The sequence below is a fragment of the Oncorhynchus nerka genome, linkage group LG5, assembly GCF_034236695.1.
Source record: "Oncorhynchus nerka isolate Pitt River linkage group LG5, Oner_Uvic_2.0, whole genome shotgun sequence".
Lineage (NCBI taxonomy): Eukaryota > Metazoa > Chordata > Actinopteri > Salmoniformes > Salmonidae > Oncorhynchus > Oncorhynchus nerka.
Genome location: NC_088400.1, coordinates 37,418,229 through 37,559,057, shown reverse-complemented (window position 1 = coordinate 37,559,057; position 140,829 = coordinate 37,418,229). Strand labels below are relative to the sequence as shown.

Genomic DNA, 140,829 nt, shown 5'->3' with positions numbered 1-140,829 from the left:
AGGCATCGATCCCGCTACCTCTCGCATGCTAAGCGAGCACTCTACCATTTGAGCTAATCCCCCTGCGCCTCCAACAAGAAGTATGAAATCTCAATTACCGCACTGCCAAATCCCTCGTCCATAAGAAAGGATACTTTTTAAAAAGTATGCTTGCTTCAGCTGTCTAAAAGTATTTTTCATGGTAGTTCAGTAAAGGTTGAAGTAGTGACTGCAGTAAGCCCAGTGGTGGAAATAGTTGTATTGTTGGGTTAGTATCCAGAGCTACAACAACAATGTGTGCTGATTGAACAAAAGTAACTAGTTGGAGGATGCGGGCATTGATCCCACTACCTCTCTCGCATGCTAAGCGAGCACTCTACCATTTGAGCTAATCCCCCTGCGCCTCCAAAAAGAAGTATGAAATCTCAATGACCGTACTGCCAAATCCCTCGTCCATAAGAAAGGATACTTTTTAAAAAGTATGCTTGCTTCAGCTGTCTAAAAGTATTTTTCATGGTAGTTCAGTAAAGGTTGAAGTAGTGACTGCAGTAAGCCCAGTGGTGGAAATAGTTGTATTGTTGGGTTAGTATCCAGAGCTACAACAACAATGTGTGCTGATTGAACCAAACTAAATAGTTGGAGGATGCAGGCATCGATCCCGCTACCTCTCGCATGCTAAGCGAGCACTCTACCATTTGAGCTAATCCCCCTGCGCCTCCAACAAGAAGTATGAAATCTCAATGACCGCACTGCCAAATCCCTCGTCCATAAGAAAGGATACTTTTTAAAAAGTATGCTTGCTTCAGCTGTTAAAAGTATTTTTCATGGTAGTTCAGTAAAGGTTGAAGTAGTGACTGCAGTAAGCCCAGTGGTGGAAATAGTTGTATTGTTGGGTTAGTATCCAGAGCTACAACAACAATGTGTGCTGATTGAACCAAACTAAATAGTTGGAGGATGCAGGCATCGATCCCGCTACCTCTAGCATGCTAAGCGAGCACTCTACCATTTGAGCTAATCCCCCTGCGCCTCCAAAAATAAGTATGAAATCTCAATGACCTCACTGCCAAATCCCTCGTCCATAAGAAAGGATACTTAAAAAAAAGTATGCTTGCTTCAGCTGTCTAAAAGTATTTTTCATGGTAGTTCAGTAAAGGTTGAAGTAGTGACTGCAGTAAGCCCAGTGGTGGAAATAGTTGTATTGTTGGGTTAGTATCCAGAGCTACAACAACAATGTGTGCTGATTGAACCAAACTAAATAGTTGGAGGATGCAGGCATCGATCCCGCTACCTCTCGCATGCTAAGCGAGCACTCTACCATTTGAGCTAATCCCCCTGCGCCTCCAACAAGAAGTATGAAATCTCAATGACCGCACTGCCAAATCCCTCGTCCATAAGAAAGGATACTTTTTAAAAAGTATGCTTGCTTCAGCTGTCTAAAAGTATTTTTCATGGTAGTTCAGTAAAGGTTGAAGTAGTGACTGCAGTAAGCCCAGTGGTGGAAATAGTTGTATTGTTGGGTTAGTATCCAGAGCTACAACAACAATGTGTGCTGATTGAACCAAACTAAATAGTTGGAGGATGCAGGCATCGATCCCGCTACCTCTCGCATGCTAAGCAAGCACTCTACCATTTGAGCTAATCCCCCTGCGCCTCCAACAAGAAGTATGAAATCTCAATGACCGCACTGCCAAATCCCTCGTCCATAAGAAAGGATACTTTTTAAAAAGTATGCTTGCTTCAGCTGTCTAAAAGTATTTTTCATGGTAGTTCAGTAAAGGTTGAAGTAGTGACTGCAGTAAGCCCAGTGGTGGAAATAGTTGTATTGTTGGGTTAGTATCCAGAGCTACAACAACAATGTGTGCTGATTGAACCAAACTAAATAGTTGGAGGATGCAGGCATCGATCCCGCTACCTCTCACATGCTAAGCGAGCGCTCTACCATTTGAGCTAATCCCCCTGCGCCTCCAACAAGAAGTATGAAATCTCAATGACCGCACTGCCAAATCCCTCGTCCATAAGAAAGGATACTTTTTAAAAAGTATGCTTGCTTCAGCTGTCTAAAAGTATTTTTCATGGTAGTTCAGTAAAGGTTGAAGTAGTGACTGCAGTAAGCCCAGTGGTGGAAATAGTTGTATTGTTGGGTTAGTATCCAGAGCTACAACAACAATGTGTGCTGATTGAACCAAACTAAATAGTTGGAGGATGCAGGCATCGATCCCGCTACCTCTCGCATGCTAAGCGAGCACTCTACCATTTGAGCTAATCCCCCTGCGCCTCCAACAAGAAGTATGAAATCTCAATGACCGCATGCCTGCCAAATCCCTCGTCCATAAGAAAGGATACTTTTAAAAAGTATGCTTGCTTCAGCTGTCTAAAAGTATTTTTCATGGTAGTTCAGTAAAGGTTGAAGTAGTGACTGCAGTAAGCCCAGTGGTGGAAATAGTTGTATTGTTGGGTTAGTATCCAGAGCTACAACAACAATGTGTGCTGATTGAACCAAACTAAATAGTTGGAGGATGCAGGCATCGATCCCGCTACCTCTCGCATGCTAAGCGAGCACTCTACCATTTGAGCTAATCCCCCTGCGCCTCCAACAAGAAGTATGAAATCTCAATGACCGCACTGCCAAATCCCTCGTCCATAAGAAAGGATACTTTTTAAAAAGTATGCTTGCTTCAGCTGTCTAAAAGTATTTTTCATGGTAGTTCAGTAAAGGTTGAAGTAGTGACTGCAGTAAGCCCAGTGGTGGAAATAGTTGTATTGTTGGGTTAGTATCCAGAGCTACAACAACAATGTGTGCTGATTGAACCAAACTAAATAGTTGGAGGATGCAGGCATCGATCCCGCTACCTCTCACATGCTAAGCGAGCGCTCTACCATTTGAGCTAATCCCCCTGCGCCTCCAACAAGAAGTATGAAATCTCAATGACCGCACTGCCAAATCCCTCGTCCATAAGAAAGGATACTTTTTAAAAAGTATGCTTGCTTCAGCTGTCTAAAAGTATTTTTCATGGTAGTTCAGTAAAGGTTGAAGTAGTGACTGCAGTAAGCCCAGTGGTGGAAATAGTTGTATTGTTGGGTTAGTATCCAGAGCTACAACAACAATGTGTGCTGATTGAACCAAACTAAATAGTTGGAGGATGCGGGCATCGATCCCGCTACCTCTCACATGCTAAGCGAGCACTCTACCATTTGAGCTAATCCCCCTGCGCCTCCAACAAGAAGTATGAAATCTCAATGACCGCACTGCCAAATCCCTCGTCCATAAGAAAGGATACTTTTTAAAAAGTATGCTTGCTTCAGCTGTCTAAAAGTATTTTTCATGGTAGTTCAGTAAAGGTTGAAGTAGTGACTGCAGTAAGCCCAGTGGTGGAAATAGTTGTATTGTTGGGTTAGTATCCAGAGCTACAACAACAATGTGTGCTGATTGAACCAAACTAAATAGTTGGAGGATGCAGGCATCGATCCCGCTACCTCTCGCATGCTAAGCGAGCACTCTACCATTTGAGCTAATCCCCCTGCGCCTCCAACAAGAAGTATGAAATCTCAATGACCGCACTGCCAAATCCCTCGTCCATAAGAAAGGATACTTTTTAAAAAGTATGCTTGCTTCAGCTGTCTAAAAGTATTTTTCATGGTAGTTCAGTAAAGGTTGAAGTAGTGACTGCAGTAAGCCCAGTGGTGGAAATAGTTGTATTGTTGGGTTAGTATCCAGAGCTACAACAACAATGTGTGCTGATTGAACCAAACTAAATAGTTGGAGGATGCAGGCATCGATCCCGCTACCTCTCACATGCTAAGCGAGCACTCTACCATTTGAGCTAATCCCCCTGCGCCTCCAACAAGAAGTATGAAATCTCAATGACCGCACTGCCAAATCCCTCGTCCATAAGAAAGGATACTTTTTAAAAAGTATGCTTGCTTCAGCTGTCTAAAAGTATTTTTCATGGTAGTTCAGTAAAGGTTGAAGTAGTGACTGCAGTAAGCCCAGTGGTGGAAATAGTTGTATTGTTGGGTTAGTATCCAGAGCTACAACAACAATGTGTGCTGATTGAACCAAACTAAATAGTTGGAGGATGCGGGCATCGATCCCGCTACCTCTCGCATGCTAAGCGAGCACTCTACCATTTGAGCTAATCCCCCTGCGCCTCCAACAAGAAGTATGAAATCTCAATGACCGCACTGCCAAATCCCTCGTCCATAAGAAAGGATACTTTTTAAAAAGTATGCTTGCTTCAGCTGTCTAAAAGTATTTTTCATGGTAGTTCAGTAAAGGTTGAAGTAGTGACTGCAGTAAGCCCAGTGGTGGAAATAGTTGTATTGTTGGGTTAGTATCCAGAGCTACAACAACAATGTGTGCTGATTGAACCAAACTAAATAGTTGGAGGATGCAGGCATCGATCCCGCTACCTCTCGCATGCTAAGCGAGCACTCTACCATTTGAGCTAATCCCCCTGCGCCTCCAACAAGAAGTATGAAATCTCAATGACCGCACTGCCAAATCCCTCGTCCATAAGAAAGGATACTTTTTAAAAAGTATGCTTGCTTCAGCTGTCTAAAAGTATTTTTCATGGTAGTTCAGTAAAGGTTGAAGTAGTGACTGCAGTAAGCCCAGTGGTGGAAATAGTTGTATTGTTGGGTTAGTATCCAGAGCTACAACAACAATGTGTGCTGATTGAACCAAACTAAATAGTTGGAGGATGCAGGCATCGATCCCGCTACCTCTCACATGCTAAGCGAGCACTCTACCATTTGAGCTAATCCCCCTGCGCCTCCAACAAGAAGTATGAAATCTCAATGACCGCACTGCCAAATCCCTCGTCCATAAGAAAGGATACTTTTTAAAAAGTATGCTTGCTTCAGCTGTCTAAAAGTATTTTTCATGGTAGTTCAGTAAAGGTTGAAGTAGTGACTGCAGTAAGCCCAGTGGTGGAAATAGTTGTATTGTTGGGTTAGTATCCAGAGCTACAACAACAATGTGTGCTGATTGAACCAAACTAAATAGTTGGAGGATGCAGGCATCGATCCCGCTACCTCTCGCATGCTAAGCGAGCGCTCTACCATTTGAGCTAATCCGCTGCGCCTACAACAAGAAGTATGAAATCTCAATGACCGCACTGCCAAATCCCTCGTCCATAAGAAAGGATACTTTTTAAAAAGTATGCTTGCTTCAGCTGTCTAAAAGTATTTTTCATGGTAGTTCAGTAAAGGTTGAAGTAGTGACTGCAGTAAGCCCAGTGGTGGAAATAGTTGTATTGTTGGGTTAGTATCCAGAGCTACAACAACAATGTGTGCTGATTGAACCAAACTAAATAGTTGGAGGATGCAGGCATCGATCCCGCTACCTCTCGCATGCTAAGCGAGCACTCTACCATTTGAGCTAATCCCCTGCGCCTCCAACAAGAAGTATGAAATCTCAATGACCGCACTGCCAAATCCCTCGTCCATAAGAAAGGATACTTTTTAAAAAGTATGCTTGCTTCAGCTGTCTAAAAGTATTTTTCATGGTAGTTCAGTAAAGGTTGAAGTAGTGACTGCAGTAAGCCCAGTGGTGGAAATAGTTGTATTGTTGGGTTAGTATCCAGAGCTACAACAACAATGTGTGCTGATTGAACCAAACTAAATAGTTGGAGGATGCAGGCATCGATCCCGCTACCTCTCGCATGCTAAGCGAGCACTCTACCATTTGAGCTAATCCCCTGCGCCTCCAACAACAAAGTATGAAATCTCAATGACCGCACTGCCAAATCCCTCGTCCATAAGAAAGGATACTTTTTAAAAAGTATGCTTGCTTCAGCTGTCTCTAAAAGTATTTTTCATGGTAGTTCAGTAAAGGTTGAAGTAGTGACTGCAGTAAGCCCAGTGGTGGAAATAGTTGTATTGTTGGGTTAGTATCCAGAGCTACAACAACAATGTGTGCTGATTGAACCAAACTAAATAGTTGGAGGATGCAGGCATCGATCCCGCTACCTCTCGCATGCTAAGCGCTCTACCATTTGAGCTAATCCCCCTGTGCCTCCAACAAGAAGTATGAAATCTCAATGACCGCACTGCCAAATCCCTCGTCCATAAGAAAGGATACTTTTTAAAAAGTATGCTTGCTTCAGCTGTCTAAAAGTATTTTTCATGGTAGTTCAGTAAAGGTTGAAGTAGTGACTGCAGTAAGCCCAGTGGTGGAAATAGTTGTATTGTTGGGTTAGTATCCAGAGCTACAACAACAATGTGTGCTGATTGAACCAAACTAAATAGTTGGAGGATGCAGGCATCGATCCCGCTACCTCTCGCATGCTAAGCAAGCACTCTACCATTTGAGCTAATCCCCCTGCGCCTCCAACAAGAAGTATGAAATCTCAATGACCGCACTGCCAAATCCCTCGTCCATAAGAAAGGATACTTTTTAAAAAGTATGCTTGCTTCAGCTGTCTAAAAGTATTTTTCATGGTAGTTCAGTAAAGGTTGAAGTAGTGACTGCAGTAAGCCCAGTGGTGGAAATAGTTGTATTGTTGGGTTAGTATCCAGAGCTACAACAACAATGTGTGCTGATTGAACCAAACTAAATAGTTGGAGGATGCAGGCATCGATCCCGCTACCTCTCGCATGCTAAGCGAGCACTCTACCATTTGAGCTAATCCCCCTGCACCTCCAACAAGAAGTAAGAAATCTCAATGACCGCACTGCCAAATCCCTCGTAGATAAGAAAGGATACTTTTTAAAAAGTGTGCTTGCTTCAGCTGTCTAAAAGTATTTTCATGGTAGTTCAGTAAAGGTTGAAGTAGTGACTGCAGTAAGCCCAGTGGTGGAAATAGTTGTATTGTTGGGTTAGTATCCAGAGCTACAACAACAATGTGTGCTGATTGAACCAAACTAAATAGTTGGAGGATGCAGGCATCGATCCCGCTACCTCTCGCATGCTAAGCGAGCACTCTACCATTTGAGCTACTCCCCTGTGCCTCCAACAAGAAGTATGAAATCTCAATGACCGCACTGCCAAATCCCTCGTCCATAAGAAAGGATACTTTTTAAAAAGTATGCTTGCTTCAGCTGTCTAAAAGTATTTTTCATGGTAGTTCAGTAAAGGTTGAAGTAGTGACTGCAGTAAGCCCAGTGGTGGAAATAGTTGTATTGTTGGGTTAGTATCCAGAGCTACAACAACAATGTGTGCTGATTGAACCAAACTAAATAGTTGGAGGATGCAGGCATCGATCCCGCTACTCTCATGCTAAGCAAGCACTCTACCATTTGAGCTAATCCCCCTGCGCCTCCAACAAGAAGTATGAAATCTCAATGACCGCACTGCCAAATCCCTCGTCCATAAGAAAGGATACTTTTTAAAAAGTATGCTTGCTTCAGCTGTCTAAAAGTATTTTTCATGGTAGTTCAGTAAAGGTTGAAGTAGTGACTGCAGTAAGCCCAGTGGTGGAAATAGTTGTATTGTTGGGTTAGTATCCAGAGCTACAACAACAATGTGTGCTGATTGAACCAAACTAAATAGTTGGAGGATGCAGGCATCGATCCCGCTACCTCTCGCATGCTAAAAGCAAGCACTCTACCATTTGAGCTAATCCCCCTGCGCCTCCAACAAGAAGTATGAAATCTCAATGACCGCACTGCCAAATCCCTCGTCCATAAGAAAGGATACTTTTTAAAAAGTATGCTTGCTTCAGCTGTCTAAAAGTATTTTTCATGGTAGTTCAGTAAAGGTTGAAGTAGTGACTGCAGTAAGCCCAGTGGTGGAAATAGTTGTATTGTTGGGTTAGTATCCAGAGCTACAACAACAATGTGTGCTGATTGAACCAAACTAAATAGTTGGAGGATGCAGGCATCGATCCCGCTACCTCTCGCATGCTAAGCGAGCGCTCTACCATTTGAGCTAATCCCCCTGCGCCTCCAACAAGAAGTATGAAATCTCAATGACCGCACTGCCAAATCCCTCGTCCATAAGAAAGGATACTTTTTAAAAAGTATGCTTGCTTCAGCTGTCTAAAAGTATTTTTCATGGTAGTTCAGTAAAGGTTGAAGTAGTGACTGCAGTAAGCCCAGTGGTGGAAATAGTTGTATTGTTGGGTTAGTATCCAGAGCTACAACAACAATGTGTGCTGATTGAACCAAACTAAATAGTTGGAGGATGCAGGCATCGATCCCGCTACCTCTCATGCATGCTAAGCGAGCACTACCACCATTTTGAGCTAATCCCCTGCGCCTCCAACAAGAAGTATGAAATCTCAATGACCGCACTGCCAAATCCCTCGTCCATAAGAAAGGATACTTTTTAAAAAGTATGCTTGCTTCAGCTGTCTAAAAGTATTTTTCATGGTAGTTCAGTAAAGGTTGAAGTAGTGACTGCAGTAAGCCCAGTGGTGGAAATAGTTGTATTGTTGGGTTAGTATCCAGAGCTACAACAACAATGTGTGCTGATTGAACCAAACTAAATAGTTGGAGGATGCGGGCATCGATCCCGCTACCTCTCGCATGCTAAGCGAGCACTCTACCATTTGAGCTAATCCCCCTGCGCCTCCAACAAGAAGTATGAAATCTCAATGACCGCACTGCCAAATCCCTCGTCCATAAGAAAGGATACTTTTTAAAAAGTATGCTTGCTTCAGCTGTCTAAAAGTATTTTTCATGGTAGTTCAGTAAAGGTTGAAGTAGTGACTGCAGTAAGCCCAGTGGTGGAAATAGTTGTATTGTTGGGTTAGTATCCAGAGCTACAACAACAATGTGTGCTGATTGAACCAAACTAAATAGTTGGAGGATGCAGGCATCGATCCCGCTACCTCTCACATGCTAAGCGAGCACTCTACCATTTGAGCTAATCCCCCTGCGCCTCCAACAAGAAGTATGAAATCTCAATGACCGCACTGCCAAATCCCTCGTCCATAAGAAAGGATACTTTTTAAAAAGTATGCTTGCTTCAGCTGTCTAAAAGTATTTTTCATGGTAGTTCAGTAAAGGTTGAAGTAGTGACTGCAGTAAGCCCAGTGGTGGAAATAGTTGTATTGTTGGGTTAGTATCCAGAGCTACAACAACAATGTGTGCTGATTGAACCAAACTAAATAGTTGGAGGATGCGGGCATCGATCCCTACCTCTCACATGCTAAGCGAGCACTCTACCATTTGAGCTAATCCCCCTGCGCCTCCAACAAGAAGTATGAAATCTCAATGACCGCACTGCCAAATCCCTCGTCCATAAGAAAGGATACTTTTTAAAAAGTATGCTTGCTTCAGCTGTCTAAAAGTATTTTTCATGGTAGTTCAGTAAAGGTTGAAGTAGTGACTGCAGTAAGCCCAGTGGTGGAAATAGTTGTATTGTTGGGTTAGTATCCAGAGCTACAACAACAATGTGTGCTGATTGAACCAAACTAAATAGTTGGAGGATGCAGGCATCGATCCCGCTACCTCTCGCATGCTAAGCGAGCGCTCTACCATTTGAGCTAATCCCCCTGCGCCTCCAACAAGAAGTATGAAATCTCAATGACCGCACTGCCAAATCCCTCGTCCATAAGAAAGGATACTTTTTAAAAAGTATGCTTGCTTCAGCTGTCTAAAAGTATTTTTCATGGTAGTTCAGTAAAGGTTGAAGTAGTGACTGCAGTAAGCCCAGTGGTGGAAATAGTTGTATTGTTGGGTTAGTATCCAGAGCTACAACAACAATGTGTGCTGATTGAACCAAACTAAATAGTTGGAGGATGCAGGCATCGATCCCGCTACCTCTCGCATGCTAAGCGAGCACTCTACCATTTGAGCTAATCCCCCTGCGCCTCCAACAAGAAGTATGAAATCTCAATGACCGCACTGCCAAATCCCTCGTCCATAAGAAAGGATACTTTTTAAAAAGTATGCTTGCTTCAGCTGTCTAAAAGTATTTTTCATGGTAGTTCAGTAAAGGTTGAAGTAGTGACTGCAGTAAGCCCAGTGGTGGAAATAGTTGTATTGTTGGGTTAGTATCCAGAGCTACAACAACAATGTGTGCTGATTGAACCAAACTAAATAGTTGGAGGATGCAGGCATCGATCCCGCTACCTCTCGCATGCTAAGCGAGCACTCTACCATTTGAGCTAATCCCCTGCGCCTCCAACAAGAAGTATGAAATCTCAATGACCGCACTGCCAAATCCCTCGTCCATAAGAAAGGATACTTTTTAAAAAGTATGCTTGCTTCAGCTGTCTAAAAGTATTTTTCATGGTAGTTCAGTAAAGGTTGAAGTAGTGACTGCAGTAAGCCCAGTGGTGGAAATAGTTGTATTGTTGGGTTAGTATCCAGAGCTACAACAACAATGTGTGCTGATTGAACCAAACTAAATAGTTGGAGGATGCAGGCATCGATCCCGCTACCTCTCACATGCTAAGCGAGCGCTCTACCATTTGAGCTAATCCCCCTGCGCCTCCAACAAGAAGTATGAAATCTCAATGACCGCACTGCCAAATCCCTCGTCCATAAGAAAGGATACTTTTTAAAAAGTATGCTTGCTTCAGCTGTCTAAAAGTATTTTTCATGGTAGTTCAGTAAAGGTTGAAGTAGTGACTGCAGTAAGCCCAGTGGTGGAAATAGTTGTATTGTTGGGTTAGTATCCAGAGCTACAACAACAATGTGTGCTGATTGAACCAAACTAAATAGTTGGAGGATGCAGGCATCGATCCCGCTACCTCTCGCATGCTAAGCGAGCACTCTACCATTTGAGCTAATCCCTGCGCCTCCAACAAGAAGTATGAAATCTCAATGACCGCACTGCCAAATCCCTCGTCCATAAGAAAGGATACTTTTTAAAAAGTATGCTTGCTTCAGCTGTCTAAAAGTATTTTTCATGGTAGTTCAGTAAAGGTTGAAGTAGTGACTGCAGTAAGCCAGTGGTGGTGGAAATAGTTGTATTGTTGGGTTAGTATCCAGAGCTACAACAACAATGTGTGCTGATTGAACCAAACTAAATAGTTGGAGGATGCAGGCATCGATCCCGCTACCTCTCGCATGCTAAGCGAGCACTCTACCATTTGAGCTAATCCCCCTGCGCCTCCAACAAGAAGTATGAAATCTCAATGACCGCACTGCCAAATCCCTCGTCCATAAGAAAGGATACTTTTTAAAAAGTATGCTTGCTTCAGCTGTCTAAAAGTATTTTTCATGGTAGTTCAGTAAAGGTTGAAGTAGTGACTGCAGTAAGCCCAGTGGTGGAAATAGTTGTATTGTTGGGTTAGTATCCAGAGCTACAACAACAATGTGTGCTGATTGAACCAAACTAAATAGTTGGAGGATGCAGGCATCGATCCCGCTACCTCTCGCATGCTAAGCGAGCACTCTACCATTTGAGCTAATCCCCCTGCGCCTCCAACAAGAAGTATGAAATCTCAATGACCGCACTGCCAAATCCCTCGTCCATAAGAAAGGATACTTTTTAAAAAGTATGCTTGCTTCAGCTGTCTAAAAGTATTTTTCATGGTAGTTCAGTAAAGGTTGAAGTAGTGACTGCAGTAAGCCCAGTGGTGGAAATAGTTGTATTGTTGGGTTAGTATCCAGAGCTACAACAACAATGTGTGCTGATTGAACCAAACTAAATAGTTGGAGGATGCAGGCATCGATCCCGCTACCTCTCACATGCTAAGCGAGCACTCTACCATTTGAGCTAATCCCCCTGCGCCTCCAACAAGAAGTATGAAATCTCAATGACCGCACTGCCAAATCCCTCGTCCATAAGAAAGGATACTTTTTAAAAAGTATGCTTGCTTCAGCTGTCTAAAAGTATTTTTCATGGTAGTTCAGTAAAGGTTGAAGTAGTGACTGCAGTAAGCCCAGTGGTGGAAATAGTTGTATTGTTGGGTTAGTATCCAGAGCTACAACAACAATGTGTGCTGATTGAACCAAACTAAATAGTTGGAGGATGCGGGCATCGATCCCGCTACCTCTCGCATGCTAAGCGAGCACTCTACCATTTGAGCTAATCCCCCTGCGCCTCCAACAAGAAGTATGAAATCTCAATGACCGCACTGCCAAATCCCTCGTCCATAAGAAAGGATACTTTTTAAAAAGTATGCTTGCTTCAGCTGTCTAAAAGTATTTTTCATGGTAGTTCAGTAAAGGTTGAAGTAGTGACTGCAGTAAGCCCAGTGGTGGAAATAGTTGTATTGTTGGGTTAGTATCCAGAGCTACAACAACAATGTGTGCTGATTGAACCAAACTAAATAGTTGGAGGATGCAGGGGATCGATCCCGCTACCTCTCGCATGCTAAGCGAGCGCTCTACCATTTGAGCTAATCCCCCTGTTCCTCCAACAAGAAGTATGAAATCTCAATGACCGCACTGCCAAATCCCTCGTCCATAAGAAAGGATACTTTTTAAAAAGTATGCTTGCTTCAGCTGTCTAAAAGTATTTTTCATGGTAGTTCAGTAAAGGTTGAAGTAGTGACTGCAGTAAGCCCAGTGGTGGAAATAGTTGTATTGTTGGGTTAGTATCCAGAGCTACAACAACAATGTGTGCTGATTGAACCAAACTAAATAGTTGGAGGATGCAGGCATCGATCCCGCTACCTCTCGCATGCTAAGCAAGCACTCTACCATTTGAGCTAATCCCCCTGTGCCTCCAACAAGAAGTATGAAATCTCAATGACCGCACTGCCAAATCCCTCGTCCATAAGAAAGGATACTTTTTAAAAAGTATGCTTGCTTCAGCTGTCTAAAAGTATTTTTCATGGTAGTTCAGTAAAGTTTGAAGTAGTGACTGCAGTAAGCCCAGTGGTGGAAATAGTTGTATTGTTGGGTTAGTATCCAGAGCTACAACAACAATGTGTGCTGATTGAACCAAACTAAATAGTTGGAGGATGCAGGCATCGATCCCGCTACCTCTCACATGCTAAGCGAGCACTCTACCATTTGAGCTAATCCCCCTGCGCCTCCAACAAGAAGTATGAAATCTCAATGACCGCACTGCCAAATCCCTCGTCCATAAGAAAGGATACTTTTTAAAAAGTATGCTTGCTTCAGCTGTCTAAAAGTATTTTTCATGGTAGTTCAGTAAAGGTTGAAGTAGTGACTGCAGTAAGCCCAGTGGTGGAAATAGTTGTATTGTTGGGTTAGTATCCAGAGCTACAACAACAATGTGTGCTGATTGAACCAAACTAAATAGTTGGAGGATGCAGGTATCGATCCCGCTACCTCTCACATGCTAAGCGAGCACTCTACCATTTGAGCTAATCCCCCTGCGCCTCAACAAGAAGTATGAAATCTCAATGACCGCACTGCCAAATCCCTCGTCCATAAGAAAGGATACTTTTTAAAAAGTATGCTTGCTTCAGCTGTCTAAAAGTATTTTTCATGGTAGTTCAGTAAAGGTTGAAGTAGTGACTGCAGTAAGCCCAGTGGTGGAAATAGTTGTATTGTTGGGTTAGTATCCAGAGCTACAACAACAATGTGTGCTGATTGAACCAAACTAAATAGTTGGAGGATGCAGGCATCGATCCCGCTACCTCTCGCATGCTAAGCGAGCACTCTACCATTTGAGCTAATCCCCCTGCGCCTCCAACAAGAAGTATGAAATCTCAATGACCGCACTGCCAAATCCCTCGTCCATAAGAAAGGATACTTTTTAAAAAGTATGCTTGCTTCAGCTGTCTAAAAGTATTTTTCATGGTAGTTCAGTAAAGGTTGAAGTAGTGACTGCAGTAAGCCCAGTGGTGGAAATAGTTGTATTGTTGGGTTAGTATCCAGAGCTACAACAACAATGTGTGCTGATTGAACCAAACTAAATAGTTGGAGGATGCGGGCATCGATCCCGCTACCTCTCGCATGCTAAGCGAGCACTCTACCATTTGAGCTAATCCCCCTGCGCCTCCAACAAGAAGTATGAAATCTCAATGACCGCACTGCCAAATCCCTCGTCCATAAGAAAGGATACTTTTTAAAAAGTATGCTTGCTTCAGCTGTCTAAAAGTATTTTTCATGGTAGTTCAGTAAAGGTTGAAGTAGTGACTGCAGTAAGCCCAGTGGTGGAAATAGTTGTATTGTTGGGTTAGTATCCAGAGCTACAACAACAATGTGTGCTGATTGAACCAAACTAAATAGTTGGAGGATGCAGGCATCGATCCCGCTACCTCTCGCATGCTAAGCGAGCACTCTACCATTTGAGCTAATCCGCCTGCGCCTCCAACAAGAAGTATGAAATCTCAATGACCGCACTGCCAAATCCCTCGTCCATAAGAAAGGATTTTTTAAGTATGCTTGCTTCAGCTGTCTAAAAGTATTTTTCATGGTAGTTCAGTAAAGGTTGAAGTAGTGACTGCAGTAAGCCCAGTGGTGGAAATAGTTGTATTGTTGGGTTAGTATCCAGAGCTACAACAACAATGTGTGCTGATTGAACCAAACTAAATAGTTGGAGGATGCAGGCATCGATCCCGCTACCTCTCACATGCTAAGCGAGCACTCTACCATTTGAGCTAATCCCCTGCGCCTCCAACAAGAAGTATGAAATCTCAATGACCGCACTGCCAAATCCCTCGTCCATAAGAAAGGATACTTTTTAAAAAGTATGCTTGCTTCAGCTGTCTAAAAGTATTTTTCATGGTAGTTCAGTAAAGGTTGAAGTAGTGACTGCAGTAAGCCCAGTGGTGGAAATAGTTGTATTGTTGGGTTAGTATCCAGAGCTACAACAACAATGTGTGCTGATTGAACCAAACTAAATAGTTGGAGGATGCAGGAATCGATCCGCTACCTCTCACATGCTAAGCGAGCGCTCTACCATTTGAGCTAATCCCCCTGTGCCTCCAACAAGAAGTATGAAATCTCAATGACCGCACTGCCAAATCCCTCGTCCATAAGAAAGGATACTTTTTAAAAAGTATGCTTGCTTCAGCTGTCTAAAAGTATTTTTCATGGTAGTTCAGTAAAGGTTGAAGTAGTGACTGCAGTAAGCCCAGTGGTGGAAATAGTTGTATTGTTGGGTTAGTATCCAGAGCTACAACAACAATGTGTGCTGATTGAACCAAACTAAATAGTTGGAGGATGCAGGCATCGATCCCGCTACCTCTCGCATGCTAAGCGAGCACTCTACCATTTGAGCTAATCCCCCTGCGCCTCCAACAAGAAGTATGAAATCTCAATGACCGCACTGCCAAATCCCTCGTCCATAAGAAAGGATACTTTTTAAAAAGTATGCTTGCTTCAGCTGTCTAAAAGTATTTTTCATGGTAGTTCAGTAAAGGTGAAGTAGTGACTGCAGTAAGCCCAGTGGTGGAAATAGTTGTATTGTTGGGTTAGTATCCAGAGCTACAACAACAATGTGTGCTGATTGAACCAAACTAAATAGTTGGAGGATGCAGGCATCGATCCCGCTACCTCTCACATGCTAAGCGAGCACTCTACCATTTGAGCTAATCCCCCTGCGCCTCCAACAAGAAGTATGAAATCTCAATGACCGCACTGCCAAATCCCTCGTCCATAAGAAAGGATACTTTTTAAAAAGTATGCTTGCTTCAGCTGTCTAAAAGTATTTTTCATGGTAGTTCAGTAAAGGTTGAAGTAGTGACTGCAGTAAGCCCAGTGGTGGAAATAGTTGTATTGTTGGGTTAGTATCCAGAGCTACAACAACAATGTGTGCTGATTGAACCAAACTAAATAGTTGGAGGATGCAGGCATCGATCCCGCTACCTCTCTCATGCTAAGCGAGCGGTCTACCATTTTAGCTAATCCCCCTGTGCCTATCAACAAGAAGTATGAAATCTCAATGACCGCACTGCCAAATCCCTCGTCCATGAGAAAGGATACTTTTAAAAAAGTGTGCTTGATTCAGCTCTCTAAAAGTATTTTTCATGGTAGTTCAGTAAAGGTTGAAGTAGTGACTGCAGTAAGCCCAGTGGTGGAAATAGTTGTATTGTTGGGTTAGTATCCAGAGCTACAACAACAATGTGTGCTGATTGAACCAAACTAAATAGTTGGAGGATGCAGGCATCGATCCCACTACCTCTCGCATGCTAAGCGAGCACTCTACCATTTGAGCTAATCCCCCTGCGCCTCCAACAAGAAGTATGAAATCTCAATGACCGCACTGCCAAATCCCTCGTCCATAAGAAAGGATACTTTTTAAAAAGTATGCTTGCTTCAGCTGTCTAAAAGTATTTTTCATGGTAGTTCAGTAAAGGTTGAAGTAGTGACTGCAGTAAGCCCAGTGGTGGAAATAGTTGTATTGTTGGGTTAGTATCCAGAGCTACAACAACAATGTGTGCTGATTGAACCAAACTAAATAGTTGGAGGATGCAGGCATCGATCCCGCTACCTCGTGCATGCTAAGCGAGCGCTCTACCATTTGAGCTAATCCCCCTGCGCCTCCAACAAGAAGTATGAAATCTCAATGACCGCACTGCCAAATCCCTCGTCCATAAGAAAGGATACTTTTTAAAAAGTATGCTTGCTTCAGCTGTCTAAAAGTATTTTTCATGGTAGTTCAGTAAAGGTTGAAGTAGTGACTGCAGTAAGCCCAGTGGTGGAAATAGTTGTATTGTTGGGTTAGTATCCAGAGCTACAACAACAATGTGTGCTGATTGAACCAAACTAAATAGTTGGAGGATGCAGGCATCGATCCCGCTACCTCTCACATGCTAAGCGAGCACTCTACCATTTGAGCTAATCCCCTGCGCCTCCAACAAGAAGTATGAAATCTCAATGACCGCACTGCCAAATCCCTCGTCCATAAGAAAGGATACTTTTAAAAAAGTATGCTTGCTTCAGCTGTCTAAAAGTATTTTTCATGGTAGTTCAGTAAAGGTTGAAGTAGTGACTGCAGTAAGCCCAGTGGTGGAAATAGTTGTATTGTTGGGTTAGTATCCAGAGCTACAACAACAATGTGTGCTGATTGAACCAAACTAAATAGTTGGAGGATGCAGGCATCGATCCCGCTACCTCTCGCATGCTAAGCGAGCGCTCTACCATTTGAGCTAATCCCCCTTTGCCTCCAACAAGAAGTATGAAATCTCAATGACCGCACTGCCAAATCCCTCGTCCATAAGAAAGGATACTTTTTAAAAAGTATGCTTGCTTCAGCTGTCTAAAAGTATTTTTCATGGTAGTTCAGTAAAGGTTGAAGTAGTGACTGCAGTAAGCCCAGTGGTGGAAATAGTTGTATTGTTGGGTTAGTATCCAGAGCTACAACAACAATGTGTGCTGATTGAACCAAACTAAATAGTTGGAGGATGCAGGCATCGATCCCGCTACCTCTCACATGCTAAGCGAGCACTCTACCATTTGAGCTAATCCCCTGTGCCTCCAACAAGAAGTATGAAATCTCAATGACCGCACTGCCAAATCCCTCGTCCATAAGAAAGGATACTTTTTAAAAAGTATGCTTGCTTCAGCTGTCTAAAAGTATTTTTCATGGTAGTTCAGTAAAGGTTGAAGTAGTGACTGCAGTAAGCCCAGTGGTGGAAATAGTTGTATTGTTGGGTTAGTATCCAGAGCTACAACAACAATGTGTGCTGATTGAACCAAACTAAATAGTTGGAGGATGCAGGCATCGATCCCGCTACCTCTCACATGCTAAGCGAGCGCTCTACCATTTGAGCTAATCCCCCTGCGCCTCCAACAAGAAGTATGAAATCTCAATGACCGCACTGCCAAATCCCTCGTCCATAAGAAAGGATACTTTTTAAAAAGTATGCTTGCTTCAGCTGTCTAAAAGTATTTTTCATGGTAGTTCAGTAAAGGTTGAAGTAGTGACTGCAGTAAGCCCAGTGGTGGAAATAGTTGTATTGTTGGGTTAGTATCCAGAGCTACAACAACAATGTGTGCTGATTGAACCAAACTAAATAGTTGGAGGATGCAGGCATCGATCCCGCTACCTCTCGCATGCTAAGCGAGCACTCTACCATTTGAGCTAATCCCCCTGTGCCTCCAACAAGAAGTATGAAATCTCAATGACCGCACTGCCAAATCCCTCGTCCATAAGAAAGGATACTTTTTAAAAAGTATGCTTGCTTCAGCTGTCTAAAAGTATTTTTCATGGTAGTTCAGTAAAGGTTGAAGTAGTGACTGCAGTAAGCCCAGTGGTGGAAATAGTTGTATTGTTGGGTTAGTATCCAGAGCTACAACAACAATGTGTGCTGATTGAACCAAACTAAATAGTTGGAGGATGCGGGCATCGATCCCGCTACCTCTCGCATGCTAAGCGAGCACTCTACCATTTGAGCTAATCCCCTGCGCCTCCAACAAGAAGTATGAAATCTCAATGACCGCACTGCCAAATCCCTCGTCCATAAGAAAGGATACTTTTTAAAAAGTATGCTTGCTTCAGCTGTCTAAAAGTATTTTTCATGGTAGTTCAGTAAAGGTTGAAGTAGTGACTGCAGTAAGCCCAGTGGTGGAAATAGTTGTATTGTTGGGTTAGTATCCAGAGCTACAACAACAATGTGTGCTGATTGAACCAAACTAAATAGTTTGGAGGATGCAGGATCCCGCTACCTCTCATCATGATCGAGCGCTCTACCTCTAATCCCCCATGCTATGAAATCTCAATGAGCACTCTCGTCCATTTGATACTTTTTTAAAAAATGCTTGCTTCCTGTCTAAAAGTATTTTTCTCCAAGTTCAAGAAGTATGAAATCTCAATGACTGCAGCTGCCAAATACCCCCATAAGAAAGGATCTTTTAAACTATGCTTTCAGCTGTCTAAAAGTATTTTTCATGTAGTTCCATTGTATTGTTGGGTTAGTACCAGAGCTAAACCCAATGTGCTGATTAAATACTTTGTAGTTGGAGGATGGGCAGGAAATCCAGAGCATACAAACAACATTTGAGCTAATGAACTTGAACCAACTAAATAGTTGGAGAAATGCAGGTGAAAATGACCGCTGCCAAATCCTCATATGAAAGGATTTTTTTACCAAGTATGCTTGCTTCCCCTGTCTAAAAATTTTATGATGGTAGTTCAAAAGGTTGCCAAATAGTGACTGCAGTAAGCCCAGTGGTGGAAATAGTTGTATTGCTTCAGTATGTCTAAAAATATTTTTGATGGAGTTCAGTAAATAGTTGAAGTAGTGACTGCAGTACCTCCATGCAGTGCTACCATTTGAGAAGCTCCAACATACCAATTATGATAAACAAGAAGTATGAAATCTCAATGACCGCCTGCTCTTTCCCTCGTCCATAAGAAAGGATACTTTTTTAAAAAGGATGCTTGCTTCAGCTTCTAAAAGTATTTTTCATGGTAGTTCAGTAAAGGTTGAAGTAGTGACTGCAGTAAGCCCAGTGGTGGAAATAGTTGTATTGTTGGGTTAGTATCCAGAGCTACAACAACAATGTGTGCTGATTGAACCAAACTAAATAGTTGGAGGATGCAGGCATCGATCCAGCTACCTCAGCATGCTAAAAGCACTCTACCATTTGAGCTAATCCCCCTGCGCCTCCAACAAGAAGTATGAAATCTCAATGACCGCACTGCCAAATCCCTCGTCCATAAGAAAGGATACTTTTTAAAATGCTTGCTTCAGCTGTCTAAAAGTATTTTTCATGGTAGTTCAGTAAAGGTTGAAGTAGTGACTGCAGTAAGCCCAGTGGTGGAAATAGTTGTATTGTTGGGTTAGTATCAGAGCTACAACAACAATGTGTGCTGATTGAACCAAACTAAATAAGGATGCAGGCAGTGCTTCTTAAAATGGTCCTCCAACAAGAAGTATTGCCAAATCCCTCGTCCATAAGAAAGGATACTATTTTATGCTTGCTTCAGCTGTCTAAAAGTATTTTTCATGGTAGTTCAGTAAAGGTTGAAGTAGTGACTGCAGTAAGCCCAGTGGTGGAAATAGTTGTATTGTTGGGTTAGTATCCAGAGCTACAACAACAATGTGTGCTGATTGAACCAAACTAAATAGTTGGAGGATGCAGGCATCGATCCCGCTACCTCTCGCATGCTAAGCGAGCACTCTACCATTTGAGCTAATCCCCTGCGCCTCCAACAAGAAGTATGAAATCTCAATGACCGCACTGCCAAATCCCTCGTCCATAAGAAAGGATACTTTTTAAAAAGTATGCTTGCTTCAGCTGTCTAAAAGTATTTTTCATGGTAGTTCAGTAAAGGTTGAAGTAGTGACTGCAGTAAGCCCAGTGGTGGAAATAGTTGTATTGTTGGGTTAGTATCCAGAGCTACAACAACAATGTGTGCTGATTGAACCAAACTAAATAGTTGGAGGATGCAGGCATCGATCCCGCTACCTCTCGCATGCTAAGCGAGCACTCTACCATTTGAGCTAATCCCCCTGCGCCTCCAACAAGAAGTATGAAATCTCAATGACCGCACTGCCAAATCCCTCGTCCATAAGAAAGGATACTTTTTAAAAAGTATGCTTGCTTCAGCTGTCTAAAAGTATTTTTCATGGTAGTTCAGTAAAGGTTGAAGTAGTGACTGCAGTAAGCCCAGTGGTGGAAATAGTTGTATTGTTGGGTTAGTATCCAGAGCTACAACAACAATGTGTGCTGATTGAACCAAACTAAATAGTTGGAGGATGCGGGCATCGATCCCGCTACCTCTCGCATGCTAAGCGAGCGCTCTACCATTTGAGCTAATCCCCCTGCGCCTCCAACAAGAAGTATGAAATCTCAATGACCGCACTGCCAAATCCCTCGTCCATAAGAAAGGATACTTTTAAAAAGTATGCTTGCTTCAGCTGTCTAAAAGTATTTTTCATAGTAGTTCAGTAAAGGTTGAAGTAGTGACTGCAGTAAGCCCAGTGGTGGAAATAGTTGTATTGTTGGGTTAGTATCCAGAGCTACAACAACAATGTGTGCTGATTGAACCAAACTAAATAGTTGGAAGATGCAGGCATCAATACCGCTACCTCTCGCATGCTAAGCAAGCACTCTACCATTTGAGCTAATCCCCTGCGCCTCCAACAAGAAGTATGAAATCTCAATGACCGCACTGCCAAATCCCTCGTCCATAAGAAAGGATACTTTTAAAAAAGTATGCTTGCTTCAGCTGTCTAAAAGTATTTTTCATGGTAGTTCAGTAAAGGTTGAAGTAGTGACTGCAGTAAGCCCAGTGGTGGAAATAGTTGTATTGTTGGGTTAGTATCCAGAGCTACAACAACAATTTGTCCCTGATTGAACCAAACTAAATAGTTGGAGGATGTGGGATCGATCCTAAATTCCAGCTGTCTAAAAGTATTTTTTTTTCAGTAAAGGTTGTGTGTATTGTTGGGTTAGTAGAATACAACAACAATGACAGCCACAACACCAGTGAGCTAATCCAGAGCCCCTCAAACTAAAAGTTGGAGGAAATCTCAATGCTAACCGACTCTACCAAATCCCCCTGCCCAGAAGTATGAAATCTCAAGAAAGGATACTTTTTAAAAAGTATGCTTGCTTCAGCTGTCTAAAAGTATTTTTCATGGTAGTTCAGTAAAGGTTGAAGTAGTGACTGCAGTAAGCCCAGTGGTGGAAATAGTTGTATTGTTGGGTTAGTATCCAGAGCTACAACAACAATGTGTGCTGATTGAACCAAACTAAATAGTTGGAGGATGCAGGCATCGATCCGCTACCTCTCACATGCTAAGCTGAGCTCTACCATTTGAGCTAATCCCCTGCGCCTCCAACAAGAAGTATGAAATCTCAATGACCCACTGCCAAATCCCTCGTCCATAAGAAAGGATACTTTTTAAAAAGTATGCTTCAGCTGTCTAAAAGTATTTTTAAAGTAAGCCCAGTGGTGGAAATAGTTGTATTGTTGGGTTAGTATCCAGAGCTACAACAACAATGTGTGCTGATTGAACCAAACTAAATAGTTGGAGGATGCGGGCATCGATCCCGCTACCTCTCACATGCTAAGCAAGCACTCTACCATTTGAGCTAATCCCCCTGTTCCTCCAACAAGAAGTATGAAATCTCAATGACCGCACTGCCAAATCCCTCGTCCATAAGAAAGGATACTTTTTAAAAAGTATGCTTGCTTCAGCTGTCTAAAAGTATTTTTCATGGTAGTTCAGTAAAGGTTGAAGTAGTGACTGCAGTAAGCCCAGTGGTGGAAATAGTTGTATTGTTGGGTTAGTATCCAGAGCTACAACAACAATGTGTGCTGATTGAACCAAACTAAATAGTTGGAGGATGCATGATCCCGCTACCTCTGCATGCTAAGCAGCACTCTACCATTTGAGCTAACAAAAACGTACTCAACAAGAAGTATGAAATACAATGAGCATGAGTTGGAGCATGGATACTTTTAAAAGTATGCTTCCATGTTTAAAAGTATTTTTCATGGTAGTTCAAAAGGTTGAAGAGTTTGTAAGCCCAGTGGTGGAAATAGTTGTACAAGTATCCAGAGCTACCAACTCTGATTGAATGCTAAATGCAGGATCGATCCCTCTACCTCTCGCAAACAGAGCACTCCATTTGAGCTAATCCCCCTGCGCCTCCAACAAGAAGTATGAAATCTCAATGACCGCACTGCCAAATCCCTCGTCCATAAGAAAGGATACTTTTTAAAAAGTATGCTTGCTTTCAGCTGTCTAAAAGTATTTTTCATGGTAGTTCAGTAAAGGTTGAAGTAGTGACTGCAGTAAGCCCAGTGGTGGAAATAGTTGTATTGTTGGGTTAGTATCCAGAGCTACAACAACAATGTGTGCTGATTGAACCAAACTAAATAGTTGGAGGATGCGGGCATCGATCCCGCTACCTCTCGCATGCTAAGCGAGCACTCTACCATTTGAGCTAATCCCCTGCGCCTCCAACAAGAAGTATGAAATCTCAATGACCGCACTGCCAAATCCCTCGTCCATAAGAAAGGATACTTTTTAAAAAGTATGCTTGCTTCAGCTGTCTAAAAGTATTTTTCATGGTAGTTCAGTAAAGGTTGAAGTAGTGACTGCAGTAAGCCCAGTGGTGGAAATAGTTGTATTGTTGGGTTAGTATCCAGAGCTACAACAACAATGTGTGCTGATTGAACCAAACTAAATAGTTGGAGGATGCGGGCATCGATCCCGCTACCTCTCGCATGCTGCGAGCGAGCACTCTACCATTTGAGCTAATCCCCCTGCGCCTCCAACAAGAAGTATGAAATCTCAATGACCGCACTGCCAAATCCCTCGTCCATAAGAAAGGATACTTTTTAAAAAGTATGCTTGCTTCAGCTGTCTAAAAGTATTTTTCATGGTAGTTCAGTAAAGGTTGAAGTAGTGACTGCAGTAAGCCCAGTGGTGGAAATAGTTGTATTGTTGGGTTAGTATCCAGAGCTACAACAACAATGTGTGCTGATTGAACCAAACTAAATAGTTGGAGGATGCAGGCATCGATCCCGCTACCTCTCACATGCTAAGCGAGCACTCTACCATTTGAGCTACTCCCCTGTGCCTCCGACAAGAAGTATGAAATCTCAATGACCGCACTGCCAAATCCCTCGTCCATAAGAAAGGATACTTTTTAAAAAGTATGCTTGCTTCAGCTGTCTAAAAGTATTTTTCATGGTAGTTCAGTAAAGGTTGAAGTAGTGACTGCAGTAAGCCCAGTGGTGGAAATAGTTGTATTGTTGGGTTAGTATCCAGAGCTACAACAACAATGTGTGCTGATTGAACCAAACTAAATAGTTGGAGGATGCAGGCATCGATCCCGCTACCTCTCACATGCTAAGCGAGCGCTCTACCATTTGAGCTAATCCCCCTGCGCCTCCAACAAGAAGTATGAAATCTCAATGACCGCACTGCCAAATCCCTCGTCCATAAGAAAGGATACTTTTTAAAAAGTATGCTTGCTTCAGCTGTCTAAAAGTATTTTTCATGGTAGTTCAGTAAAGGTTGAAGTAGTGACTGCAGTAAGCCCAGTGGTGGAAATAGTTGTATTGTTGGGTTAGTATCCAGAGCTACAACAACAATGTGTGCTGATTGAACCAAACTAAATAGTTGGAGGATGCAGGCATCGATCCCGCTACCTCTCGCATGCTAAGCGAGCACTCTACCATTTGAGCTAATCCCCCTGCGCCTCCAACAAGAAGTATGAAATCTCAATGACCGCACTGCCAAATCCCTCGTCCATAAGAAAGGATACTTTTTAAAAAGTATGCTTGCTTCAGCTGTCTAAAAGTATTTTTCATGGTAGTTCAGTAAAGGTTGAAGTAGTGACTGCAGTAAGCCCAGTGGTGGAAATAGTTGTATTGTTGGGTTAGTATCCAGAGCTACAACAACAATGTGTGCTGATTGAACCAAACTAAATAGTTGGAGGATGCAGGCATCGATCCCGCTACCTCTCGCATGCTAACGAGCGCTCTACCATTTGAGCTAATCCCCCTGCGCCTCCAACAAGAAGTATGAAATCTCAATGACCGCACTGCCAAATCCCTCGTCCATAAGAAAGGATACTTTTTAAAAAGTATGCTTGCTTCAGCTGTCTAAAAGTATTTTTCATGGTAGTTCAGTAAAGGTTGAAGTAGTGACTGCAGTAAGCCCAGTGGTGGAAATAGTTGTATTGTTGGGTTAGTATCCAGAGCTACAACAACAATGTGTGCTGATTGAACCAAACTAAATAGTTGGAGGATGCAGGCATCGATCCCGCTACCTCTCACATGCTAAGCGAGCGCTCTACCATTTGAGCTAATCCCCTGCGCCTCCAACAAGAAGTATGAAATCTCAATGACCGCACTGCCAAATCCCTCGTCCATAAGAAAGGATACTTTTTAAAAAGTATGCTTGCTTCAGCTGTCTAAAAGTATTTTTCATGGTAGTTCAGTAAAGGTTGAAGTAGTGACTGCAGTAAGCCGTGGTGGAAATAGTTGTATTGTTGGGTTAGTATCCAGAGCTACAACAACAATGTGTGCTGATTGAACCAAACTAAATAGTTGGAGGATGCAGGCATCGATCCCGCTACCTCTCGCATGCTAAGCGAGCACTCTACCATTTGAGCTAATCCCCCTGCGCCTCCAACAAGAAGTATGAAATCTCAATGACCGCACTGCCAAATCCCTCGTCCATAAGAAAGGATACTTTTTAAAAAGTATGCTTGCTTCAGCTGTCTAAAAGTATTTTTCATGGTAGTTCAGTAAAGGTTGAAGTAGTGACTGCAGTAAGCCCAGTGGTGGAAATAGTTGTATTGTTGGGTTAGTATCCAGAGCTACAACAACAATGTGTGCTGATTGAACCAAACTAAATAGTTGGAGGATGCGGGAATCGATTCCGCTACCTCTCGCATGCTAAGCGAGCACTCTACCATTTGAGCAACTCCCCTGTGCCTCCGACAAGAAGTATGAAATCTCAATGACCGCACTGCCAAATCCCTCGTCCATAAGAAAGGATACTTTTTAAAAAGTATGCTTGCTTCAGCTGTCTAAAAGTATTTTTCATGGTAGTTCAGTAAAGGTTGAAGTAGTGACTGCAGTAAGCCCAGTGGTGGAAATAGTTGTATTGTTGGGTTAGTATCCAGAGCTACAACAACAATGTGTGCTGATTGAACCAAACTAAATAGTTGGAGGATGCAGGCATCGATCCCGCTACCTCTCACATGCTAAGCGAGCGCTCTACCATTTGAGCTAATCCCCCTGCGCCTCCAACAAGAAGTATGAAATCTCAATGACCGCACTGCCAAATCCCTCGTCCATAAGAAAGGATACTTTTTAAAAAGTATGCTTGCTTCAGCTGTCTAAAAGTATTTTTCATGGTAGTTCAGTAAAGGTTGAAGTAGTGACTGCAGTAAGCCCAGTGGTGGAAATAGTTGTATTGTTGGGTTAGTATCCAGAGCTACAACAACAATGTGTGCTGATTGAACCAAACTAAATAGTTGGAGGATGCGGGCATCGATCCCGCTACCTCTCGCATGCTAAGCGAGCACTCTACCATTTGAGCTAATCCCCCTGTGCCTCCAACAAGAAGTATGAAATCTCAATGACCGCACTGCCAAATCCCTCGTCCATAAGAAAGGATACTTTTTAAAAAGTATGCTTGCTTCAGCTGTCTAAAAGTATTTTTCATGGTAGTTCAGTAAAGGTTGAAGTAGTGACTGCAGTAAGCCCAGTGGTGGAAATAGTTGTATTGTTGGGTTAGTATCCAGAGCTACAACAACAATGTGTGCTGATTGAACCAAACTAATTAGTTGGAGGATGGGCATCGATCCCGCTACCTCTCGCATGCTAAGCGAGTATGCTCTACCATTTGAGCTAATCCCCCTGCGCCTCAACAAGTATGAAATCTCAATGACCGCACTGCCAAATCCCCGTCCATAAGAAAGGATACTTTTTTTATGCTTGCTACATTTTAACAAATACCATGCTTGCTAAATCAGCTGTCTAAAAGTATTTTTCATGGTAGTTCAGTAAAGGTTGAAGTAGTGACTGCAGTAAGCCCAGTGGTAAAAGTAATAGTTGGTAGTTCATTGTTGGGTTAGTATCCAGTATTGTTGGGTTAGTACAACAACAACAATGTGTGCTGATTGAACCAAACTAAATAGTTGGAGGATGCAGGCATCGATCCCGCTACCTCTCCATGCTAAGCAAGCACTCTACCATTTGAGCTAATCCCCCTGCGCCTCCAACAAGAAGTATGAAATCTCAATGACCGCACTGCCAAATCCCTCGTCCATAAGAAAATACTTTTTAAAAAGTATGCTTGCTTCAGCTGTAAAAAAATTTTTCATGGTAGTTCAGTAAAGGTTGAAGTAGTGACTGCAGTAAGCCCAGTGGTGGAAATAGTTGTATTGTTGGGTTAGTATCCAGAGCTACAACAACAATGTGTGCTGAGTGATGGAGTCTGTAGTTAGAGAGGAGTTGTTAAGGCAGTTCACTTCAGATCCTTAACACTTGTATGTGCTAGAGAACTGTGCAAACTAATAGTTGGAGGATTATTACCAATATCACATAAATATCAGCTCTACCATTTGAGCTAACCCCTGCTCTGCAACAAAGAAATCTCAATGGCACTGGAAATAGTCCATAAGTAAAGGATACTTTTTCCATGCTTGCTTCAGCTGTCTAAAAGTATTTTTCATGGTAGTTCAGTAAAGGTAAATAGTTGGAGTGACTGCAGTAAGCCCAGTGGTGGAAATAGTTGTATTGTTGGGTTAGTATCCAGAGCTACAACAACAATGAAGAATTGAACCAAACTAAATAGTTGGAGGATGAGGTCATCGATCCCGCTACCTCTCCATGTTTAGCACTCTACCATTTGAGCTAATCCCCCTGCGCCTCAACATATGAAAAGCTGATAATTTGAACTTTTTCAAAAGTTTGCTGTCTAAAAGTATTTTTGGTAGTTCAGTAAAGGTTGAAATTGATTCGTCTATTGTTGCCATTGTCCTGGCTGGAAGGAGGTTCAGTGAATGGGGTGGTGAAGTTGAGGTATCCAGATACAACAACAATGTGTGCTGATTTTTTAAATAGTTGGATTGATTTGGCGATCTCCTCACTGCTAAGCGCGCACTCTACCATTTGAGCTAAAAGTACTCAACAAGAAGTGGAGAAATCTCAATGAGCATGCCAAGTCCCTGGTCCATGAAAGGAGTATTTTAAAAAGCAGTAAGCCCAGTGGTGGAAGTAATTTTTAAGCTGTGGTGGAAAAGTTGTATGGGTTATATCCAGAGCTACAACAACAATGTGTGCTGATTGAACCAAACTAAATAGTTGGAGGATGCAGGCATAATCCCGCTACTCTCTCCATGCTATTTTAAGCAGCTCTACCATTTGAGCTAATCCCCCTGCGCCTCCAACAAGAAGTATGAAATCTCAATGACCGCACTGCCAAATCCCTCGTCCATAAGAAAGGATACTTTTTAAAAAGTATGCTTGCTTCAGCTGTCTAAAAGTATTTTTCATGGTAGTTCAGTAAAACATTTTCAGTTCAGCAGTAAGCCAGTAAGCCCAGTGGTGGAAATAGTTGTATTGTTGGGTTAGTATCCAGAGCTACAACAACAATGTGTGCTGATTGAACCAAACTAAATAGTTGGAGGATGCAGGCATCGATCCCGCTACCTCTCGCATGCTAAGCAAGCACTCTACCATTTGAGCTAATCCCCCTGCGCCTCCAACAAGAAGTATGAAATCTCAATGACCGCACTGCCAAATCCCTCGTCCATAAGAAAGGATACTTTTTAAAAAGTATGCTTGCTTCAGCTGTCTAAAAGTATTTTTCATGGTAGTTCAGTAAAGGTTGAAGTAGTGACTGCAGTAAGCCCAGTGGTGGAAATAGTTGTATTGTTGGGTTAGTATCCAGAGCTACAACAACAATGTGTGCTGATTGAACCAAACTAAATAGTTGGAGGATGCAGGCATCGATCCCGCTACCTCTCGCATGCTAAGCGAGCGCTCTACCATTTGAGCTAATCCCCTGCGCCTCCAACAAGAAGTATGAAATCTCAATGACCGCACTGCCAAATCCCTCGTCCATAAGAAAGGATACTTTTTAAAAAGTATGCTTGCTTCAGCTGTCTAAAAGTATTTTTCATGGTAGTTCAGTAAAGGTTGAAGTAGTGACTGCAGTAAGCCCAGTGGTGGAAATAGTTGTATTGTTGGGTTAGTATCCAGAGCTACAACAACAATGTGTGCTGATTGAACCAAACTAAATAGTTGGAGGATGCAGGCATCGATCCCGCTACCTCTCACATGCTAAGCGAGCGCTCTACCATTTGAGCTAATCCCCCTGCGCCTCCAACAAGAAGTATGAAATCTCAATGACCGCACTGCCAAATCCCTCGTCCATAAGAAAGGATACTTTTTAAAAAGTATGCTTGCTTCAGCTGTCTAAAAGTATTTTTCATGGTAGTTCAGTAAAGGTTGAAGTAGTGACTGCAGTAAGCCCAGTGGTGGAAATAGTTGTATTGTTGGGTTAGTATCCAGAGCTACAACAACAATGTGTGCTGATTGAACCAAACTAAATAGTTGGAGGATGCAGGCATCGATCCCGCTACCTCTCGCATGCTAAGCGAGCGCTCTACCATTTGAGCTAATCCCCCTGCGCCTCCAACAAGAAGTATGAAATCTCAATGACCGCACTGCCAAATCCCTCGTCCATAAGAAAGGATACTTTTTAAAAAGTATGCTTGCTTCAGCTGTCTAAAAGTATTTTTCATGGTAGTTCAGTAAAGGTTGAAGTAGTGACTGCAGTAAGCCCAGTGGTGGAAATAGTTGTATTGTTGGGTTAGTATCCAGAGCTACAACAACAATGTGTGCTGATTGAACCAAACTAAATAGTTGGAGGATGCAGGGATCGATCCCGCTACCTCTCGCATGCTAAGCAGCACTCTACCATTTGAGCTAATCCCCCTGCTCCAACAAGAAGTATGAAATCTGCGTCTCTGTCCAAATCCAAGTATTTTTCATGGTAGTTCACTGCCCTACAAGAAGTTGGGTTAGTATGTCAAAGCAGAAGAAAGGATACTTTTTAAAAAGTATGCTTGCTTCAGCTGTCTAAAAGTATTTAACAAATGGTAGTTCAGTAAAGGTTGAAGTAGTGACTGCAGTAAGCCCAGTGGTGGAAATAGTTGTATTGTTGGGTTAGTATCCAGAGCTACAACAACAATGTGCTGATTGAACCAAACTAAATAGTTGGAGGATGCAGGCATCGATCCCGCTACCTCTCACATGCTAAGCACAAGCAAACTCTACCATTTGAGCTAATCCCCCTGCGCCTCCAACAAGAAGTATGAAATCTCAATGAGTAGCACTGCCAAATCCCTCATCATAAGAAAGGATTTTTTAAAAAGTATGCTTGCCTCCCCTGTCTAAAAGTATTTTTCATGGTAGTTCAGTAAAGGTTCAAAGTAGTGACTGCAAATAAACCCAGTGGTGGAAATAGTTGTATTGTTGATGGTTCCAAAGCTTCAAAATAATAAAAGCTGGAGAGTGACCAAACTAAGTCAGTAGTTGAGAGGAGTTGAGGCATAAGTTAGTATCCAGATTCAACAACAATACTTGAACCAAACTAAATAGTATGTGCTAGAGCTGTCTACCATTTGAGCTATTTCCCCTGTGCCTCCAACAAGTATGTATGAAATCTCAATGACCGCACTGCCAAATCCCCGTCCATAAGAAAGGATACTTTTTAAAAAGTATGCTTGCTTCAGCTGTCTAAAAGTATTTTTCATGGTAGTTCAGTAAAGGTTGAAGTAGTGACTGCAGTAAGCCCAGTGGTGGAAATAGTTGTATTGTTGGGTTAGTATCCAGAGCTACAACAACAATGTGTGCTGATTGAACAAACTAAATAGTTGAGGATGCGGGCATCTATCCTACATACATTGTTTTAGTCCTCAACAAGAAATCTCTGACCGCACTGCTAGCTAAATCCCGCTTCAGCGTCCATATGAAATCTAGCTGATAATTTGAAAAAGAAGTAATCTTGACTTCACTGCCAAATCCCCGTGGCTAAGAAAGGATACTTTTTAAAAAGTATGCTTGCTTCAGCTGTCTAAAAGTATTTTTCATGGTAGTTCAGTAAAGGTTGAAGTAGTGACTGCAGTAAGCCCAGTGGTGGAAATAGTTGTATTGTTGGGTTAGTATCCAGAGCTACAACAACAATGTGTGCTGATTGAACCAAACTAAATAGTTGGAGGATGCGGGCATCGATCCCGCTACCTACCTCTGGCATGTTTAAAAAAGCGCCCCTACCATTTGAGCTAATCCCCCCTCCTCCAACAAGAAGTATGAAATCTCAATGACCGCACTGCCAAATAATTGTCCATAAGAAAGGATACTTTTTAAAAAGTATGCTTGCTTCAGCTGTCAAGAAGTATGAAATCTCTTTCCACTGGTTTTCCAAAGTATTTTTCATGGTAGTTCAGTAAAGGTTGAAGTAGTGACTGCAGTAAGCCCAGTGGTGGAAATAGTTGTATTGTTGGGTTAGTATCCAGAGCTACAACAACAATGTGTGCTGATTGAACCAAACTAAATAGTTGGAGGATGCGGGCATCGATCCCGCTACCTCTCGCATGCTAAGCGAGCGCTCTACCATTTGAGCTAATCCCCTGCGCCTCCAACAAGAAGTATGAAATCTCAATGACCGCACTGCCAAATCCCTCGTCCATAAGAAAGGATACTTTTTAAAAAGTATGCTTGCTTCAGCTGTCTAAAAGTATTTTTCATGGTAGTTCAGTAAAGGTTGAAGTAGTGACTGCAGTAAGCCCAGTGGTGGAAATAGTTGTATTGTTGGGTTAGTATCCAGAGCTACAACAACAATGTGTGCTGATTGAACCAAACTAAATAGTTGGAGGATGCGGGCATCGATCCCGCTACCTCTCGCATGCTAAGCGAGCACTCTACCATTTGAGCTAATCCCCCTGCGCCTCCAACAAGAAGTATGAAATCTCAATGACCGCACTGCCAAATCCCTCGTCCATAAGAAAGGATACTTTTTAAAAAGTATGCTTGCTTCAGCTGTCTAAAAGTATTTTTCATGGTAGTTCAGTAAAGGTTGAAGTAGTGACTGCAGTAAGCCCAGTGGTGGAAATAGTTGTATTGTTGGGTTAGTATCCAGAGCTACAACAACAATGTGTGCTGATTGAACCAAACTAAATAGTTGGAGGATGCAGGCATCGATCCCGCTACCTCTCGCATGCTAAGCGAAACAGCACTCTACCATTTGAGCTAATCCCCCCTGCGCCTCCAACAAGAAGTATGAAATCTCAATGACCGCACTGCCAAATCCCTCGTCCATAAGAAAGGATACTTTTTAAAAAGTATGCTTGCTTCAGCTGTAGAATAAATAAGAGTAGCTCCCAACATTTTAACAAATGTGTAGTTCAGTAAAGATCTGTCTAGTGTCCCTGCAGTAAGTTCAGTATTTTTCATGGTAGTTCAGGTTGAAGTAGTGACTGCAGTAAGCCCAGTGGTGGAAATAGTTGTATTGTTGGGTTAGTATCCAGAGCTACAACAACAATGTGTGCTGATTGAACCAAATAGTTGGAGGATGCAGGCATCGATCCCGCTACCTCTCACATGCTAAGCGAGAACTCTACCATTTGAGCTAATCCCCCTGCGCCTCCAACAAGAAGTATGAAATCTCAATGACCGCACTGCCAAATCCCTCGTCCATAAGAAAGGATACTTTTTAAAAAGTATGCTTGCTTCAGCTGTCTAAAAGTATTTTTCATGGTAGTTCAGTAAAGGTTGAAGTAGTGACTGCAGTAAGCCCAGTGGTGGAAATAGTTGTATTGTTGGGTTAGTATCCAGAGTACAACAACAATGTGTGCTGATTGAACCAAACTAAATAGTTGGAGGATGCTTAGCTTGCATTTCTTGTATGTGCTAACCTCCCTGTGCTACATAGTTTAGCTAATATGTCCAACAAGAGTATGAAATCTCAATGACCTCACTGCCAAATCCCTCGTCCAAGAAAGGATACTTTTTAAAAAGTATGCTTGCTTCAGCTGTCTAAAGGTATTTTTCATGGTAGTTCAGTAAAGGTTGAAGTAGTGACTGCAGCAAGCCCAGTGGTGGAAATAGTTGTATTGTTGGGTTAGTATCCAGAGCTACAACAACAATGTGTGCTGATTGAACCAAACTAAATAGTTGGAGGATGCGGGCATCGATTATTCGTACCTCTCACATGCTAAGTCTCTACCATTTGAGCTAATCTGCCTCTTTAAAAGTATGAAATTCAATGACCGCACTGCCAAATCTAGCTGTCCATAAGAAAGGATACTTTTTAAAAGTATGCTTGCTTCAGCTGTCTAAAAGTATTTTTCATGTAGTTCAGTAAAGGTTGTTAGTGACCAGTAAGCCCAGTGGTGGAAAATTGTTGGGTTAGTGAATGGGGTGGTGAAGTCCATAAGAAAGGATACTTTTTAAAAAGTATGCTTAATTCAGCTGTCCCTAGTTGAGGTAATACAGTAGGGGCCCAGTGCTTCATTTAAATCCCCTGTGCCTCCAACAAGTAGTATGAAATCTTTGCCAAATGCATAAGAAAGGATACTTTTTAAAAAGTATGCTCAGTCTAAAAGTATTTTTCATGGTAGTTCAAAAAGGTTGAAGTAGTGACTGCAGTAAGCCCAGTGGTGGAAATAGTTGTATTGTTGGGTTAGTATCCAGAGCTACAACAACAATGTGTGCTGATTGAACCAAACTAAATAGTTGGAGGATAATTTTGCAAGCTACCTCTCGCATGCTAAAAGCACTCTACCATTTGAGCTAATCCCCCCTGCTCTCCAACAAGAAGTATGAAATCTCAATGACCGCACTGCCAAATCCCTCGTCCATAAGAAAGGATACTTTTTAAAATATATGCTTGCTTCAGCTGTCTAAAAGTATTTTTTCAGTTAGTTCAGTAAAGGTTGAAGTAGTGACTGCAGTAAGCCCAGTGGTGGAAATAGTTGTATTGTTGGGTTAGTATTCCAGAGCTACAACAACAATGTGTGCTGATTGAACCAAACTAAATAGTTGGAGGATGCGGGCATCGATCCCGCTACCTCTCGCATGCTAAGCGAGCGCTCTACCATTTGAGCTAATCCCCTGCGCCTCCAACAAGAAGTATGAAATCTCAATGACCGCACTGCCAAATCCCTCGTCCATAAGAAAGGATACTTTTTAAAAAGTATGCTTGCTTCAGCTGTCTAAAAGTATTTTTCATGGTAGTTCAGTAAAGGTTGAAGTAGTGACTGCAGTAAGCCCAGTGGTGGAAATAGTTGTATTGTTGGGTTAGTATCCAGAGCTACAACAACAATGTGTGCTGATTGAACCAAACTAAATAGTTGGAGGATGCAGGCATCGATCCCGCTACCTCTCGCATGCTAAGCGAGCGCTCTACCATTTGAGCTAATCCCCTGCGCCTCCAACAAGAAGTATGAAATCTCAATGACCGCACTGCCAAATCCCTCGTCCATAAGAAAGGATACTTTTTAAAAAGTATGCTTGCTTCAGCTGTCTAAAAGTATTTTTCATGGTAGTTCAGTAAAGGTTGAAGTAGTGACTGCAGTAAGCCCAGTGGTGGAAATAGTTGTATTGTTGGGTTAGTATCCAGAGCTACAACAACAATGTGTGCTGATTGAACCAAACTAAATAGTTGGAGGATGCGGGCATCGATCCCGCTACCTCTCGCATGCTAAGCGAGCACTCTACCATTTGAGCTAATCCCCCTGCGCCTCCAACAAGAAGTATGAAATCTCAATGACCGCACTGCCAAATCCCTCGTCCACAAGAAAGGATACTTTTTTAAAAAGTATGCTTGCTTCAGCTGTCTAAAAGTATTTTTCATGGTAGTTCAGTAAAGGTTGAAGTAGTGACTGCAGTAAGCCCAGTGGTGGAAATAGTTGTATTGTTGGGTTAGTATCCAGAGCTACAACAACAATGTGTGCTGATTGAACCAAACTTAAGTAATAAAGTTTTGGAGGATGCAGTGTGGCATCGCCACAACAAAGTCAAAAGCTACTGGCACACAGACTAAGATAGTTGCTGTTTTAGTAGCTACAACAACAATGTGTGCTGATTGAACCAAACCATTTGAGCTCCTCCTCTAGGATACCATTTGAGCTAATCCCCCTATGCCTCCAACAAGAAGTATGAAATCTCAATGACCGCACTGCCAAATCCCTCGTCCATAAGAAAGGATACTTTTTAAAAAGTATGCTTGCTTCAGCTGTCTAAAAGTATTTTTCATGGTAGTTCAGTAAAGGTTGAAGTAGTGACTGCAGTAAGCCCAGTGGTGGAAATAGTTGTATTGTTGGGTTAGTATCCAGAGCTACAACAACAATGTGTGCTGATTGAACCAAACTAAATAGTTGGAGGATGCAGGCATCGATTGCTACCTCTCACATGCTAAGAGAGCACTCTACCATTTGAGCTAATCCCCTGCCTCCAACAAGAAGTATGAAATCTCAATGACCGCACTGCCAAATCCCTGTCCATGACTCCTTTTTTTTGTTTTACCTAATTTTTAATAAAGCACTTAAATGGGGATCCCTCTTAATGGTTCATGAGTAAAGGATACTTTTTAAAAAGTATGTTTGCTTCAGCTGTCTAAAAGTATTTTTCATGGTAGTTCAGTAAAGGTTGAAGTAGTGACTGCAGTAAGCCCAGTGGTGGAAATAGTTGTATTGTTGGGTTAGTATCCAGAGCTACAACAACAATGTGTGCTGATTGAACCAAACTAAATAGTTGGAGGATGCACATCTATCGATCCCGCTACCTCTCGCATGCTAAGCAAGCACTCTACCATTTGAGCTAATCCCCTGCGCCTCCAACAAGAAGTATGAAATCTCAATGACCGCACTGCCAAATCCCTCGTCCATAAGAAAGGATACTTTTTAAAAAGTATGCTTGCTTCAGCTGTCTAAAAGTATTTTTCATGGTAGTTCAGTAAAGGTTGAAGTAGTGACTGCAGTAAGCCCAGTGGTGGAAATAGTTGTATTGTTGGGTTAGTATCCAGAGCTACAACAACAATGTGCTGATTGAACCAAACTAAATAGTTGGAGGATGCAGGCATCGATCCCGCTCATGCTCACTCTACCATTTGAGCTAATCCTGCGCCTCCAAAAAAGTGAAATCTCAAGAGAAGGAGTGGAGAATACAATCCCTCATGAGTGTGGAGCATGGTAGTATAAGAAAAGGACCCCTAGAGTTTTAAACAACAATGTGTGCTGATTGAACCAAACTAAATAGTTGGAGGATTTTTCATGGTATCCCTATTAAACCTCTACATGGGAAAAGTAGTGACTGCAGTAAGCCATTTGGAAATAAGTTGTATTGTTGGGTTAGTATCCAAGCTACAACAGTAATGTGCTGATTGAACCAAATAAATAGTTGAGGATGCAGGCACTGCCAAATCCCTCGTCCATAAGAAACTCTACTTTTTAAAAGTATGAAATCTCTTGCACTGCCAAATCCCTCGTCCTAAGAAAGGATATTTTTAAAAATATGCTTGTTCAGTATTTTTCATGGTAGTTCAGTAAAGGTTGAAGTAGTGACTGCAGTAAGCCCAGTGGTGGAAATAGTTGTATTGTTGGGTTAGTATCCAGAGCTACAACAACAATGTGTGCTGATTGAACCAAACTAAATAGTTGGAGGATGCAGGCATCGATCCCGCTACCTCTCGCATGCTAAGCGAGCGCTCTACCATTTGAGCTAATCCCCTGTACCTCCAACAAGAAGTATGAAATCTCAATGACCGCACTGCCAAATCCCTCGTCCATAAGAAAGGATACTTTTTAAAAAGTATGCTTGCTTCAGCTGTCTAAAAGTATTTTTCATGGTAGTTCAGTAAAGGTTGAAGTAGTGACTGCAGTAAGCCCAGTGGTGGAAATAGTTGTATTGTTGGGTTAGTATCCAGAGCTACAACAACAATGTGTGCTGATTGAACCAAACTAAATAGTTGGAGGATGCGGGCATCGATCCCGCTACCTCTCGCATGCTAAGCGAGCGCTCTACCATTTGAGCTAATCCCCCTGCGCCTCCAACAAGAAGTATGAAATCTCAATGACCGCACTGCCAAATCCCTCGTCCATAAGAAAGGATACTTTTTAAAAAGTATGCTTGCTTCAGCTGTCTAAAAGTATTTTTCATGGTAGTTCAGTAAAGGTTGAAGTAGTGACTGCAGTAAGCCCAGTGGTGGAAGTAGTTATATTGTTGGGTTAGTATCCAGAGCTACAACAACAATGTGTGCTGATTGAACCAAACTAATTAGTTGGAGGATGCGGGCATCGATCCCGCTACCTCTCGCATGCTAAAAGCAAGCAGTCTACCATTTGAGATAATCCCCCTGCGTCTCCAACAAGAAGTATGAAATCTCAATGACCGCACTGCCAAATCCCTCGTCCATAAGATTTTTTTTTTTTTTTTAAGTATGCTTGCTTCAGCTGTCTAAAAGTATTTTTCATGGTAGTTCAGTAAAGGTTGAAGTAGTGACTGCAGTAAGCCCAGTGGTGGAAATAGTTGTATTGTTGGGTTAGTATCCAGAGCTACAACAACAATGTGTGCTGATTGAACCAAACTAAATAGTTGGAGGATGCAGGCATCGATCCCGCTACCTCTCACATGCTAAGCGAGCACTCTACCATTTGAGCTAAATGCTCCAACAAGAAACTGACCGCACTACCACACAGATACTTTTTAAAAATCCCTAAAAGTATTTTTCATGGTAGTTCAGTAAAGGTTGAAAGACTGTAGGAAATCTCAATGCTACAAAAGAAGGCTGATTCCAAATGGATCGTCCATTACATGAAAGGCTCTACCATTTGAGCTAATCCCCCTTTAACAAGAATGAAATCTATGCTTTAGCTGTCTAAAAGTATTTTTCAAAGTACTTGCTTCAGTTCAGTAAAAGTATTTGAAATGGACTCAGTAAAGGTTGAAGTGGTGCAGTAAGATCTAGTGGTGGAAATATTGTTGGGTTAGTATCCAGAGCTACAACAACAATGTGTGCTGATTGAACCAAACTAAATAGTTGGAGGATAAGGGCATCGATCCCGCTACCTCTCACATGCTGCTAGAGAACTCTACCATTTGAGCTAATCCCCCTGCGCCTCCAACAAGAAGTATGAAATCTCAATGATGACTGCCAAATCCCTGTCCACCTTTTAGAAAGGATACTTTTTAAAAAGTATGCTTGCTTCAGCTGTCTAAAAGTATTTTGGTATGGTAGTTCAGTAAAGGTTGAAGTAGTGACTGCAGTAAGCCCAGTGGTGGAAATAGTGTATTGTTGGGTTAGTATCCAGAGCTACAACAACAATGTGTGCTGTATTGAGCTAATCCCCTGTTCTCTAACAAAAGTATGAAATCTGTGACCGATCGCAGTAAGCCCAGTGGTGGAAATAATGGGTTAGTCAATACAACAACAATGTGGGCTGATTGAACCAAACTAAATAGTTGGAGGATGCAGGCATCGATCCCGCTACCTCTCGCATGCAAAGCGAGCACTCTACCATTTGAGCTAATCCCCCTGCCTCCAACAAGAAGAATGAAATCTCAATGACCGCACTGCCAAATCCCTCGTCCATAAGAAAGGATACTTTTAAAAAGTATGCTTGCTTCAGCTGTCTAAAAGTATTTTTCATGGTAGTTCAGTAAAGGTTGATAAGTAGTGACTGCAAAGCCCAGTGGTGTGAAATAGTTGTATTGTTGGGTTAGTATCCAGAGCTACAACAACAATGTGTGCTGATTGAACCAAACTAAATAGTTGGAGGAGCAGGCATTGATCCCGCTACCTCTTAGCTCTACCATTTGAGCTAATCCCCTGCGCCTCCAACAAAAAGTATGAAATCTCAATGACCGCACTGCCAAATCCCTCGTCCATAAGAAAGGATACTTTTTAAAAAGTGTGCTTGCTTCAGCTGTCTAAAAGTATTTTTCATGGTAGTTCAGTAAAGTTTGAAGTAGTGACAAGCCAGTGGTGGAAATAGTTGTATTGTTGGGTTACTCACCCAGTGGTGGTTGGAGGATGCGGCATCGATCCCGCTACCTCTCGCATTGAACCAAGCTAATACCCCTGTGCCTCCAACAAAGTTGAAGTGTGACTGTAAGCCCAGTGGTGGAAATAGTTGTATTGTTGGGTTAGTATCCAGAGATCCAATGTGTGCTGATTGAACCAAACTAAACAGTTGGAGGATGCAGGAAATACTACCTCTCATGCATGAACGAGCACTCTACCATTTGAGCTAATCCCCCTGTTCCTCCAACAAGAAGTATGAAATCTCAATGACCGCACTGCCAAATCCCTCGTCCATAAGAAAGGATACTTTTTAAAAAGTATGCTTGCTTCAGCTGTCTAAAAGTATTTTTCATGGTAGTTCAGTAAAGGTTGAAGTAGTGACTGCAGTAAGCCCAGTGGTGGAAATAGTTGTATTGTTGGGTTAGTATCCAGAGCTACAACAACAATGTGTGCTGATTGAACCAAACTAAATAGTTGGAGGATGCGGGCATCGATCCCGCTACCTCTCGCATGCTAAGCGAGCGCTCTACCATTTGAGCTAATCCCCTGCGCCTCCAACAAGAAGTATGAAATCTCAATGACCGCACTGCCAAATCCCTCGTCCATAAGAAAGGATACTTTTTAAAAAGTATGCTTGCTTCAGCTGTCTAAAAGTATTTTTCATGGTAGTTCAGTAAAGGTTGAAGTAGTGACTGCAGTAAGCCCAGTGGTGGAAATAGTTGTATTGTTGGGTTAGTATCCAGAGCTACAACAACAATGTGTGCTGATTGAACCAAACTAAATAGTTGGAGGATGCGGGCATCGATCCCGCTACCTCTCGCATGCTAAGCGAGCGCTCTACCATTTGAGCTAATCCCCCTGTGTCCCAACAAGAAGTATGAAATCTCAATGACCGCACTGCCAAATCCCTCGTCCATAAGAAAGGATACTTTTTAAAAAGTATGCTTGCTTCAGCTGTCTAAAAGTATTTTTCATGGTAGTTCAGTAAAGGTTGAAGTAGTGACTGCAGTAAGCCCAGTGGTGGAAATAGTTGTATTGTTGGGTTAGTATCCAGAGCTACAACAACAATGTGTGCTGATTGAACCAAACTAAATAGTTGGAGGATGCAGGGAGGGATCAGTTGATCGATCCCGCTACCTCTCGCATGCATGTTAGCACTCTACCATTTGAGCTAATCCCCTGTCTTTTGCCTCCAACTTAAGTATGAAATCTCAATGACCGCACTGCCAAATCCCTCGTCCATAAGAAAGGATACTTTTTAAAAAGTATGCTTGCTTCAGCTGTCTAAAAGTATTTTTCATGGTAGTTCAGTAAAGGTTGAAGTAGTGACTGCAGTAAGCCCAGTGGTGGAAATAGTTGTATTGTTGGGTTAGTATCCAGAGCTACAACAACAATGTGTGCTGATTGAACCAAACTAAATAGTTGGAGGATGCAGGCATCGATCCCGCTACCTCCATGCTAAGCGAGCACTCTACCATTTGAGCTAACAAAGTCAAAAGAAGTATGAAATCTCAATGAACTGGCAAACTCCAGAAAGATACTTTTATGAAATCTTAATGTCTAAAAGCACTGTCCAAATCCTGCAAAGCCATTAAGAAAGGGCTACCAGAGCTTGTTAAATAAGAATAATGCTCCAACAAGAAGTATGAAATCTCAATGACGCACTGCCAAATCCCTCGTCCATAAGCTTTTTTTAAAGTTATTTATTCTATAAGCACAGTGGTTTTCATTACACACAGAACAAAAGTAGCTTTGAAAAACTCAAATAAACTCAATGATCCATGCTACATACTTAACCATTTGGCTAATCCCCTCAACATGTAATGAAATAAATGGAACTGATGGAGTCTTTTCACTTTTTGCTTGCTTCAGCTTCAAAAGTAATGGTAGTTCAGTAAAGGTTGAAGTAGTGACTGCAGTAAGCCCAGTGGTGGAAATAGTTGTATTGTTGGGTTAGTATCCAGAGCTACAACACTTAAATGTGTGCTGATTGAACCAAACTAAATAGTTGGAGGATGGGCATCATCCCGCTACCTTTGGCATGCTCGAGCACTCTACCATTTGAGCTAATCCCCCTGCCTCCAACAAGAAGTATGAAATCTCAATGACCGCACTGCCAAATCCTTAGTCCATAAGAAAGGATACTTTTTAAAAAGTATGCTTGCTTCAGCTGTCTAAAAGTATTTTTCATGGTAGTTCAGTAAAGGTTGAAGTAGTGACTGCAGTAAACCCAGTGGTGGAAATAGTTGTATTGTTGGGTTAGTATCCAGAGCTAATGTGAACCAATGCTAAGCGAGCACTCTACCATTTGAGCTAAACATGAAGAGGATTGCATCGATCTTACATACCTCTCGCATTTTAGCGAGCACTTTACCATTTGAGCTAATCTGGCCTCCAACAAGAAGTATGAAATCTCAATGACCGCACTGCCAAATCCCTCGTCCATAAGAAAGGATACTTTTAAAAAGTATGCTTGCTTCAGCTGTCTAAAAGTATTTTTCATGGTAGTTCAGTAAAGGTTGAAGTAGTGACTGCAGTAAGCCCAGTGGTGGAAATAGTTGTATTGTTGGGTTAGTATCCAGAGCTACAACAACAATGTGTGCTGATTGAACCAAACTAAATAGTTGGAGGATGTGGGAATACAATCGCAGCATGCATGTGGAGCATGGCTCTACCATTTGAGAAAATCCCCCCCTCCAACAAGAGTATGCTCTCAATGACCGCCCCATCTCACCATACTTTTTTGAACTGCTTCAGCTGTCTAAAAATAATCCTATGGTAGTTCAGTAAAGGTTGAAGTAGTGACTGCAGTAACTCACAAGTTGTATTGTTGAAAGTATCCAGAGTATAAAACTAAAGTACTTCCTAATATATTATTAACAGCCACGATAGCGTCGTCTACTGGTAGCACTCTATTTTGAATCAATATGAAATTCAATGACCCACAAATCCCTCGTCCATAAGAAAGGATACTTTTTAAAAAGTATGCTTGCTTCAGCTGTCTAAAAGTATTTTTCATGGTAGTTCAGTAAAGGTTGAAGTAGTGACTGCAGTAAGCCCAGTGGTGGAAATAGTTGTATTGTTGGGTTAGTATCCAGAGCTACAACAACAATGTGTGCTGATTGAACCAAACTAAATAGTTGGAGGATGCGGGCATCGATCCCGCTACCTCTCGCATGCTAAGCGAGCACTCTACCATTTGAGCTAATCCCCCTGCGCCTCCAACAAGAAGTATGAAATCTCAATGACCGCACTGCCAAATCCCTCGTCCATAAGAAAGGATACTTTTTAAAAAGTATGCTTGCTTCAGCTGTCTAAAAGTATTTTTCATGGTAGTTCAGTAAAGGTTGAAGTAGTGACTGCAGTAAGCCCAGTGGTGGAAATAGTTGTATTGTTGGGTTAGTATCCAGAGCTACAACAACAATGTGTGCTGATTGAACCAAACTAAATAGTTGGAGGATGCAGGCATCGATCCCGCTACCTCTCGCATGCTAAGCGAGCGCTCTACCATTTGAGCTAATCCCCTGTGCCTCCAACAAGAAGTATGAAATCTCAATGACCGCACTGCCAAATCCCTCGTCCATAAGAAAGGATACTTTTTTTTAAAGTATGCTTGCTTCAGCTGTCTAAAAGTATTTTTCATGGTAGTTCAGTAAAGGTTGAAGTAGTGACTGCAGTAAGCCCAGTGGTGGAAATAGTTGTATTGTTGGGTTAGTATCCAGAGCTACAACAACAATGTGTGCTGATTGAACCAAACTAAATAGTTGGAGGAAAGGCATCGATCCCGAAACATGGTCACTGTTCTCCATGCTTTGCAAGCTCTACCATTTGAGCTAATCCCCCTCTCCAACAAGAAGTATGAAATCTCAATCTCAGTGGATGCTTGCTTCAGCTGTCTAAAAGTATTTTTTCATGGTAGTTGTAAAAGGTGACAGTAGCCCAGTGGTCCAAGGCCTTTCGTACTGTAAGCAGAAAGGATACTTCCAGTTTAAAAAGTATGTCTTGCTTCAGCTTTACTAACAAATGAACATGGTAGTTAAATCAAAGGTTGAAGTAGTGACTGCATGTAAGCCCAGTGGTAATAGTTGTATTTTTGGGTTAGTATCCAGAGCTACAACAACAATTTGTCCCTTTAATTGAACCAAACTAAATGGTTTGGAGGATTGCCTAAATCGATCCAGTGGTGGAAACCTCTTGTTGGGTTGTATCCACAACAAAGTCAAATTTGAGCTAATCCCCCTGGCACACAACTAAGATATTAGGAAATGTTTAGTAGCAAAAAGAAGGCTGTCCAAATCCAAAGCCATTAAGAAAGGATACTCCTTTTAAATAAAATATTTGATTTAGCTTCTAAAAGTATTTTTCATGGTAGTTCAGTAAATCTCAAAGTAGTGACTGCAGTAAACTCAGTGGTGATCTTGTATACTTGGAGGAACAATCTGGTCCATAAGAAAGGATACTTTTAAAAAGTATGTCGATGGCTTCCAAAGCTTCAGATGATAATAATAAGATGGAGAGTGATGGAGTCTGTAGTTAGAGAGGAGTTGAGGCAGTAAGGCAGTTCACAGAAAGATACTTTTTAAAAAGCTTGCACTTGTAGTGCTAAAAGAGAACTGTAGTTCAGTAAAGGTTGAATTATTTGACAATATGCATAAGCCCAGTGGTAGAAAATAGTTGACTTGTTGGGTTTTACCAATAAACACTTAAATGTGCTGATTGAACCCTCTAAATGGTTGGAGGATGCAGGCATGTTTCGTTCCTGCTAAGTACCTCTCGCAAGCCCATAATTAGTCAATAGGGCTGAGCTAATCCCCTGGCCTCCAACAAGAAGTATGAAATCTCAATGACTAGCACTGCCAAAGATAGCCCATAAAGGATATTTTTAAAAAGTATGCTTGCTTCAGCTGTCAAAAGTATTTTCATGGTAGTTCAGTAAATTAGTAGTTTTAGTAAGCCCAGTGGTTTTGTATTGTTGGGTTAGTATCCAGAGCTACATCAACAATGTGCTGCTGATTGAACCAAACTAAAATTGTTACGATTCACATATCTAGCTGATAATTGTGAAGTCAAACGTTTGCTTTGTGTATATCTTGATTCAGTCTATTGTTGCCATTGTCCTGGCTGGAAGGATTGTTCAGTTGAATGGGGTGCTACAACAACAATGTGAGGATTGAAATACTAAGTAGTTGGAGGATGCGGCAGTGCTTCTTAAATGTATTGCACTTATGCATTCTAATCCCCCTCGCGTCCACACAAAAATGAAATCTCAAGAGAACGGAGGATACTTTTAAAAAGTATGCTTGCTTCAGCTGTCTAAAAGTATTTTTCATGGTAGTTCAGTAAAGGTTGAAGTAGTGACTGCAGTAAGCCCAGTGGTGGAAATAGTTGTATTGTTGGGTTAGTATCCAGAGCTACAACAACAATGTGTGCTGATTGAACCAAACTAAATAGTTGGAGGATGCGGGCATCGATCCCCCCACATGCACCCAGTACTCTACCATTTGAGCTAATCCCTGCCTCCATTAAAACACTACATGGGAAATCTCATGAACTCACACTGCCAAATAAAACAGTACTTGGCCTAATATATTATTAACAGCCACGATAGCGTCGTCTACTGGTAGGTCTATTTTGAATCAATATTTCAACTCGCCACAACACTCTACCTTCCACTGGTGTTTCCTAAAAAATGCAGTCAGTATTTTTCAGTTCAGTAAAGGTTGAAGTAGTGACTGCAGTAAGCCCAGTGGTGGAAATAGTTGTATTGTTGGGTTAGTATCCAGAGCTACAACAACAATGTGTGCTGATTGAACCAAACTAAATAGTTGGAGGATGCGGGCATCGATCCCGCTACCTCTCGCATGCTAAGCGAGCGCTCTACCATTTGAGATAATCCCCCTGCGCCTCCAACAAGAAGTATGAAATCTCAATGACCGCACTGCCAAATCCCTCGTCCATAAGAAAGGATACTTTTTAAAAGTATGCTTGCTTCAGCTGTCTAAAAGTATTTTTCATGGTAGTTCAGTAAAGGTTGAAGTAGTGACTGCAGTAAGCCCAGTGGTGGAAATAGTTGTATTGTTGGGTTAGTATCCAGAGCTACAACAACAATGTGTGCTGATTGAACCAAACTAAATAGTTGGAGGATGCAGGCATCGATCCCGCTACCTCTCACATGCTAAGCGAGCGCTCTACCATTTGAGCTAATCCCCCTGTGTCTCCAACAAGAAGTATGAAATCTCAATGACCGCACTGCCAAATCCCTCGTCCATAAGAAAGGATACTTTTAAAAAGTATGCTTGCTTCAGCTGTCTAAAAGTATTTTTCATGGTAGTTCAGTAAAGGTTGAAGTAGTGACTGCAGTAAGCCCAGTGGTGGAAATAGTTGTATTGTTGGGTTAGTATCCAGAGCTACAACAACAATGATTGAACCAAACTAAATAGTTGGAGGATGCGGGCATCGATCCCGCTACCTCTCGCATGCTAAGCGAGCACTCTACCATTTGAGCTAATCCCCTGTGTCTCCAACAAGAAGTATGAAATCTCAATGACCGCACTGCCAAATCCCTCGTCCATAAGAAAGGATACTTTTTAAAAAGTATGCTTGCTTCAGCTGTCTAAAAGTATTTTTCATGGTAGTTCAGTAAAGGTTGAAGTAGTGACTGCAGTAAGCCCAGTGGTGGAAATAGTTGTATTGTTGGGTTAGTGATCCAGAGCTACAAAAACAATGCTGGCTGTCTGATTGAACCAAATTAAATCAGTTGGAAATGGATGAAACATGGTCACTGTTTTCCTGTCTTTGTCATGCTTATGCTCACTGCGTCCATTTGAGCTAATCCCCTTTCTACTCCAAGCAAGAAGTAGCCTTCCAGAAATAAATGAGTCACAGCTCCCAAATTACTAACAAATGAACCATAAAAAGGATCTTTTCAAAAAGTATGCATTGCCTTCAGCTGTCTAAAAGTATTTTTCATGGTAGTTCAGTAAAGGTTAATTTAGTGACTGCAGTAAGCCCAGTGGTGGAAATAGTTGTATTGTTGTGGTTAGTATCCACAACAAAGTCAACAATGTGAGCTGATTGAACCAAACTAAATAGTTGGCACACATCCCTCGTCCATAAGAAAGGATACTTTTTAAAAAGTATGCTTGCTTCAGCTGTCTAAAAGTATTTTTTGGTAGTTCAGTAAAGGTTGAGAGTAGCTGCAGTAAATGCCCAGGCTACAACAACAATGTGTGTGACTCTACCATTTAAGATATTAGGACCTGTTTAGTAGCAAAAAGAAGGCTGTCCATCATATCGCAAAGCCATTATGACAAGGGCTCCTCCTCCCCTGTAGGATAAATAAGAATAATTATGATTTATTCTATATAGCACTTTTCATTACACACAGAATCTCAAAGTAGCTTTAAAAACTCAAATAAACTCAAGGTGATCTTTTAAAAGTATGGCTTGCTTCAGATGATCTAAAAGATATTTTGATGGTAGTTCAGTAAAGGTTGAAGTAGTGACTGCAGTAAGCCCAGTGGTGGAAATAGTTGTATTGTTGGGTTAGTAGAAGAGCTACATACAACAATTATTTTGATTGTAAAAATAAATAGAAATTGGAGGATGACTCCTGCTCTTTTTGTTTTACATTTTAATAAAGCACTTACCATTTGAGCTAATCCCCTTAATGGTTCAATGAGTAATTTGCCAATTGTTCGTCCATGATACTTTTTAGTATGCTTGCTTCAGCTGTCTAAAAGTTAGTTCAGTAAAGGTTGAAGTAGTGACTGCAGTAAGCCTGTATTGTTGGGTTAGTATCCAGAGCTACAACAACTATTGAACCAAACTAAATAGTTGGAGGATGCAGGCAGTACCTTAGATCGCAAGCCCATAATTAGTCAATAGGGCTGACTGGCTAGCTACTAGTACTGTTAACTAGCCAGATAGCCACAAAGCATTGTTAGCTAGCTAATGTAACCATGAAGAATTGACATCTATCTTACATATTATTCGTTTTAGGTCATTTTTGTCCTGTTTAGCTATCTGGCTAGCTAAATTGTTACGATTCACATATCTAGCTGATAATTGTGAAGTCAAACGTTTGCTTTGTGTATATCTTGATTCGTCTATTGTTGCCATTGTCCTGGCTGGTGGAGTTCAGTGAAGGGGTGGTGACTGCGTGAGGTAATACAGTGGTGGAAGTAGTTCTTATTGTTTATGCAGTATCCTCAGCTCGCTCCACACAAAAACGTACTCAAGAGAACGGAGTGGAGAATACAATCGGAGCATGAGTGTGGAGCATGGTAGTATGTTTAGAAAAACACCCCTAGAGTTTGAGAGCTACAAGCCCCCACTCACCCAGTAATTTTTGAACTGTCCCTAAATTATCCTATTAAAACACTACATGGGAAATACGTCATGAACTCACAACAATTGAAAGTACAGAGTATAAAACAGTACTTGAAATCTCAATGACAGCCACTGCCAAATCCCTCGTCCATAAGAAAGGATACTATTTTGAATCAAAAGTCAATGCTTGCTTCAGCTGTCTCCAAAAGTGGTTTTCATGGTAGTTCAGTAAAGGTTGAAGTAGTGACTGCAGTAAGCCCAGTGGTGGAAATAGTTGTATTGTTGGGTTAGTATCCAGAGCTACAACAACAATGTGTGCTGATTGAACCAAACTAAATAGTTGGAGGATGCGGGCATCGATCCCGCTACCTCTCGCATGCTAAGCGAGCGCTCTACCATTTGAGATAATCCCCCTGTACCTACAACAAGAAGTATGAAATCTCAATGACCGCACTGCCAAATCCCTCGTCCATAAGAAAGGATACTTTTTAAAAGTATGCTTGCTTCAGCTGTCTAAAAGTATTTTTCATGGTAGTTCAGTAAAGGTTGAAGTAGTGACTGCAGTAAGCCCAGTGGTGGAAATAGTTGTATTGTTGGGTTAGTATCCAGAGCTACAACAACAATGTGTGCTGATTGAACCAAACTAAATAGTTGGAGGATGCGGGCATCGATCCCGCTACCTCTCGCATGCTAAGCGAGCACTCTACCATTTGAGCTAATCCCCCTGTGTCTCCAACAAGAAGTATGAAATCTCAATGACCGCACTGCCAAATCCCTCGTCCATAAGAAAGGATACTTTTTAAAAAGTATGCTTGCTTCAGCTGTCTAAAAGTATTTTTCATGGTAGTTCAGTAAAGGTTGAAGTAGTGACTGCAGTAAGCCCAGTGGTGGAAATAGTTGTATTGTTGGGTTAGTATCCAGAGCTACAACAACAATGTGTGCTGATTGAACCAAACTAAATAGTTGGAGGATGCGGGCATCGATCCCGCTACCTCTCGCATGCTAAGCGAGCGCTCTACCATTTGAGCTAATCCCCCTGTGCCTCCAACAAGAAGTATGAAATCTCAATGACAGCACTGCCAAATCCCTCGTCCATAAGAAAGGATACTTTTTTAAAAAGTATGCTTGCTTCAGCTGTCTAAAAGTATTTTTCATGGTAGTTCAGTAAAGGTTGAAGTAGTGACTGCAGTAAGCCCAGTGGTGGAAATAGTTGTATTGTTGGGTTAGTGAGTTTCCAGATGCTAGCAGAAAAACAATGCTGGCTGTCTGTGGAACCAAACTAAAGTTGATTGGAGGAAATGCATGTTAGTCGCCCGAAACATGGTCACTGTTTTCCTGTCTTTTGTCGTGCTTATGCTCACTGCGTCTCAGTGGATCGCTCCAAGGCCTTTCTACTGTAAGCAGAGGAGAGGACAGCCTTCCAGTAGAATAAATAAGAGTCACAGCTCCCAACATTTACTAACAAATGAACAGCTACTAAATCAAAGATCTGTCTCATAAACTACACATGTGCCTACATGTGATAACCAAAGGGGATTTTTGCATTACCCCAAGCGACCACATAATTTGTCCCTTTAATTTAAGTAATAATTTGGTGGTTTGGTGGGATTTCCTAAATTCCAGTGTGTTTCGGCTTGCCACAACAAAGTCAAAAGAGAGAATGAACTGGCACACAGACTAAGATATTAGGACCTGTTTAGTAGCAAAAAGAAGGCTGTCCATCATATCGCAAAGCCATTATGACAAGGGCTCCTCCTCCCCTGTAGGATAAATAAGAATAATTATGATTTATTCTATATAGCACTTTTCATTACACACAGAATCTCAAAGTAGCTTTAAAAACTCAAATAAACTCAAGGTGATCTGGTACATACTTGGCCGATGGCTTCCAAAGCTTCAGATGATAATAATAAGATGGAGAGTGATGGAGTCTGTAGTTAGAGAGGAGTTGAGGCAGTAAGGCAGTTCACTTCAGATACTTAGCTTGCACTTGTATGTGCTAGAGAACTGTGCTACATACCAATTATTTTCAATATGTATAAATATAGAGATAGAAATATATGTATGACTCCTGCTCTTTTTGTTTTACCTTTTAATAAAGCACTTAAATGGGGATCCCTCTTAATGGTTCATGAGTAATTTGGTATTGTTCGGCATGTTTAACGTATTTTTCATGGTAGTTCAGTAAAGGTTGAAGTAGTGACTGCAGTAAGCCCATAATTAGTGGGGCTGAAATAGTTGTATTGTTAGTTGTTAACTAGCCAGATAGCTACAAAACAATGTGTGCTAATGTTGAACCAAACTAAATTGACAGGATCTTACATATTATTCGTTTTAGGTCATTTTTGTCCTGTTTAGCTATCTGGCTAACTAAATTGAAATTCAATGATTCACATAAATAGCTGATAATTGTGAAGTCAAAGTTTGGTAGTTCAGTAAAGGTTGTATATCTTGATTCGTCTATTGTTGCCATTGTCCTGGCTGGAAGGAGGTTCAGTGAATGGGGTGGTGAAGAAAGTATGCTTGCTTGCTTCTAAAGCAGGTAATACAGTAGGGGAGTGCGAGTGCTTCTTAAATGTATTGCTTTATGCATTCTCCTCAAATCTCGCGTCCACACTTTTTAAAAAAAATGTACTCAAGAGAGTTCAGTAAAGGTGGTAGTGAATACAATGGTGGAAATAGTTGTATTGTTGGGTTATGTATCCAGAGTTTACAACAACAATGTGTGATTGAACCAAAGCCCCTAAATAGTAATTTTTGAGGACTGTCCCTAAATGATCCTATTAAAACTCTACATGGAAATACGTCATGAACTCACCATTTGAGCTAATCCCCAGAGTCCAAAACAGTACTTGAAATCTATTATTAACAGCCACGAAGCGTCGTCTACTGGTAGGTCTATTTTAAATCAGGATATTTCAAAAAAGTATGCTTGCTTCCAGCTGTTTCTAAAAGTATTTTTCATGGTAGTTCAGTAAAGGTTGAAGTAGTGACAGACAGTAAGCCCAGTGGTGAAATTTGTTAACTAATCCTTCGATTAGTTAAATCAGTCCAGAGTTACAACAATGTGTGCTGATTGAACCAAACTAAATAGTTGGAGGATGCGGGCATCGATCCCGCTACCTCTCGCATGCTAAGCGAGCGCTCTACCATTTGAGATAATCCCCCTGTACCTACAACAAGAAGTATGAAATCTCAATGACCGCACTGCCAAATCCCTCGTCCATAAGAAAGGATACTTTTTAAAAAGTATGCTTGCTTCAGCAGTCTAAAAGTATTTTTCATGGTAGTTCAGTAAAGGTTGAAGTGGTTACTGGAGTAAGCCCAATGGTGGAAATAGTTGTATTGTTGGGTTAGTATCCAGAGCTACAACAACAATGATTGAACCAAACTAAATTGTTGGAGGATGCGGGCATCGATCCCGCTACCTCTCGCATGCTAAGCGAGCGCTCTACCATTTGAGCTAATCCCCCTGTACCTACAACAAGAAGTATGAAATCTCAATGACCGCACTGCCAAATCCCTCGTCCATAAGAACGGATACTTTTACTGTTAGTTTCACTCCTATGGTCGTCTGGGTTATTTGTTTTGTGCCCTAGCCCATTGACTATGCTCTGTGGCATGGCTGATACGCTGATCAACAGAGGTCAACCTTACATTCATAAAAATAGAATCATGAGCAAAATCATCCAGAAAAAGAGGTCAAAAGTAGATGAGAACACAAATTCACATCAATGTTTGGAGTCTCCCATTCCACCTACTGGGAAAAGCTTGAGCACAATTATAAATTCACACACAAAATATATGACATATCAGACAAATTATTTATTGCCAATAACATATAACATAGTTTCTGTAAATAGCTCACTAAATGTTGAAACTGAATCCTGAAAGTTCCATTCTATGCAGCACATTTCTACGTTCAAATTCTAAATGTTCAAACGTTTCGATCTACTGTCCCGCCTGAAGTTATAGTTTAACCAATGGGAATGCCAATAGCTCTTCAAGGACCAATTAAATTGCACATTCCCCACCATGGTCCATCCTTTACATTATGGCCTGCATTTTGGATTGTCGGGTATCGTTTTAATGTCCCTGCTGAGGACTAGAACATATACTATCGCACCACATATTTGGCGCATTTTATAGATTTGGAAAGAAAATACGAGCTGCTAACATACTCGGTTCCACAAGACATTACAGCTCAGTGGTGGTCGCGAGGGTGAGGCAGTATCAGTAGGGAGAGGCCGTGAGTACGAAATTAGGGAAGGGAGTGGGAGGTCTTCCACCTTCTCAGCCTTAACAGCAAGCAGTGTACTGTCGACAGCATTGGACTAAAACTCCAGCCCAAGGTTCCTAAACGCTATCTGGCTGTTAAGTGCAGCCCGCTCGGGATAAGGCCAGGGACCCGCCGTGGCAGACGTTGGCATTGCGCTTTTGCGGCACCGGTATGGTTTATGATGTGGAACAGTATGTGAGCAAGCCACATTCACATGCTCTCCATAAATGGGGACAATAGGAAATCATTATCATATTGTGCATCTTAGCTAGTTAGCCACCAAGCCATCTAATGCGCCGTTTTGTGGCAGATTAAAGAAACTACTGCCCATATTCGTGTCAAGGTATATTTACTGTCTGTGTAGGATTTGGCATAAGGCTCCTTATCGTGAGCGAGCATGAAGGGGCGTTGTGGATTTAGCCAACTTTGCTAGCTAGCTTACTCAGTCCAAGACTTCTGTATTTTAACCAGATTTGTGTTGTTTTAACTTCTTGTATGTTTTCCAACTGTTAAGCATACGTGTTAACATTTTAACTGAGGTTCACTTGTTAGTTTGCAGAGGAGTGTTTTCAAGGTTTGCTTGATTTAATGTTGTCAAAGGAAAAACAATCTAGCTAGCCAGCTAAGTAGCCCAGGTCAAGCTCGTGCACCCTAATGAAGGAGTACAAAGTGGTTGTGTTGGGAAGCGGAGGCGTTGGCAAGTCCGCGCTGACTGTCCAGTTTGTCACGGGCACGTTCATCGAAAAATATGACCCTACAATTGAGGACTTCTATCGGAAAGAGATTGAAGTGGACTCGTCGCCTTCGGTGTTGGAGATCCTTGACACGGCAGGGACAGAACAGTTCGCCTCCATGAGAGACCTGTACATCAAGAACGGCCAGGGTTTCATACTTGTCTACAGTCTCGTCAATCAACAGTCTTTTCAGGTAAAGGCCCTTATTACCTGTTACCAATACCTGCCCACATGTCAAGGAGCATAGCTCTTGCTAGCATCACCAGCTATCAAGATGCATTGTACCCATGTTTTAAGTGGGCCTACTGAGCCATCTCAGTTGTCTTCGTATCATTTTGAGTCGTAACCCCATTGTTGACAAATCAGGAGCCATTTGCAGAGATCCAGCCATAGCCTTAATCCCTACACCTATGGGCTAAATCCAAAATTGTATAAGCTCAACATGTTGGAAGAATGGCCAATGGGCTGCTACTTAACTCATTGATATACATCAAATAGCTATGTAGCAATAGTTGTTGCACAAACGTTTTCCCACAGTTCCTGAGAATATCCTTTCTATCCATCCCTAACTCCAGGACATCAGGCCGATGCGAGACCAGATCGTGCGGGTCAAGCGCTTTGAGAAGGTGCCACTGATCCTGGTGGGCAACAAGGTGGACCTGGAGTCTGAGAGGGAGGTTGCCGGTGCAGACGGTCGGGCCCTGGCTCAGGAGTGGGGCTGCCCCTTCATCGAGACCTCAGCCAAGAGCAAGACCATGGTGGACGAGCTGTTTGCTGAGATCGTCCGTCAGATGAACTATGCCACACTGCCAGAGAAACAGGAGCAGTGCTGCACGGCCTGTGTGGTGCAGTAAAGGAGTAGGGGGACACTGTCCTCTCCACAACTCTCTCCCAGGTAAGAGGCTGAAGCACTATACTTCACCTTCCACACACTAACACTAAGAAGTGGTATTGCACACTGATCGGCTTTTCACTGACAACGGGCAAGAATTCACAGGTTGTCAAAAGACGTCTGGGCATGGATAGCAGCAGTGAAGAGTTTGTAATGCATGTAGAAAAATGTGCAGGGAGATGAGAGGATCAGGGGTGGCACAAAGGGAACCATATGACAGCTGTTAGAAGAAGCAGACGGAAAGGGGGTTTGCTGCACGGACTGATAAAACCGTTGGTTTAGCCTGTTATCATTAGATCAGACAAAGAATGTGGCGTGAAGAAGCCAACTGTCTGAGCAGTGAGCACAGGGGCGGAAAAGATGAGTGAGGGAAGTGAATGGTTATGTACATTCAGAGAGACCTATGAGCAAGAGAGGGCAGATCCCAGACAAAGAAAAAGGAAAATGCAACATCCTGAAATATAAATTGATGTTCCAAAACAGGAAGCAGATTTTCTTCACTGTGAGAACTAACTTCCCCACCCATACAGCAGACACACAGACATACACATTGAGGTATTGGTCGTTGTAACTGAGTTTCACAGTTTACATATTGGTGAAATGCTAATTTCCTTAATTGTAAAGGTGTTAATTACTTAGTAATATCTTCATATCTACAAGTGTCTCAACACCTATTGTTTTCAGTCTTTGCTCTACTCTCAGTAACACAGTACTTTTTCTTTTTCCATTGTTGTAAAGTTCCTGCTTTGATGACCTATGACCCCAGGAACCACTTCAGCTCCATCACACCTTCTGACCTCTCCAGCTGGCAGTATTACCTACCAGAGGGCAGATTCTTGTCTGTTCATGAGCCAATTCAAGGGAGTCTTGAGCCTGCCCAACCTTTGTTATCTTGAGTGTGGAATACATTCACCTACAGACTCACTGGCCTTCATGGTTTAGGCCCAGGGAAAACCTACTTTTCAATGTATAGGACAGATTTATGAGGATGAAGGGTTGTCTATGGATTTCTATTTTCTCATTTGGGGTTGGGGAGTGCTGGGGCAATGAGCAGTGATCTGCTCGGGACCACAGCGTCCCTTTTTGAAGCTGCTCAGTCATTATATCCCCTAGTTTTACTTTGTACTGGAATTGGTTTGTTAAATCTGATATCTCATTTTGACGTGATAACAGCCATTGTACAGGTTTGGGCCTCGGGACAGAATTCAATCAAACCGTGGTAAATATATGATTGCTGTGCTCTACAGCAGTGTTTACCAAATCACCTGATTTTCAAGTTGTTAGCTAGGTTTCCGACCAATTGGCGACAGATTTTCATAAACGGACTTGTTGCAGGTAGAAATCACTGCGTGATGACGTAGTACACACAATGTACTTTTTTGCAACCGTTTTCATGTATGGAATAAAAATCTAAAGTTCAACGTGTTAGTTTTGTCAACTGTTGTGTTAAATAGCAAATGTGCCAACTCTGGTCTTGGCACGTGCACTCTAACTAACAGACCTCAGAGACCGTGCAGGTAGGCTAGTTTACATTACATTATTATGGATAACAAAACAAAAAAATGTTGCATCGATCATCATGTCACCAGAATCAGACCCTTGATTTATATTGGAAAGGAACATCAAGATAACCTTGCACTTTCACCACCCTGTGACATTCATCAATGATTTAATATGTATGCTAATAAACTGCATGGTTTCCTGAGTGGTAGTGGGAGGACCACATCATCGCGTGACTCCAAGTTGACTTCGATATGATGGTTATTATATCAATATTTGCGCATAAAGGGGTTTCCACCGCTATTTCTCACAATACATTTTACCGACCCCAAAAGAGTCGAATGAACAACTTGTCTGTCTGCATTTATAAAAATTGTACTGACGCTTCCTGTTTCCATTACAGCTGTTGTGATGTTTTTGTTTTAATACAGTTTGACTTTACTCGCGAAAAGAGTGGTTGGAAAGATGTTTAATGAAGGCTTAATGATAGGTTGATTTGAGGGCTGGAGTGGGGAAACACCGCTTTATAGGGCCTAAAACCAATTGTATGGTGGCCATAGAAGCAGCCCAATTTATTTATTTTTTTAGACTGGCGTGGTCAAGCCAGGTCAATGTGCCCCTAAGTATGAGACATTCACATTGAATTGACTGTAGATACATGTTTGTTTTCTGATTACAGCTGTGTGGTTGCTTTAGATACAGGTTCCTCGGTCATTTGGATTATGACTATCATGTTACATGGTTTGATCAAATTCTGGCCCTAAACTAACTTTTATATATATATATTTTTTAAGTTTCTCATAACCTATTTATTAATATCTAATTACATTGTTATCCAATCATCAAAGTTTTCTTTTATACTTGCTTTTGGGTTTGCTTTTTTGACTTTACAGTGAGTTTTTTTTGGTTGTAAGTTTTGAATTAACAGAGCCTTAAATGATTTCAGTCTTATGTTGGTTTCTGTGTGGTCATTCTGCCTCATACTTTCAACTCTTCAACACAAGTACTGCCATGTAGTACAAATCTGATACTAAGATTGAAGGACACTGACCTGATCATGTGGTCACAAGTTTAGAATGTTGATTCGAATGGTCTTACATTTCTGGTGAAGACTTCATTGCAGACTGAAACACACTATATATAGAATATTGTTTCCTACTTAACATCAAATGTAAATCCCTTTATGCAAAGTGCTGTCTGTCCTTCCATTGCACATAATGAGAACTGGCGCTTTTTGAGCTGGCTCAATATTCAAATGACCCGACTTGAGTGGCCTTGAGGTTGGGCCATTCTGAATATGTGGTAGAACATATGAGTTTCTGTCATGTAGAAAGAAGTTTGTTCTATATAGTATATTTCTATCTGCAAAGTTTTGCGTTGTAAGGCCAACTACTGTTACACAATCAGCCACAAGAGGGCAGCATTCTCTACATTATTTGAAAGCTATTCTAGCTCTGGAGGCTTTTTTAAATGTATTTTTACATGTCAAACAACGTTTACATCCACAGTTTTTATACGCCTAAAGTCATTGTATTAAATAAAACCACAACAGCTGTGATGGAGATAGGAAGTGTCTGCGTAATTGTATAAATGCCGACAGATAATTTGTTCGTTCCACATGTTGGGATCTTTTTGTGTCGGTAAAATCAATTATGCGGAAAATACCAGTGGAAACGCCTTAATGCGCAAATATTGAGTTAATCATCTCGAAGTATATTTGGAGTCGCGATGATATGGCTTGTGGTCCTCCCACTACGACTCGGGAAACCATGTACTTTATTATGTTACAGATTAAATCAATTATGATTAACTTCACAGGGTGGTGAAAGTGCACGGTAATGAGTTTGATGCTGCCTTCCAATATATTGAGGGTCTTGTTCTGGTGACATGATGGTCGATGCTTGACTGCCGTTTGCCAGATACAATATGATCGTTTTTATCCATAATCTCATCATGTAGTAGACAAAACAACCCGCACAGCCTACTCGCACTGTATATGCTAGCTGTTAGCTAGAAAACACGTGCAAAGACCAGAGTAAGCTACGTTTGCTATTTAACACAACAGGTTTGTTTTGACAAAACTAACCGTGGAGTTGAAAATGCGATGGAAACACATTTATATTTTTATTCGGTACATAGAACTTAAGCGAAAAAGTACATTTTTTGTGCACTATATCATCAACCAAACGTATTTGTTGCGATATAAATCAGCGCATGTATGTTCTTTATTTGTTTAACCTGTGCCTAGTTAAAAGGTTAAATAAAACATAATAAATGCACTGATGTTTATCGGCAACAAATCCGTTTGTTGGAAACACCACTAGTGGGAAATGCGCATAATTTATTTATGTGGATGTTAGAATAGTCGCAAGAAAATCTGTCGCCAATTAAATGGAAACCTACCTACTGGAGACATTTTCAAAATGGTCATAGACAAACTACTCTTTCTTCATTAGATCAACACCGCCACACTTATTTTTATGAAGAACAAAAATGTCTAGACTGCAAGTTAATATCCAAACCTGTAGGTGGCAGAGTGATGTATTCTTTAGCGGAAATGCCAAGGAAATGAAAGAAACACGTGACACCAGGCTACAGAAATTTGTAAACAAACACATGGGACATCTTTAGTACAAGAACTGCAAATTACATTTGATACATGAGCAACCATGAAGAGGGTATTTGTAACTGTAGGAACAACAAGCTTTGATGACCTAATCGAACGTGTTACTTCCCCTGAAGCTGTTCAAGTGAGTATGATATGTGATAGCTACAGAAACTAACGTTAGCTAGCTAGCCAACTGTCCTTAAAAATTAGACAATAATAATTTGAGTAGACGTGTCCTACCCTCGCACTAAGATATTTTTTTTGAAAGTTATGCATCTCTCTCTTGAAGGAGTTGAAAGCCCGCGGCTATCAACATTTGGTCCTGCAGGTTGGACAAGGCTCCATTCTCCCAGATTCAGACAGCTGTCACGAGCTCACGTTGGAGGCTTTCCGATTCAAGGATTCCATTGCTGAAAATATCAAATGTGCCGACCTGGTTATCAGCCATGCTGGTGTGTATCTATCTTTAAAGAAATGAAGCAAACTAGGTAAACTACCATACCATTGTGCTGGTCTATGATGTTGATGAATTATAATGACTTGTCTTGTATTTTCAGGGGCAGGTAGTTGCCTGGAGACCCTTGGTGCAGACAAGCCACTGCTAGTGGTGGTCAATGACAAACTAATGGACAATCACCAGCTAGAGCTGGCCAGACAGCTACACCAAGACTCACACCTACTGTACTGCACCCCCAGGTCAGTGTAAATCCTCATGTGCAACTTGATCATGAGGACTCACTTGGTCAATCTGACATATTGTATATGTACATTTCTGCTAATAAAGTTGTAGAGTTGTCAAACTGTGATTGAAATTCAGTGGGTCAGCATACCCTTTTTTTCTCAAATGATTTCACAGCACTCTTACTGAGACCCTGAAGACAATGGACCTTGCTGTTCTCTCATCCTTCTTACCTGGACAACCAAAGCATTTTGCCAATTTCCTGGACAGGGCCCTTGGTGTTCAATGATTCCAACGGAGGGCAGTCTCTGAGGTCAACTCAGTGTTCTGTTATGGACTCTGGAGATGTTTTGCGCTCTTCTTCTTCTTCATGTGGCTTTCCAGCAGACTAGACACTGTGTTGCATACTGTCTTTCACAGGTCAGAGTGGGGATTGCAAATTTTGGTCACAAAAACAAAAAAGTTGAATGAGATAATCTTAAATTGCACCACCATCTAACCCAGCACCTATACACTATCACCAAAAACCAACCACCCCATCCCACTAAGTTGGCCCTAAACAATCCTACACCATGCTGTCGGTCTGGGAGGATTGAACCCCTTCTCTCAACTTCCTGTAGCTCTTCTGCACTCAAATTTCTCACCCCAAAATATTTCTCTGCTGCTGCAACCACCACATATATCTTCTGTGATTTCTGCTCCATCAGCGCAGTACAGTTGATCGCCATGGCTATGATGTTTGCTCTCTGAAACTCCTCATCTTTGCGATGAACTGGAAGTGCGGTTGGCCAGAGGGTAGCCTGGGCCTCGCGTGCCTGGCTTATAGTTTTTCCTATCAGTATGCAGAGCTAATACCAACTCAGGCAATTGCCTGGGGCCTTACATCATCATCATTTTGTTTAATAATGCGCTATTAAGCAATTGTGACCATCTCTGTTTATGACAAACACTGTGGATTCTGTTTTCTTCCTGCAAATTTGGCTCCAGCTTTTGAGCAGTGGGCTCCCTAGTGGTGCAGCGGTCTAAGGCACTGAATCACAGTGCTAGAGGCATCACAATAGACACTGGTTCAATCCCAGGCTGTATCACAACCGGCCGTGATCAGGAGTCCCATAGGACGGCGCACAATTGGCCCAGCAGCGTCCGGGTTTGGGTTTGGCCGGTGTAGGCCGTCATTGTAAAAATAATTTGTTCTTAACTGACTTGCCTAGTTAAATAAAGGTCAAATAAAAATACAATAAAAAAACTATTATGACCCCATTCCTGAAGCGAATAAATACTTTGTTTCCCTCTACGACACTTACAAGCTCTTCAGGACACACATTTTTTTCTACATACCTGATGATTTTCCTTTATGTTTTCCCGAACTTTCCAATTTCTGATACAATTCTCACTTTTTGATGCAAATTAAAAATTGTTACATCTTTCCCATATTAAAGTCATTTAACATATTTTCTTATTAGCTTTATGAACATAAACTGCAACCAAGTTTCTATCTGTGCTGGAATAGCCATAAGCCTTTTACATTTATATAAATATAAATGCGACATGCAACAATTTCTAATTTTACACTGAGTTACAGTTCACAGAAGGAAATCAGACAATGTAAATTCATTAGACCCTAATTTATGGATTTCACATGACTGGGCAGGGGTACAGCCATTGGTGGGCCTGGGAGGGCATAGGCCCACCCACTGGGGAGCCAGGCCTAGCCTAGCTGAATGAGTTATTCCCCACAAAGGGCTTTATTACAAACAGAAATAGTCCTCAATACCCCTCCCCCTTCAGATGATCCCACAGGTAAAGAAGCCAGATGTGGATGTCCTGGGCTGGCATGGTTACATGTGGTCTACGGTTGTGAGGCCAGTTGGATCTACTGCTGATGGTGAAGAAATGAACATTCAATTATCTGGCAACAGCTCTTTTGAACATTCTTGCAGTCAGCATGCCAATTGCACGCTCCCTCAACTTGAGACATCTGTGGCAATGTGTTGTGTGACAAAACGGCACATTTTAAAGTGGCCTTTTATTGTACCCAGCACAAGGTACACCTATGTGACAATCATGCTGTTTAATCAGCTTCTTGATTTGCCACACCTGTCAGGTGGATGAATTATCTTGGCAAAGGAGAAATGCTAACTAACAGGGATGTAAACACATTTGTACACACAATTTCTGAGAAATAAGCTTTTTGTGCATATGGAACATTTCTGGGATCTTTTTATTTCAGCTCATGAAACATGGGACCAACAAGTTATATGTTGTGTTTATATTTTTGTTCAATATAACTACAGTCTGCTGAAACATGAAACGGTTCACCCTTGCCCAGAACGCTATAATGGCTGGCATAATTCAAACCCCTAGGAAAAGCAAAACAGGCTGAGACAACAATAGACAGGGTAATCTATTTATTGATTGATATTAAATTAATAACATAAAATTCCACCTTTTCATAGCACTGCATTTATATTTTTGTTCAGTATAGGTATTGTTAGATAAATAAAATATCAAATATGTATTGACCCAGAATTTCCACATCGGTGGATCCCTAAACTAAAACCTCGGACTGCCCTGTGCCTGGGGCCTCCAAATCACAGTCTGTTAAAAGGTCTGATCTGGCCATGTTCTATTTTAACCAGTTGGAGACAGGCTGATTAGGTATTGGATGCTGGTGTAAGGGGTATATTTTAAACTCGAAATGAGAAGAAAAACATGGATGTACACTAAGTATACAAAACATTAAGAACACCTGCTCTTTCCATGACATAGACTGACCAGGTGAAAGCTTATTGGTGTCACTTGTTAAATCCACTTCAATCAGTGTAGATGAAGGGGAGGAGACAGGTTAAAGAACGATGTTTAAGCCTTGAGACAATTGAGATATGGTTTGTCTATGTATGTGTGCCATTCAGAGCGCGAATGGGCAAGACAAAATGTTCCTAATGTTTGGAATACTCAATGTACTGAGTGTAGATACAGTATATTATAAATCATATGCTGATTATTTGTTATGAACAGAACAAATTGTAAATATATATCATTTGATGCACTATATATACAAAAGTATGTGGATACACACTCAAATGAGTGGATTCGGTTATTTCAGCCACACCCGTTGCTGGTAGGTGTATAAAATCGAGTAAACAGCCATGCAATCTCCATAGACAGACATTGGCAGTAAAATGGCATAACTGAAGATCTCAGTGACTTTCAACGTGGCACCGTCATAGGATGCCACCTTTCTAACAAGTCAGTTCGTCAAATTTCTGCCCTGCTAAAGCTGCCCCGGTCAACTGTGAAGTGGTCGGCCACACAAGCTCACAGAATGGGACCGCCTTTAGCACTCGTTTGCAACACTCACTACCGAGTTCCAAATTGCCTCTGGAACCAAAGTCAGCACAATAACTGTTAATTGGTAGCTTCATGAAATGGGTTTCCATGGCCGAGCAGGCGCACACAAGACTAAGATCACCATGCGCAATGCCAAGCGTAGGCTGGAGTGGTATAAAGCTCGCTGCCATTGGACTCTGGAGCAGTGGAAACGCGTTCTCTGGAGTGATGAGTCACGCTTCACCATCTGGCAGTTTGACGGACAAATCTGGGTTTGGCGGATGCCAGAAGAACGCTACCTGCCCCAAAGCATAGGACCAACTGTAAAGTTTGGTGGAGGAGGAATAATGGTCTGGGGCTGTTTTTAATGGTTTGAGTTAGGCCCCTTAGTTCAAGTGAAGGGAAATCAACCCTACAGCATGCAATGACATTCTAGACGATTCTGTGCTTTCAACTTTGTGGCAACAGTTTGGGAAGGCCCTTTCCTTATTCAGCACGATAATGCCCCCATGCACAAAACGATGACCATAAAAAAATTGTTTGTTGAGAAGAACTTGACTGGCCTGCACAGAGCCCTGACCTCAACTTCATCAAACACCTATGGAATTAATTAGAACGCCGACTGCGCGTCAGGCCTAATTGCCCAACATCAGTGCCCGACCTCACTAATGCTCTTATGGCTGAATGGAAGCAAGTCCATGCAGCAATGTTCCAACGTCTAGTGGAAAGCCTTCCCAGAAGAGTGGAGGCTGTTATAGCAGTAAAGGGGGGACCAACTCCATATTAATGCCCATGATTTTGGAATGAGATGTTCAACAAGCAAGTGTCCACATACTTTTGGCCATGTAGTGTATATTAAATCTGTTTTATAAGACTTGGTTTATTGTTCATATTTGCTATTGTCTTGATACGGTTGTTGTGTTGTCTGTAAGTGTGATTCAGCTTGTCCTTCACGCCTCATGACACTAGTCAGCACACTGTAATAAGGCTGGCATAGGCAGGAGTAGGACTGCTCTCTGGCATCAAAACTAACACCACATCCTGTTCAGACGGAGATTAAGACAGACAGTAAGCAGGCGCCAAAATGAAAGAAGCAAATTGTTGACAAGACCAACAAAAGAAAAAGAGAACAATCTCCTTTAACGTCGCAATTAATATTATGACTTCATAATCATGTATCCAATCCATGGAATGTTTATCAAAAATCTTTTGCGACTTAGGCTTCTCATTCTCGCGAGGGACTCCGGTTTCTCACAGCTTCTTGAATGATGTTCATCTGTATTAAACACAGAGGTAAGGCCAAAGTCATATTATGAATTCAACTAGTTTCACATTTGATCTTTTCAGTGTTACAGTGAAATAATTTCCTTATTTCTATCCTATCCTCCTTTTGCAGACAATGGCCAATACCAACTGCCCTGTGTTTCTCCTGCTGCAGTACATGAGAGCTAAGATGGGCCTGCTGGAGACGGGTGGGTTCAGAGGGGGGGTCATCAGGGAGGGTGGAATGAAGGCCTGGGGGATGATGATGACTGTTTCCTGATTGAAATGCTGCTGTGCCAATGGTCCGCAAGGCCATTGCTCTTACAGGCAAGGTGGGGCTTGAGTCTATCCAAAGTGTAGTGCCACAGTTGTAGCTAAAGCAGGGAATGTGGATGGAGAGTGTTGATGTGAGAATCATGGATCTGGTTGGGGGTGCCGAAACGTGTGTGGGGGGGTTCACCAGAGGCTGGCGTTAAATATTTCACACTGCTCAACTCCAATGGTGTCTGCTTACACCTCCTGCTACACTCAACGCTGGGGTTAAAGCAAGGCCAGGAGGAAGCCTCCTGCAGTAGTGATGCTAGTACCACTCTCATTAGCACTGACATTAATGGGGCTTGCTGATGAGTGGGTGTGACCATCGCAAGACTATCAGCTGTAAATCACAAACAGCCATCTCTAATGGACACCAAGCATGTTATATTCAACCAGTCTTGGTTCTCTCTGCGACAGATAGATTTGTCTTAAATGTGTCTGTGTGTTGCAGAGCTGGTGGATCTGTGTGATGACCATGGGGCTCTGAAGCTCTTTCTGTCCCAGCAGCCTCAGTGTGCCAGCTGACTACTTCCTCACATTTTGCACTGTTAATCATGAGTTCTATGAAAGTAGAACCACTAGGGTGGACAAGGCCTCTATGAAACTATTTCTAATTCTCAAAAAAGGAGTTTCTATCTATACATGGCTCTTCTTTGTTTTTAAGTATTTGTTTATCTTATCAGGAAACCCAAAGGATTGTGCATATGTTTCCATCACCCCCTTAGTGGCCAACCCAGACCCTGCACTTCTGAGTAACTATAAACTCTGCTTGTTAATTATGTGTGTGCATTCGCATAAAGTAGTTCATGTGTATCTTCTGTAGGATGGATTTGTTTACCTTCTGTCTTAGTGTGTGTATATATGTTGAACCTGTTTGTTTGTGTTTTAGAGAGCCTGCAGACTCAGACTGACAGTCTGGAGAGGGCTCGTCTCAGACAGCTCCACTCTCAGGAGGACCGCATAGCCAAGGAAGTGCCCTCTCAGGCCCAACCCACACAGACTGTGCTCCATCAATTACTTGGGCATATAGAAGTTGAAAAATATATATATACAGTACCAGTCAAAAATTTGGACACACCTACTCATTCAAGGGTTTTTCTTTATTTTTACCAATTTTCTACATTGTAGAATAATAGTAAAGACATCATAACTATGAAATAACACATGGAATCATGTAGTAACCAAAAAAGTGTTAAACAAATCAAAATATATTTTAGAATCTTCAAAGTAGCCACCCTTTGCCTTGGTGACAGCTTTGCACACCCTTGGCATTTTCGCAACCAGCTTCACCTGGAATGCTTTTCCAACGGTCTTGAAAGAGTTCCCACATATGCTGAGCACTTGTTGGCTTCTTTTCCTTCACTATGCGTTCCAACTCATCCCAATCCATCTCAATTGGGTTGAGGTCGGGTGATTGTGGAGGCCAGGTCATCTGATGCAGCACTCCATCACTCTCCTTGGTCAAATAGCCCTTACACAGCTTGGAGGTGTGTTGGGTCATTGTCACAGCCTGGAGGTGTGTTGGGTCATTGTCCTGTTGAAAAACAACTGATAGTCTCACTAAGCACAAACCACATGGGATGGCTTATCATTGAAGAATGCTGTGGTAGCCATGCTGGTTAAATGTGCCTTGAATTCTAAATAAATCACAGACGGTTTCACCAGAATTACACCATCACACCTCCTCCATGCTTCACAGTGGGAACCACACATGCAGAGATCATCCGTTCACATACTCTGCGTCTCACTAAGACACAGCGGTTGGAACCAAAAATCTCAAATTTGGACTCATCAGACCAAAGGAGAGATTTCCACTTGTCTAATGTCCATAGCTTGTGTTTCTTGGCCCAAGCAAGTCTCTGGTGTCCTTTAGTAGTGATTTATTTGCAGCAATTCAACCATGAAGTCCTGATTCACGCAGTCTCCTCTGAACAGTTGATGTTGAAATGTGTCTGTTACTTGAACTCTGTGAAGCATTTATTTGGGCTGCAATTTCTGAGGCTGGTAACTCTAATTAACTTTATCCTCTGCAGCAGAGGTAACTCTGGGTCTTCCTTTGCTGTGGTGGTCCTCATGAGAGACAGTTTCAACATAGTGCTTGATGGTTTATGACTGCACTTGAAGAAACTTTCAATGTTCTTGAAATTTTCCTGATTGACTGACCTTCATGTCTTAAAGTAATGATGGACTGTCATTTCTCTTTGCTTTTTTGAGCTTTTCTTGCCATAATATGGACTTGGTCTTTTACCAAATAGGGCTATCTTCTGTATACCACCCCTACCTTGTCACAACACAACTGATTGGCTCAAACACATTAAGAAGGAAAGACATTCCACAAATTAACTTTTAACAAGGCACACCTGTTCATTGAAATGCATTCCAAAGAAATACCTCTGGAAGCTGGTTGAGAGAATGCCAAGAGTGTGCACAGATGACATCAAGGCAAAGGGTGGCTACTTTGAAGAATCTCAAATATATTTTGATTAGTTTAACACTTTTTTGGTTACTGCATGATTGTGTATGTGTTATTTCATCGTTGTGAGGTCTTCACTCTTATTCTACAATGTAGAAAATAGTCAAATTAAAGAAAAACCCTTTAATGAGTAGATGTGTCCAAACTTTTGACTGGTACTGTAAGTCTTAGAAGTGTTTTTTATTTATTTTTGTGCCCAACTTTTGTGCTGTGTCCCAAAGGCTAAGAGCCAGGGCCGTGCGGTACATATTGACGGTACATACTGACGACGAACGCTCCAATCGCCGGACTTGAGGCAGGAAGAGCAGGAACTGAGAGAACCTGTCAATCTTACAATCATTTATGTATAAATGAAGGTGTAAATATGATCTAGTGGACCCTGAGTCATCAAAGTCTAAGCTAGCCAATAGTCATCAGTGTTGAATAATACAGTCGTCATGAACCCTTCGTGGAACTCTTAATCAAAACAACAATCCTGGGATTCTTGTGTGACCACAATCATACCAAACCAGACCCTGTTATACACTGGGTTGTGTAGGGGTACATTTTTGGGTTTGATCCTCTTTGTGTATCCCCATTCAGACCAAAGGTAAGTCCTGGGTCTGTATTGCATTGTGGAAAATGCAATGATCATTGTCAATGATTCACAGTGAACAAAGTTGTTGTACCAAATATGACCGGAGGGGAGAGATAAGATTCAACAGGCCCAGTGAAGTAGTTTTTGTTTGTTTACGCAAGAGTGCCTATGATGGTGCTGCTAATGTGAATAATTATTCACATTTTCAGTGGAATAACTTGCTTGTCTTTACAGACTTGTCTGGATAAAACAATGTTTTTGATCTGTAATTTGTGCTATAAAAAACCATATTATTCATATATACATATATTCTAGAAATCTTATGACTATAGATAGAAATAGAAGTCTCTTATCCAATTGTTAAGCTCCCACTCCCATGTCCAATACGCTTTAAGTTCTGTTTTAAGATTGTCCCTTGAAATTAAGTGCCAGATGATGTCACTTTCTGCTTCTGTGATTGGTGGGTATGAATACCTGTTTGTTACCAAACTTTAATCAGTTGGAAAAATTTGATGAAAATAACTGAATTGGGATAAATATATTTAGAAATGGAGCTCTGACATCACTGTTTATTTTCCAAGAGTGAGAGTTTTGTTTTGTGTCTCTTAATCTTTCTTTTCATCTAGGTGTTATGATCAACATACGTATTTTGCTTTTTGAGGCTTTCCCCAAGATTTATTTTCTTGAAATTAATTTATCTTGACCAGTGAGTGAACTTTAAATTAGGGGTGGTATGTTCAGGCTAACTGACTGAGGGACTGACTGAGTGATGTGACAGTGTGCCAGTCTCTCTGCTAAAGGTTTATTAAGCCACCTCTGGTGGGTGGCTTGGCACTGTGAAACAGGAAGTCATGGGTGAAATGCCAGCAGGTGGTTCCTCCCAGTGTTTGTGGTTTACTATATCTTCTAAGTTATGTACAGGCCTGGATCAGATGGTTTCAATGGCTCCATAGTGTACGTGCCTGGTAACATTTGGCACATTGTTGTTGGTGGTGTGACTGCCTGGGGGGTTTTGAGGACGAGTTGCCAGAGTGTGGAGGCTAGCATTTCGGCAGAATATTGTGAAGTAACTTGTTCTCTTGCCGCTGGTAGATGGCTATGAGCCAGAGTTTGATTAGTAAAAGATTACTACCTTCCCTCCTTAAAATCACTGGATTCATTGGTTCATGTATGTCTGTGAAAAGCCCATTAACAGCAATGAACAAAGTCTTTGATTTTTCTTCACCACAGCAACCATTGTGTTGAAGTGCCACTTGAAGTGTATTTTTCAACCATTTATTCCTAAACTGGAACAAACACCTCAAGAAAGGGAAGAAGGATGCATTTTAGAAGTGTTTGTATAGGGCCACTGTGTCAAGCCATACTGTGTAGGCCATTACAGCTGTGTCTTGCAGAAGCCCTAACTAACTTCTTGCTAAAATAAGGAAGTGAGTCAGCTGTTGTTCAAGGTTATACTGAGAGTCTAGACGTCATATTGAAAGATGGAGAGTTGTGACATAGGAAACTCAGAAAGGATGCTCTTTGAGCAACTAATCATCAGTGGTGGAAGAAGTACCCAATTGTCATACTTGAGTAAAAGTAAAGATACCTTAATAGAAAAGGACTCAAGTAAAAGTGAAAGTCACCCAGTAAATACTACTTGAGTAAAAGTCCAGTATTTGGTTTTAAATATACTTAAGTATCAAAAGTAAATGTAATTGCAAAAATGTACTTAAGTATCCAAAGTAAAAATATAAATAATTTCAAATTCCTTACGGATAGCCAGGGGCGCACTCCAATACTCAGACATCATTCAGAAACAAAGCATTTGTGTTTAGTGAATTGCCAGACAGGATCAGTAGAGATGACCAGGGAGGTTCTCTTGATAAGTGCGTAAATTAGACCATTTCTGTCCTGCTAAGTATTCAAAATGTAACGAGTACTTTTGGGTGTCGGGGAAAATGTATAGAGTAAAAAGTACATAATTTTATTTAGTAATGTAGTAAAGTAAAAGTAGCCAAAAAAATGTTATAGTAATGTACAGATACCCCAAAAAACTCTTTAAGTAGTACTTTCAAGTAGTTTTACTTCAGTACTTTACACCACTGCTAATCATTTAATATTTTCATTAGCCTACTTAGTAAATTAGAACATTTTGTATGAAAACATGATTTAGTGTGCCATTCTAACGTCATCATGAACTTTGGAGATGGATTAACTATTCCAATAAATGTAATCAGTCTTTGCTCTTTGCTGCAAAATTGCTTGCTTTGGTTGCTATCAGTCACTTTATATAACCCGTGTTTCAAATTGTACCTTGAGAGACATCTCGTGGAATGTTCTAACATGAAAAACGACACTTATGAAATGACCCCTCCAGTTCAATTGTGGAGACGTTGCTCTCTATTCTGATCATTTAGATTAGAGTTAGCTGGTTCAGACTGGCTTTGTGTGTCTGCCTAAATGGGTAACACATGATATTTTTGTGGACATAAACATGTGTTAATCTAATATGTATTCAGGAGTTAGAATCTAGTGGCTAAGCTTTTCTCCTCTCTAGAGTTAGCAGTTACAACGATTACATCGAGCACATTCTAAGGTTATTCAAACAGTTAAAAGTAAAGTCTAATGAAATATGTAATGGTATTTCAAAAGTTATTATGACATGTGCAAGGGGAAATGTTTCAGGCTGATGCAATTTCAGTGACCAGCAGTCTATAGCTCTAAGCGGTGTGCTAACAAGGCTGACTTGTCATTGCTCTGAGCTTGTTTTGTGTGCCTGGATGTGTTTTTACCAGCTGCAGCATGAGAATGCTGGTACAGCAGTCCCCTCTCCCAGTGGAACTGGGGCAACTATGACTGTGAGCTGTCATCATTAATCGAGGTGAATCTTGGGTAACTATCCCCCTCACCATTCACTGGTAGTTGATTTAATTCCCTTCACAGATCTTTCAGTCAATGGCATTAACTCCTGATATTATAGACCCATATAAGGCCCAAGATCTGAATCAACTCCTTGTTCTATAAAAACAGCTAATGCTGATGAGATTGATATCTCTTCCCTAAATAAATATTCAGCTACTTCACCCTCACAGGGGAATGAGATAATTAATATAGGCCTTAGTTTAGCTAATTAACAAATTAATGCAGTTAAACAAAGGTCCAGTGAAATGCGGTAGCCACATCTTTTCAGAACATAAACCAAACAAACTGACAGGGAGGACTCTCCACTTCTTTCAACAGAAAGTTGTTGACTTGTGTGAGTTTAAGAACTAAGTGCACTAAAACAATATCACACAGGATGTGACTGTCTAGGTGGCAGCAGCTGTTTCAATTTTAGCAACAAATGTACATTAATAATAAGTAGGATTGTGTTGAGATAAAATATGTACAGTGCATTCGGAAAGTATTCAGACCCTTTGACTTTTTCCAAATTTTGTTATGTTATAGCCTTATTCTAAAATTGATGAAATTGTATTTTTTCCTCAGCGATCTACACACTACCACATAATGACAAGGTTTTTAGACATTTTTGCACATTTATAAAACTTTAAAACAGAAATAACGTATTTACATTAGTATTCAGACCCTTTGTTATGAGACTCGAAATTGAGCTCAGCTTCATCTTGTTTCCAATGATCATCCTTGAGATGTTTCTACAACTTGATTGGAGTCCACCTGTGGTAAATTCAATTGATTGGACATGATTTGGAAAGGCACACATCTGTCTATATAAGCTCCCACAGTTTATTTATTTTATCTAACCTTTATTTAACTAGGCAAGTCAGTTAAGAACAAATTCTTATTTACAATGATGGCCTACCAAAAGGCAAAAGGCCTTCAGCGGGGACGGGGGCCTGGGATTAAAAATAAAAAATAAATACAATATAAATATAGGACAAAGCACACATCACAACAAGAGAGACAACACAATCCTAAATAAAGAGAGACCTAAGACAACAACATAGCAAGGCAGCAACACATGACAACACAGCATGGTAACAACACAACATAACAACAACATGGTAGCAACACAAAATAGTAGCAGCACAAAACATGGGTACAAACATTGGGCACAGACAACAGCACAAAGGGCAAGGAGGTAGAGACAATACATCACACAAAGCAGCCACAACTGTCAGTAAGAGTGTCCATGATTGAGTCTTTGAATGAAGAGATTGCGATAAAACTGTCCAGTTTGAGTGTTTGTTGCAGCTCGTTCCAGTCGCTAGCTGCAGCAAACTGAAAAAAGGAGCGAACCAGGGAGGTGTGTGCTTTGGGGACATTTAACAGAATGTGACTGGCAGAACGGGTGTTGTATGTGGAGGATGAGGGCTGCAGTAGATATCTCAGATAAGGGGGAGTGAGGCCTAAGAGGGTTTTATAAATAAGCATCAACCAGTGGGTCTTGGGACGGGGACAGGTATACAGAGATGACCAGTTTACAGAGGAGTATAGAGTGCAGTGATGTGTCCTATAAGGAGCATTGGTGGAAAATCTGATGGCTGAATGGTAAATAACATCTAGCCCCTCGAGAGCACCCTTACCTGCCGATCTATAAATGATGCCTCTGTAATCTAGCATGGTTAGGATGGTCATCTGAATCAGGTTTAGTTTGGCAGCAAGGGTGAAAGAGGAGCGATTACGATAGAGGAAACCAAGTCTAGATTTAACTTTAGCCTGCAGCTTTGATATGTGCTGAGAGAATGACAGTGCACCGTCTAGCCATACTCCCAAGTACTTGTATGAGGTGACTACCTCAAGCTCTAAACACTCAGAGGTAGTAATAACACATGTGGGAAGAGGGGCATTCTTCTTACCAAACCACATGACCTTTGTTTTGGAGGTGTTCAGAACAAGGTAAGGGGAGAGAAAGCTTGTTGGACACTAAGAAAGCTTTGTTGCAGAGCATTTAACACAAAGTCCGGGGAGCGGCCAGCTGAGTATAAGACTGTATCATCTGCATATAAATGGATGAGAGAGCTTCCTACTGCCTGAGCTATGTTGTTGGTGTAAATTGAGAAGAGCGTGGGGCCTAGGATTGAGCCTTGGGGTACTCCCTTGGTGACAGGCAATGGCTGAGACTGCAGATTTTCTGACTTTATACACTGCACTCTTTGAGAGAGGTAGATAGCTAACCATACCAAAGACCCCTCAGAGACACCAATACTCTTTAGCCAGCCCACACGAATGGAATGGTCTACCATATCAAAAGCTTTGGCCAAGTCAATAAAAATAGCAGCACAATATTGCTTAGACTCAAGGGCAATGGTGACATCATTGAGGACCTTTAAGGTTGCAGTGACACATCCATAACCTGAGTGGAAACCAGATTGCATGCCCAAGAGAATACTATAGAGTAACTAACTTTGGCATTCCGGATAGCCTGAGTCCACTTATTTCTCATTTGCCTGAACGATAGCCAGTCAGCTTGAGTATGCGTGTGCAGAGACTTTCGCCAAATGCAATTCTTGATGTGGAGTAACTCCACAAGATCACGGTCAAACCAGGGGCTGAACCTGTTTATAATTCTAATTTTCTTTATGGGGACGTGTTTGTTAACAATACCACTGAAAATATCAAAAAAGAAGGTCCAAGCGTCTTCGACAGAGGGGATCAAACTGATTTTATACCATTTTACAAAGGCCAGTTCATGATGGAAGGCTTGCTCATTAAAGTTTTTTAGAAAGCGTCTATGACAAATCAGGACAAGTCGTTTCACTGAGCAGCCATTACGAACACAGGCTGTAAAACAGTGATCACTAAGGTAATTACAGTAAACACCAGACTGATACCTATCAGGATTATTTATGTTCTGCTTGTTGATTTATGATAAGGTTTATTGCTCTAGTGCTTTGCTAAATAGTTCTAGTCCTCTCCTGTGTTTTTTCTTGCTTTTTAAAGTGTTACCCAGTTTCCAATGTTTTAAAATCTACATGCTAATGTATTGTTCTGTCAAGGGGTTAAGAGTACAGACTGGTTGAGGAGGATATCTGAAGGGGGAGGGGGGGTCAAGGCCTTTGAACTCAGCAGGCTTGTTGCAATGACAGACATGGAAAATATTTAGACCTCACATATTCCCTTGAAGTAAACAGACGCTTTTCACACTCACACTCCCTGTAGGTCTCTCACTTCACCTCTCTTCTCTACCTCAGCCTTGTTGCTTAGTAGGCCAATAGTGTAAAAAGCTACTTTTGGCAATAAAACAAACTACTTTTAAAATCTTTAGATAGAATTACATTTACATAAATCTAAGTTGATTCGTAATATGCACAGGATACAGTGGGGTGTAAATGGTACAAGGAGGAAATGCTTACTCCTCTCAACAGTACAGTAATAATAAAACCATTTAAAAAACTTTAGAATAACATATACATAAATCTGAGTTTATTCGTCAGGATGCAGTGGGGAGTAAATGCTTAACAGTGCAGTGACAATACAAATCAAATAAAAACAACTCAATAACAGTCTTGTTTGTGTCTCAAAGACCCTTTTTCTTTAAAGGTCCAATGCAGCCATTTTTATCTCAAAATGAAATCATTTCTGGGAATCAATTAAGCACCTTACTGTGATTGTTTTCTATTAAAATGGTCAAAAAGAAACAAAGCTAGCTTCTTAGCAAAGAGCAGTTTCTTAAGCAAGAATTTTGATAGGACTGTCTGGGAGTGGTCTGAGTGGGGAGGGGAAAATGGAAAACTACCTGTTATTGCCAGAGAGGTTTGGAATTATATTTTTTATTTGTCTATTAACTAACAGGCCAAAACTGTATCCCCACCAAAACGAGCCGAAATGTCATGCAGTGTTTCCAAACAGCTCCTACACTAAAGGCTTCAATTTTCTCTTAAAGTAACACCCAAATCTAACTGCCTGTAACTCAGGACCTGAAGCAAGGATATACATATTCTTGATACCATTTGAAAGGAAACACTTTGAAGTTTGTGGAAATGTTAGATTAATGTAGGAGAATATTACCCATTAGATCTGGTAAAAGATCATTTAAAAAATTGTATCAAGACTGCCCAAATGTGCCTAATTGGTTTATTAATACATTTTCAAGTTCATAACTTTGCACTCTCCTCAAACAATAGCATGGTATTATTTCACTGTAATAGCTACTGTAAATTGGACAGTGTAGTTAGATTAACAAGAATTTAAGCGTTCTGCCAATATCAGATATGTCTATGTCCTGGGAAATGTACTTGTTTACTTACAACCTCATGCTAATCACATTAGCTTACATTAGCTCAACCGTCCGATCGGGGGACCCACCAATCCTGTAGAAGTTAAAAGACCTTCGAAAGAACTGTTTGTCCCTCTTGAGATGCCGTAGCCAGTATACGCTTCCTCAAAATAGTCCGAATTTATTTATTTTTTATTTAACTAGGCAAGTAAGTTAAGAACAAATTCTTATTTACAATGATGGCCTTATCTAAGATAACTAAAGAAATCTGTCATAATTTGTATTATTTATTTTGCCGTGGAGATCTTAGCAACTAAGATGTTTGGTGCAGTATTTCTCAAGTGAAAAATGTACATGAAATCAAGTCCCTTAACGTTGAATGACAATAAACATTCAATTGAAGAATCCCTACTGTTGACCAATCACAGCCTCGAGAATTTTTTTTGTGTGGATAAAAACCCTTGCCGGAGGCCAAAATGAGCAAACATTTCACAAAATGTCATCATAATATATGCACAAACTGTTCCGAACTGTTTCAGATGGGAAGCATAGGGATGCATTAAAAGGGTGTTATCATAATTTTCACAATTTCACAGTCATTCCAACCTCATATTGTGGAAATATCTATAAAACACAGGGAAATCAGGTTTTTGACTGCACTGGACAGTTGATAATCTCTTGCTTAGGAAGAGTATTTTATAAACGGCAAAAGCTACAGAAGGTAGGGAATTAGGAGGGAATGTGCATGTCTCTGACAAATGTCTTGTGGATCCCAGCATCCAGAAAGAACAAAAACATTCTAATTTAGCAGGACATAATTGAATGATGCCCAGATTACTGTTTTAGAACAAAAGCACTATTCAGTCAAGACCCGTGTGGGGGCTGAGTTAGTCCAAGCAGAAAGCAACAACTGGGCAGAAGGTCAATAAACATAATAATTCTATCCGAAGGCAGTAGCCATTGGTAGATGTGACATTTGGGGAGAGAGCAATGATAATTGTTTATCTCCAGACAACAGTAGCAGGGAACCATGAATGGCTGTGATCTAACCTGACATTTGCAGACAGGGCCCACCCACTTTTTGGCCATGTTGAAGAGGCAGGGAAAAGGGGGTCTATTTTTCACAAATCTGTATTAGCTCTGTGGCTCTGATGACATATGCCAGAATCTTGGTCCACCCTCTCTCAAATGTGTTTACTTGAACAGGAAATATTTGAAATGGTTGACTTTTTTTTTTTTTTTTTTTTTACACAACAACAATCATACTACGCCTCATATTCATTCATATGGATTGCTGCAGTAGCAACTTAATCTAGTTTGACAAAGATTTGATTCTTTAAGGAATTTATATAATTTATTGTCCAACCAACATAGTATAATCCCAGTGGTGCACTGAGATATTGTTTTCTCCTGAGTGGTGCAGTGGTCAAAGGCACTGCATCTCAGTGCTAGAGGCGTCACTACAGACCTTGGTATGATTCCAGGCTGTGTCACAACCGGCTGTGATCAGGAGTCCCATAGGGCAGCGCACCATTGGCCCAGCAGTGTCCGGGTTAGGGTTTGGCCGGTGTAGGCCGTCATTGTAAGTAAGAATTTGTTCTTAACTGACTTGCCTAGTTAAATAAAGGGTAAATAAATAAACACATTTCTCCAGGTTGGAGAGCACATCAGACTCTGAAACAAATTTACTAAATACAGACAGGCAAGAGTACTCCTCGGCTAGAGTCCCCCCTGGGGCCCTGCTAACAGTGCTATGAAAGGGCAGGATTTAATGTAATCATTTAATATCAAGCAATAAATGGATTACCCTGTTTATTGTTGTCTCAGCCTGTTTTGCTTTTCCTAGGGGTTTGAATTATGCCAGCCATTATGGGAGTTCTGGGCTCGGGTGAACCGTTTCATGTTTCAGTTTCTGTAGACTAGTTATACTGAACCAAAATATAAATGCAACATGTAAAGTGTTGGTCCCATGTTTCATGAGCTGAAATAAAAGATCCCAGAAATGTTCCATACGCACAAAAGCTTATTTCTCAAAAATGTTGTGCACAAATGTGTTTACATCCCTGTTAGTGAGCATTTCTCCTTTGCCAAGATAATTAATCCACCTGACAGGTGTGGCAAATCAAGAAGCTGATTGAACAGCATGATCTTAACATAGGTGCACCTTGTGCTGGGAAAATAAAAGGCCACTCTAAAATGTGCAATGGGCACGTTCCCTCAAAACATTTCCAGAACTGAACATTTCCAGAGCTGAAATTGTCCCAGTTCCATGGCCTGCATTCTCACCGGGCATGTCACCCATTGAGATGTGTCACACTGCATGAGGAAAAGGATGGCCACACCAGATACTGACTGGTTTTCTGATCCACGCCTCTACCTTTTTTTAAGGTATCTGTGACCAACAGATGCATATCGGTATTCCCAGTCAGGGGAAATCCATAGATTAGGGCCTAATGAATTTCAGTTGACTGATTTCCTTATATGAACTGTAAATCAGTAAAATCTTAGAACATGTGAAATAAAGTAAGGAGGATAAATTATGATATTCTTGGCGAGCATTTGTATTGAGTCAGTGTGTATGAATCAACTTCTACAGAGAACATTATTACAGATTCCCAGCCAAGCAAAACCAGTTTGGTGTCAGATTCCACGCAAGGTTAATATTGTTCCTTATTCCTTAATCCAAATAAAACAAGCTAACATATTACCACCAATGAAACTATTAGCATTGAAAAAACATAATCTTGTGTTTTTCTAGTTATATCATGTTGTCTTGTTACTATACTGTATATCAACTACTTTTCTGTTGTTATAGTCTGTGTTTGTGATGTTAGGGGTCACATTTTGAACTTTATGGATTAATTAGTTAGAGACAGGTCGAAAATGCACTGTGGGGAGGGGGGTCCCAACTCAAGGTGTCATAAAATAAATTGCACCCCCCTCACAATATTACAAATATTTCCACATGACCCTCCCCTTGTACTGTCAAATAAATTGCACACCCTCCCCCCTCATAGAACCAACAAAAAAATGTTTAGGAACACAAATAACTGTGACGACCTTGTGTTTATAAACGTGGATATCGACTTTGCCACTTCAACATCATTTTGTGGCACATTCGATGCCATGCAGGGCTACGGGCCAGAAGGTTAACGGTTTGCTGACCACCACAGACAAGCTCACTCTCCCTGGCTGTTTCCTACACTGGTTGAAGTGGATTTAACAAGTGACATCATTAAGGGATCATAGCTTTCAACTCTATTCACCTGGTCAGTCTATTACATGTAAAAAGCAGGTGTTCTTAATATTTTGTACAGTCAGTGTATATTATTTCCATTCAGTACAAAGATTTGTAAAAGTGACCAGGGGTGCACAATAAAGTCTGGGATTTACAGCTCGCAGATATAGTGCAGGTATAGCCTCCAAAATGAGACTATTATGGGCAAAAGTGATAGATTATTTGTATTTGTCAAATGGCAGCCAACCATCGATCATCATGTCATCAGAATAAGACCTTCGATGTGTATTGAAAGGAGCATCAAGGTCATCACCGTGCACATTCGCCACTCTGTGAAGTTTATTATTATTGATTTCATATATCACCTAATAAACTGTATGCTTTCCCATGATGTCGTGACTTTTTTTGGTACGGTTTTTGTACTTTACTCACATTAAAAGGTTGGATGGAAACCTGGTTAATGTGAAGCCATTTTGAGGATGCTGAAATTATATTTTGAACGAATGTCCACATGACTACAGGATACCTTTGAAGTAGCCTAATCAGGTTAAAACATTGTGACTGCCAAAATATTGTGATATGCCACATATAAAATGCAATATATTTGAAAAGTTTAATAATCTAAATTTAGGCTATACTGAAGCGTTAGGTTCTAGTTTTTATTTTATTTTATTTCACCTTTATTTAACCAGGTAGGCAAAATGAGAACAAGTTCTCATTTACAATTGCGACCTGGCCAAGATAAAGCAAAGCAGTTCGACACATACAACGACACAGAGTTACACATGGAGTAAAACAAACATACAGTCAATAATACAGTAGAAACAAGTCTATATACGATGTGAGCAAATGAGGTGAGATAAGGGAGGTAAAGGCAAAAAAGGCCATGGTGGCAAAGTAAATACAATATAGCAAGTAAAACACTGGAATGGTAGATTTGCAGTGGAAGAATGTGCAAAGTAGAAATAAAAATAATGGGGTGCAAAGGAGCAAAATAAAATAAAATAAATAGAGTAGGGAAAGAGGTAGTTGTTTGGGCTAAATTATAGGTGGGCTATGTACAGGTGCAGTAATCTGTGAGCTGCTGTGACAGCTGGTGCTTAAAGCTAGTGAGGGAGATAAGTGTTTCCAGTTTCAGAGATTTTTGTAGTTCGTTCCAGTCATTGGCAGCAGAGAACTGGAAGGAGAGGTGGCCAAAGAAAGAATTGGTTTTGGGGGTGACCAGAGAGATATACCTGCTGGAGCGCGTGCTACAGGTGAGTGGTGCTATGGTGACCAGCGAGCTGAGATAAGGGGGGACTTTACCTAGCAGGGTCTTGTAGATGACCTGGAGTCAGTGGGTTTGGCGACGAGAATGAAGCAAGGGCCAGCCAACGAGAACGTACAGGTCGCAATGGTGGGTAGTATATGGGGCTTTGGTGACAAAACGGATGGCACTGTAATAGACTGCATCCAATTTGTTGAGTAGGGTATTGGAGGCTATTTTGTAAATGACATCGTCGAAGTCGAGGATTGGTAGGATGGTCAGTTTTACAAGGGTATGTTTGGCAGCATGAGTAAAGGATGCTTTGTTGCGAAATAGGAAGCCAATTCTAGATTTAACTTTGGATTGGAGATGTTTGATGTGGGTCTGGAAGGAGAGTTTACAGTCTAACCAGACACCTAGGTATTTGTAGTTGTCCACGTATTCTAAGTCAGAGCCGTCCAGAGTAGTGATGTTGGACAGGCGGGCAGGTGCAGGCAGCGATCGGTTGAAGAGCATGCATTTAGTTTTACTTGTATTTAAGAGCAATTGGAGGCCACGGAAGGAGAGTTGTATGGCATTGAAGCTTGCCTGGATGGTTGTTAACACAGTGTCCAAAGAAGGGCCAGAAGTATACAGAATGGTGTCTTCTGCGTAGAAGTGGATCAGAGACTCACCAGCAGCAAGAGTGACATCATTGATGTATACAGAGAAGAGAGTCGGTCCAAGAATTGAACCCTGTGGCACCCCCATAGAGACTGCCAGAGGTCCGGACAGCAGACCCTCCGATTTGACACACTGAACTCTATCAGAGAAGTAGTTGGTGAACCAGGCGAGGCAATCATTTGAGAAACCAAGGCTGTCGAGTCTGCCGATGAGGATGTGGTGATTGACAGAGTCGAAAGCCTTGGCCAGATCAATAAATACGGCTGCACAGTAATGTTTCTTATCGATGGCGGTTAAGATATCGTTTAGGACCTTGAGCGTGGCTGAGGTGCACCCATGACCAGCTCTGAAACCAGATTGCATAGCAGAGAGGGTATGGTGAGATTCGAAATGGTCTGTAATATGTTTGTTGACTTGTCTTTCGAAGACAGAAAGGCAGGGTAGGATAGATATAGGTCTGTAGCAGTTTGGGTCAAGAGTGTCCGCCCCTTTGAAGAGGGGGATGACCGCAGCTGCTTTCCAATCTTTGGGAATCTCAGACGACACGAAAGAGAGGTTGAACAGGCTAGTAATAGGGGTGGCAACAATTTCGGCAGATCATTTTAGAAAGAAAGGGTCCAGATTGTCTAGCCCGGCTGATTTGTAGGGGTCCAGATTTTGCAGCTCTTTCAGAACATCAGCTGACTGGATTTGGGAGAAGGAGAAATGGGGACTGCTTGGGCGAGTTGCTGTGGGGGGTGCAGTGCTGTTGACCGGGGTAGGGGTAGCCAGGTGGAAAGCATGGCCAACCGTAGAAAAATGCTTATTGAAATTCTCAATTATAGTGGATTTATCAGTGGTGACAGTGTTTCCTATCTTCAGTGCAGCGGGCAGCTGGGAGGAGGTGTTTTTATTCTCCATGGTGTCCAAGAACTCTTTTGAGTTAGTGTTGCAGGAAGCAAATTTCTGCTTGATAAAGCTAGCCTTGGCTTTTCTAACTGCCTGTGTATAATGGTTTCTAGCTTCCCTGAAAAGCTGCATATCACGGGGGCTGTGCGATGCTAATGCAGAACGCCATAGGATGTTTTTGTGTTGGTTAAGGGCAGTCAGGTCTGGGGAGAACCAAGGGCTATATCTGTTCCTGGTTCTAAATTTCTTGAATGGGGCATGCTTATTTAAGATGGTTAGGAAGGCATTTAAAAAAAATAACCAGGCATCCTCTAATGACGGGATGAGATCAATATCCTTCCAGGATACCCCGGCCAGGTCGATTAGAAAGGCCTGCTCGCTGAAGTGTTTCAGGGAGCGTTTGATTGTTGTTGTGTTAGGAATAGCCGCGTAGATTGGAGAGGAGGCAGCACACACGTTAAACTTTTCTGTATAACTAGGCCTGCCTGGAGCGTATGTGGCCACATTATTATAGGACGATCTGGGAGAAGGATGATCTACAAAAGACATCTCAGTATCGGAAGTTAAAACAATACACAGACTGGTCTACTACAGTGCCTTTCTAGACTGTATAAACTGTCGAGAGTAGATCCACAACTGATCCAAATTGAATTAAACATTCAAATCACAGGGAATTTGCGCCGTTATTCAAAGGACAGTTTCACTACAGCCTAGAGTAGAATTTTGTACTCGCTTGAAAATAATAATGCAATTATTCATTGCATTGTGGTGTTGTAGGCTAGTCTAGGTAATTGTATTTTCACTAAACAATATCAATAGGGGAGTTTGTTGAGCAGCGTGTCTCATGTCTTCACTCTTCTTTCATGCACAATGATGCACCTGGCCTCTCCGCTCCCTATCAGCTATTCCTATGTGTTCTTGTGGATTCATATTTAAAAATGATGCAGCTTTGAATTATTTTATGTGTGGTATGATTGTTAGTTAGCCTATTGCAGACCTGGACAAACGATCCACCTACCACTATTGTCACTATGAATGGTGGATAGTGGACAGTTAGACTGGTAGACTATATCGACCTGTGATATAGTAAAATTTAGCTCTCAGAAAAGCATAGTGCAACTGGCTGGTAAAACATGCCTGGACATGTCTTACCAAAGTAAAACATATGAATAAGTATAGAGAGAAGAAAAGTGTTTTAGCTCAAATTTCTTTGAGCCCATTCAATTTTAACATAGTAATAGTCTAAGAAGACAAGTTAATATGTAAAAGAAAGTAGTGGAGAAATTGATAATGCCTGTCATTGTACTTTTCTTACGGAATTTCAGGTTAATTGAACTTTTGTATGATATCTGATGCATGCAAATGTTCCTTTTTTTATGACAATCTTCTGTTCCCTCTATTTTGTGTCCCATATCCACTGAGTGGAGGCTGCTGAGGGGAGGACGGCTCATATTAATGGCTGTAATAGAGCAAATGGAATGGCATGAAACACATATAAACCATGTGTTTCATACCATTCCATTAATTCCGGTCCAGCCATTACTAGGAGCCCGTCCTTCCCAATTAAGGTGCCACCAACCTCCTGTGATACTACTAGGAATCGTGTATCTGGAGTGAAATATAGGGAATGTTATCTAGTGGAGGCTGCTGAGGGGAGGACGGCTGATAATAATGGCTGTAATAGAGCAAATGGAATGGCATGAAACACATATAAACCATGTGTTTGATACCATTCCATGAACTCCGGTTCAGTCATTACCACGAGCCCATCCTTTCCAAATAAGGTGCCACCAACCTCCTGAGATACTAGTGCATATAGGGAATGTGTATCTGGAGTGACATATAAGGAATGTTATCTAGTTCCTCAACACTATCACCTGCACACATACACAATCTATTGTTCTCTATTGCGTGCTCTTTCTCTCTCATATACCAACCTATAAACACACCTGCTGATGCCCTGCTGGGTATGCATATATGGATTGTGTAATAAAGAAAAATACACTGCAAATTGACCTAAAAGTTGAATAGATCAACAATAACAAAATCCACCATATCATAGCAGTGACTGACTTTCATATCAACCTTTCAGTCAAGCCTAAAATGCCATCTCTGTAAGTTGATTGGCCTTTAGAATTTGCACAGCCTCTTTACTCCGCCCCTGTATTCTTTGATTGGGCACACTGTTACTGGAGCAGTTGGCAATGTACTGCAAGTTTTTTTTTTTTACCTCTAGCTAAATGCCCAGACATGTAGCTTGATTTTGTAGCGGATCCGCATTGTTAACTGGGTAGGTGAACATCAAGAGAGATAGAGCCGTATCCATGCACTAACTTGTTGGAAAATGATCATCTGTACGAAAAAAATGGATTACCCCCTCGGAACCCAATGTCAGCGCGTCCAGAACCAGGTATTTTTCTTGCTACTAAAAAGCCAGTCAACATTCAAATGTACGATTAGCTAGCTGGCTAGTAATGAAGTTAAGTCGACTGTGTCGTTCATTCATTTGCCCAGAAAAAATCTTTGAGGCAGATATTGTGCTAATGTACAACTAACGTTAACTACAATAGTACGTTAGATGGCTGCAGTCAGAACCACTTCATAATGATGTTGGTTTTAGGCTCGAGTTAAACTTTTACTTTATCTAGCTGGCTAGCGGTAATTATTTAAATTTCCTAAATGACTGTCTTGCTAACCCAGAAAACTGAATTGATAACTAACGATAGATGACAGTTGACCAGGGGCAGGTGAGCAGCTAACTATCTAGTGGCTCGTATTTTAGCTAGTCTGCCTATTAATATGAGCGAGGTATTAAGTTTGCTCTAGTTTACTACTAACGTTACCTAGTGACTTATTGTTTCTCGTCTCTGAAATAACATAGTTAAGGTAGTTAACAATGGCCATACATTGTCAGTATGGCTAGGTAACTAGCTTACTTGAGGGAAATATACGATTTTAAGAATGTTCTCAGTCAATGAATGGGAAGTTGCTGTTGACAAATGGTTTAGTCAAAAAGCTTGCTAATCAGTTAAGCGAAATGTCAAAATTATGTGGACAGGACATACCCATTCAACTAAATTTAATGGGATTGAGTGGTTACCTAGAATGTAGCTAGCCAAAATGGATTGGCAACTAACATCTGTTAATATGCTAACTATAATACCCTTCATCCTGATGTCTTTGCATTATAATCGTATTTTTCCAGGCCAGGTTTGATATGCAGTGCTATCAGCCGCCTACTCTTTTTCTCTTTTTGTGAAAGAACGTGATAATGACATTATCTCTAGAGCTTTGCTCGTGCAGAAAAGTGTCTGCTAATACAATGTCATTCTATAATTATGGCGTCAGTCTCTTATGACGGTTTACAAAGAATCTCGCTAGCTAACGAACAAAGGTTGTCGTTGACAATCAGAATTCGAGGAGCTGATTTTTCTGTTGTTTCAATCGGCCTAATGCATTGTCCTCTGCCGTAATGTAACACGTTTGGTAAATATATTTGTTTTGTGTGTCTTTTTTTTCACTAAGATGTTGACTTCTTTGTGCTCTGTGATGCTGGGTGCACTGCCAATCAAATTTGTTTTTCTCTTTTCCATGCTGTTTTTACCATGTACAGCCGAAAGGGGGCAGTGCGGATAGGATAACTTGTTTACTGCAATTCAACATTCAGAAGTTGCTAGAACAATAGAGGAATGTGATCAGTGACATGAATTCCTTAATATTTGATATGAAGATAAACTTGACCAATACCTATGCTTTGTCTACAAGTGCACTTGCAAGTAGGGGTTTAGAGACCTATGTTCAATGCAATTCATGTACATGTCAGGTGCATCACTTTTATGTCCTGCAGCAAACCTGTCTTAAATTTTTAAAAATTATGATAAATACCTTAAGAGATTTGTACAAGGCGTTTGCAGATTTGACTAGACAGGAGCAATATGCTGATCGTGTTTATGTGAGATGTGTATATATCTCATTTGAATAAATAAGGTGTTTACAGTTTGGACATTTGTTGCCGCACTGGTGAGAAAACAACCGGCATATTGTTGCACCATGTATTTGGGTGTTCTCTCTTTGCGCAGAATCAAAAACATCACATCATAAATAAGCTTGCTGCAAAGTGCGCACACTGGCCCAAAGTAGGGTCCCCTTCTAGACTATTGCTCCCCTTATCTCCTCTCAATTAAAGTGCCACAGATAAATGGCAGGTGGCGAAAACGGTCTTATCTGCTGCCATGCATATGCATTGGCCATTCTTAGGCATGGTTTTAGTTTGAAAAAGAAGCAAGTCGGAGAGAGGGTTGAAAGGGGGGGATTATGAATGTGTACCTAGCCAGGTTACAACAGATAAAGTAAGTAAAGTAACCTGATATTCTCAAATACCTTGTGTGCATTAGGACTTGTGTTTCTAGTCTTTATTTTCAGCTCTATGTAGGCTGGCAAGAGTACAGGTTTGTTTGTGTTTGTTATCCTGTCTTTTTATGTAGGCACCATATAATCTGGCTTTACCTGTCTGTCACCTTTATCTGAAGTTTTGTTTTGTTATACAAGTTTGCCTGTGTCTCCATATGAATTCTGGCATGTTTGTGTTGGTGGTCTATGGCTGCTGTCCTGCCCAGCTCCCCCTCCTCTCCCCCTACGGGCTGCAGCTGGCTGTTTTGCACTCCTCCCTGGGTTCAGGTTGCAGAGCCAAAAACAGGTCTCGCCGTTTGTGTTTCTGGTGAAGAGGGACGAGTCTGTTAAAGGCAGGCAGCTGGGACACTAGCAGAGCAGCACATGACAAGGACGGACCCCTTCAGCCTCACTCAGAATGCAGATTGAATATCCACTCTCTCCTCCTCCATCTGCAGCTGACCCCCTCCCCTGTAGCCCCCTGCACTACCTCATCCGCTCCCTCACTCCCTCCCTCTGTCACATTTACCCTTGGAACGACTACTGGCATAATTTTTCTACTCGTCTTTGTTCTCATCTCTGCATACCTCTCATTTCCTCTTTCGTACTCAACAATTTATAGGCCATTGTTGTCTGTTTCCTTAACCCCTTTTCCCATCTTTGTTTGTTTCTTCTACATCTTTCCCTCCCACCCCTCACCACTGACACTTTCTTTTGCATCTTGTTCATACCCTGTGATGTTCTCTGATCAGTAAACAAATGTATGGATGTATGTAGAACTGACGTAAATTGTAATTTCCTGTCTGGGACTGATGCTGTTTCAATTTGACTAGGCAACTTTTTTATATTGGAACATGTTGGAGATTAATATCTATATTAGAGCATACCTAAATGTTCAATTAATCTACCCAGCCCTTATAGAAAATGTAGGCCAAATGTATGCCGGTGTGATAGTTTGAAGTGTCTGGGATTTTTCTGGTCTGGTTTGATTCATTAGTGACCCATTTTTAAATAATGCCGACAACAATGAACAGAAAGACTAGTTCCATGTCTTCAGAATCAGTCCACTCATCGTGCCTTTTAAATGGTGACTGACCTGTTGAGCGTGCCTAACGTATTTGTCTTGACTGCGGCTCTGGGAGCCTGTTTTTCTGGGTCAGCCGCGAGGTGGGGTGTCGTCAGGCTTGGTTATCAGGCCCTGCTGAAATGGGATATATTTACAGGGGGAGTGAGGCATGGAGTCTCAAGCTCAGAGCGTCTTGGTTTGGAATGGGGTTCTATCTGGGACACTGACTGGTCTGGAGCGTTGTCATTCCAGCTTTAACGCAACGATTGGACATAGAATATTAATAAAACACATTAATCTGGTGTCATGGCCACAGCACCATGGCAGGGTTTGTAAAGCCTGGGGAGAGCCCTGCCACGATTCCCCACCCACTGAAATTAAACTCGGAAGTGTTTTATTCGCTTGTATGGAACTTGATTCTCAGAAAGTTCCTCGAAATCTCCTTGGAGGCTTGGTTGGACTGAGTTCTTAGTGGGAGTTTCTTGAGGCTTGTTTATTGATGCCTGTTGAAGCCAGAGAAAACCCCATCAAGGAGTGTGGGGCCACAAATCAGTTGTGTGCACGTGCGCAGACGCATGTCTGTAGGGTTGTGAGTCACAAACACCTGTGCCAGAGATATTGGTATTAGACAGGCGAGGCCACAGTCAGAGTTGAGTTCCCATTTTACTTGAAAGTGGGTCGGGGTCCAAGTCAGCGTGTCAGAGCTTTCACTCCTGTTTGCTATGCTCTCCGTCACTGAACCTCCTCATCTTCTCGCTCTCCAAAGGCCTCCACACATCCATACCGTGCATGCTCTATATAGGCCTACCATCAGATTGACAGGCAATAGCTGTTGCGTTGTGAACGAGGACTCATACTTGAAGGACATGGAATGCAACATTTAATCATTGAGGCAATGAATTCCATGGACTGATTAAACCCCCTATGCCTACCTGTTCCCCCTCTTGACATCCACCAGCATGTTGTATTCAGTTTATATTGGAAGGCTTTGTACCTAATGCTGGAGGAAGAGCAGCGCCACCTGCTGGTTATGGCACAAAGTGTTTTTTATATTTTTTTATATGAAACTGCGAAGCCAGGGAGATATGTTAACATGATGGTCAAATGCCAAGGAGTTATTCCATAAGGCAGTGGAACTAAATAACGACTACTGATATAGCTTTGGTATGACAGGGGTCATAACTCTCCACAGTGGTGGGTTACTGAAAACACTAGGCTCTGCCAGCAGAGGTTGCTGAGCCACTTGGCCCCTAGGTAAGCTGGCCTGGCCTCTCACATTTCACACACTGGGGAACAGACTCAAGACCTGTTCTCAGCCACTCACTCACTCACTCACTCGCTCTCCCCTCCCCCAGTGCTAACAACTTTTCCTAGAAGCCGTTGTGTGAGAGAGGTAATAAATGTCTTTAGCCTTTACAAAACCAGGCCCTATCAGTCCATATTTCTCTTGGCCGATGTCTCTCCTCCCCAGCCAGTCTCTCGCTCTTTATTCCTCCTTCATTGCTGTGTTTCTTCCCTCATTGAGGCCTCATCCAGTTCCAGTCTGGTAATTTCCCCAAACACCCGAGTTCCTCTGCTCTTCTCTACTCAGGTTATCAGCTCCTCTCATTTTAAAATGGAGGGTTTTGAGCACTTTTGGCATTATTCAGGGTACCACTTTTAATTCACTGTTGTCTCTTTGCATCCTCCTATGACTATTGATCTGTTTGTCTTTTGGTATATCCTCCCTGGTACTGTGAATGTGTGGGATGCCGGGCTCTTTTTTCCTTTACCGGCAGGCCTTTCTCTGCCTGAAAAGTGTGCAGAGCGGCCTTGTTTGTGTTTTGCAGGGGAATATTGTGAGGAATGTCTAGTGGTACAAAATCTATGCTGCTGTTTACAAGAAGGCTCCTGTCGATGGATTGATTCAAAGTTCATAACCCACAGCTCAGTCCTGACGTGCCTGAGATGCACAGACTGAGTGTAGGTTGACACCACAGGGACCTTCAAAACAGAGGCTGTCAGCCTGCTTGTGAAAAATCCTGCCATTTTTTTTATTTTCCATCTTGTTATCAACATTGATTTTCACCTGGCAAGGAGGAAGATACATAGACCTTGTTGGCACTTGCTGTGTGCGTTCAGTCGGTGACATATTGTCTCTGCCACCTGTCTCACCGTCCTCTTCCTCTGGTCCTGTCCAGGTGATGAAGGTGAATGCCGAGAAGGAGCGGGCGTCGCTGCGGTGCATGAAGGCTCTGGCCAGCAGGGGGTGTGTGGACGCCGTGTCCCAGCAGATGGCCTCTCACCCCCAGTACCTGGAGAGCTTCCTCCGTACCCAGCACTACATCCTCCACATGGACGGCCCCCTGCCCCTGCAGTACCGCCACTACATCGCCATCATGGTGAGGCCACTGGAACCACGCATGATGCACAGAAATGCATCTTGTATCTGCACCAATCATGCACACCCACACGTAGTTGCATACACTTGCACAGACATGTAAACACCTCATTCCGCCCACACTCAAGGACACCAAAGCACTTTCATATACATAAACAGTCACCCGTACTCGGCTTGGCCCACCCACGCACAATGACAGAAACACTGTCAACATGCTGGAGACAAGCCTGTTACTGTTCTAGATGTACTTGTATTTAAGTCCTCTCCCCATCTCTCCCAGGCTGCAGCACGGCATCACTGTGGCTACCTGGTGTCTCTGCACTCTGCCCATTTCCTCAGGGTGGGGGGCGACCCGCTGTGGCTACAGGGGCTGGAGGCCGTCCCTCCTCGCCTACAACACCTTGACCAACTCAACAAGGTTCTTGCCCACCAACCCTGGCTCACCGCCCACTCACACATACAGGTACCACAGGAACCAGCTCTTATAAAGAATATGTAACATTCCTACAGATCAGATATTTGGATGTCAGCTTTGTGCTTTTAGTGTTATATCCCTGATCAGTACACTTACATTCTAGTCATTTAGCAGACACTCTTATCCAGAGCAACTTACATCAGTAATTTAGGGTTAAGTGCCTTGCTCACGGGCACATCAGCAGATTTTCACCTAGTCTGCTTTGGGATTTGAACCAGCAACCTTACGGTTACTGGACCAACACTGTCTAATCTCCACCATGAGGCCTACTCTCTGCTGTGTCCTTCCCCCACCAGGCGTTGCTGAAGACGGGAGAGCAGTGCTGGTCTCTGGCTGAGCTGGTTCAGGCTGTAGTGCTCCTGGCCCACTGCCACTCCCTCTGTAGCTTTGTTTTTGGCTCGGGCACTGACACCGACCCCGTCCCCCTTCCCAGAGCCCCCAACGGCACCCCCCCGGGCTACTGCCTCTGTGACGCTGCCAACGGCAACGTTAGCGTGCCGCAGCCTCTCACCTCACCCTCAGACCACACAACACGACGACGGGTAAGTGTTGTGTGCCGTATCAGACTGAATATGACGTCCAAGCTATTCCACAACAGATCGTTGCCTGAAACCACAGTCTCATGTCTCTTCACTCTATTGTCTCTCTCCTTCTCTTGGCAGTCTCTGGACTCCAGTTGTGAGATGGTGTGTTTGAAAGAGAGGATCCAGAAATCCCAGGAGGAGAAAGAGAGGAGGGGGGAGCATCTTTTACACACCCAGACACTGCAGCACACAGGTACACTGTTCCCCCTCACTTTCACACCCGATGCTGTGAGAGCTAAACTCATGGGTGAACATTGAGTGACGGATCCCTCCTCAACTATGTTTATTGACCCTCTCACTGTCATCTCCCAGATGTGGAAGATGAGGAGGAGATGACCTACTCTGCAGACCCCTCTCGTTTCATAACAGACCCTGAGTTTGGCTACCAGGAGTTTGCCCGTAGAGAGGAAGACCACTTCCAAGTGTTCCGGGTGCAGGTAAGTACACAGCTGATATTATATACGGCTTATATTCTATGTTGGAATATGTGACACCCTTCTGGGAGGCGACAGGTGTCCATGTCAGTAAAGTAGTGAATCAGCCCTCATAGAATATGAGTACAATATACTGTCTCATATGTCTATGGGTCTATAGTTAGCTGAGGTGTAACAGGAACCATATGAGTATTTCAGGTTTGTTTGACTGTGTGTGTTTTCTGTCTGGAAAGGACTACTCCTGGGAGGACCACGGCTTCTCCCTGGTCAACCGGCTGTACTCGGACATCGGGCACCTGCTGGACGACCGTTTCCGCAGCGTCACGGCCCTCCCCTCGTCCCACGGGCCTGACCTGAAGAGAGCCACCTGGAACTACATCCATTGCATGTTGGGGATTAGGTGAGATCACGCTACCAGTCTGCACACACACACACCGGCACAAGCGCACGTCAGACATACACACACGGCATTCACAGAGAGTTATTGTAAAGTGAGATGCTATCATAATCATATGCATTGCAGCCAGGTTGGTCCTAGGATTCAATGTTTGTGATTGGCTGCAAAGGACCCGCTTGATTCTCATTCACGTTTGTGTGTGCGCGCAGGTACGACGATTATGACTATGGGGAGGTAAACCAGTTGCTGGAGAAGGAGCTGAAGCTTTATATCAAGTCTGTGGCCTGCTACCCTGATGCCACCAAGACCCCGCTGTGTCCCCTGCCCTGGGCACCACTCAAACCTTCTGAGAGGGTACGCATCCCAACTCATACCAATACACCCTGCGTCCATATACAGCTGAACTATATACTGGAAGTAAATCTACCGCATCAAATGCAAAGCGGTAGTTTGTGTTCTCTGTTTCACCCTCCACCACATTCCGTCTCTTCCAGCTCTCTAATGATATGATCCTCTTTGTTTTCTCTCTCTTAGATCCATGTGAACTTGCTTATAATGGAGGCTCGGTTACAGGCTGAGCTTCTGTATGCTCTGAGAGCCATCACCCAGTATATGATAGCTTAGGTCAGTTGGTGAGAGGGAGAGGCACAAAGTTACAATCACCAACGGTACAGAAAGACCCAGTTAGGAGGCCTCAGGGTTGGGAACCTCTTTACAGCAGGCAGGGATATGGGGAAGAGACTGGCAATTATGAGGGAGAAAGAGCAGCATGCAATGCAGCCATATCCTGCAAATGTGTGACTCTGTCCTATTTTGCAGTAAAAACTAGGGAAATATATATAATGCAATCATTTAAGCTCTATTTGCGTGATATGCACACTGCAGTGGAAAGCTCTTTGCCAAAGTCGAAGCAATCCCTCTCTTCCCCTCTCTCTGCCTTCTCATTTTCCATTCTGCGAGGTTGGTCTGTCCACTTCATTTGATGTATTTTCCTCTTATCAAACATATCTGCTCTTGATGGTTAATGTGCAATTATATTACTATTATAATAGATATTCATTATTTTCATTTTTAGTAATGTATTGTTTAGCTATGTCTCGATTCTGATGACTGTGATGAAAGCAGATGGTTGGTTCTGCAGTGTAGCAAGGAGATGTGTACCCATGGCCAACACAATACCCTCTTTCTTGGTTTGGGATTATTTTTGTCTTTTCAACATTGCATTTGTTCAAAACCAATTGTTTATCCTTTTATATTGGATTGAGTGAATGTTTTGGTGAGATATTGCCATAGTTTGTCTTGTTACAGTCCTTGTTGGTGTAGGTAGGTGGTAAAGGTGATGGACAATTGTTCATCGTAGCTCCCTTAACGTTTCACATTTTTACTGAAGGTTCAAGAACAAAACCCAAACACTGCAAGATGATATCAAACAACTATAGTTCCTTTTTTTTAAAGCACTTTTTAGATATATAGATATATATTGTAGGTAGCGCAGAGATGGAGATCCATGTTGGTCTGTCTTTTCTTTCCACTGTATGGTGTCTAATAGAAATTATAAACTGGGCGGTTCGAGCCCTAAAATGCTGATTGGCTGACAGCCGTGGTATATCAGACCATATACCACAGGTATGACAAAACATTTATTTTCACTGCTCTAATCACATTGGTAACCAGCTTATAATAGCAATAAGAACAGCCCTTAGCCATGGTATATTGGCCATATACCACATCCCCTTGGGCCTCATTGCTTAATGATCCTGAGGCTGCTTCTTGGGTCCCTCTGTGTTCCGATCAGCTGATCTCCACTCCTAGTCACCCTGTAACCCTAGTCGTCTTGTGTATGTGGAGTAGTGCAGGGACTCACGTGGTCCTGACAGAAGATCAGAACTCACTTCAGTATCTTCGATAAATCTGCAATCGCTATGATTATTTAAAAAAAATATTTTAACTTTAAGAAACGCAATGAGGTGGCCAAAGTAATGTTTTGTAGAGTGAAAAATAAGCTCAGCCATATGAATGTCAATTTTTATATTGATGTGCTCTGGCATAGATCAAATGAAGGAATCTCCATTTCAAAGAAAACCATCTCTAAAACGGCATTGATGCATTTAAGTGGTTGTTGAAGGTCTGTAGAACTCTGAACTGGAATATTGCAACATAAAAGTCCCTGCAAGTGACCTGCATTGAGTTTGAATTGATGTTAAGCATACTCTACTATGCTACTGAAGATGTAGACTAAGGATGAAATGTCATCAATGGTCTGTGTACGATCTTATGCATGTGAAAAGTAGGTCTGTCTTTTTCAATTATTTATTTGGCAAGCTTTATGACCTAAATTAAAAATGCTGATTCATGGTACAATTTGCAGAACAGTGTGGGTAGGTACTGCAAACTAGATCTTTAAAATGCAATTATATCCTTTTTTTGTTTTACACTTTTTTTTGTCAACTTTGCATTACAGTACTATAATTGTTGAGTTCTTGATGTTGCTTCTGGGTTCGCTGCTATATCCTGCCTGTTGCGCTGCATCCTGAATATTTTAGAGGCAGCAGGGTGGAAGACCCTTTTCAATAGGCTCGACCGTTTTTAAACGACAGGAGAGAAGAAGAGAAAAGTGCATATCAACAGAAGTGCTTTTTAGTGCAGGTGCCTTTAGGCCAAACTGGACTGGTGCTTGAGTGGGCAGACATGACTACTCTGGGCTAAGTGAGAGCCTTGCTAGATAGAGCAGACTGCCCCGACGGCTCCTCAGGAACAGTGTTCTGTGGCCCATATAGAACGGCCAGTGCCATAACCACTGGACACAAGTATGCACAGTGGCTCTTCTGCTACCCACCTTTTTGCGGGAAAATGCATTGAAATTAGTTGACGTAGATGTACTGTAGCGCAAAAGAGCACTACAGTCCTCATTGGCTGCTCGTCAACACCTCTATGACATCGTTATGGCTCCAAATGCAGGAGCGAAAGAGTCTGTTCCTGTCTGAAGCTTCCGACCACCAGGCCAAGGAACCAAAACGAAAAGAGCCACTGACACAGAGATGGATGTTACAGTTGTTCAATATTTACCACGTAAATGAATGGACAATAAAATAAAAAATAAAAAAAGTGAAACATAAGTTTAAAAAAAAAAAAAACTGTTTTTGGAAATGTGAAGACTTATTTTTTCTATAAAGATGTTCTATCAAGCGAGTGTGTTTCCACTTCTTTTCTTTTTACTGGGGTTACCTAATTGTGATTTCACATTTGCCATATGCTGCACTCCTCTCATATTCAAATCTAAATCAAGTGTACAACTGAAGGACTCGACTACAGTAGTACCTCAAGGAAACCAGTTTAGTCATACCATTCACAGTACTATTGTAATAAGATACATTCAGAAATGTAAATAGCACATATTTCCCAAAAATATAATAAAAAGCGGGAGTCCTTACAGTTAAAAGGATGGTTGTCTTAGATCATTGAGGAGGAGTAAGGATGAGGCTAGCCAGGATCCATAACAGAATCTGAGACAGACTGCATCGTGATTTGAGCATGCCTGAAATCAACTCAACACGCATCTCCAACCATTGGCCGAGTTCCCTTCTGATCCCTCACCCCTGTGATCATCTTTCTGAGAAATCCACATTTAACCTATCATGCTGTTGTGCAATAAGGAACAACACACAGTTGTGCTCATATTGCTAACAGTTGATATGTCTGTCACTAACATCGGCAAAGTCAGTATGACATCTGCACATTGATCTGATACTAGTACTCCCTGTATATAGCTTCATTCTTGTTACCATTTGTATTTTTTAACGGCTTTGTTGATTTGATTGCTTTTGAGGGACTAACTGATGCCGGTTATAATTGACAGGATGAAAGATGAATGAACTTGGTTCAGCTCTTTTCTTATTCTATTCTCCATTCCACTCACACCAGTGTCCTCACATGCTCCTATTTTCTGATTCTCGGAAACAAAGGCCAACAGGTTGCCACAGAGGCCTGAATGAATTCATATGGTAATTTCCTACATATATTTGAAAGGCCTCCATCCCTTGTGACAACATGATTAAACAATGGCAGTTTATTGGATAACGTCAGAACATGTTAATGCGTTAGTAGTTCCTCAGAAATGTGGGGATGGAGGTGCACCGGAGAAACCTTTTCTATTCACTTAGACCTTCTAGTGGAAGATATTAAGCATTGTGCATTAATGTTAAAGGCCCAGTGCAGTCAAAAACGTGATTTCCTTTGTTTTATAAATCAAATCAAAGTTTATTGGTTGCGTACACAGTTTAGCAGATGTTATAGCGGGTGCAGTGAAATGCTTGCATTACTAGCGCCTAACAGTGCAGCAAAATGCTAATCTGGGAGTAGACCAATAAGAGCGTTCCAATAACAGATAGTTTTCAGTTTTCCCCTCCCCACTCAAACCACTCCCAGACAGTCTAAGCAACATTCTTTCTTGAGAAATTGCTCTTTGCTAAGAAGCTATTTTTGTTTCTTTGTAACCATTTTCAAACAGTCACAGTAACCTTAATTGTTACCCAGAAAATATTTGATATTGAGATAAAAATGGCTGTATTGGACTTTTAAAACGTGAACAACATCCCACTGTTATATTCGTTGATATCATGAAGTTCATGAACAATATAAATGTGAATACTGGTGAACCAATAAAATAATAAAGAACGATTTGGCTAATATGGTTAAACAGATTACGTTTATTTCCACTTTCCAGAACTGTTTCCAATGCCGTCTTTGGCTGACTTTACAATATGTAAAGTAAGATTGAGAGAGAAATAAGACAAAAAGTATCAAAATAAAGTAATTCACACATATTGGCTAGGCACAACTCATCAACCCCTCTGATAACCCCCACCCCTTCTAAAAACCAAACAAAAATATTTACTGTCCACATACTAAAATACTGTCAAAGTTATCATATTATCAAAGTGGGGCCATTTATAAAAAAAAAAAAAAGTTTTTAAAGGAGATTACTAACAGCTACTTTTATCATGAGAAAATGAGTCACACATACCCTAAGATGCATAAGGAGAGGACATCTCTCAAAGACCCAGCCAATAATGTTAATAGTATGACCATAGAAATAGAATGGGCTTGGAACCTCTAACCCTGGCAATTTGACATTGGTACACTCGCAACGGCTGCCTGGTATTGTGATGCAATATTTTCCATGGTAATGTAGAATGTTCATTCAAATGATTTTCACTGATGTGGCTCATGCAATGGAATGTATTTTTTCTAATGTCAGTTAAGTTGAATCAACAAATTACAGCACATATTGATTTACTTCCTGCATGGCTCCTATGTGTACACTCACAATGGCTGCCAGTCCACCCATTATGCCATCATTGACTTGAGTATCACTGCAGAATCCATCACAGCAACCAAAATTATTTGCTGTTTATCAATGGGACTTTCATACATGCTTATTAAAATACCTCAAACTACACGGTATTCACTTTTATTTCAAATCTATTTAAGTGACAAAGTTTGGGGATCACTATATATAACAAAAATAATAATAAAGGTTTGTTTCTTTAAAGGCCCAGTGCAGTAAATAACTTGATTTCCTGTGTTTTTAAAATGTATTTTACCTTTATTTAACTTGGCAAGTCAGTTAAGAACAAATTCTTATTTTCAATTACGGCCTAGGAACAGTGGGTTAACTGCCTGTTCAGGGGCAGAACAACAGATTTGTACCTTGTCAGCTCGGGTGGTTTGTACTTGCAACCTTCTGGTTACTAGTCCAATGTTTTATAAATATTTCTACACTATGAGGTTGTGATATACCCTTTCAGTGTAAAAGCTGTTTGAAAATATTTGAATGACTGCCTCTTGGTGGGATGGGGTTTTGGGCTGCCTGGTGCCATTAGTATACACCAATAAGAAAGAGAGTTCCAAACTCAAACTCTGCCAATAACAGCTAGTTTTCCCCTCCCCACCACTCACAGATGGTCCTAGCAAAATTCTTGCTTGAGAAATTGCTCTTTGCTAAGAAGCTATTTTTGTTTATTTTTTTGTACATTTTTTACTGTTTTCATTGGAAAAAAAATAATCACAGTAAGGTACTTAATTGTAAATGGCTGCATTGGACCTTTAACTAATCAATACCTTTATACTCACTCAAGATCTGTGTGATGCATACAAATGATTCAAGGCCCTAAAGTGATCTAAATATGCACCCATTACATTATGGCCCTCTTAAGGTATGTCATAAATGACAACTAGCACTGATCAATAGGAAAATCTTTGTGAGAAAAGGGTGCTTTATAAAAATTAAAAGCTAATGTATTCACATGGTTACAGTGACATTATTAACAATCATGTAAAACTCCACCTGGGATGCATTTCAGATGAAAAACTGGTCAACACAAAAAAAAAAAACTTTACAATAAACGAAAACCTTTTTTCTGACATGAACAAAGAATTAAATACAAACTTCCGCCTAACACAAAACACATCTTCAAAAGGAAAGAAAAAAACGTGGAAAATTACATGGTGCATCTTGCTATTGAGTAACATGTTCTAGTGTTCAATATTGGCAGTTTAACAACCTCGAACGAGACTATTATTATGATATACGACCAAAGATATCTTGTGTACTTCCGTCTGACAGTAAAATTAGAATTTCTATTTTAAAGTGTTAAATTGAAAGTGGCTTGAATCCAAGACACTTGTGTCAAGGATGCCATACTCAGAAAACAGCAGAACATGAGGGGCTGTTGGTTTCAGTCTTTTATTTTAACAAAGAAATTCACCTTAAATGTTGTTATTCTGATGATTATCCGATTACCCCCTTAACGAAGATGTTTCCATTGTTATTCTTTTTGAATGACCCTGAGAGATCACTGCTGAAAGCAAAATGTCCTCCATTGTGTAAATTCCATGTGAGGTTTTTATTTGGATTTAAATTTCACAATAGTCAAGTCAAATGAACTAAATAAGTGGCAAGTCAATTTGAAAAATCAAGTTATACTGGTCCACGGATGCACTTTGCCTCACCTCACCTGCCTTGTCATTTGTTAAAATGACAGGTCTTTGAACAGGCTCCACTTGCAAAGCTTATCTGCACTGATATACATTGTCCCAAGCACCCCCTTTTCTGCCATGCAATTCTTAGTGTTCCTTTGGTTATGTATAAAAACTACCTGCATCTCATCTTTTACAAAAATAAAAGAATATATAGAAAATGACTGTTAAAAATGATCTTTGAAATAGTTTTTCCATTTTTTTTTATTCTTCTTCTGATTAGTAATATATTAATATCTGTTAATATTTCACTTATAACCTCCATTTAAATTGTATATTAAACTAGTGAAATGTCTTCTTTTTTTTTTTTTACTTCACACATTGTATTAATTTCATTTAAAAAACGGTTAGTAATGTATAACAAAGTGTAATTAGTGAGAAATTATTCCCACATGAAGCCCCGGTTTCCCTTACTTAAAGCGATATAACATTTAAGGAAAACATTAAATAGCAAAACCCTTCAAAAGGAGATCTTAATTTCCTTCAAGACTTATTTTTAGTTATCCTGATTGATCTGCATAGCATGTCATGTCTATGTGCATAGCACATATACAACCTTCCTCCTCTGATGAAATGATTCAACCTAACTTGGATTTCAGCTCTTCTTTTGCCATTTGAGTATGCTTGCCACCTGACAGGAATACTCCCAAGTGCCTTGAAACACAACATGTAAAACCTTCAAGTGGCCCATACAGCAGTGGAGGAATACTGCTTTCAATGATATAACACTTGGCCAACCAAATCAATTGTTGGCAAATAAAATTACCTTTGAATGCCCCCTGTAAAAAGTTCACAATTCACATTTCTTCATATTGTTGGTGAAATTGCACATCAGGAGAGAAAAAAAATACTCCCCCAAAGTTATTTCCACCCTGCTCTTTAGCACACACTGAGAGTCACGAATGCCAAACTGTGAATGCATATCACATATGTGGCCGGGACAATAGCAGTGTCGCAATATTTTTCCTATGGCAAAAATAAAAACACGAAGCAGACCAACTTGTTGGTCCTTTAAAAACCTGCTGTATGTAAAATATTGTGTGCTTTAGCTTGGAAAATAAATACATGTGACCCTGGATGACAACATAATGATAGTTTTGATAAAGAAGTTAAATCTGCTTTGTGTTTTATTTCCTTGCCACGATACTAAGGAGTATTGCGATATTGGTGTCGTCCCGGCCCTAATCATACCCTGCACTGTTCAATTACTGAATTACCACTGAAATAACTCCTAGTTACCTTGTAGCTCCAGTCTCTTCAATGAAAAATAAACAAAAAGCACATGTTTCGTACCATCAAGCGACCAAACGCTCAACTAAGTTCGGTCAACCTGCAGAGTCCAATGTCAAATCGTGCATCCTTAACTCAGTCTCATCCAATGACCTTTAACATCTTCACACTTTGCCCGCGTCATACAGGTTGGCTGACGTCACGAAAATGACGCACAATGGGGCCAGAAGCTGAGCTTTGTTATGATTCTGAATGGTCAGATGGCTAGTAACAATGACAAGAAGTTGCCATGTGGGGAATCGTAGGTGGCTCATTTCAGCTAGTTTTATCTTGTTCTTGATACCGTGTCTTGTTTTAATGTGTTTTGACTGATTTCATGTCAATGCTAATATGGCTAAAATGAGCTAGCTAATCAACAACTTTAACGATCTATGAGACAAGCGCTCATTGTGCAAATGTATTTATGTTTTCAATAAACATTGAGATTAAATATAGTTTACATGTTGTCAACAATCTAAGCCAACCATGCAGTAGTGCAGCCAGAAATGAATTGGTTCCCCCCTAATTTACGGCAATTCTATTTATTTTGTCATGAGGCAGAGAGAAAAATTAGCATTTTTAAAACTCATATACGTGTATTGACTGTGATAAAGGCACTGAATTATGAGCGGTCTTGTTTGCTAAATGAACAAAGTAGGCAGTGGTATGGTGCATTTATATAGTGCATATAGTCATAGAAGCACAGTGACATATGCCTCAATGCGGTCATATTCATGGCTTATTGGGAGTGTGGCTTTCAGTTAGTTATTTTTGGCCACCCATCCCATGAGAGTGAATGTCATTCCAGTTCATCTGAATGTTATTCCAGTGCACTTCTTGTAGGGATGTTAACGGTTAATTGGTTAGCCGCCGAAAATACATTTGACCAGTCATGCTTATCGGTCTATAGGTTAATTTGCATAATTCTGTGAAATTAAATTGGTGTGTGTATTTTTGTTAGTCGTCATGCATCTTAGTTATCACAAGCACAGCATACAGAGTCTAGTTTGAGGAGCAGAATAGCCTACCACCTGTCAGACAGCGCGAGAGTAGCTCCTCAAAAAGCTGGTACTAGAGTGAAATATTATTTTATAAGCCCAGTCATTGCGTGTTAACTGTTTTGATGGCCACAGCTAAAAATATAAATTTTTATTTCTCAAATTCAACTCATAATTCAAGTGCACCTCCCATTCGCCATTTGAGTGCATATGCTATAGTCAACGGTAGGCAGTCTATCAGCGTGTCACCCACCACTTTACAATGTGAGCTTGAGGCAGCATAATTGTTTGAAACCTGATCGTTTTACCTTACTTTAAATAACGAGGCATGTCTTACCTTGCTTCAAAGTAGCCTTGCCAAAATCCAACCATAGAAACATGGAGGATATTATTATTTTATAAAGATTTCCTCATGCCATTAACCATCATTTTCTACTGCTCTATTGGTTTTCATATCTTTCTTTCGTTGTCCAGAACCTAAAGACACAATCGTAGTCATATTAGAAAACCATCTTAGTTGTTGCTATTAGATTCCCCATCATTCTAAGTTTCATATCTGTCACATATGGAACCGTTTGCATTAGGTGTGCTGTTTAGAATTGCATTTTGGCAAATGTTTGAAATTGAGGTTTTATTAACTGCTTCATTACAGGAGTTGAACGTTCAATAATAGACATTATAGCCTTTTGACTGTAAGACGATAGGCTTGCTGTTGTTGCATGTTTCCATTAAGTTCACAATGAAACATGTCCGTTCCTTGTATGCATGCATAGTAGGATATTGTCTGTTGGTCATGTCATTTTACTGTTTGGGACAAATGTAACCATTTGTTGACCGGTTAATGAGAGTTAGTTAGTCGGCAACAAAACTGACCGAAAATTGCTTGCTATGAATTCTATCTAATGGTGTTTGCATGTTTAGGTAAAAAGACGATTACTATCATTTATTTTTTCGCTCAATCTGATTGGATGGACCTGGGCCCACGCAGCTGCAGCCCTTTCTGTTTTGCCCGTTGGTTTTGTTGCCACACAACCAACCCGTCCATAGTCAAGCTGCAACTTCTCAATATTTTCATTGGGGAAGGTACAGAGGAGTGTTTTTGTGTTTGAACCACATTCCCTCCATATATACAGATGCAGCAGCTTCATTTTATGTCTAAGTTGGTGGTGGTCGGTAATCGTTTACCACCTACAATTTATACGAAAACTGGCCATGTTTTCCTGTGTGCCCCGTCCATTTTACCTTCAATATCAAAGACATCAATGAGGTGTACCATATCAATCCTTAAACTACTTTGGTATAGTAATAATATTCATTGTTATATTAACTCCAAGTAGTTTAGAGTTGTTTGTTGTGTTTTGTCTTTTTACTCTAAATAAATTCTGTCATACTTCTCTCAAAAACACTCCAAAAAATACATAGGGCAAACTCCCCAAAAGTTGCAAGTGTTACTAGAGTGTCTGGGGGGGGGGGGGGGGGGGGGTGTCTCATGTATGGTGGATCTCCTGACCATCCACTTGTATTGGCACGTGACATGGATGTCTGAGGTCTTGTTTCGTCCTTAAATCCGAAGAAAACTCAAAAGTACAAACGCAAAGGTTAAAAATATTGCTTCGGATCTTCAGCCAATAGGGAGACGAGGAATGGGAATGCACCAGGTGTGATCTTTGTTGTGAGTGTCGTTGAGTTGTGTGATTGGGATCCTTACCCGCAACAAAGAGTCAAAGACAAATGTTGACTTTGTGATGTTCTTGATTAATCTCCTGCACAAACCAAAAGATACAGGTAGTGAGTGAAGGTGAGAGGGAAACAAGGGTATAGTTAGAATCTGAAAGTATAATTTCAGCGTACCTGGCTAACACTGCAAGGGTTGCTGGGAAGTTAGCTGGGTACCCAGTTGTGGGCGGAGCTCTGCGTGGTCGCAGGGCCGGAGTAGCTTTGCCCTCCCTGGATTATGGGGTCAAAGTTGAAATCGATGCCCTCTCCATCCATGAGGTCGCTGTTGATGATGTAGTCAACGTCACAGTCCAAGTTCTCTGTGAACATCTCGATATCCAAGTCGGTGGGCAAGCGGTCTTGACTGGGCAGGAAGCAGCTCGGCGTACCAAACTGGCCCATCCCTGGCAGACCTCCTCCTGCATTGGCGGAGAGGCCCCCTCCGTGGTGAAGCCCCATACCTGGCAGCTGTGCATGCTGGGCTTTGAGGCCGGAGAACTGTGGAGAGTCCTGGGCCATGCCTGACAGGCTCATGCCCAGCTGAGAGTGCTGCTGCTGGAGCTGGGACTGGAGTTGAGATTGCATCCCCATGGGTGCCACAGTGTTGGGCTCAAGCCCCTTCCCCAGCAACAGCTGGTTGGGCTTGGCCCGCCCTCCCACCATGGGCCCCCCCATGCCCATCATCCCCACTCCACCCGGACTGGGCATCAGCGGATCCACCTGCGTCATCATGACATCACTGGGAGGCGGGGAGTCCGAAGTGAGCAATGCCTCCAAGCTGGAGCCTACTTGGGTGCCATAGTGACCAGTCCCATGGGAGCCGGGGGTAGGCATTGGGTTGAAGAGGGAGTTGCCATAGTTTGAGGGTTTGGAGTTATTATTGTTGCCAGATTGTGTGCCTGAGGACTGTCCCCCAATCTGGTTGGTGGCCTGGGAGAGGTTGGGTGGCTGCAGCTGACGGAATGTGGGGAACCCGGACCCCCGGGGAAGCAAGGTGGAAGCGGAGGGCAGAGGGGTGGGGGGCACCATGGGTGCCGTGCTGGGACTACCCCTTCCTTGCTGCTCTGTCATCAGCGTCAGGCCATCGATCAGGTCCAGCTCCTCCATGAGTGTCTCGGTGAGGGTTGGCGGCAGGTTGCCCGTGGAGTAGCCCAGTAGACCTTCCTCAGGCAGGTCATCCTCATCTTCCTGGCCGGGACCAATGGGGGACAGCCGGCCACTCAAGGTGCTGGCGTTGGAGCTGGTGCGTGGACGGAAGCTGGTCCACATGTCAGGGTCGTCTAGGCTACCGCGGGATGAGGGGCTGCCGCTGTTCACCCCCCATTTGGGGAACTGCTGGGAGGAGTTGGGACTGTCTGTGACGCCATCGCCGTCTCCCCCGGTGGTCCCGCCCAAGCCTGCTGCTGCCTTCTTGGTCTGCTTGGCCCGCATCCGGCTCTTTAGCAGTTTGCTGCTGTTGTCCATGGAGGCAGCACGGCGCCGGGGGGCTTTCCCAGTCTTGCCCCCCTCTGGGTTGAGCATCCACCAGGAACTTTTGCCTGTGGACTCATTGTGAACTCTCAGGAACTTGTTGTGGAGTGATAAATTGTGGCGAATTGAATTCTGAGGTATCGGGAAGGGAAAAGAAAAAGGGTTTTGTTTAACATTGGCGCCTTGTAACTTAGGAAATTATTAAACTTCATTTGATCAAAAAATATATATATATTTGTCACATACACGTGGTTAGCAGATGTCAATGCGAGTGTAGCGAAATGCTTGTGCTTCTAGTTCCGACAATGCAGTAATATCCAACGAGTAATCTAACCTAACAATTTCACAACAATTACCGTATACACACACAAGTGTAAAGGAATGAATAAGTATATTTACATTTAAAAAATATATGAATGAGTGATGGTATAAAACGGCATAGGCAAGATGCAGTGGATGGTATAGAGTGCAGTATATACATATGAGATGAGTAATGTAGGGTATGTAAACATTATATGAAGTGGCATTGTTTAAAGTGGCTAGTGATACATCTATTACATCAATTTTTCCATTATGATGACCATAGATTTCAAGTAATTACTTCTATTATTCACTAACTAATGCAGTGTAATAATGTATCATGTGACTACATCAAATGGGTCTATATAACATAGTTATAACAATGTGTATAACAATAATGAAGTGCATTAAGGTAAACATAATTTTCTTTTTACCTTCCACCCTGCTGAGCTGTTGCTATCTCCTTTATCTTTGAAGTAAGGCACGGTTTTCACCATCCAGTCATATATCTGTGCCAACGTTAAGCGCTTCTCTGGAGCGTTCTCAATAGCCTGGCTAATCAGGTCCGCGTAGGAATGGTTCCCCCATGCATTGCGCCGGGATGATCCCTTTCGGGGCGTGGCTCCACCCACTCCGGCTACAACTCCTCCCTCTGAGACCACAACTTTCTCAGGCTCACATACGATTTGCTGTTGCTCTTGCTTATCCTCGTCGGCGGGCGGGGTTCCCGCAGCGGATTCAGGTCCGTCTGCCCCCTCCGGTTTAACAGCTGAGATGTCGGGTCTGGGAAGCGGCCATGTGCACGACCTAGGTCTGCTTTGCGGCTCAAAATCTGGGTCAATCTTGGGTACCTTTGAATCCTCCATTGTAAGAGATTTTCCACAAAAGATTTGCTTCACTTCTGAACTATTCTAAATGTTGACTACTAAGAAATAATACTTAAAATATAAAACGTCAAAATAAATAAGTCAGACTGAAAAATCTCTACTAAATAAAAATAAAACAAATATATAATCTGGGGAGGTTTGTCAACACGTGTTTGTAACAGGCACACCAAAATGTAGGCCTATTAAATCAAATCAAATGTTATTGGTCACATACACATATTTAGCAGGTGTTATTGCCGGTGTAACGAAATGCTTGTTATTATTATTATTATTATCTGATGAGTCTATGTTCAAACTAGATTGTCTAATAAAATTATTGTATAACCAAAAGTTCAATATAAACTTAAACTATCATACAAAAAATGCAATTTTCCATCCTCTATTAAGGGGACTCGTAGAAGAAAGACACAATCTGGATACACCAATATAGCGTCTGTTAATCCTGAGATTGGAGATTAGGGGACCCAAATAATCTCCTTAATAGTAACTATTATAAACCTTCATATTTACATTGAGCAAAGAAAGGCTGTGATGAGGGTTCCTTTGTTTGTATAAAAGAACAAAGGGAACTCAGGGAGGAATGCACACCAAAACATCTGGATTGCAATCAGAATACAATGCAATTGATGGCCCACATAACGTGTTATGGTAAAACGTTGCTGTGGGGTATATATATATATCAAATTAAAAAACTTCTCAGTTTAGTTTTGGTAGTTTGTTGGAGACAATGTAAATCTATGCGAAGTTTGTGAAAAGGTGAACTAATTAAAGGGAAAGTAGCTATACAATTATAACACTATAAATTGAAATGTTTATTTATTGTGTCTTCCTTTAAAATAAAATTAAAATAGAGTCGCCCTCAAGAACATATACTTGAAAAGAACTCACAAATTAGGATTACACAGTGGGTCACTGTCACAAAAGAGCGTTCGTTACAAATGGTCAACTAGCTAAATTTAACGATGCCTCGGTCTGCCCTTGTAAACAACGTGCGGTCTCGCTCCTTCGCACGTAGAAATAACCTCGCGCTCCAATAGAATACTGGAGCCGATAAAAAGTTACAATATTTATATCACAATTCTAATTGTGATATATGTATATATATATATATATATATATATATATGTGTAAACAACAACTAATTGATAACAAAATGCACAATACACCTAGCCGTCACTCATACCTATGAAACAATGTCACTTTGTGGATTCATGGAGCTATAGCAAAAAGATGATCAATATTTCAAGTAAAAACTATGCTATATTTGATTATCTAACCAATTCCACGTTTACTGCTGAAAATAAGTCAAAACAGTAATGTTATGCTGGATGTCGTTTCTTTCCGCTACAGCATTATTACTTGCTAGTTTAGTAATTTAAGTCAACCGACAAAAGTAATGTTGAGAGCAAAACCTTACTGAACAGTTTGATCATGATGGTCTGTAACAAGAATTTGAGGAAAACAATCGACCAGAAAGTCCGTGGTTTTCTGATTCAGGTTTGCACTCTCCTCCACATTGTGGGCAAGCGCGTGTCGCCATCTGCCATGTTTCTCTACACCGAGGAGCCGCAGCACACGATGCTCACGCGGGCACAAACCTTCAGAATGTGCCTAACTTGAATCAGTCCTCGTCCCCTGGATACGTTAAAGCACGGTTCGGAATCCACGGTTTCTTGAAGTTTACTCTCTTACACATCGGCTGCACTCTCAACACACCAAACGTAGTTGTGGAAATAGCGTAATAGCCACCAAGCTAGCTGGCTAACTCCAGTTATTTCGGAGTTTAAAATCCTTTCAAAAGTCGGAAAATACCTTCAGTACCTTCCTTTGGAATTTGCCCCTTTTATTGGATATTTTTGCTCGACTTGTGTCCATTATGGATGTCAAAATATTCAGTCATCGTATCTATTTTTTTGTTTTGTTTTGACTTGAGGCGAAGACTCCCTTCTGACGTCTGTTTACCACTGCCAGACAACTTGTACTGCGCTTGCGTGTTGTGGATTGCTGGGAAATGCAGTCAGTCATGTGACGATTCAAAGCACACGAAGAAACAACGAACGACTGGCGAGCTAAAAGAGGTACTTCGGCGCTGAAAATCATGATTGTGCATCACTTTATAAAGTGTAAGCACCACCTAAGACAAAACTGGAAAGTTACCCGTGAATTATCGTAAATCAGATTTCAGTTGACCAAGTAGTAGCGCAGACTTCTAGGTTTAGGCTACAGATCTATTCAGCCCCAATCTCGTGTTGAAGCACATGCATCCCTCTTTAATTTGACATGCAAACTTTCAGCAATAGTCCCGGTGTGTCGGTGTACAGTGCATGGTCTTTAAAAAGTAGATTGTCGACAGGTTACTTTAAGGTTGGCATTGTTGTACAGTTACATTCAAAAATAATTATTTGTGTGCCTAGGACGATCTGTGAAGATTCATTTCAGTATGATAAAATTTTTAAAGAATATCAGTGCCAACATAGAAAAGCATAGAAATACAATATTTGTTAATTTAACGACCTTTTGAAGATCAGCCTAAATCTCATGGTGTGTTTATTTTAACAATAATCTGAGTGTGCACAAGAACTACAATTCCCAGTGTATTTTACAGTAGAACTTTGTTTGGGGAGTGGTTGGCCGAATAACTCTTTGGCGAATGCAGCGCGTGACGTAAACAGAATAAAAGGCTATACAGTAGAGATAGATCTATCTACAGCGAACATATACATCTGGTCTGATTTACTTTAAATCTTTATTCTGGAAACGTATACTTTTTTTGCAATAGTATAAGCCGTTCTGTAGATTTGTAAGACTTTCAAATCCCATTTTGTCAGCATGATTATTGTTTCACACTTGTTTCATTTTGGCACAATTGTTTCATTCTCTGCTATTGGTCAAAATAAACCACGATAAATGCGTTTGCTCTGCTTCGATTGGCTGCGGAACAAGAACCTTCACCACCAGTTTGTCTTTCCACTAGCTTCTATAGCCACAAAGTCCGATTCCAAAGCCACACAGTCAGATTCCACAGCCAAAACTAGGTGAAAATTCTGTCAATGTACTCTTCAGCAAGGCACTTAACCCGAATTCCTCCTGCAAATCGCGCTTGACAAGAGCGTCTGATAAGTGACTAAAATGTTAGGTTTAAAATCCAATTTTAAGATCAATTGTATAAATAGGCGGGGTTTATGACTTGGCCATAGACGAACGCCCCAATTTCTGTCTTTCCACTACATAACACAGCTACAAAGTCAGATTCCAAAGAGACAGTCTAAATTGGCTACAAACAAATTAGCATTTTGGTCTTAATTTAAGGGTAGGCGTAATGTTAACAGTGTGCTTGAAAATCAGATTTTAAGAAGATCAATTTTAGAAATGGGCGGAGTTTATCCATAATTATGACTTTGTGGTTGTGTTAACTAGTGACGATCCCAGTTTATCGACTCGAGATTAGCAGCAGAAACCGAAAATGTCGGATCCCACGGTTGCAGACACTCGCCGATTAAACTCTAAACCACAGGATCTTACAGATGCGTATGGCCCCCCAAGCAATTTTCTCGAAATCGACGTTTATGACCCACAAACTATTGGAGTCGGCCGGAACCGATTTACCACTTATGAAGTGAGAATGCAGGTGAGGAGCGCCAGTATTGAAATCGAGGCCGGTGATTTTGGCGGGGCCTAGTGTAGGTGACGCTAGTATGGTGTGGGAACATGGGTTGGGACGTGTTTTTGGAGAGACTCGACTTTTTGCTTTTCAAATGATTAGCCTTTCACTTTGTCATGTTAAATAATAATTTCATCCAAATTCCTCATGCAGTCGTTACTAATATGGCTACCACAAACATTACATAGCCAGCATGTGAAAGGTTGTCAGGTTAGGTAGTGTTTCTGCAGGTAGCCTTTGCTAGTCAGTATGTTAGGCTATAGCTAGCTCGTTTATTCAATTATGTAGGATGTGCAGGCTTTTTCTCCAACCCAGAAGAAAACCCTGCCCACCCTTGGAATCCCCAGGCTCGATATTAAAGAATATTGGGACAGTTAGTACTGTGGTTATCATTCACATGTATTTATAAAGCACATGTGACATCAGCTGATGTCACAACGTGAAACCCAGCCTAAAACCCCAAACAGCAAGCAATGCAGGTGTAGAAGCATAGTGGCTAGGAAAAACTCCCTAGAAAGGCCAGCACCTAGGAAGAAACCAGGCTATGAGGGGTGTTGTGAGATGAGCAGACTGCCACTGGGGTGTTAAACCTTAATTGTATAGAAAGGTGTTTGAACATGAGCTAGTCTCTCAAATCCTAGGGCATGCTTCAACATTGGTACATTGTGGGAGACAACCTGTCTGTCTAGCAGGGTTGTCAAACTCATTCCATGGAGGGCCTAGTGTCTGGGTTTTTCACTTCAATTAAGACCTATACAACCAGGTGATGGGAGTTCCTTCCTAATTATTGACCTTAAGTCATCAAGTACAAGGGAGAAGTGAAAACCCACAGACACTAGGCCAGCATTTCCTAAAATATGTGCACCTTTTAGTTTTTTGCCCTAACACTGCACAGCTGATTCAAATTATATACATGTCATGATTATTTGAATCAGCTGTGTAGTGCTAGGGCAAAAAACAGAAACATGCACAGAGTTTAGGAAACCCTGCACTAGGCCCTCCATGGAATGAGTTTGATACCTGTGGTCTAGAGACTATATGGGCTGAGGGATAGACATAAGTTGGCCAGTGTATACCCATACTACTACAGACCTCACCTAATTACCTGGCTCTCTCACACTGCATGGGGCGGTAAAGTAGCCTAGTGGTTAGAGCGTTGGACTAGTAACCAAAAGGTTACACGAATCCCTGAGCCGACAGGGTAAAAATGACTTGCCTAGTTAAATAAAGGTAAAATAAAAAATGTTTTAATGCAACAATCTCATGGACACTCCTCTGGGTTTCCCTACACCCAAAAGATGGGGTTGTATTATGAACCATCCACTATCACTAAATACACCACGCCAGTTTCACAATTGAACAGTGGTGTTCACAGAGTGAGACAAGATGCTGATGAAGTTATTCATTTATGAAGGGTGTAAGTACTGAAGTCGCACCATGTCACTGGACATGCTGTACTGGAAATGCCCCCAATCTGTATTTCTGTAATTTTAATGTAGTGATTAATTTAATTGTTATCACGTGCAGACAAACCTTCCCATCTTCAAACTTAAGGACTCTGTTGTGCGAAGAAGGTACAGTGATTTTGAGTGGTTGAAGAATGAGCTGGAGAGAGACAGTAAGGTAGGCTCTCACACTGCATAACTAATTGCCTGTATGTCTCACCAGTATAATGGCAATTTATTTTGTTGGAATTCCTGTGTTTGTTTCTAAGTAACTAATTTACTGATAATGGGTGCCCTTTCTATAGATTGTGGTGCCCCCTCTCCCTGGCAAAGCTTTGAAGAGACAGCTGCCCTTCCGAGGAGATGAGGGCATCTTTGAGGACTCCTTCATTGAGGAGCGGAGGGTAGGCTTGGAACAGTTTATCAACAGGTGTGTAATGTTTCTGCCAATGGTATTTCTCTCTCTCTGTATGGCTGTCTCCATTTCAATGCATTGTCAAATTAACTCTCTGCTTTTTGACTCTACTAATAAGCAATTATATGATTGCTAATTACCTGAAACCTACTTCTTTCTCCACTATCACCAGACTCGCAGGTCATCCCCTGGCCCAGAATGAGCGCTGTCTTCACATGTTCCTTCAGGATGAGTCCATTGACCGGAACTACATTCCTGGAAAAGTACGCCAGTAGGATGGGCAGGGTTGAGTTGCCATCTAGGGAAGAGAATTGCCAGGGACCTCACGATATGATATCACGATTCTTAGGTGCTGATATTTATTGCGATTTAATGTTCCAAACATAGTGCTTATTATACACTGAGTATATAAAACATTAAGAATACCTGCTCTTTCCATTACATAAACTGACCAGGTGAATCCAGGTGAAAGCTATGACCCCTTATTGATGTCACTTGTTAAATCCACTTCAATCAGTGTAGATGAAGGGGAGGAGACGGGTAAAGAATGATTTTTAAGCCTAGAGACAATTGAGTTATGGATTGTGTATGTGTGCCATTCAGAGGGTGAATGGGCAAGAAAATATTTCTGTGCCTTTTTGAATGGGGTGTAGTGTTAGGTGCCAGGCGTGACACTGTTTGGTATTTCCATGCTCAACAGTTTCCCGTGTGTATCAAAAATGGTCCACCACCCAAAGGACTTCCAGTCATCTTGACTGTGGAAAGCATTGGAGTCAACATGGGCCAGCATCCCTGAACAAGCTAAAGGATGAAAAATACCTGCGTTTTGGCACAGATACAGCCAACTTGCGCTAGCCGACAGGGTGGCTGTGTTGGAGAGGGGTGTGGCAGTTGGTGGGGTGTGCTGGCTGTTCCTTAGCGGTTTCCATCTATCTCTCCCAGCAAGGGAATAGCATTTTATTTGTACACTAAATTATATATAACACACAATATGACCTCTGCTATCAAGTCTTGACTTACCTAGTACATTAATTTTTTGCTTACAAGAAGCATAATCGGGTGAAATTATATAAGATAACTTTGTATAACCTAAATGCATATTTATTGTGTAAATGTGTCTAACAGATTTCCAGCCCACATTTTTTATGTGAGTGAAGTACATGTCGGATGAAAATATCAGGGCTGATGGAAACGGCAAATTTGTCTGGAAAATGTCCAAATATCTACAAAACAAAATAAACTAGACAAGGTGGGCTCTTTTTGTATTGGTAAAATTAACGATGTGAGAAATGGCGGTGGAAACGCCTTTGTAATAACCATCTTGGAGTCACCCGATGCTATGTTGTGTGGTCCTCCCACTACGACTCGGGGAAAGCTTGCAGTTCATTAGGCTACAGATGAAATAAGTTATGATGCACTTCACCGGGAGCTGAAAGTGCACGGTGATCAGCTTGATGCTCCTTTCAGATAAATACAGTCTTATTCTGGTGACGTGATGATCAATGCTTGGCTGCTGTTTGACAAATACAAATCTCAGTCTTATCCATAATAATATAAGTAGCCTACCCGCGCTGTATCTGCAAGGTGTTGGTTAGAGCACACGTGCCAAGACCAGAGTTGGCACATTTGCTGTAAAATGCAACATTTTATTTTACAAAACCACCAGTAGAGTTGAAAAAGCGATGGAAACCCATTCAACTTCTATTTTTTTTTTTTTACATGGGAATTTAACAGTAAAAGTCATCTTTATGTGCACTCCTTCATCACGCACAGCTTTTTATCCGCAACAGGTCAATATGATAAACGCATCTGGTGGGATGTGTATTGTTTTTATGCAGATTTTAGAATATTCGCATGAGAATCTGTCGCCAATTGGATGGAAACCTGGCTGGTGATGACTGTTTCTCATCATTTTAAATGTGAAAATTAAGAAGCTATAGCTTAGCAAGGGGACAAAAGGATTATGTTCTGTAATGTCAGATTACATTTTACAGTGGTTTAAGGAACCTGAACATACAGAGAACAGTATCAGAGGTTTTTGTGTCTTACAATGTCCCCCCCCCCTTTTCTTTTTTTTTTAGGTGTGAATAAAGTAAGTTTGGTTATGCTTTTTATTCATATTAATACAATTGTGATCATTTTCCAACCGCTTTTGTGTGTGTCAATTCAGATTTGGTTTAGCGGGTTACCAATAATACATTAATGCATTTACGCTCATATCTCTTCGCTTCCCTCTTTTTCAATCAACCACTTATTCCTTTTTAAATTTTCCTTGAGTAAGTGTAACTGTTGCCATGATATGGTTGCATGCATGCATGGGGTAATATTTACAGTTAATCTTTAGTAAAATACATTACTTCCCCTTTTGGCTTAAAGGGAAATGTCACTGTTTTTCAACTTTATATTTTATTTATCTACAGCACCGCAACATATTTGAAAATGATGCTTTTTTTTGTAGTTAAAAAAAACAGTAAGTGTTTCTGATGACATCATCGGTATGCGTCATGTGATTTTGATCAATTTATGAGTAGGAATATGAAGTTGGAACATTTTTGGAATGTCCCTTTAAACCAGTCATGCAGGCTTTCATGGCGGCAGTAACTGAGACCTAGAGAGCAGTATCTAACATACATTGAATGTATGGCTAGACCTTGCTATTGTTTTTTTAATGACAGATTACATGCAGTTAAGATTTGAATTACCAGTTTACATCAAAATGCTCTCATCTCCAGCACCCTGAAATCTGTCGGATGCTGTATGCTGACACTGGTAACACAGTGCCTCAATCATTGACCAGTTTTTCAATTGTGATGAAAAGGAAGTCTTGATTTCAAACCTATTCTTTACCAATAATGGAACATAACCTTGAGATCATATAAAAACTTTTTTTTTTTTAAAGGAAGATTCCATTAACCTAGCCATTGTATCAGAGCCTAGAACTAACCTATACACTCTTACCCTTTTTTTTGATAGTAGTAACTATGTTATAGACATTGTAGAACAGTAAAGGTCTATATGCCTTATGTAGACCAAGACTTTAAAGTCTAAACAAAAGTGTAGTGAGACTGGCAACACTAATCCTCAGATGCTAATAAATCCATGAATACCTGTGATTTGTTTTCCTTTCTATAGCAGCCCCAGAGATGAAAATGATGTCTACTCAGCCCATCTTCTCAACCCTATACCCCCTGGCTGTTTGGCTTTATCACTAGAGCCCACGCTGTCTCTTCCATAGGTGGCCCATCCTCCTAGACAACTGCATCTGCTGGAACTCTCTGTAAATACTGTGTACATATATACATATCTTATTTGTAGTTGGTCTGGGGAAGCTCTGGGGGCATTCACATGCAGAGCATTTAACTTGTAGCAGAAGCCTGAGGGTGGGGAAGGTGAATTTATAAAACGATTGAGTTAGTAAGTTACCTTTATGAAACAACATGATTTTTCTGGAGTTAAACTTAAGGCTTATTAAGTAAGTAGGCGTTTGTAATAATTATAACACTTAATTTTTGGAATGAGAAAATATTGTTTTAGTAACACAAGTTGGCTTCCTAACTCATGAATTCTGCTTGGTGAAATATAATTGTGTACATTTCTCATGTGAAAATGACAGTCTGCCAAAAAGACTTTCCCCTGAGCAACCAGTTTCTCAGCTAAAGATCGATCTCCGAAGGGAAACCTGGCCAACCTGACTCACCAACACAAAGCATTCTATTACTTTCCATTAAGATTATTTTTACATTACTTGACAACTTATTTACGAATCTTGATAGAGGAATGATTCCATAGTGTAATAGAAAAAATTGACAAGTATCAGGATCAAGTCTTGGGGACAAATATTCATTCGTACCACCTCAATGGTAATCAAAGACTCCATGGCACTTGATGTAATAGTAGGGATCTTAACCCCAATGTGTTGGGAAAACTCCCAACCTAGATTCTCGCCACCGTGGTCACAATCATTTCCAACCTCTCTCCTTTACTGCAACACTATTGTAGGTTGTTGTAAATGAGAATATTTGATATCAATTTACCTGGTCAAATAAAGCTCAATCAATAACAAGAAAGTCCAGCAGGATACTTATTTTGCTTACACTCGCAGATACAGGGTTGTCTTAGAAGGAAATATTATTCGGTATTTATGTGCTTCTGTTTAATGTGTGGGGTGAGGCTCATGCAGCCGGAAATGTTTGTAATCAAGCACCAAAGACAGTTTCTGCTTCATTGTGATATGATTCCTGAAACATCCTCGGCCTCACCTCAACTAAACTGATGGCTAGTTGCCAACCATTTCATTGGTGTTTAAATGTTCATGTGTTTTTGACCATTCAAATACATGAAGGCTGTTTTTTTCTGATTTAAATTTGTTGACCACAATGTACTGTTAGTTTATTAAACCACTGAAAATCTATCAACGGTGGTTGTCTCCTCATTTTAAAAAATATTCTGTTATTATGGCCCAATAATCTCTCACCAATTTATTGGAAATTGCTTTCCTCATTTATCTATCAAACCAGTGGCCAAGAAGAGGACAAGGCAAGAAAGCCACCAGACCAGATGGAAATAGCCATACCTGGTGTAATAGTGACTTTAAAGAAAGGAACTGAATGTACTACTACACTGTAGATAAGTTCCATGTGGACATTTTACCTTTGTACCTTTAAAAGGTATTGACGTTGCTTACATTCCAATGACGTCTGACAAATGACATTAATCTGTCTATTTCCCCGGATGACAACCAATGAGAGTTGAGTAGAGGCGGGATGTTTACACTGTTAGCCAAATAAAATACATTGGTTGTGCCACTTAGAGTAGTCATATTCTAGTCACACCTTTTACAGACTGTAAAGACAGATGTTCATCTGATCGCAGAATTGATTTCTGTGCCCATCAATTCCTCAGGTATGTAGCTATAAGTTATTTACCAAAGTAAATTGAATTAGCTAGCTATGTGAACCAAATGCGACTGCTCACCGATAGGAATCAATGAACTCAGTCATTCAAGATAGGGAGATGTATAGTGAATAGCAGTAGCTGGAACGAATGTGGCAGTTGGTCTGCTGGACATTTTCGCGATGCCCAGCATGGCTACCACAATCCACGCGCTACTACGTTTTGTGCCAGGCTACAAGACTCGCGTGCTCTGACTCGCATCGTCAGCAATAGCTAGCTGAACCCAAACGTAAATCAGACTGTCGTTGTTTTATGTAGTTAGCTAGATTAATATTTGAGTGTCGACCATTATGTATTTGACCTTTCTAGCCATCTGTACCCCTGGAATCAGGTGGGTGGCTGTTTACTTTGTTCCTTGTAAAAACACTGACCTCTGCATTACTCTGTGCAAGTCTGTAGTCCGTTCACTCTTGAATGTATTAATTTTGCCTAGCTAGGTAATAATGTCCCTCCAACTACAATATATTTCAACCAAATATAGCCTTGGATATCCTATTGCTGCTTAATCTGCAAACGCAGTACTGACCGTTTCTATTGTGGAATGCTTGGCTCTATGTTAATGGTTTGCGTAACTATGTTCATATTTACCTGCTGAGGCATGTCTTTTCCCGGTGTCAAAAATTTCTGTAGGGTATTTTTTATTTTTTTTTCAGCCAAGAAACCTAACCACCACACCTACCTTCTGTTGGGATTCCAAGTAATGTTTGCGTATTTTAGTAAGAACTATGACTGGAAAGACTAGTGTGAAAGAGCCTTGCTGAGAGATTCCCAGGCTGAGTAAGTTTCATCTGCTTGAGACCTGTGAGTGCTCCCGGGCTGAGAGGATGGTGTTGGTAGGGTGATGAGGTAAACAGTTCTCTTGGAAGTGATCAAATGAATGGTATAAGCCTACTATAAGAGTTAACCATGTATAGAATGGGCACTCCGGAAGATCTTTCAGCCTTTTGGTGAATTGCATTATTGTGGAGACATGGGCACGTTAATAAAAAGAAAGGTGGCTGCTGATGCTCTGTTGTCATCATGGCCCATAATTAGATTGCCCTTTTGGAGGAAAGGATCTGATGAATAGCAAATGCGGTGTGCACCAACTGGTGTCATTTCAGATGAAGTGAAGCGAGGTAACCATGGAAACACCCGTCCTGGATTCCAGGACCTGCAAATTGAACATTATGCCCTGCCTCATTCCTTAGCAAACATAGGAAAGGATTCCATTGTCATATGATGCTTGGTCTTCTGAAAGTGGCCTGTTAACTTGTTTAAATTTAATCATGAACTGTAGAACTTATTTTTCTTTATTTACTAAAACTCTTTGTGAGCATGGAACAACTTTTTGTAGTCATGGCAAGACAACAATGTAGCGTTGTTGAACTCGGAAATGTCCTGGCACCTAGGCCAGATTTTCTGTCATAAATTCGGTTTACAATGGTTGTTCTATCTTATACAATTGTATTGAGAATAAACCTGCTTATACATGACCAGAACGACTCATTATTTCAGCTCCCACTACCTATTTCTAAGACTTCGGTTAGTGTAGCCCACACAATACGCCATACTCTTTCTAGGCTACACAAACAGTGCTCTCTCTCTTCAATCCGCATCATTTAAATTCAGTTTTACAGCGTGATTGAGATTTAAAAGCAATGTTCCCGCTTTAGCAGACCTCATTCACGGTAAACGCTGCCTATATCGGCTCAAAGGGAAATTACCTTTACATTTCTATCGCGGAATCTGTAACACTTTACAGCTTGAATAGAGCCCATAGTCATGGCAAATTTATTTCCGAGAAGGTTAGGTTTACGTAACGTTGACGATTTTCCTCTTAATGGAGGAGAAAGGCCAACTCTATGCTTGATTTAGGCCTAGTTGTGATCGCAGAGTCTGGCTGGCTCAACTTCTCCTGGCTAGTATGTCAGCCTACTGATTCTAGTAGATTGAAACAAGCAGACCTTGCAATCCCATTGACTGTATCCCTATTGTCAGCCATATGTTACTGTTCAAATGGTAAGTGCCGTGTTTGTAGTAACTGGTGACTGAGTTATGCATATTTGTTGCATTCATAGTCTATAGTCTATACACTACAGATTGAGAACAACGACCTGAGATATGAATGTGTGTATGCTATGCAGTCACCTGTGTAGTCTGTGTTCCCTGTAGGCGTTATCTTCCGTCAGCCAAACAGAGTTGACATAGACGCTCTCTTCCTCCTGATAAGGTGTATTTCCCAGACTCGACCTTATTAAACTTGCATGGCCTCTCCGGTGTGTGTGTGCGCCTAGGATCAACCTGAAGCCATCGCCAGACAGGAGAGCTTTATTATGTCCAACCATGGCGCCCTAACAGTGGGCTTAGACAGTTAGACTACTCCTTCCTGTTTAACGGTAGCTGTTTTGGGCACCGTTGGATGTGGCGATTCTATTTTTCTTATGCTTCTTTAAAATTTAAATCGGTCTGGTGTGTCAAGTCAGAGGCCCTTCATCAGGTTTTTCCATTCCCCTGTCTCTCTCTCCCATGCTTTCTTTGCCAACGTTGCTGCCATTCCTCCTATTCCCCCCCCCCCCCTTTCTCCCTCTTCTCTTTTCTTATATATTTTCTTTGTTCTCCTATTTTAGTTTTTTCTTCTGGCTGCAAATGAATGGGGTTCTTAAATCTCTCCCTTAGCTAGTGTTTCAGATTCACTATCGTCTCTGCCAAGTTCAGGGTACTGGTCAGCACTACTGCATGGCTTTCTTCCCGTGAGGGACCACCAGCCAGAGGTCGGGACAGAGCTGTCACTGTCTATGCCTAAATGGCTGCCTGCCATTATTCACTATTCAGCCAGCCTGCCTTTTAGAAGCAGGTTATCCTAGTATCAGGTGGAGATCTGTAGAGAGAATGGGGTTTTACACAGGACGCATATGGGCAATTCCACGTTAACAGAATGACGCTGAACCTCCTAATTTTCGCTTTAAAAGTATGCCAAACAAAAACAATTGATTGCAAAGTTAAACAAACCATACAACTCTAAGCACAATGACTACTTTTAACAGTTCCCACTGAACATTTTTCAAAAACACATTTAATTAAAGAACGGTGCAGATGTAAAATTGGGTAACAGAGTTTTTGAAAAATCTCCTTCTACTTTTTTTATGTGACCATGTTTTCCAAAAGCTCAGTTAAATATCTGCCTCGAATTAAGATTCAAAGATGTCAGAAAGAATGCTGTGTCAGCTACAACATTACACCTTGAGTTTGAAAAAATCTCTTTTGGTTATTGAACTACTAAGTGAAGTAGATTTAACACCCGGTAACAGAATGACATCATGGGTCCCTGTTCTGTACAGAAATGCATAATTATGAATGTCATTCTCTTCATGGTGATGTATCCTGAACAGGTACACAAAGGTAGAAAAATGTAATATCCTCCTTTGCATGTTTGGATATTATTCTACACACTGGCTTTTATTCTAATGAGCTCTGTTCCCAGGTACAGATCTGTACCAATCAGGTTTGTTTCTGGATCAAAAAGGGCCTTAGATGGTTGTCATGGTAGTGGAGAGTGCCAATGAGCTCGGTTGGCCGTTGTCGTGGCAAAATCTGACATTTTAGCATTTTTAGGCCAATTCCTTTTCTTTTTTTTTGCTGTCTTAAATTGAATTTCCTGTGATTCTACATATTCTGCCATGGAGCTGAGATTTATTTTGTTGTTGCCGTTTTAAAGCTAGTTTCCTGCAATTCTATGCACTTTGCCATGGATAATGTTCTTCTTTTTTTGCTCAAAAATAACAAAATGCTAAATTCATTTAGTTTTTAAAAATTCTCCCTGACTGTCTATCTTTTATTTTGATTGGATCTGAAATAGTAATGCCCCTGTGTGAAAAAGTAATTGCTGCCTTACACTCAATAACTGGTTGTGCCACCTTTAGCTACAATGACTTCAACCAAACGCTTCCTGTAGTTGTTGATCAGTCTCTCACATCGCTGTGGAGGAATTTATTGCCCACTCTTACATGCAGAACTGCTTTAACTCAGCGACATGTCTGGGTTTTCAAGCATGAACTGCTTGTTTTCAAGCAACAAATGTGAAGTTTTGGAATGGCCTAGTCAAAGTCCAGACCTAATTCCAATTTGAGAAGTTGTAACAGGACTTGGAATGAGCAGTTCATGCTTGAAAACCCACAAATGTCGCTGAGTTAAAGCAGTTCTTCATCCAAGATTGGGCCGTGATAAACTCTTCAGTGTCTGGGCTTGTCCTTCAAAATCACTCCTGTTGTGTGTGTGTGTGAGCTGTCTTCTTGGGTATGATGATACAAGCTTGGCACACCTGTATTTGGGGAGTTTCTCCCGTTCTTCTCTGCAGATCGTCTCAAGCTCTGTCAGGTTGGATGGGGAGTGTTGCCACACAGCTATTTTCAGGTCTCTCCAGAGATTTGATTTGATTTGAGATGTTTGATCGGGTTCAAGTCCTGGCTCTGGCTGGGCCACTCAAGGACATTCAGAGACTTGTCCCGAAGCCATTCCAGCATTGTCTTGGCTGTGTGCTTAGGGTCGTTGTGCTGTTGGAAGGTGAACCTTCACCCCAGTCTGAGGTCCTGAGCGCTCTGGAGCAGGTTTTCATCAAGGGTCTCTCTGTACTTTATTCCGTTCATTTTTCCCTCGGTCCTGACCTTCTGGAAGGTTCTCCCATCTCCACAGAGGACCTCTGGAGCTCTGTCAGAGTGACCATCGGGTTCTTGTTCACCTTCCTGACTGAGGCCCTTGTCCCCAGATTGCACAGTTGGCCGGACGGCCAGCTCTAGGAAGAGTCTTGGTGGTTCCAAACTTCTTCCATTTAATAATGATGGAGGCCACTGTGTTCTTGGGGACCTTCAATGCTGCAGAAATGTTTTGGTACCCTTCCCCAGATATGTGCTTCGACACAATCATGTCTGAGATCTAAGAACCATTCCTTCGACCTCATGGCTTTGTTTTTTTGCTCTGACATGCACTGTCAACTGTGGGACCTTTTTATATAGACAGGTGTGTGCCTTTCCAAATCATGACCAATAAATTGAATTTACCACAGTTGGATTCCAATCAAGTGATTGAAACATCTCAAGGATGATCAATGGAAACAGGATGCACCTGAGCTCAATTTCAAGTCTCATAGCATGGGGTGGCAGGTAGCCTAGTGGTTAGAGCTTTGGACTTGTAACCGAAAGGTTGCAAGATCGAATTCCTGAGCTGACAAGAATCTGTCGTTCTGCCCCTGAACAAGGTAGTTAACCTACTGTTCCTAGGCCGTCATTGAAAATACGAATTTGTTCTTAAACTGACTTGCCTAGTTAAATAACGTTTTTTTTTTTTAAAGGGTCTGAATATTTACATAAATATAATATTTAAGTTTTTTATTTTGAATACATTTGTAAAACATTCTAATAACCTGTTTTTGCTTGTCATTATGGGGGATTTTGTGTGTGTGGATTGATGAGGGGAAATAAGGCTGTAATGTAAAGAAGAATTGAAAAAAGTCAAGGGGTCTGAATACTTTCTGAATGCAGTGTATTTGATTTATTTCTCCTCCTCCCCAGCCGGCTGTAAGAAGATCCTTCATCTCCTCTTGACTTGGTGACCTGCTGTCCTACCATGGCTGAGAAGCTAGCTTCCTTTGGTAAGATGCTGCTCAGGCGGCGAGCGCTGGACTGTAACCAGGAAGAGAGCCACTTCGCCCGCTGCCTGAGCACACTGGACCTGATAGCCCTGGGGGTGGGCTCCACTCTGGGGGCCGGCGTCTATTTGCTGGCTGGAGAGGTGGCCAGGGAGAAGGCCGGCCCAGCCATCGTGCTCTGCTTCCTCATCGCAGCGCTCTCCTCCGTCCTTGCTGGTCTGTGTTATGCTGAGTTTGGTGCCCGTGTGCCAAAGACTGGTTCAGCCTACATGTACAGCTATGTGACAGTGGGGGAGATCTGGGCCTTCATCACTGGTTGGAACCTCATCCTCTCCTATGTCATAGGTGAGTCAGAAGTGGGAGTTGGAGAAAATTAGGGATTTTTGAGATTAAGAAGGGATGCGATTCAAAATGGGGGGAGGGAACGTTTGATTTGTTTGTATCTTATAAAGTTGCAAGAAACACATTTGAGGTTGAAACAGGATATGAGAGGTGCAATGATAAATCTCTTGAAATGTTTTCTCATAACTCTAAGCAGGGATATTACTGCAATACCCAAGACAGTCAATTGAGATGATCAGCAATTCTGAGAAGCTGAATAATTAAGATTCTGTTGAGGACTTGAGCTGAAGCGGTTTTACAGGCAGATTGGTCCTCTAGAAGGATTGCCTCTTGACAGAAGGGCCCTTGAAAGTGTGACTCCAACTTCTGTCATTATAAATCTCTTCCTCTCGCTCCCTTCCTCTTCTCTCCCTCTTTCAGGCACAGCCAGTGTTTCTCGGGCCTGGAGCTCCACCTTTGACAACCTGGTTGAACAGAAGATCTCAAACTTCTTCAGAGCCTCCATGTCCATCAAGGTCCCTGGGAAGATTCTGGCTGAATACCCAGACCTCTTCGCCCTCATCCTGATCTTGCTGCTCACTGGTGAGGCTCTCATTTAACATAACTCTGAAGACATTTGAAAGCATTATACACACCCTCAGCGAAAATACAGCCACAATAATAGGGCTCTTCATTCCTGCTTTAGGGCATGCGAAGATTTCCCATTCAGTGTAGCATTATGATTGGCTGTGCTTGGTCGCTGCCCACGTCTGTGGCCCTGACACTTTGCCAACACCCACACAGGCCTGCTGGCGTTTGGCGTGAGTGAGTCGGCCCTGGTGAACAAGATCTTCACGGGGGTCAACCTGGTGGTGCTGGGCTTCGTCATCATCTCAGGACTGGTGAAGGGAGACCGTACTAACTGGAACCTCACTGTTGAGTACTTTGTCAACACGTCCAACATCACTGATACAGAGTGAGTCACCAATCAGCCGGCAGACAGACAGAAGAGTTCATGAGGAGTGGTTTATTAGGCAGGAATGGTGTTTTTAAATCAGCCCAAGGGAGTAGTTCAATATATGAGCCTGTTTACAAAAATATATTAACTCCTTTAGAGACATCAACCATTAGGGATACCAGTTCTCTTCCTGAAGACTGAATATGAAATTATTAACTTTCTCTTTGCTGTTTTTCTTTATTTTCCAGGCTACTTCAATAACTTTATTAAACAATAATTATAACCAGTCCCCTGCTCTTTCTTTGTCCAGGATCATTAAAGAGAAGTTTGGCAATGGGGGTTTTGCTCCATTCGGCTTCAGTGGAGTCCTTTCTGGTGCAGCAACTTGCTTCTATGCCTTTGTGGGTTTCGACTGCATCGCAACCACAAGTAGGCAATTTACTCTCGTCTCTTGTGACACCAATGATTTACACACAACATTAAGAACCCCGTAATATTGAGTGGCACGGCACCCCCTGCTTTTGCCTTCAGAACAGCCTCAATTCGTCAGGGCATGGACTCTACTAGGTGTTGAAAGTGTTCCACAGGGATGCTGGCCCATGTTGATTCCAATGCTTTCCACAGTTGTGTCAAGTTGGCTGGATGTGCTTTGGGTGGTGGACCATTCTTGATACACACAGGAAACTGTTGTGTGAACCCCAGCAGCGATGCAGTTCTTGATACACAAACTGGTGCGCCTGGCACTGACCATCATACCCCGTTCAAAGGCACTTAAATCTTTTGTCTTGCCAATTCACCCTTTGAATGTCAATCAATGTCTCAAGGCTTAAAAATAATTTGTTAACCTACCTGTTTCCTCTCCTTCATCTACACAGACTGAACTGGATTTAACAAGTGACATCAATAAGGGTTCATAGCTTTCACCTGGTCAGTCTATGTCATGGAAAGAGCAGGTGTTCTTAATGTTTTGGTTCCATGTGGCTCAGCTGGTAGAGTATAGTGCTTGCAATGCCAGGGTTGTGGGTTTGATTCCCACGGGGGACCCGTATGAAAATGTATTCTCTGGATAAGAGCGTCCCCTTAATGGCTAAAAAGTCCATGTAAAATGTACCTGTGGTTGACGACTGTCAAATCTAAACCGTCTCAATCTTTTTCCACAGGTGAAGAGGCCAAGAACCCCATGCGTTCCATCCCCATCGGTATCGTGGCTTCTCTGCTCATCTGTTTCGTTGCCTACTTTGGGGTGTCTGCAGCCCTCACTCTCATGATGCCCTACTACCTGCTGAACAAAGAGAGCCCGCTGCCAGAGGCCTTCAAGTATGTGCACTGGGACCCTGCCCGCTACATCGTGGCTGTGGGCTCCCTCTGTGCACTCTCCACCAGGTGACTGACAGACAGTTTCCCATAGAGACTTCCTCATGGCCTTGTGTGCACTTATATCAAAGGTTGAAAGGCACCCAGATGGCAGGCTATTTTTGGTTAGATATTTATTTCTGGGTTTGAACAGATGTTTATTTTCATATACTGTGCTTTCAATTCATTTTTTGTTTGTAATTATTTGCAGGCAAAGGAACGGACACAAATTATGATGTGGAATATATGAACCCAAAAGTGTTTGTTTCATGTGTTAACTTATATTTCGGGGTCATTCAGTGTCTGGACTGTCCAGCGACATGGCTGGCCTCTGTGTGATGGCGACTACTGTGTCTGAGTCTTTCTCTCTTTTCCCTGTCCAGTTTACTGGGCTCAATGTTCCCCATGCCCCGTGTAATCTATGCCATGGCTGAGGACGGCCTGCTCTTCCGTTTCCTCTCAAAGATGAACATCAAAACCAAGACCCCCCTGTTAGCCACCATCGTGTCGGGTATTGTAGCAGGTAAGCTTAGCTCATGCTTTACTAAGTATCTCCTTTGTGCACCAACATTTTGTTTTCTGTCAACTGTTTAGCTGCTACTCTATGCTGCTTAGAATTTAAACGTATTCTTTCTTTCGGCAGCCCTGATGGCATTCCTGTTTGATCTGGCAGCCCTGGTGGACCTGATGTCGATAGGAACTCTCCTGGCATACACACTAGTGGCTGTGTGCGTGCTTATCCTCAGGTTAGCACAGAGGATTTTAGCTAACACACTTTTTTCTTATTTTTTAAGAGTCAGGAACAAACACATTTGATTCCTCAAATATCCAACTCTTTGCTGAAATGAAAATGTTCTCAGTCAACGTAACTAGTAAAGTAAGGGTTTACTGAATTCTACCTACAGTTGAAGTCGGAAGTTTACATTCACTTAGGTTGGAATCATTCAAACTTATTTTTCAACCACTCCACAAATGTCTTGTTAACAAACTATAGTTTTGGCAAGTCGGTTAGGACATCTACTTTGTGCATGACACAAGTAATTTTTCCAACAATTGTTTACAGACAGATTATTTCACTTATAATTCCCTGTATCATAATTCCAGTGGTTCAGAAGTTTGCATACATTAAGTTGACTGTGCCTTTAAACAGCTTGGAAAATTCCAGAAAATGATGTCATGGCTTTAGAAGCTTTTGATAGGCAAATTGACATAATTTGAGTCAATTGGAGGTGTACCTGTGGATTTATTTCAAGGCCTACCTTCAAACTCAGTGCTTCTTTGCTTGACATCATGGAAAAATCAAAAGAAATCAGCCAAGACCTCAGGGGAAAAAGTAGACCTCCACAACTCTGGTTCATCCTTGGGAGCAATTTCCAAACACCTGAAGGTACCACGTTCATCTGTACAAACAATAGTATGCAAGTATAAATACCATGGGACCACGCAGCCATCATACCGCTCAGGAAGGAGACGCATTCTGTCTCCTAGAGATGAACGTACTGTGGTGCGAAATGTGCAAATCAATCCCAGAACAACAGCAAAGGACCATGTGAAGATGCTGGAGGAAACGGGTACAAAAGTAGCTATATCCACAGTAAAAAGAGTCCTATATCGACATAACCTGAAAGGCCGCTCAGCAAGGAAGAAGCCACCTCTCCAAAACCGCCATAAAAAAGCCAGACTACGGTTTGCAACTGCACATAGGAGCAAAGATTTTACTTTTTGTAGAAATGTCCTCTGGTCTGATGAAACAAAAATAGAACTGTTTGGCCATAATGACCATCGTTATGTTTGGAGGAAAAAGGGGGAGGCTTGCAAGCCGAAGAATACCATCCAAACCGTGAAGCACGGGGTGGCAGCATCATGTTGTGGGGTTGCTTTGCTGCAGGAGGGACTGGTGCACTTCACAAAATAGATGGCATCATGAGGGAGGAAAATTATGTGGATATATTGAAGCAACATCTCAAAACATCAGTCTGGAAGTTAAAGCTTGGTCGCAAATGGGTCTTCCAAATGGACAATGACCCCAAGCACTCACTCAGTTCCACCAGCTCTGTCAGGAGGATTGGGCCAAAATTCGCCCAACTTATTGGGGGAAACTTGTGGAAGGCTACTTGAAACATTTCACCCAAGTTAAACCATTTAAAGCCAATGCTACCAAATACTAATTGAGTGTATGTAAACTTCTGACCTACTGGGAATGCAATGAAATAAATAAATGCTGAAATAAATTATTCTCTCTACTATTATTCTGACATTTCACATTCTTAAAATAAAGTGGTGATCCTAACTGACCAAAGACAGGGAATTTTTACAAGGATTAAATGTCTGGAATTGTGAAGAACTGAGTTTAAATATATTTGGGAAAGGTCTATGTAAACTTCCGACTTCAACTGTATGTGTATTTGTTCTCAGGTACCAACCGGGCACCCTGGGTGTCAGTGGTGCCAGTGAGAAGCTGGTGGAGCTGGTGGGTCTGCAGAGGGCAGCCATGGCAGAGGGGGACAGTGGGGATGAGTTTGGCCAGGAGAGTGAGGGGGAGACCAGGCCCCTCAGGGAGCGGTTCATCTTCAAGATGCTGCTGGTGCCCAGCTGTGATGTCCCAACCAAGACCTCCGGGCTCATCGTCTACATCACTACCGCTGTCATCTGTGAGTCTCCCCCTTTTGACAGGGTGAAGTGTTGATGGTGTTTAAAGCTATATTTAAGTGAGCCGTTTTTGAGAGGATTGGCATACTGAAAGCAGCTGTCTGATAATGCAAATGAGAGAATACATTGAAATGATTTAATAAGATTCCACTATACATGCTAAGTTAACAATCTCTTCTCTCTTTAGCTGTGGTGTTCACCCTGCTGTGCATAGTGCTGTCTGTGTGTGGGATAGAGGTGGTGAGTGGCCACCCAGTGTGGGTCACCATATGTGCGATACTGGCCTTCTTCTCCTTCCTGTGTGTGGTCATCATATGGAGACAGCCCCCGAGCAGACAGTCACTCACCTTTAAGGTATGATGGGAGTTTTCAGTCACATGACTCATTTCACGTACTTTTTCTTGAGAAACCAGTTCCCGTTTACTAAAGTTTTCCTCGTTCTCCTGGTAACCAATTGGTCTTTCTGTACTTGGATCATCAGCTCTTCGCATAAAAGTGAATTAGAAAATATTTTGTAGTTGTTAGACTTGAATATGTCCAGTGTGTGGTTTAATGTACAAAATACACATTTTGATTCCCTTCAGGTACCCCTACTCCCAGTGTTGCCATTGGTCAGTATCTTTGTCAACATTTACCTCATGATGCAGCTGGATGGGCCAACGTGGTGTCGCTTTGCAGTGTGGATGACTATTGGTTAGTGAGATTGCCACCCCTATTATTTATTTGCCTCTTGTGCCTATCTGTGTTGTTACACAACTTTGTGTTACGCAAGTACAGTGCGTCAGTGAGGTTTACCTTTGGCATGCTGTGGTTTATCACTGTTTAAATCAGTTTTTCTTCCTTCCTTCTTCCCTCTCACTACTAGGTTTTATCATCTACTTTGGTTACGGGATTAAGAACAGCTCAGAGGCCACACCCAACCGCGGTAAATTTGAGCCAGTCCTCCGATCAAAGAGCCCCAACTTCCTGGCAGAGGATGACAATGAGGTGGAAGGAATGATGCCTTAGAAGAGAATAGTGGTAGAGTAGAGATGGTATTTTCCCCAATAACATATGACGCAAGCCTTGAACAGGAGCACATTCTTATCTGTTTGTTTTTTAACTGTCTGGGAATTGTGCCACAATAGACTCTTAACTTTCTGTCTTATTCTTCTTCTGAAATGGATTAAATTAATGTTTTCCCTCATCAATCTACACACAATAATGAAAAAGGCAAAAACATTTTTTTAGAAATGTTTTGCAAATTTAAAATATTTAAACAATACCTTATTTACCCTTTGCTATGAGACTTGGAATTGAGCTCAGGTGCATCCTTTTTCCATTGATCATTGTTGAGATGTTTCTACAACTTGATTGGAGTCTACCTGTGGTAAATTCAATTGATTGGACATTATTTGGAAAAGCACACACCTGTCTATATAAGGTCCCACAGTTGACAGTGTGGAAGAAGTTTGGAACCACTTAGGCTCTTCCTAGATCTGGCCGACCGGCCAAACTGAGCAATCGGGGGAGAAGGGCCTTGATCGGGGAGGTGACCAAGAACCCGATGATCACTCTGACAGAGCTCCAGAGTTCCTCTGTGGAGATGGGAGAACCTTCCAGAAGGACAACCATCTCTGCAGCACTCCACCAATCAGGCCTTTATGGTAGAATGGCCAGATGGAAGCCAATCTTCAGTAAAAGGCACGTGAAGTTTGCCTAAAGGCACCTAAAGGACTCTCAGACCATGAGAAACAAGATTCTCTGGTCTGATGAATCCAAGATTTAACTCTTTGGCCTGAATGCCAAGCGTCACGTCTGGAGGAAACCTGGCACCATCCCTACGGTGGAGCATTGTGGTGGCAGCATCATGCTGTGAAGATGTTTTTCAGCAGCAGGGACTGGGAGACTAGTCAGGATTGAGGGAAAGATGAAGGGAGAAAAGTACAGGGAGATCCTTGACGAAAACCTGCTCCAGAGCGCTCAGGACTTCAGACTGGGGCGAAGGTTCACCTTCCAAGAGGACAACGACCCTAAGCACACAGTCAAGACAACGCTGGAGTCGCTTCGGGACAAGTCTCTGAATGTCCTTGAGTGGCTAAGCCAGAGCCCGGACTTGAACCTGATCGAACATCTCTGGAGAGATCAGAAAATAGCTGTGCAGCGACACTCTCCATCCAACCTGACACAACTTGAGAGGATCTGCAGAGAAGAATGGGAGAAACTCTCCAAATACAGATGTGCCAAGCTTATAGCGTCATACTCAAGAAGATGCAAAGCTGTAATCGCTGACAAAGGTGCTTCAACAAAGTACTGAGTAAAGGGCCTGAATCCTTATGTAAATGTGATAATTATTTTACATTTTAGGAAAAAAGAGAAAAAAATTAAACCTGTTTTTGCTTTGTCATTATGTGGTATTGAGGGGATAATTTCTTTTAAATCCATTTTAGAATAAGGATGTAACAATGTGGAGAAGGTCAAGGGGTCCGAATGCACTGTATATACTCTGTCAACATGAACTTGCCACATTTCTGCATATCTAAATGTTGAAAGGGTTCTTTGTATCAATGAAGATGTCATTTAGGTGGTACAAATGGTAAGGATACAGAGTTTCTCCACTTTAACATGTTATTCTAGTGCCTGGTTGTTTCTGCCTCAATTCAGCCATTTTCCCCCAAATGACATCTGATCTCTAGTGTCTTTGCCCTGTGAGTCCGTAAGCACAACAACAGTGTACGTGGTGTTGCGTGTCCTTCTGTCCATGTAGGTCAATCACTATGGTTTTATTTGTGTTCTTTGAGGACAGGCAATACCAAGCAGAGTGTCAAACAACCCCAGAACTCACTGTCTGCACTATAGAGAGATGATTGACAATTAAATTAAAGTCAGAATTAAGTCCTTACCCAAAAGTTCAAATTTTGAATATTCTTTTAAACAATCATTTATATAATTTTGTTTAAATATTTATACAGAAACATGCATGTATATTTTTGTTAGATACATATATATATTTATGTATGTTCAAATGTTTATTTTTAACAGCTGCCCAAATAATTATTTGGTTTAAAATTATTCTCTCAAAGGCTAAAAGGTAGAGATTGTGTTATGAGAGAAATAACTTATTTTTGTACCATGATGATATACAAACTCTACCAAATAGAGAGAGATGTCTGTAGGAAGGTACACTGAGGAGGGGGGGGGGGGGGGGGGGGGGGGGGGGGATTGTCTATTCAGCCCAAAACTGACACTGGTGAAAGGCAGAGAAGGGATTCCAATACATGAACCTAGTATAATTTCTAGAGTTGCATTAAAAGGCTTTCAGGTTACATTTCTGTTCAAAGGTCTTAGGCTTGTGGTACATGTTACCCACCTGACTGGTTCCCATGTATAATTGTGTCATTGAAAGAGGGGCCTGGGTTTTAATCGCTAACTCTGAGTGTCTAACTGAATGTAGTAATAACTTGAACTGAAAAGCCCACCAGCCTCAGTCAAGTTTTGTTTATAGAAACTTTGTGTGGTGTTGTTTACATCAACTTTTTGCTGTTTAACTATGTGCCTCAGTCTACGTTTCAGTTGCTCACTTCAAGGGTATGAAACTGTCATTTGTATTCTATGCCTGTTTGATGTGGAAGTTGTCTCCACAGATTATCAATTACAATTGATATCTGCTATTATTGGTATCAAATGAAGATTTTAAGGTCAAGACAGTCCGGTCTTATTGAAAAATGGGCTAGAAAACAACCTACAAATAGCTGTGAGTGAAAGTGGGGATATTTTCAGACTGTCATTGTTTCTCAAAAAAAACAACTTTGAAAGGAGAGGTTATGATTTCATTAACAATGAATATTGTTTGTGCTTGACTTTCTCCATTCTCTCTGTTTTGAGCTTTTACAGTGTTATTTTGTCAGTTGAACTGTTTACTTTCAAGTACATGTGTATAGCGGTTTGCTAATCCCTTTCAATTCGTAAGACATAAACTGGGTGGTTGGAGCCCTGAATGCTGATTGGCTGAAACTCATGGTATATCAGACTGTATACCATGGGTATGACGCAACTGCTCTAATTACGTTGGTAACCAGTTTATAATAGCAATAAGGCACCTCGGGGGGTTGTGCTATATTGCCAATATAGTGTAACGACCCTGGGTTTATACGCGCGGAAATCGACTCTGCCGCATGAGCATGCTTTTGCGATACAGTCGATAGCGCGTCGGACCTCGGGCTCGAAGGTTCAAGACCTGCGCCTTGCTGTTTGTACTTGGCCGGTGAGCGCGTTCCTGTAAGACGTAGAGTCACAAGCTAGCGCGAGGACGCGCTCTTTGAAAGGAGGGAGTAAGCGCGGAAATCGACTGTGCCACACGAGCATGCTTCTGCGGCAGAGTCTATAGCGCGCCGGACCTCGGGCTAGAAGGTCGAGGTTTCGAGGCCTGCTCCCTACCATGGCTAAGTGGTGCGCACTGGACCCTCGGTCGTGCACATACCACAAGCCTTCTTGCTTAATTATACATTCTATTTCAAAGCTTGTTACAGCATCATGTTGCAAAGGCTTGCAGATTACACAAGTGTCTCTGTACAATGTTTTGTGGAGTAAGTTACAACATTATGTTTACAAACATAACCTTGAGGTAATCAGAACAGTATTTAACTAAATTAAATAGATTGTGTACTGACAGTTTCATGACCATTTGTATTCTTACACATGAGAACATGTACTATTTAAACTTTTATATCTGTAAATGTGTCAAGAGAAGGTACTGTGTATAAATGTTTTGTAAGTAAATTTGAATCATCCAAAATGAAAACTGATTTCTGGCTTAATTTTCAATTATAATTTCCCCGACTTTCTGTAAAAGGTGTTTTCAACACAAATTATCCAAATGTATGTTGTTCATTGCCTTTGTGTCATAACTTGTTCAATCAAAATGGAATCTTATGGCAAGACTTCAACTCCCAGACATACTTTGTTGTGGTGTATTTTCGTTTCCTATGATGACAACCAGCTGATTTCCTGTGTCTTTAAATGTCCTGCCATTATTCTTCAACAAGCAGCAGCTAGGTTCGATGGTTTTCTGACCAAAAGAAACCCTCGAACATTGGATACTTTTAACCATTGGGATGCGTAGCTAAATATTTAAGTACTTGTTTTATACTGGTACAGTCTTCGAAACTGTGAGGTTATTAGTAAGATTAAGAGTAGAGTTATCGCTGTTTGTCTTTTCTGTTCCGCTTTTCTGCCGCAGTCCGATATTTTCAGCTAACCTTAGCTAGCTTTTTGTTTTATTTTAGCCAGGTAACTAGCTAGCTAATACGTTAACTTTACCTTTCTGTCATGAGCTTCTTCACTCAAACGTAATCGTTAGTGAAGTATATGTTTTCTTCAAGAAACCAACCTTGTAAATTGCCACAACCCAGAAGTAACGTTAGCTAGTTAACTTAGCTCCTTGCTAGCTAGCCATGTTACTAGTTACATATTGTCAAGCAGTAGTGGAGGGTTTTCAGTAAAACTCGTCATTAAGGTTAAAGCAACGAGTTTAGAGCCATCTAACTAATGTGTTTGTGACTGTAATAGCTAACTAAGTATTCGTGTTGGCAAGCTACTGAAGCTAGCTAGCTAATTTCTAGCCAAATGCTAGCTAAATAGCGACTGTCTAGCAGTGAGTGTATGATTGCTAGACGGTGGTTGATTGGGCAGATAAGCTTCTAGCCTCCATCGTTCGCAGATATCACACGAACTGGCGAATATAGCAACCGATTTGTTCACGTTGACAGCGCGCTTGAGAAGGTGCTAGGCTGTTGAAAGTAGAAAAGTAAAGGGGTGAGAGTAGTGAAACGCACACAGTGCTCTTTATGCCAGGGGGTTGGCCCGGTCTCAACCAGCGAAGCGCAGTACACTCGGTTCTGTTCAGATCGGCTTCAGAACCATGACAACTGCAAGGGATCTCGATATGGTGAGTTTGCAACCAAACACAATCCTTACTGCATAAGATCCAATGCTGTGCCCCGTATGTCTATTAAAATGGTTACAATGCATGTTATGTTTTCCATTTTTAAATTGAAGCTTGATTTAACTAGGCAAGTCAGTTAAGAACAAATTCTTATTTACAATGACGGCCTACACCGGCCAAACCCGGACACCACTGGGCCCATTGTGCGCTGCCCGGTGGGGCTCCCAATCAGCCAGTTGTGATACAGCCTGGATTCGAACCACGGTGTCTGTAGTGACGCCTCTAGCACTGAGACTGACTGCTGCGCCACTCGGGAGCCCAAATGTACAGCTATTCTCACAAACACAGAATAGCTGTTTCTGTAATCACCATCTGTCAAACTAAATTTTGAGATTGACCCACATTTATTCTATAGGTGAGCCTTAATTGATTGTCTTCCTATCACAATCACCCATTTTGGATGCTGTTATTCTCCAAACAAACCCAGTTGACATGTGTAAAGGCAAAGGACCTTGTCCATGGCACTGTTGTGTTAAATCAGGGATGAAGAGGAGATTGATTGTAGGGACTGAGGAGAACCAGTCAATTTGAAATCACAAACGATCTCAAATCAATGAAATGGCTGATAGGCTACTCTAGGCTGCCTGCCCTGTTGTACCAATGCCAGCTTGTAGTGCTCTAGAGTTATTGTCCACTTTTGCAAATATTTTGTTCATATTTACATTGATATTTTGGCAGACGCTATTATCCAGAGTGACTTAGTAGCAATACGGCCTTTAGTTGCAAGTTCGAATCCCAGAGCTGACAAGGTACAAATCTGTCGCTCTGCCCCTGAACAGGCAGTTAACCCACTGTTCCTAGGCCGTCATTGAAAATAAGAATTTGTTCTTAACTGACTTGCCTAGTAAAATAAAGGTTAAAAAATATATATATTTTAAATAGTAGCAATACGGCCTTAACAAAAAGTGCCTCTCTGTTTCCAATGCACGCATGTGTTGCACAGACCTTTTCTGTTACTTCAAAGCTGAGTTTTTGAAGTTAATGTTTCTCTTGATTGGATAGTCTAAGAGGATATCCTTGATGGTTAAAAAAAGAACCAAGGGCGGCGAGGCAGATTCGAGTTTGTTTTGTTTGGTTGAGGATAAAAGGGATGAAGGGAAGCTGGGGGGGCTTGTTAATGATGACTTTGGTATCTAACCCCACTCAGAGGTTATGCAGTGCATAGGGGGAGGGGCTTCCTCTGCTTAGTAGGGTTGGCGTGTTTGTAAACAGCTCAGTGTAGGACTATCCTTACGATACACCTTGTGGCACAGATTCTTTGTTCTGGCTTCCCCGATTTACCACCAGAAAGTTTAGGGACAAATGAACATATTTTATTATGTGGGGGAATTACCCATTCACTTTTTACCATTACCTTTGATATTGGTATCCAAAATATGATAGTGTTTGTAATGGTAGGATATTTGTCATGATTTCCAAGCCATTTGTTGGATTGTGGTGGGATACCAATATCTACTCTGATGAAGTTTGTGTGCGCAGTTTGTTACGATCTGTCAACTGATGGAGAGAATCAGAGGGGTGGAGTGTGGCTTCCGGCCATAGGCTAATGATGCTTCAGAGCTTTTTTCACTATTAGAGGTCTTGACCTGGGGCTGCTGCCACCGCAGGAGGGAAGGCTATGAGCCAGGGGTCTCTTCCTGTGTAGGAGCTTACGTGTATGCTTAAGGCTACTTACTGGTAGCGGATATTTTATGATTGTTGAATTGATGACTTTATAATAGATGCCGTTTACATAGCCTACATGGAGCATCTGACAGTAACCTCTGAGTTGCACTACTTCATGTGAAATGCTGTTTCTTTCCCTATTTCCCAAATGGATTTCAATACCCGTACTTATTATTTTGGAGAAATCATAGTTCACCACATAATTAGGTGGGGGTGGGGTTCTTCATTTATTCTCTGTGGCATTTGGGATTTGACTCATTGCAGAACCCTGAACAAACCTGCCTTACCTTCATTTGTTGTCCTCATTTGGTTTTCAATGAGAGCATTTATTCCCAGCCAAACTCTGCGCAAACACCATGTTGATGATGTAATCCTTAAACCAAGGAGCGATTGAAATCTATGAAAGAAAATGCAATTACCCAAGTCTCCTAAAAATAAACTTCCTTTTGGATTCTGTAAATGACTGACTAACAGATGAAATGGTCCTTTTTTTTTTTTTTTTTTTTTGGCCTTTATAAGGCTAAGATGTCGTAAGTTGCAAGTACAATTAGTGCAACAGCATGGCCAACACATTTTTGCTTCAATTTATTTTAAATGGGTTCATTTAGTGAACTGGGTGGGTACAAAGAAGAGCAGGGAAAACTCCCCAGCCCCTCCCTCCTTCACACACACCACTATGCCCCTGGGTTACGCATTGGCCATGTAAATTTAATAACGGGGCCCAGGGCTGTCTGGGACACCTGGGGTTATCGCATTAGGCCGACAGCCCAGAGAGAGGAGCTGCCCACAGCTCTGAAGGCCCACTCCCCCCCCAGCTCCACCCTTATCTGTGCATTGTTCTGCTATAAGGGCTCACTTCACAACGAGCTCAGTCCTTTCTGAAGGAAGCAGCCCAGTCAAACGGGGCAGAGATCTGCACCAGAGAAATCTAATTAGACAGGAATGTCAATTTCGGTGCAGGCTTCCGAGGGTCATCTCATGTCATTTGAGGTGAAAGAAAACGGAAGGATTCCATGTGATTAGGCTAAGCTACATGCTTCTCATTGCTCGACGGGGTGGAAGTGTAGACTGTATAATTCTGAAATTTTGTGGGATTTTTGTAGAGCCATGTGTAGGATTATTAAGATGTTTTATTTTGGTGATTTTTCAGGTGAATCTGCGTCTTATCCTGGTCAGTGGGAAGACACAAGACTTCATCTTCTCCCCCAACGACTCGGCCATGGACATCGCCAAGCACGTCTTTGATAACTGGCCCTTGGGTGAGTTTGTGCATTTTGGGACGTGAATCAGGGAACAACCACAACACTGTCTTTTTATATTGAGTTGTATTGCAGAATTAATCAGGTAAATTTGCAACTTTCTTAATTCTTCTTAGTCTGGGTCGGATTTAAAAACATGCTTTCTGTCTCTTGTCACGGGGACCACATTCCAGTTATTATAGGGACAGTTGTTACACAATGCCTTGGCTCTCCACACTCCACCTTCAAACCACTGACGATGGCAGCCATGTTTGTGTGTTCAACCACTGCAGGAAGTCTATGTCTGAGTGGCTGTCTGGCGCTAGTGATATTAGACTGCTTCTGAGTGTTGCTCTAATGTTGTCTCATCTCTGCATCAGGATGGGAGGAGGAGCAGGTGGGCAGTGCCAGCATCCTGCGCCTCATCTTCCAGGGACGCTTCCTGCATGGCAGCGTCACACTTGGCGGTACTTGATGGACCCTCCTTTTAAAAAAAAAAATTAAAATATATATATACATACACACCATCCTACCGGGCTAAAATACACTAGGGAATACTGTATGTCCTTTGAAATGAAGTCTGATTTAAAACATGCCACAGTTGAGGACATGTGATCAAAGATTAAAAAACTTTTTCTTTTTAATTTTACCCAATTTCGTGGTATCCAATTGTTAGTAACTATCTTGTCTCATCGTTACAACTCTCACTCGGGAGAGACGAAGGTCAAAAGCCATGCGTCCTCCGAAACACAACCCAACCAAGCCACACTGCTTCTTAACACAGCACGCATCCAACCCGGAAGCCAGCCAATGTGTCGGCGGAAACACTGCGACCTGGTCAGTGTGCACTGCACCCAGCCTGCCACAGGAGTCGCTAGTGCGCGATGAGACAAGGATATCCCTACCGGCCAAACCCTCCCTAACCCGGACGACGCTAGGCCGATTGTGCGTCACCCCATGGACCTCCCGGTCGCGGCCGGCTGCGACAGAGCCTGGGCTCGAACCCAGAGTCTCTGGTGGCCTTAGACCACTGCGCCACCCGGGAGGCCTCTAGAATGGACATTCTGAGCATGTTTACTAATTCCAAAATTAAAGAGGATTATCTTGTGATTATATATTCTGCATATGAATTGTTCATTGTCTGTCCTTTTTGTTTTCAAAGCTTTAAAGCTGCCCCCTGGCCGAACAACTGTCATGCACTTGGTTGCCAGAGAGACCCTGCCAGAACCTAACTCCCATGGTGAGAACCTTTCTCTCACACTCTCTGGTTGTCTGACTCATCTCATCACCTAGCTGTCATGGACCAGTGGTGGGAAAACGTACCCAATTGTCTACTTAAGTAAAAATTCCTTAATATAAAATGACACAACTGAAAGTCACCCAGTAAAATACAAATACAACCGACTTGTTTCTAGTCATCCCTCCTCCTTCTAGTCTTTTTCTTCTCTTGACTTTATATTGCGATTGGCAACTTTCATAAATTGGGTGCATTACCGCCACTGACCTCATTCGTCTTTCAGTCACCCACGTGGGTAAAACCAGTATGGAGATGGCACCTGGGTACCTGCTTCTATAAACCAATGAGGAGATGGGAGAGGCAGGTCTTGCAGCGTGATCTGTGTCACAAATAGAACTGACTTCTATTTTAGCCCTTGACCACGCAGACGCTCGTGAGCAGTGTGGGTGCAATCATTGAATAATATAGATTTCTAAATATATTTTGCAGTGCACGTAATGCGAGCGGTGTATTTGGTTTTAAATAAACTTAGGTATCAAAAGTAAATGTAATTAGTGAAATATATATAAGTATAAAGAGTCTAAATCATTTCAAATTCATTATATTAAGCAAACCTGATGGCACCATTTTCTAAATTTACAGATAGCCAGGGGCATACTCCAACACTCAGACATAATTAGTCACTTTACCTCTAACTACATGTACATATTACCTCGACTAACCGGTGCCTCCGCACATTGACTCTGTACCGGTACCCCCTGTATATAGTCGTGTTATTGTATTGTTGCTCTTTAATTATTTATTATTTTTTTTTTTTTTTTTTACTTCAGTTTGAGTAAATACTTTCTTAACACTTATTTTTCTTAATGGCAGTGTTGGTTAAAGGCTTGTAAGGAAGCATTTCCCTAAGCATTTCACCCGTTGTATTCGGCGCATGTGACGATTTGATAATTTGCAAACGAAGTATGTGTGTGTAGTGAGTCTGCCAGTTCAGAGGAGATGGGGATGACCAGGGATGTTCTGTTGATAAGTGCTTGAATTGGACCATTTTCCTGTCCTACTAAGCATTCAAAATGTAATTTTTGGATGTCAGGGAATTTATGGAGTAAAAAGTACATTATTTTCTTTAGGAATGTAGTGAACTAAATTGTAAAAAATAATAAATGTACAGATACCAAAAAAATACTACTTAAGTAGTATTTTAAAGTATTTTTTACTTAAGTACTTAACACCAGTGTCAGGGACACTGTTGAGCTGTAATTACTACAGCTGTAGGCCTTATTGTCCCTTTAAACCTGAAAGCCTGGTGTGATATTTTCTCTTTCGTTGTCTGATGTCAAGTTTCTTTGTATCGTCCTCTTTGTAGGTCAGCGTAACCGGGAGAAGATCACAGAGAGCAACTGCTGTCTGCTCTTGTAAAAACGACAAACAACAATCCTTTCACTCCCCTCCCCCACATTCATCCTATGCTCGGCTTCTGTCTGCCCGTCAACCCTGGATTTGGGGAGATCACAGGAAGATGGGTCACAGCTGTCAGCGGGCGGTCTGTTGCACGTGTTTGTTGCACTCTGGCCCAATCCGTGGCTTAGGAATTATGTAGGTTTTTTTTCATGCCAATTTATTCAAAACGATTTTCTTTTGTTCACCCTTTTGCCAAATTTTGCCTTCCCTTCTCTCTGTTGTAAAATCATGTTAAGAATTTGTACATATAATATCTGTGGTTACCCAGGAGGAGCATATATCCTGTGTAGCCAGGGGGGAGGGTACAGGTTTTGAAGACTCACCTTACAAAGAAACACTAACAAACTCTTTGGAACTTTGACCCGTACTGTGCATACAGTTGTTTGCATTACCCCTGAAGACTCTGCATAGTTTGCTCCATGTGTCTTTCTGCTAATGAAATGGAAGTTCCCACGGGTTTGGCACTTAACTGGGTTGTTTATTTGAAAGTGTGTCTTTGTAAATTTTATGTATGGTCTTAATCTTCCCTTCCCGTCTTGGAGGAAGAGATTCATTTCCTACTGTTAAACAGAGTGCCGTCCCCCCCACCCGATGTAGACTGTACAGTAGTTGCCTCATACTGGCAGGGAGTGTTTAATCTGCCATAGCACCAGTGGACTGGAGTGGTGCATCTTTCTGTGCCATGGGCCACACGTGTTCGTTCCTGGACCAACAGAGAGGAAGAGTTCAAAATTGTAAATGGACAGCTGTGTCAACACCTGAGTGGATGTGTGTGACATTGTCATGTTGGATCACCTCCTTGAGGATGAACTGGTTTAGCTAGAAGAAGAATCTAAACTAACTCCTACGTGTCCTCCCCATGGTTGTAAAGCCTTGCTTTCTTTTTTTTTTCTTTTTTAAACTGAGTGAAAATATTTTGAAGGAGTGCTTCTGAGTGACCATTTTGTGTCATTCTGAATGGCTTACGTCTCTGATCAACATGACCGTTTAGACTGTACCACACCCAGTCTCATGAGGAAGCCCTGTATCCGCGCCACTCCCCGTCTGACCTGAGTGAGGAGTAAGGGAATCGACGCCAGGAGCCAGTCAACCGTGAGGTGGTGGTGGGAGGGCTTCCTACAGGACATAAGGGTTAGAGGCATGGGAGGGAGCAACTGGAAAATGAGGAAATTATGTATTTTACCACCTTTGTTTGGATGCTGTCTGTTTTTGCCTTTTTGATTTATTCTGTAATCATATTAATATTGTATTTTTAAAAATCTTGTGTTGTTTATTCTGTTTTTGTCTGACTCCTGTTAATTGAATGCTTTTTGTTCCAGGGGTTGTATGTATATGTCTGGGAATGTAGATCATGTTCTGTGTGTTAGTGGATGGGCTGGGGAAATGTCTGTGTAGTGCGACAGTATGGCTGCGTTTACACAGGCAGCCCAATTCGGATATATATATTTCAGTTATTGGCCTTGGTATTTTTTGACCGAAAAGCTCTGAAAAATATCTTATGTGAAAGGTCAAAAGACCAGTTAGTGGAGAAAAAGATATCAGAAATGGGATGCCTACGTAAACCCAGCCTTAGTGTGTTTTAGAGTGAGTAATGGGAGTGTGTTTTGTCAGGTGTGTGCTCGTGCGCCTAAATACTGAGTGAGTGTGTGGGTGAGAACTGTGGGATAGTTATGCAGGTGGTTGAGTAGGAGGGCAGATTGGTCTTGGGTGGCTGTGGTTTCCATGGAAACAGTGTGGTTCCTTCCTTTGAGTGAGTCTTTTGGTTAGTGTTTGTCAACCAATGTCACTGCTATGAAATTTATCTCAATGTGAATAAATGTAAAAAATAAAAAGTGATCTGCTTTAAGGTATTGTAAATTAATAAACATCTTTAAATATTACTTGTTTTTTTTTTACTAAAAGGAACAGGGGAGTAGAAATCAAGTTAGTTAAGCAGTGTTGGGGAGTAATGAACTACATGTAGTTCAACTAGTAATTTAATTACATTTTGCAGTAGCTTGGTGGTAGTTGAACTAAATTCTAATCTAGGTAGTGTGTTCAATAGTTCGTTACTTTTTTGCCGTGTAGCTAACTACTGGAACAACACTACCTTTTAGCTAAAACATGGGTGAAGTAGGCAATCACTTCCTTTATTTTGTCGTCAGATCTGCCTTATTCTCATTTGAAACATTTTCTTAACGTAAGACCCCAAGGTGATCTGTTCTTGCAATTTGTAGTCTGACGGTTCAGATTTATTTTTCAGGAAATAGTTTGGCTGTATTGAACTACTTTTTCAAAGTAATTTTTAAAAAGTCAACCATATTTCTAAAGGGTAGCTTAAATTCTTTCAGTGGGAAGTAATTGGTAGCTTGAATGATGTTTTCAGAGTATCTTCCCCAAAACTGTAGTTAAGCATGTGGCTTGCCTCTGGGTGGCAGTGTTGTGTAGATACTCAATACTCTCGCTGTGTCCTCCTGGGCTGAGGCACATTACTCTTCCAACATCTGGTTAAGTTCCATACTGGTAAGATTAATACCTCTTTTGCCATCCTATAAGGGCAAAATGTTGATGTTGGCTGTTATATAAACTGTTTTCCTCTGACTAATAATGATTGACTGGCGTTATATATTATTCAGAGGTTCTTTTGCAATGAATTGGTTAAGTCGTAGACTGATAGTTACTCTCCGGTATCACATAAATGACATTAACAAAGGATAAGAACGAGTGACTGATGGATCACTGTATGTGGACTTGGATAACTAAAATGTAATCTGTCACCAGATTGGTTTTAGAATGTGTTCAAAGAGTCATATTAATGTTGCTTCCGGTGTTGGAAATAAGTTTGGGCCTCTTGGATTCTGTCTGAGACTTAGACCCCATATAAAATGCTTTGCATGTCGTGATGATTGAGTCGTAACGTTTGGTTGAGCTGTTATTATTCGATATGTTCTCTCCCGTCTGTTTTGGAGAAATCTGGTTATGACGCATAGCCAAGGGAACTCCAGGTTTCCAGTTGACGTTGGCGATAAACGTCAAGCCCCCGGAATTATTCTAAAACCTAATCAAACTACTTGTCCTTCCATGCATCTGCTCATGTCTCTGTCTGGCAGCTTCTAGTTTTCTGTCTGGCAGTGGATTTAGTAAGAACACACAGAGGGAAGACGAGCAAGATGGTCATGAGAGGGGTCTGAACTGTGAGGTGATAACCAGAAACTGACCTGGACACAGGGAAGCAGCATCTGTTGAAAGCATTGCTACTCAAAACTGTTTCAGGATGAATAACTTTGCGGTATTGCATGAGCCGGGGCACGTGCGGTCAGTCAGTCGAGTGTGTTAGAGTGGGCCCCGATCCAGGGTTAAAAACCAAGAGAAACGGAACCACACGGTTCAGCTGGGCCATCTCTTGGGGTGTTGTGCTATGCTGCTGTGGTGGTGGTAATGGGGAGGGGGGAGTCTAGCTGCCGTACCCAGCTTCCCCTGACATTGGCTGGGTACTCTTTGCAGGGAAGCTGTGATGTGGCGCAGCGGAGGACTGTCTTTCTAGAGATTTCTGAGGCCCTGGGAAAGCCATCTCTCTTTTCCCCTCTGCCTGGGCTCTATCTGTTTCTCACACTCCTCCTCCTGTCTTTCTCCCTCTCTCTCTCAGAGGCCCTCTGCAGGCACTCTGGGTAATAGGTGTGTCAACATCATAAAAGTGATAGATGTGTAAGGCTGTTCACCGGCAGGGGGGTTGTGACTTAGAAATGTTTTTTTCCTCTGTTTTTTAAGCCTACCAGAATCCCTTTCCCCCTTCTTGCTTCTGGCTAGTGCAGAGCCTTTTTGCCTTGTCAGTCCCACTTATATTAAAACCAGCTGTGAATGCACACAAACACACACACATAGATACACACACACACACACACACAGTTGAGCACAGGCTGAGGACAGGCTACTGATGCCACAGACTCTGGGCTTGTCCATTTTTAAATGTTTTAATCTGTCAGCCTTTCTGTACAGTCTGGTTAGTCAGACAGTAGTGGGAGAAAGCCAGATGGGATGTGTCGCTGTCTGTGTGAAAGTGGTTGTACACTCGTGCCTATTTGTTAAGGTGTGTGCATTTATTTGTCTGTTTTTTTCTATAAATCAGAAACCCACTGAGAGTGGAGTTATGAGAGTTCAGTAGGCCAATATGAAAACACACACATCCACCACACACCCACACACACGGCGGGGTGTCAATGAGGGAATGAGTGTTCACACACTGACTTCAGTAGTCTTTCTCCTCTCTTCACTCCCATCTCCAATCATCCCCTCTCCTCCTAATTGGAAAAATTACTTCAGTTCATATGACTCCTTCATTCCACATGAACAGACCGACACTAGACAGAAGTCAGAGACAGGACGTGGAGTTCGTCCGGGCGTGTGAAGGGGGAAGGGTATGGCAATCAACATAGTCCTACTGTTTTCACAGCCAATAAGCAACGGCACCACTGTAGAACTGTCAAACACAAGGCAGCATTTCGCTACATCATTTTTTCCTTTGGCCGTTGATTTTACCAGATGGTCCCTTGTGCTATATAGCATGCCACTGTAAAAAGGGGCAGACCAGAGCAGGGAGGCTTGACAACAATATAGCCTCTGTACCTCACAAAGCAGGGGTGACCAGGTGAGAATGAGAGAGAGTAGTCTAAAGAGAGCAAATACCGAGGAGGGGAGCCCCGCCTGAGGCATCCTGAGATTTAATCTGTTGCTCCCACAGGTTTCTAGACCGATTAATCAACAGTAAAGCGAATATAAACCATTATGTACGCTTGCTTCCTTGTGGTCTCTTCTGTTTCAATCTCACAGTCTTCTGTCTTCCTGCCTCAGACACACTCTCATACACAACAACACATTTAGATCCTCTCAGATCACATCATTCGGTCCTGCTTATGTACTGCACTAATGTACAAACATGCTTTTAAATGAAATTAATTTACTCTGCTTTTAGGGATTTTCTTCTTAGTCTTGAACCCCAACCAGCGTATTAAGAGTATTATAAAACAGGTGGTTCGAGCCCTGAATGCTGATTGGCTGACAGCCGTGATATATCAGACCTTATACCAAGGATATGACAAAGCATTTCTTTTTACTTCTCTAATTACGTTGGTAACCAGTTTTTAATAGCAATAAGGCATCTCGGGGGTTTGTGATATATGGCCAATATACCATGGCTAAGGGCTGAGTCCACAAGAACAGCCCTTCACTGCATATATCACACCACCTTGGGCCTTTTTGCTTAACTATCATCCATCCCATTGACAGTAACCCCCACCACACACACATGTGCATAGGAAGGTAGAAATGAACAGAGGAAAGGAAGATATGTGATAGGTTAAACGGATAGCAATACAGTGCATTCAGAAAGTATTCAGACCCCTTCCCTTTTTCCAAGAATGATCAATGGAAACAGGATGCACCTGGGCTCAATTTCAAGTTTCATAGCAAAGGGTCTGAATACTTATGTAAATAAGGTATTTCTGTCTTTAATTTTTTATAAATTTGCAAAAATGTCTAAAAACCTGTTTTTTCTTTGTCATTATGGGGTATTGTGTGTAGATTGACGAGGGGGAAAAAACCATTTAATCCATTTTAGAATAAGGCTGAAACATAACAAAATGTGGAAAAAGTGAAGGGATCTGAATACTTTTTGAATGCACAATATGTCATGGCCAGGATAAGAGCCACGTCAAGCCTCTTTGGATGAATGGATCTGCTGAAGATAATACATTAGCGCTGGTGTTAGTGGAAGTATGACTATTAGCAGTGGTATTAGTGATCATTTGAGATTGAATAGTAATCTCTGCCAAGACAAGAGTCCTCTATGGGTTCCCCACCTCACTAGGGACTGGCGATCAAAATACAAATAGGGCCGGTTGATGTTTTTCTACAGTAACATTTTTCCAGAGATTTGTTTGGATTATTTGGCTTGGCTCTCTGTATGCTCATTGTTAGAGCAGGGTGAGCGGTCACTTTAGGGGACTGGTTTCTAGCCAAACTCTTTCTCTGGCTTCCCTTGAAATGAAAGGATTAAAAA

At 41.7% G+C, this 140,829-nt stretch overlaps 7 protein-coding genes and 14 non-coding genes across 24 annotated transcripts; 6 read left to right on the top strand and 15 right to left on the bottom strand.

The window, feature by feature from the left end:
• Nucleotides 1-4,049: 4,049 nt before the first annotated feature.
• Nucleotides 4,050-4,122, bottom strand: trnaa-agc (transfer RNA alanine (anticodon AGC)). The gene has a single exon. It is a non-coding gene; the product is annotated as a tRNA-Ala (tRNA).
• A 4,291-nt stretch (nt 4,123-8,413) lies between these two features.
• trnaa-agc (transfer RNA alanine (anticodon AGC)) lies at nt 8,414-8,486 on the bottom strand. Its single transcript has one exon. It is a non-coding gene; the product is annotated as a tRNA-Ala (tRNA).
• Nucleotides 8,487-11,842: 3,356 nt separating this feature from the next.
• On the bottom strand, nt 11,843-11,915 carry trnaa-agc (transfer RNA alanine (anticodon AGC)). The gene has a single exon. It is a non-coding gene; the product is annotated as a tRNA-Ala (tRNA).
• A 1,799-nt stretch (nt 11,916-13,714) lies between these two features.
• On the bottom strand, nt 13,715-13,787 carry trnaa-agc (transfer RNA alanine (anticodon AGC)). Its single transcript has one exon. It is a non-coding gene; the product is annotated as a tRNA-Ala (tRNA).
• Nucleotides 13,788-20,438: 6,651 nt separating this feature from the next.
• trnaa-agc (transfer RNA alanine (anticodon AGC)) lies at nt 20,439-20,511 on the bottom strand. The gene has a single exon. It is a non-coding gene; the product is annotated as a tRNA-Ala (tRNA).
• A 5,185-nt stretch (nt 20,512-25,696) lies between these two features.
• trnaa-agc (transfer RNA alanine (anticodon AGC)) lies at nt 25,697-25,769 on the bottom strand. The gene has a single exon. It is a non-coding gene; the product is annotated as a tRNA-Ala (tRNA).
• Nucleotides 25,770-31,104: 5,335 nt separating this feature from the next.
• Nucleotides 31,105-31,177, bottom strand: trnaa-agc (transfer RNA alanine (anticodon AGC)). Its single transcript has one exon. It is a non-coding gene; the product is annotated as a tRNA-Ala (tRNA).
• A 2,720-nt stretch (nt 31,178-33,897) lies between these two features.
• On the bottom strand, nt 33,898-33,970 carry trnaa-agc (transfer RNA alanine (anticodon AGC)). Its single transcript has one exon. It is a non-coding gene; the product is annotated as a tRNA-Ala (tRNA).
• Nucleotides 33,971-36,201: 2,231 nt separating this feature from the next.
• On the bottom strand, nt 36,202-36,274 carry trnaa-agc (transfer RNA alanine (anticodon AGC)). The gene has a single exon. It is a non-coding gene; the product is annotated as a tRNA-Ala (tRNA).
• A 2,767-nt stretch (nt 36,275-39,041) lies between these two features.
• Nucleotides 39,042-39,114, bottom strand: trnaa-agc (transfer RNA alanine (anticodon AGC)). The gene has a single exon. It is a non-coding gene; the product is annotated as a tRNA-Ala (tRNA).
• Nucleotides 39,115-41,396: 2,282 nt separating this feature from the next.
• trnaa-agc (transfer RNA alanine (anticodon AGC)) lies at nt 41,397-41,469 on the bottom strand. Its single transcript has one exon. It is a non-coding gene; the product is annotated as a tRNA-Ala (tRNA).
• Nucleotides 41,470-47,238: 5,769 nt separating this feature from the next.
• On the bottom strand, nt 47,239-47,311 carry trnaa-agc (transfer RNA alanine (anticodon AGC)). Its single transcript has one exon. It is a non-coding gene; the product is annotated as a tRNA-Ala (tRNA).
• A 239-nt stretch (nt 47,312-47,550) lies between these two features.
• trnaa-agc (transfer RNA alanine (anticodon AGC)) lies at nt 47,551-47,623 on the bottom strand. Its single transcript has one exon. It is a non-coding gene; the product is annotated as a tRNA-Ala (tRNA).
• A 2,363-nt stretch (nt 47,624-49,986) lies between these two features.
• Nucleotides 49,987-50,059, bottom strand: trnaa-agc (transfer RNA alanine (anticodon AGC)). Its single transcript has one exon. It is a non-coding gene; the product is annotated as a tRNA-Ala (tRNA).
• Nucleotides 50,060-50,623: 564 nt separating this feature from the next.
• On the top strand, nt 50,624-53,912 carry rap2c (RAP2C, member of RAS oncogene family). Its single transcript, XM_029659810.2, has 3 exons — nt 50,624-51,792; nt 52,175-52,494; nt 53,230-53,912. The coding sequence occupies exons 1-2, from the start codon at nt 51,520-51,522 to the stop codon at nt 52,451-52,453; spliced, it is 552 nt and encodes a 183-aa protein (XP_029515670.1). The 5' UTR covers nt 50,624-51,519; the 3' UTR covers nt 52,454-52,494; nt 53,230-53,912.
• Nucleotides 53,913-56,025: 2,113 nt separating this feature from the next.
• Nucleotides 56,026-58,538, top strand: zgc:92907 (uncharacterized protein LOC436733 homolog). Its single transcript, XM_029659811.2, has 4 exons — nt 56,026-56,741; nt 56,889-57,051; nt 57,157-57,295; nt 57,456-58,538. Exons 1-4 carry the CDS (start codon nt 56,661-56,663, stop codon nt 57,565-57,567), a joined length of 495 nt encoding a protein of 164 aa, XP_029515671.1. The 5' UTR covers nt 56,026-56,660; the 3' UTR covers nt 57,568-58,538.
• A 22,112-nt stretch (nt 58,539-80,650) lies between these two features.
• LOC115129444 (sestrin-3-like) lies at nt 80,651-91,344 on the top strand. Its single transcript, XM_029659786.2, has 9 exons — nt 80,651-80,840; nt 86,066-86,266; nt 86,546-86,728; nt 87,037-87,282; nt 87,403-87,517; nt 87,637-87,761; nt 87,992-88,158; nt 88,365-88,509; nt 88,690-91,344. The coding sequence occupies exons 1-9, from the start codon at nt 80,775-80,777 to the stop codon at nt 88,777-88,779; spliced, it is 1,338 nt and encodes a 445-aa protein (XP_029515646.1). The 5' UTR covers nt 80,651-80,774; the 3' UTR covers nt 88,780-91,344.
• A 1,497-nt stretch (nt 91,345-92,841) lies between these two features.
• LOC115129443 (forkhead box protein O4-like) lies at nt 92,842-103,829 on the bottom strand. The gene is made up of 3 exons (XM_029659785.2): nt 101,381-103,829; nt 99,312-100,778; nt 92,842-99,223 (listed from the first exon to the last, which is right to left on the bottom strand). Exons 1-2 carry the CDS (start codon nt 101,810-101,812, stop codon nt 99,342-99,344), a joined length of 1,869 nt encoding a protein of 622 aa, XP_029515645.1. The 5' UTR covers nt 101,813-103,829; the 3' UTR covers nt 92,842-99,223; nt 99,312-99,341.
• On the top strand, nt 103,699-111,765 carry LOC115129445 (sorting nexin-12-like). 4 transcript variants are annotated; one of them, XM_029659789.2, is made up of 5 exons: nt 103,699-103,911; nt 107,022-107,117; nt 107,245-107,369; nt 107,527-107,617; nt 110,487-111,765. In XM_029659789.2, exons 1-5 carry the CDS (start codon nt 103,714-103,716, stop codon nt 110,499-110,501), a joined length of 525 nt encoding a protein of 174 aa, XP_029515649.1. In that variant the 5' UTR covers nt 103,699-103,713; the 3' UTR covers nt 110,502-111,765. The 4 variants fall into 4 exon arrangements, with proteins under 4 accessions (XP_029515649.1, XP_029515647.1, XP_029515653.1 ...); XM_029659787.2 differs by lacking the exon at nt 110,487-111,765 and adding an exon at nt 108,480-108,607; XM_029659793.2 differs by lacking the exons at nt 103,699-103,911; nt 110,487-111,765 and adding exons at nt 105,051-105,461; nt 108,480-108,607.
• A 100-nt stretch (nt 111,766-111,865) lies between these two features.
• Nucleotides 111,866-126,379, top strand: LOC115129442 (cationic amino acid transporter 3-like). Its single transcript, XM_029659784.2, has 12 exons — nt 111,866-112,256; nt 117,854-118,275; nt 118,693-118,854; nt 119,056-119,227; nt 119,520-119,638; nt 120,370-120,592; nt 120,946-121,085; nt 121,206-121,308; nt 122,978-123,213; nt 123,399-123,565; nt 123,796-123,904; nt 124,077-126,379. The coding sequence occupies exons 2-12, from the start codon at nt 117,909-117,911 to the stop codon at nt 124,217-124,219; spliced, it is 1,941 nt and encodes a 646-aa protein (XP_029515644.1). The 5' UTR covers nt 111,866-112,256; nt 117,854-117,908; the 3' UTR covers nt 124,220-126,379.
• Nucleotides 126,380-128,194: 1,815 nt separating this feature from the next.
• LOC115129441 (ubiquitin-like protein 3) lies at nt 128,195-136,675 on the top strand. Its single transcript, XM_029659783.2, has 5 exons — nt 128,195-129,137; nt 132,010-132,118; nt 132,478-132,564; nt 133,260-133,337; nt 134,701-136,675. Exons 1-5 carry the CDS (start codon nt 129,111-129,113, stop codon nt 134,751-134,753), a joined length of 354 nt encoding a protein of 117 aa, XP_029515643.1. The 5' UTR covers nt 128,195-129,110; the 3' UTR covers nt 134,754-136,675.
• The last annotated feature ends 4,154 nt before the right edge of the window (nt 136,676-140,829 follow it).

What these genes read in the sequence shown, in the direction of transcription:
- LOC115129445 (XM_029659787.2), top strand. Translation starts at nt 103,714, where the DNA reads ATGTCAAAATATTCAGTCATCGTATCTATTTTTTTGTTTTGTTTTGAC. An exon ending in AGCTGGAGAGAGACAGTAAG is followed by an intron (nt 107,118 to 107,244) that starts GTAGGCTCTCAC and finishes CCCTTTCTATAG; the next exon opens with ATTGTGGTGCCCCCTCTCCC. An exon ending in TTGGAACAGTTTATCAACAG is followed by an intron (nt 107,370 to 107,526) that starts GTGTGTAATGTT and finishes CACTATCACCAG; the next exon opens with ACTCGCAGGTCATCCCCTGG.
- rap2c (XM_029659810.2), top strand. Translation starts at nt 51,520, where the DNA reads ATGAAGGAGTACAAAGTGGTTGTGTTGGGAAGCGGAGGCGTTGGCAAG. An exon ending in TCAATCAACAGTCTTTTCAG is followed by an intron (nt 51,793 to 52,174) that starts GTAAAGGCCCTT and finishes CCCTAACTCCAG; the next exon opens with GACATCAGGCCGATGCGAGA.
- LOC115129441 (XM_029659783.2), top strand. Translation starts at nt 129,111, where the DNA reads ATGACAACTGCAAGGGATCTCGATATG. An exon ending in CTGCAAGGGATCTCGATATG is followed by an intron (nt 129,138 to 132,009) that starts GTGAGTTTGCAA and finishes GTGATTTTTCAG; the next exon opens with GTGAATCTGCGTCTTATCCT. An exon ending in TGGCAGCGTCACACTTGGCG is followed by an intron (nt 132,565 to 133,259) that starts GTACTTGATGGA and finishes TTGTTTTCAAAG; the next exon opens with CTTTAAAGCTGCCCCCTGGC.
- LOC115129443 (XM_029659785.2), bottom strand. Translation starts at nt 101,812, where the DNA reads ATGGAGGATTCAAAGGTACCCAAGATTGACCCAGATTTTGAGCCGCAA. An exon ending in ACAGCTCAGCAGGGTGGAAG is followed by an intron (nt 100,779 to 101,380) that starts GTAAAAAGAAAA and finishes CCGATACCTCAG; the next exon opens with AATTCAATTCGCCACAATTT.
- zgc:92907 (XM_029659811.2), top strand. Translation starts at nt 56,661, where the DNA reads ATGAAGAGGGTATTTGTAACTGTAGGAACAACAAGCTTTGATGACCTA. An exon ending in CCTGGTTATCAGCCATGCTG is followed by an intron (nt 57,052 to 57,156) that starts GTGTGTATCTAT and finishes TTGTATTTTCAG; the next exon opens with GGGCAGGTAGTTGCCTGGAG. An exon ending in CTACTGTACTGCACCCCCAG is followed by an intron (nt 57,296 to 57,455) that starts GTCAGTGTAAAT and finishes ATGATTTCACAG; the next exon opens with CACTCTTACTGAGACCCTGA.
- LOC115129442 (XM_029659784.2), top strand. Translation starts at nt 117,909, where the DNA reads ATGGCTGAGAAGCTAGCTTCCTTTGGTAAGATGCTGCTCAGGCGGCGA. An exon ending in CGACTGCATCGCAACCACAA is followed by an intron (nt 119,639 to 120,369) that starts GTAGGCAATTTA and finishes CTTTTTCCACAG; the next exon opens with GTGAAGAGGCCAAGAACCCC. An exon ending in CGTGTCGGGTATTGTAGCAG is followed by an intron (nt 121,086 to 121,205) that starts GTAAGCTTAGCT and finishes TTCTTTCGGCAG; the next exon opens with CCCTGATGGCATTCCTGTTT.
- LOC115129444 (XM_029659786.2), top strand. Translation starts at nt 80,775, where the DNA reads ATGATCATCTGTACGAAAAAAATGGATTACCCCCTCGGAACCCAATGT. An exon ending in GTCAGCGCGTCCAGAACCAG is followed by an intron (nt 80,841 to 86,065) that starts GTATTTTTCTTG and finishes GGTCCTGTCCAG; the next exon opens with GTGATGAAGGTGAATGCCGA. An exon ending in ACCACACAACACGACGACGG is followed by an intron (nt 87,283 to 87,402) that starts GTAAGTGTTGTG and finishes TTCTCTTGGCAG; the next exon opens with TCTCTGGACTCCAGTTGTGA.